We start from the raw sequence: 144,179 nt of genomic DNA on the forward strand, positions 1-144,179 counted from the left end.
CTTCACGGGAATTGCGTTTCAGTGCACCTAAATACACTGTGAGGGTGCGCTGATCAGAAAAAGACAAGTGGCGGAGACAGTTTGCGAGGTGGATGATCATGGAATCTTCTAGAAACTTCTCATGGGACACTTGCCTCTCAAAATCGCCCAAGGATGAGTAAGAGATCAATGAGATCTCCAAGTGGCATCAAGAACTATCAGAGAGAAGACACTAATCAAAAACCCAGAGCTGACTCACACCTCTACAAATATCTATATATAGATCTCTCATCCCAGAGATCTGGAGGTTGGAGGCTGGAATTTTGTTATTGCAAAGAATTGTTGTTGGTTTGAGATTGGAATCATTGGGTGCTTAATGCTTTGAGGGAAGGTGAAGATAGGAATTTCATTTGCTGGGAAGGAGATGCTGGATTGGAGCCCTCTGGGTTGTATCTCTTCCTGAACCTTGTTATTCATCAATAAAGCTATCTTGGTTTCTCCTATATACTGATGTATCTTTGATGTATGATTGCATTAGTATGTTTAGTTTATTTCTAATCTTGAACTAGTTATGAATATGAATCTATGTCTTTGTGTAGTGTTCTCTTCTTGTGATCTTGCAGGAACCTGTTGAAGCTGGGCGAGTGAGAAGGCAAGTAGCTAGGAACTCCCAAAGAGAAGAGAAACCGGATCGAGGGACAAACGGAAGACACCGGTTAGTCCATCCATCTCTCTTCATTCTTAATTCATAAAGGAAGAATACTAGAATAGCTGTCTCTGTTTGTTGCTAAGGCACTGTCACATCTTAGGTGGATAGGATCGTCCTGCATAGGCATTTTTCCCCACAACACCTTAGGAAGCAATGGTCCCCATTGCGTTGAGTTCCTCCATGAGATGAGGAAACTTTTGCTGAACCTGTTCCCTGGTGAGCCACTTGCCCTGGTGAAGGAGTTGGCCTGCTTTGACAACTCGATATAGTTGGATATTCTGTTGGCGAGTGTTCTTGATCTGTGTGTCCATGATCCGATCAGTTGCAGCTTGTTCCATGCAATTTGGATTTAATTCTGTGGATGTGAGTTGTTCTGCAATGTCGGATGTGTCTAGCAATGGTTGAAAGTATGGCTGAAGGCGGTCCACATTGAACACTGGGTGCAGGCCAAGGAATGGGGGAATGCTGAGCTCAAATGCATTCTCTCCCACAGCCTTAGCAATGGTGTAAGGACCATATCGGAGTGGTCTCAATTTCCGACAGGCTCCAGTAAGGCATTCCTTTTGCAAATGCAACCAGACTTTGTCACCCACCTGAAACTTGTGTGGCACCCGATGTTGATCATGTCGTTGCTTGTACTTGGCATTTGATTTCTCCAGAATGTCATGGACCTGCTGGCGAATATGTTGGATGCGCTCAATGAAGCTGGTGGCCTTATCTGTTTCGAACTAGACATGAGCTGAATTTACGTGAGTAGCTGCAAGTGGCATGGCCACATCAATGGGGCATAGTGGCTGGAATCCAAAACCCACCTGAAAAGGGCTATGGCCAGTGGAGCTGTGAAGAGCTTGGTTGTAGTTGTGCTGAACATAGGGGAGGCTCTTGTCCCATGTGCGTGGATGCTTTGAGTTATACATGCGCAGAATGTGCACAATCATCCTATTGACAACCTCTGTCTGGCCATCAGTTTGAGGATGGAAGGCTGTGGACTTCGTGAGTTTGGTGTCCAGCATTGACCAGAGACGGGACCAAAATGTGCTGAGGAACCGACTATCCTGATCTGAGATGATAGACTGTGGGATCCCAAAGTGCACCCACACTCGTTCAAAGAAGAGTTTAGCAGTGGCTTCTACTGTGATATTCTTCTTGCAGGTCGCCATAATGGCCATCTTCGAGAACCTGTCGACGACCACAAAAACATAGTCATTTCCATGCTTAGTGGAAGGAAGGCCTGACATATAATCCATGGAGATGGATTCCCAAGGTCGACTAGGGGTAGGCAATGGGGTATAAAGGCCGTGCTTCTTGATGGTCGGTTTGGCAATGGCACAGGCAGTACATGATCTGATGTACTTCCCAACATCCTGTCGAAGATTCGGCCAATAGAAATAATTTTGCAGTACTGCTACTATTTTCTCGACCCCAAAATTCCCAACAGCCCGACTGTAGTGTGCTTCCCAAATCATCTTGGCACGCTCGCTTGAAGGAACACAAAGGTGACCCAGGTGGCATAACAGGGCATCCTGGACGTGAAAATATGGAACATGCCAACCCTCCAAGAGTGTCTGGTATGTGTGGCCGAATTCTGGGTCGCTTTTGTAGAGAAGTGGCCAATCAGAAGTCTCATGCCCACAAGAGTTGATCACGGTGGTTAACGCCATGATCGGTGGTTGACTGAGGCAATCTGCAACATTATTGGTGCTGCCCTTCTTATACTTGATATTCAAGTGGAACTGTTGCAGGTATGTAGACAACTTCTGATGGCGATCATTCTGCAATTTCCCTTGGGTCTGTATGAACTACAGGGGTCGGTTGTCTGTGTGGATGACCGTTTCCTTCCCCAAAATGTAATGCTTCCATTTTCGGCAGGCCTGTACAGTGGAATACATCTTTTTATCATAAGTGGGGTACTTCCGGACTGTGTCTGAAAGTGTTTCACTGTGATATGCCACTGGATGTCCATGTTGAGTAAGGACTGCCCCAATAGCATAGTCAGAGGCATCTGTCTTGACCTCAAATGGTTGTTGTAAATCTGGTAACGCGAGCACTAGTGCCATGCAGAGGTGATCCTTCAACTATATGAATGCCTTTTGTTGAGATTCAGACCAAAAGAATTTTGCTTTTACTCCTCCCTTGGTGACTTGACTCAAGGGCCAAGTAATATGAGAAAACCCCAACACAAACCTACGGTAGAAGTTGGCAAGACCTAGAAAGCTACAAAGCTCTGTTAGAGTGGTTGGAGATGGCCAATCCCAAATGACTTGGATCTTGGCTGGATCCACATGCACCCCCTGTTCATCAATGATGTATCCCAGATACTGAACCTGGGTCATGCCAAAAGTGCATTTCCCCAAATTGGCACATAGCTTGTGTTGCCGCAGTGTTTGGAGAACCTGTCGGATGTGGTGGAGGTGCTCTTCCCAACTCTGGCTAAAGATCAGAATGCCATCCAAGTATACTACTACAAATGAGTTGGTGAATGGCTGCAAGATGTCATCCATTAGCCTCATGAAGGTTGCAGGAGCATTCGTCAATCCGAAAGGCATAACCAACCATTCGAAAAGGCTCTCCTTGGATTTGAAGGCAGTCTTCCACAGATCAGAGGGTTCGATTGGTACCTGTTGATATCCTGACTTCAGATCGATCTTGCTGAAATATTTCGCCCCCTTTAGTTGGTCCAGGAGGTCATCAATCCACGGGATTGGGTACCTATTACGGACAATGATCTTGTTCAACGCCCGATAGTCAATACAGAGTCTCCACATCCCATCCTTCTTCTGTACCAACACGATCGGGCTCCCACAAGGCGATGAACTCAGACGGATGTGACCTTTCTATAGGAGCTCCTGAATCTGCCTCTTGATTTCATCGTTCTCCAGAACGGAGTGCCGATAGATTGGTCCATTGGGTAGCAGCGCACCTAGGGTCAGATCTATGGAGTGCTTGACCTGACAGTGCAGAGGAACCCCTGTGGGGGAGGTGAAGATGTCCTCGTACTCCTCCACGACCTTGTCCATCTGTAGTTGTCGTGCGGAGGGGCCCTGTCTGGAGGCCGCGACCACCGTCTTCTTCTTTCCTTGAGGGCGTATCATCAGGAAAACAAATTTCTCGGTTTTGGAAATGAGCTTACTGCATTATTTTGCAGTAATCAAAGAGATGGCGGTAGGTGGTGCTACCTCTAGTATCCTATACAACTTATTTCCCAATGTAACAATAACAGCACGGGGCCTTGATTCATACACAACATGTCACTTCCACAGGTATGGCTGTCCTAATAATACATCACAAACTTCAAGGGGAGCAATGTCACACAATACCTCATCTGTGAAGGGCTTGATGTTGTATGGAAGGCGACACTGCTGGCTCACGCGAAGATCTCGTCCTTGGTGAAGCCACTCGATGGTGTACGGTTGTGGATGTGTTGTGGTTGGTAAGCCCAACCGCTTCACGACCTCTGCCGAAATGAGGTTCTTTTGGCTCCCGCTATCAACAATGAACTGTAGTGTGGAGCCCTTTACCCACATCTGGGAGTGGAAGAGACACTCCTCCTCCTCTGGATCTTCGGGTTCATTTTTTTGGATCTTGGCGGTAGCAACAGTGGCGTTGGGATCCGCATCAATGATTTGCTTCCCTTTGTCATTCCCCTTGTTAGGTTTTGACTCAGAGTCGGAACATGCATCTAATTCTGAAACCTTTAGCTCAGCCACCAGTGACTGCTTGGCCCAACACTCACTTGTGTTGTGAGTGGAGCTTTTATGGAACTCACACCATTTTCCCGTGTCCTTTTTTGGCTTCACGACGCTATTCTTTGCTTGCAGCTTCAGCGGGTTGTCTTGGGTACCTTGCCTTGGCTTTGTCCTTTGTTCTATGGTTTAGGGGCACCTTTCCCCTGCTTTGGATTCACAGATCCAAAGTCTCGCTTCTTTTTTTTAAACTTCTGCTCGACCTTGACGGCATATCAGTATGCTGTGCCGAGCGAGGAGATGTTCAGGAATTGTATTTCTTCTTGGATGTACTTGTGCAGGTAGCCACGGTATTTGAGTATCAAATGCTGCTCCGAATCCTTGATACCCAACTTTGTGCGAAGGGTATGGAAAAGATTGGTGAACTCCGGCACGTCTTGGTCCCTTCCCTGCTGCAGCGTGGTCCACTTTATGTATTCATCCTCATAGCTTCCGACAGGGTAGTACTACTCCTTGATGGCATCCTGAAATGAATTCCAGGTGGGTGCGGCTGAAAATAGTGAGCCAGTACTTTCATCCTTCTGCTCGCAGTAGGTTTCCCAATAGTCCTTGACGTGGGGGGCTGCTTTGAGAAGAGTGAAAACAATCTTTTTCCAACTCGAAAATTCATGAATAGAAAAATAACCCTATAGCAGATTTAACCATTTATCTACGGCATCTGCGTCTATCTAACCCTCGAATATGGGGTTTTCAAAATTAACTTGTACCTTAAAGGGCATGGCGTTTCCAGAGTAGTTGCTGGAAGCCGATGCGTCGCTTCTGGGTAGCCACTGAAGGATCTGGGCAAAGTTGTCCATCATCGCGTTCCGTTGTCGCTCAAGGGCTTCTTCAAGCAAGATTTTGATAGGATCTCTTGCCCCCTCGTCTTTCTTCTCATCCGCCATGGGAGGCCGTCGGGATTTGCGAGGCTGGTCTTGCAAAGGTTCGACCAGTTCAAGCCCTAACTCCTTATATCCAGACCTTGTTGGGACATGCAAAGAAAAACAGAGAAAAAGCAGACCGCTCTGATACCACTGATCCGGACTTAAACAGGAACGCAACAAATTACAGAGATAACCATAAACACAGATATGCAGCGGAAATAATACTTCATTTCATTAATGTAAAATACTGAAATATGCTTACAAACAGTAATGGAAATAAACTAGCTAGGGTGATGGTAGCTTATCTCTGAGAAGAGATGTGTTCGCTACATGCCTCTGAACTGTGTTACAATGAGGCTCGAAGGCCTATTTATTATTGAGAAACAATGGAAAACCCTTAACATTCCAAAACCTAACCCTAGAAGATGAAACGCCAAACTGTGGGCCCCGTTTGGGTAAATTGGTACACCAACTTCCCCAAGTCGTAACTTTGGCATACGATCTCCGTTTGACGCATACAATAGCTCGTTAGAAATATCTATCCCAAAAAACGTCGTTTAGGGCCTCAAAACAGCTCTGGAAGTTCAGGACCTGAAAAACTACTAAAAATAGTAAGTTGTGCTACAATTAAGGAAACTAAAAATGCTGAGAGAAACAATGGTGGGGGTCCAGGTGGACTTGGTAGGTGGCCACCAATATCCACCTGGATCACACATTCACATAAGTTATCACAAGAGGGTGAATGAATGACCTTTTAACATAAAGAAAGAACCCTACAGGTCTAAAAACCTAACCCTAGAAGATGAAATGCCAAAAAATTTACAGGCTCCAAGGTGGTTATTTGGCACATCAACTTCCCTATGGCACAAATTTTGCATACAATATCTGTTTGGGTGCATGATGGTTCATTGGAAAGAAATATCTAGGGACTACAAATTTTTACCTAAGCTAGGTAACGTTGTGGCCACACATGGCCCCCAAAATTTCCAAATAGCATCATTTAGGGCCTCAAAACAACCCTAGAAGTTTGGGTCCCAAAAATCATAGAAAAACTACCAAGAAGATAAAGAACCATTGAGAAGACAGAATATGATATCCACTTAGATCACCTATGGAAATATGTCTTCAATTGGCCTAAGAATTCAAGAAATTCCTCTAGCAAGGAGGCAATACCAATACAAAAAAATATCATTTAGTTAATTGGAAATCTGTAAAGGCTACCAAGGAATATGGAAATTTAGGGATAAAGGATCTAATGATAATGAATTTAGCAACGAGGGAAATATTTATCTGGAGGTTCATCATAAGAGTAGAAAATTGGTGGAAAAATATTTTTATGTAAAAAGACTTCGTTGGATAAAGGTGTATAAGTCTTGACAAGGCATTGAGTTCTCATAAAGGATCCACAATTTGGAAGCTTATAAAGGTGCTTGCTCCAATTACCAAGCCAATCTCATCTAGATCCCAGGGAATGGAAATTCCATATCTATATGTCAAGACATCATAATGAGGGAACCATAATTGGAAATGAACCTCACTCTTCTACCTCTAAAGAATGTATGAATGCTTAGATTTGCATACTGTATTTGGTATTTCCAAATGGTCTCTCCTAGATATGGATAGTGTGATGGTTGGGACTTTAAGGACTATTTAGTGCATCTTTAGTCATTAATTTCCTACCTCTTAGATTCTCTTTAAGGTTTCTCCAATATATTCTTCCTTCTAGGAAAAACATGGATGGGGAGTTGATGAATACAATGTCAAACATGGATATAGGCATCAAATCAACCACTCCTATCAATTCCAAAAGTCTACCATATAGAGCTCTATTTCTAATGAATACATTTTTGTGGTATGTAACGCTCCATTACACTTATTTCAATAGGGGATACGAGAGCGATGGTGGGGATTTCTCTGAATGCTTTTTTCACAGGAGTTGCTCTCCAGCCTAGGGATCTGGGCATCAATGGAGATCACCTCCACATAATAGATGATGTGCACACTGATTTCATCATTCCTTCAACTGTTCGGCTCCTCCATGAACCAAAATATGAAATCTCAGTGGTAGATCGACTCCTACATGGCTCAAGGGAGAGCTCTCCCTTCCTAAAATGATGCTTTCACCACAGATCAGGATAAGGGCTATCAGATCTGGGCTACCAGATGGTAGATCAGCCCCAACACTAGCTAGATCCAGAAATCTGTAAACGTTTTGGCTCTAATTTCTTTCGACTCACTGTCTACAAGTCGAAATGCAAAGAAGAATCGCCTTGGGAGGTTGCTGTAGCACAAGATTGTGTTTGGGATAACCGACTGGGTATTTTGCCTCTAGTTCCACCCCTCCCACACCTCACGGAGTACTATTTTGATTATGGAAAGGTAGAGATTCCGCATTTACCTCACAACAAGGAGCCGACTCACGGGAAACTCACAACTTTCCAAATATTCATTAAAATCCCAGCAGGAAAATCACTTATATTCTGGGTTCAGGCCTCTAATAATGTCTTTGATATAAAGAAAAATATTCTATAATCTCTGGGAATTCTGATGCACTATAAAATCCTGATCTACAAAGGTAGAGCTATCCAGCATGAGTTGAGAATTATAGACTACAACATTCTTCTGTCATCTACCACCATATTAAATCTGTGACTTCGGGGAGGCTCTCCAGGTCCAAGAAAACCTAAAGGAGCAGAAGGAATATCTAGATCTAGCCTTCCCAAAAGAACAAAACCAAATCAAGGATCAAGACATGAAGGTCTTTCATTGAAAGATGTTCTAAAATGGAAATCAAGAGTATCAGCAAAACCAGATCAAGCACCCAATCTACCCAACCCCTATATAGTGGAGAAAATGAATCAAATACTAGCCATGACAATAGATCTGACAAAAACAACTGCTCTATCCACCACCTATGAATCACAAGCAGTTATATGTAGATTCAACGGTTTCTGGCCAAAACCAGTGGATATTTTTCACTAGATTCTCACAAAATGGTAATTAAATTGTGAGATTCATCTCTGTTCCAAGTGTTTTTTCATGGTAAAGTTTGCATCCTCAGAGGAACACGAATATGTATTGCAAGAAGGGCCATGGTTTTGGGGGTCTGCAGGGCTTTTTCTCACCTCATGGTTCGTCGATTTCGATGCCAATACAATGGTGGTATCGAGAATGCCAGTATGGGTAAGATTGCATAATCCCCCCTACATTTTTGGCATCACAAAGTGCTTTAAGGAATTGGGAATCTCTTAGGGAGATACATTAAGACAGACACACAAAGAATGGAAGAGCGAATCTACACTTTTTCTAGAATTTATGTGGAGGTGGATCTCAGCAAAGGCTTTCGAGATCGTATCATCCTTACACATAGTAAGCAAATCTGGACACAACTTCTAGATTTTCAGAATATGACATTTAGATGTTGAACATGCCGACATAAATGACATCTACAAAACACATGTCCTGCTAACCAGAAAGAATCTCGAAGGAAGAAGAAACCAAGCAAACAACCCAAGGGTTGGTAGTTCCCATCGTCTGAGTCTGAAGAGGAAGATGAAGAAGAAGAAATGGCGTCTCCTATCACAAAAGAAACCCATATATCTCAAGACAACGTAGATAAGGAAGAAGCAAAATATGAAGCCACAGTTGATCTGAAAATGAGATCTTAGATTACTTTTAAGGTATTACAGACTCATATGCATGGATTTTCCTATATCACTTGGTGCAACAGATCGACATGATTGCGAATAATATAGACAGTGAGTAGTTAGAGAAACATAATAGACATACACACATAAAACAACAAAATAATCAAGGAGTTCACCCAAAACTCCTGGGCTACGTCTCCTGGTCCAGCCTTCAGTGGTTACCTCTCTATTATGTCTTCAAGAGCAAAGTTTTACAAAGTGAGCTCAATTTGAGTCTCAACACAACATATAAAAAACAATAGGAGTTTACTTGAATCCCTCAAGCCTCTCTGAATACACAGACTCTCCCTCTCGCTTTCTGTCTCTATCTTCTCTCTGTCTCAACACTGCCTGCCCCTATCTCTACCATTCAGTGGCTTTTAAACTAATCGGCGCTTGTCTATTCGGTTTCCCATTTGGGCTCTTTGGCTCCTGACCTCTGTTTGCTCAAAACCCTTTTGAGCGTTAAGCAATCATTTGTTAATGCCTTCAGGGAAGGTGGCCACCTGTTCTGCAACGGAAGGGACCATCAACGCTTTAAAAATCCCAAAACAGTCGTTCTCTGTTCACACAGAGAAATACACTAAAAACTCTAAAAAACTCGGAAAACTCTTTCTATCAGACTTCAAGATTTATCAACTCCGCCCTAAATTCCATCGGGTTCGGCTTTAGATCTCTATCGCAAGTCACTTGGTCACGGGTTCCATTGTATTTGCAAAATACATTAAACACTAGAAATCTCGACGATTGGCTTTATGGTGGACTTCAAATATTATAATATTGCATTCCTAAACCCTTTTAGGTCCGGTTTTATCGCATCGACACATTTTCTTTGTATTTCGTTTATTTAACGAAAATGCGAAAAATACATAGAAAACCCCTTTTTCCAGAACTCAAAATATATGTATTTTTATTTATAAACCCCATCAGGTCTGGCTATCACAAGTTGCAAGTGTATCGGCCCCGCTCCATTGTATCGCTCCGATGCGATATCGCGATGCGAAATATCGCATAGTCCCCGGGCCTTTGGTAAGTGCTCCTTTGTATTTTATCGATGCGATATCGCGAGTTAACCTGGGCCGCCGATCTGCGCGCTTGATCGACGGTCTTCGTTGACTCGTGCTAATCGCTATCACAATTATCATATGGTCGCCCCCGTTAGACTCCGCTTGCCACCACTGATTGTGATATGTCGATCAGATTTGGACCGTTGATCGACTAGATCCGATAGCTCCCGTGCAAAGTTGTTCAAGCCTCCGATAGACTCTGTTTTCTCTTTTTCTTCATGTTTTTCTCTCCCGATAGTGTTTTCTGCCATTTTTAAGGGTTCATCCTTTGTGATAGTTTTTGGTTTTTAAAGACTTAGAGGGTTTTTAGGATCCATTTTGGATCACGCCTTCCCACTGAAAAGCTTTTGGACCACCAAAAGTTGGTTTTTAAGAATCGATCAAGTGAGGATACAACTTCCTCACTTGTCCAATCTCTATCCATCTTGCACTGCTTGGTTTTGAACCTTTGAGTCTGATTCTCAAATACTCAACATCCCCTCTGCATGTAGTTCTCACCTTCCTTTCCAAAACTGTGTCTTCCTGCAACTCATGGAGATATTCAAGCAACAGATCATTAATAGAAGGCAACTGACTTTGCTCTTTGGGATCTTCAATCAATGAAGGTTCATATAATCTTAAGTTCACTATATTAACGACTGAATAGATATGCATATAAGCTAGAAAATCAAGGCGAAGAGCGTTTTCACCAATTTTCTCAAGTATCTTGAAAGGCCCATACCTTATTGGTTTCAACTTCTTACCTTCACCTTGCATTTTGTCTTTGCTAATGTACAGCTAGACTTGATCACCAACTTGGAAGCTATGCTCAATTCAATGCTTGTTATGCCTTGCCTTGTACTTGACCTTGCTTCTTTCCAGCTGTTCTTGCACTGCCTGGTGAATTTTTTGGATCTGTTCAATGAACTTGGTTGCTTTGTCCACATCAATGTGTCCATTAACTGCTATATCTTTACTAAAGACAAAATCCAAGGGAGACTTTGGTATAAAAGCAAAACAAGTCTGAAAAGGAGATCTCTGAGTAGAAGAGTGCTTGGCATGGTTGTAAGAATGTTGCACATAACACAAATGTTCATCCCAAAGCTTGGGATGCTTGCTGCAATAGCCTCTGAGCAACTGGATCACTGTCCTGTTGACTACCTCTGTTTGACCATCTGTTTGTGGATGAAATGTTGTGCTCTTCTTCAATCTAGTGTCCATTAACTCCCATAGACTTGACCAAAACTTCCCAACAAATCGGGAATCTCGATCAGATACAATAGAATTGGGTAACCCAAAATGAACCCATACATGCTAAAAGAACAACTCCGCTATTTGTTCATTTGTAACCTGCTTGTTACAAGGTATAAAAATACACATTTTGCTAAACCTATCCACAATAACATATAAATAATCATGACCTTTTCTAGACTTTGGCAATCCCCCAACAAAGTCCATGGAAACACTTTCCCAAGGACGAGAAGGAACTGGAAGTGGAGTGTACAAGCCTAATTTTCTATTACTGGGCTTGCTTGTAGCACACGTAGTACACCCTTTGATATACCTAGAAACTGTCTCATGCATTCTTGGCCGATAACAAAACCTTTGCAACTGTGCAACTGTTTTACTTACACCAAAATGACCTGATATAAGAGAAGTATGTGCTTCTCGAATTATGTTAACTCTTTTAGTTTGTGGAATGCATAACTTTCCCAAATGATAAAAGAGTTGGTATTTACCATAATAATCCAATTCTTCTACTTGTTTTCCATGACTTAAAGTTGCATATACATCTTTAAAATCTACATCTTGAGCATATTGTTCAATATATCTTTCATGTATTACTGAGTTATGCTTAAGTATAGTAGATGCATTTATGATTGGTCTTGATAGCATATCTACAACCTTATTGTGTATGCCTTTCTTATATCTGATGACAAGATGAAATTGCTGTAGGAAACCCATCCACCTATAATGTCTTGATTGTTGCAATTTAGTTTGTGAGTGCAAATATTGAAGTGGTTGATGATCTGTATGTATAATTGTTTCTTTGCCCAATAGGTAATGTTTCCACTTTTTCACACTCTGCGCTAATGCATACAATTCTTTATCATATGTGGGATAATTAACTACAACATAATTAAATGTCTCATAAGGGTAGCTTATGGGTTTACCGTGTTGCATCAACACTGCTCCCATGGCATAGTCACTGGCATCTGTTTCAATCTCAAATGGTTGTTGAAGATCTGGCAATGCTAGTACTAGTGCTGTACTAATTTTTTCTTTCAAGGTGTCGAAGGCTTTTTGCTCTTTGCCTCCCCACTGAAACACTTTGTTCAATCCTGTTAAAGCATGTAAGGGAGCTGCAATCAAGGAAAAGTTAGCAATAAACTTTCAACATATTGTGCTGCTCCTAGGAAACTCCTAACTTCTGTAGTAGATTTGGGTTTAGGCTAGTTCACAATGACTTCAACCTTAGAGGGATGTGTCTTCAATTCACCACCCCCTACAATATGACCCAAATAATTTAAAGATGTTTTGCCAAATTCACATTTTGATAATTTCACATAGAGATTTTCTCTTTTCAAAACATCTAAAGTCTGTTTTACATGCTTCAAATGTTCCCATGTTTTACTGAAAAACAAGAATTTCATCTAGATATACAATTACAAAATCATCAATAAAAGGTCTGAGTACTGTTGGGTCATTAATATACCATTATTATTGTCACTTTTGAACGCTTATTCCACCAATTTCTACCATTCTCCATCACGTCATTTATCATAATTTATCATATAATTCTATTTTACAATGATTTATGCTCTTATGTAAAAATATTATTTATTCTCCTTTATTTCTAATAAATTGATGATTATGCATGATTTTATCAATGAAAGTTTAATAAATTGGTTATAAAATTATTCACCATTTTTAGCCTCCAAGATAATTTCCATATTGAAGATTTGATCATTAAAAGTGCCAACTCAGAAATGCGCTGGAATAAGAAGTGACAGTTTTGCGGTTGAGATTCTGAGCAAATGAAGATGAATCTGGAAAATCTAGAACATGGGTTTTGTTTAGAACAGACCAAATTAACTTTATCAAAGAACGGTTTGCCAAAATTCAGCTTTTATTGAGAGAAACACAGGGTTCTTTGAGCATGATTTTCTCAAATTCGCTGTGTGGCCGTTTTCCAAATCTCAGCTACAAAGCCAAATTCGTCTTGCTCTTGTTGAAAGATGGATGGAAATATATCTTCTTGTTGATCAATTGGTTGGAAACAATCTAATTTTGTAATAGAAATTATGTTGTACTTATCTTTATTGTAACTTCTCTCTGATCTCTCTCTATTTAAATGAAAACAGAGATCAGAGATGGGGATGATTTGGGGATGGATTCGAATGATGGAATTGATGATGAATTAGAGATTCAGAATTGAGGATGGCAGAGGGAATGGATAACGGCTGAGAGATTGAGAGATTTCTTGTTGTAATCCACTCTAACTCTGCTTTGATATTTTAATATAAATCTGGTTGCCATTCCATCTTTGATCCTGAAGTAACCTAGCAGCATCCGCTGGCAGCTAAGGGCCCAACCTCTGGTGGAGTATGCTGCTGCTGTGTATTATATCTTTCCAATTTCTGCCATGTGATGGTTTTATTTAATTCTTATTTCTTGAATCGTATTGCCTTACAGTTTCATGTTTTTGCAGCGAGATGTTATAATATTTTATGAAATTGTTTTATTGCACAAGCTGAGATTGAATCGCGTGGCTGTTCTTTTCCATCATGACAGAGGTTATCATCCTTCTCAATGTATATTGTTATGCTGTTCATTTTAAATGTAAAGCTTCGTTGTTCATTCCAGACCTTGATATTCATTATAGACTGTTGGTTATTCAATTCCTTTAATTACAGTTTGCTGCCCATTTACTTTGTTGTTCATTAATTACAATAGTTTGCTTTTAAAGAGTTTTCCTAGTTTACTTTCAATGGCAGCTTTAGTTCAATTTCTATTTCCTTTTAATTGCTTTAAAGCAGGACTGTCAACTGTAGAGAACATTGGTTATTGCTTCCTCATTCCCAGATTGATTGTCTTGTTCTAGTTTGATTTCAATTGCATCAATCTCTAGAGGAATGAGTTATTGCTACTGTATCCTCAATTGATGTTTGCTGAGTGAATAGTTGGATTTCAGAGCATTTGAGTTTATGTTATTGTTAGATTTCTTTTTCAAGCATTCATTTACTTTTGCATTTTAAGCACTATACTGCAAAACATTACACTTGAGTAAATAGCCGCCTCAGACTGAGTACACTTGTTATGAAACCAGCTCACAAAAAGATAGAAAAGAGAGATCCACGACTTAGAATTCAACCTCTTCGAGGGGGCAACCTCCTTTACATTACATAAATGAACAATTCTTGGATGATACAAATGAAAATACCTCCTTTCTATATATAGGAGTCTAAGTGGTCCCAATACAATCAGAGCCTACATAACAATAATATTGTAGGGCACAACAATAACAATAGTGGGCTTCTATGTGGCACAATAGTAACAATATGGGCACTACATGGGTACATCAATATAAATAAGGGGTATAACTACAATAGTAATGGGGTAATCACTAGTATTATAGGGACCCAACATGCCCCTCTCCTTCAAAAAAGTGTTGTCCTCAACGCTTGAGTAGTTCAGGATACTTCTGCATAAAATTCTCGTCCTCCCATGTGGAATCTTCAGCGGATAAGTTCTTCCACTTGATAAGGTACTCTGAAATTGATCGATTTCGTAGCTGTCGAGTTCTTGTTTCTATAACTGCTTCCGGTTCCAATATAATTTTTCCCTCTTCGTCAAGTTCTGGCAATATTGTTTGAACTGGGAGCTTGTCGCCTATAACCTTCTTTAAGCATGAAACATGGAAAACTGGGTGCAATCGAGAAGCTGCAGGAAGCTCCAATTTGTATGCCATAGTACCAATCTTTTGCAACACCTTGTACGGACCATAATACTTTGGTGATAATTTATTATCCTTCTTAGCTTGCTTGAGGGACATTTGCTTATATGGTTGTAGCCGTAGGAATACCCAATCACCTACATCAAAACTTCTTTCACTGCGATGCTGATCTGCCTGTTGTTTCATTCTATTCTGTGCCAACACAAGGTTATCCTTTAAGAGTTGGAGGACTTGTTGTTGATGTTCGATGTGATGTTCCACTGCCTGAACCTTAGAATTTTCTCTTAAATATGATGTGATGGATGGTGGTTGATACCCATAAAGTAACATAAATGGGGTCATTTTTGTTGCTGTATGAAAGGAAGTGTTATACCACCATTCAGCCAGAGGCAACCATTTGACCCATTGTGTCTGTTTATCAGATACAAAGCAACGAAGGTATCCTTCCAAACATTTGTTTACTATCTCAGTTTGCCCATCAGATTGAGGATGATAAGATGAGCTATGAGCTAACTGAGTACCAAGACAAGAAAATAATTCTGTCCAAAAATTTCCAGTGAAAATGGGATCTCTGTCACTTACAATAATCTTTGGGTTTCCATGTAGCTTTTGAACTGTTTCCATAAATGCAGTAGAAACTGTACTGGCTTTAAATGGATGTGATAATGCACAAAAGTGTGCATACTTCGTAAGTCTATCAACTACCACCATGATGACACTCTTTCCCTCAGACTTGGGTAAACCTGTGATAAAATCCATTGAAACCTCCTCCCAACGTTGGCTTGGAATGGATAAAGGTTGTAATAGACCCGGTGTCTTAATTGTTTCAACTTTATTTTGCTGGCAAACCAAACATTCCGCCACAAACTTTTGAATATCTGATTTAAGGCCATCCCAAAAAAATTCCTTCTTAACCCTGTGGTAAGTTTTTAAAAATCCTGAGTGCCCTCCTAAGGGAGAAGTGTGCAATTCCATAAGAATCTTTTGTTTTAGCTGGGAATTCTTACATAGGTATAAGCGATCTTTGTACCATAGCGAATCATTTTTCCAGCTAAATGTATCAGAAGTACTGGAATCTTGTTGTAGCTTTTGAATAAGTGCCCACACTTCTTCGTCGTTCTTCCATTCCTCCCTTGCTTCATTTATCCAATCTGGTTGGATAATAGAAATGGCACACAACAATGCTTCCACATCCTCATCCTTTCTTGAGAGTGCATCTGCCACCACATTTTGCTTCCCTTTTTTGTAGATGATATCAAAGTCATAACCCAACATCTTTGTGACCCACTTTTGTTGCTCTTCAGAGGATAATCTTTGTTCTAAAAAGTATTTAAGGCTATCATGATCCGTTTTTACCTTGAAGTGTCTTCCCATTAGGTAGGGTCGCCATTTCTTAAGTGCATGGAGTATTGCCAACATTTCCTTCTCATAAATAGCTTTTCTTAAAAACTTTCCCTTGATTGGACGACTTTCAAAAGCAATGGGTCTTTCATCTTGCATTAGAACAGCACCAATTCCATTTCCTGAAGCATCACATTCCACAATAAAGGTTTTTGTGAAGTCCGGCATAGCTAAGACCGGTGCTTGGCACATTGCCTCTTTAAGATGTTCAAAGGCCTTTGTTGCTTCCGAATTCCATGAAAATGAATCTTTCTTCAATAATGTTGTTAGAGGTGCAGCTATTCTCCCATAATTCTTAACAAACTTACGATAATACCCTGTCAACCCAAGAAATCCTCGCAGATGCTTTATGGATGTGGGGATTTTCCATTCCTTAATGGCTTTAATTTTGCTAGGGTCTACCTTAACTCCTTCATGAGATACAATATGACCCAAATATTCCACCTCCTGGACTCCAAAGAAACATTTGGATCTTTTTGCATATAATTGTTTCTCCTCCAATAGTTGTAACACCCTGTCAACATGTTCAACATGATCCTTCCAAGACTTGCTGTAGATTAGTATATCATCAAAAAATACTAACACAAATTTTCTAAGGAATGGTTTGAAAATTGAATTCATCAAACCTTGAAATGTTGAAGGTGCATTGGTAAGGCCAAAAGGCATGACCAGAAATTCATAATGACCCTCATGAGTTCTAAATGCTGTTTTCGGAATGTCTTCGACCTTCATTCTAATTTGATGATATCCCGAACGAAGATCCAACTTGGTGAAGTAAATTGATCCATGCAATTCATCCAGTAATTCATCAATAACAGGAATGGGGAACTTATCTTTAATAGTGAGCTTGTTGAGCTCCCTATAATCTGGACACATGCGCCATGATCCATCCTTCTTGTGCACCAATACTACTGGAGCTGAGAAAGAACTTTGACTCGGTTGAATTATACCAGCCTCTAACATTTCTGCAACCATACGTTCAATTTCACTTTTTTGGACATATGGATATCTGTACGGCCTGATGTTTGGAGGAACACTTCCTGGAATCAGATGAATAGCATGATCATGATCACGCATTGGTGGGAGACCTTTGGGAGTATCAAATACCTTGGAATGATTGTCCAGGACTTTTTGGAGATCTGGAGAAATAGATGATTCCAATGTGGAAACATCTAGTGAACATAATTGTGCAATTACACCTCTTTGCTCCTTTTTTAGAAGCTTTGTCATTCCATTAGAGCTGATTATCTTTCCTGGTTTCCTTGCAATACCCCTTAATTCAACTTCCTTTCCTTCCACAGAAAATTTCATGAAAAGTTCTTGAAAATTAAAAGCTATTGTACCCAAGGATTGTAGCCATTGGACTCCTAGTACAACATCAGCACCTCCCATTGGAATGGAAAGCATTGGGCTAGTCAATACATATTCTCCCATGGATAGCTTGATATTATGGCACTTTCCAGAACAATTTATTGTTCCTCCATTTGCAATCATCACTTGACACTCTGGAGCTGGATATAGGAAGCAATTCAATTCTTTTGCTACCCTACAATGAATAAAATTGTGGGTGCTTCCTGAATCAATCAACACTATTACCTTTTTCTTCTTGATTTGTCCTTCTATCTTGATGGTTTGAGGAGTGGTAATTCCCGCCAATGCATTACAAGATATGGTTGGATTTATTTGTTCTTCATCTAGGCTTTGTTCCTGGAATATATCCTCTTCTTTTGACCTTTCTTGCTCCTTTTCTTCTTCCTCTTCACAATCTATGTAGAATAATTTCTTCTCAGCACATTTATGACCTTTTGTGTATTTGCTATCACAATTGTAACAAAGCCCTTTTGCTCTTTTTTCTTCCAATTGTTGTGGTGTCAACCTTGTAGGTTGTGGAAGACTATGGGCAACAACACTTCCTTCTTTATAGTTGTGAATGGTATGCTTCCTAGTTGCCATAATTTTGCTTTCCATTTTTCTTGCTAACCTGAATGCCTTCTCTAATGAATCAGGTTCCCAAAGGCGCACATCATGTTGGATATTATCCTTTAAAGACCCTATGAACACATCAATCCTATGATCTTCTGGAATATCTTTTACCCTTATGTTCAATTTTTGGAACTCCTCAATGTGCTCCATTATTGAACCCTTTTGTTTGAGACTTATCAATTGGCTAAAAAAAGTGTTGCTTTTTGTATCCTCATAATGTGCTATTAATTCTTCCGTAAAAATGGCCCAAGTGATAAATGGTTTACGAGAACAAAGCCATTGATACCATACAAACTGATTTGGTTCCAAATATAAAGTTGCCATACGTACCTTTTGTGTGTTTTGCACATTATTGAGATCGAAAAATTGCTCCATCTGTAATATCCATGTGGCGGGATCCTTGCCGTCAAACTTCCTCATATCGATTTTTGGAACATGGTGAGTCTTTGATCCAACATTAGAGTCTATGGAATCATGATTAACATTTCTTTTGTCCTCATCATGAGTTTCCTTTACTACCTTTTCACCATTAGTGACCCTTTCTTGTAGCAACTTCTTCAATTCTTCCATGTTTGTATTCAAATCTATCTTCAAATTTGCCATCGAATCCTCCATCTTAGCTTCCATGCCCTTTATCTTAGATTCCACGCCATTTACCTTAGATTCCACGCCACTTATCTTAGCTTCTGTTAGCTTTTGTGAGCGTGACATTTGTTGCACTTGTTCTTGTAATTTTGATATATCATGTAGCATTTCTTCCTCTTCTTCATGAGTCATGCTAGAGCTTTTAGGTTCCTTACTAGGTGTTTGCATTTTCTTTCCTTGGGGCATCAGTTACCGATAATAATGCTTTACTATGCCCTTTGAATTCCGTTAAACCAAGCTTACACAAAAATTAAAAAAAAAAACTACACACCTTTTTTCACTTTATAGAAGCCTGATATTGAATCTGATGTATCTCTGTAATTTCGGATCATCCAATTCTGAAATTGCTACCTGTAGTAGCCTTCTGCGTCCTCTTTCTAATGCCACAAGTCTGAGCCAAATTGGATTCTCCAAGGAAGAGTTATGTGAAATCTCCCACGGTGACTTGCTTTTAGACTGGTTCAGTAGAGCGAAGTTGTACGACGTGCCACGAGTCACTGTTTCGACATTTGGATCTGAAAAACACCCAAAAGAAACTACAGTCCGTCCTCTTTCTGTACCTTCTTACAAACTTCAATCCGATGCTCAGAAAGAAAGTTATGACGCTTTTCCCCAGGTCACCTGTTTTGAGTGTAATTCAGGAGTCATCAAAAAGACCAACTTCCTGAGATCATATCTCCGAAAATGTCGCGCGAAAAGCTCTGAAATTTAGACCCAAGGTTTAGCGCGATGTCTTCTCAAATGGGTTTTTTTTGCGACTTCTGAAATGTCACAGAAAAAAAGTTATAGCGAAAATTCCACGATGACCTGTTTGGAGCAGCGAAACCCTAGAATCCAAAGCTCTGATACCAAATGTTATGAAACCAGCTCACAAAAAGATAGAAAAGAGAGATCCACGACTTAGAATTCAGCCTCTTCGAGGGGGCAACCTCCTTTACATTACATAAATGAACAATTCTTGGATGATACAAATGAAAATACCTCCTTTCTATATATAGGAGTCTAAGTGGTCCCAATACAATCAGAGCCTACATAACAATAATATTGTAGGGCACAACAATAACAATAGTGGGCTTCTATGTGGCACAATAGTAACAATATGGGCACTACATGGGTACATCAATATAAATAAGGGGTATAACTACAATAGTAATGGGGTAATCACTAGTATTATAGGGACCCAACAACACTCTTGAAATAAAAAGTCGTCCCTGGGTTGATAATTAATGTGAAGGTAATTAGGAGTTAAAAAGACACATTTTTATCGCTCGACAAGTACATCATTCATAACTCTCATGAAAGTGGCAGGAGCATTAGTTAAGCCAAAAGGCATAACCAACCATTCATATAGCCCTTGCTTTGTCTTGAAAGTAGTCTTCCATGCATCTTGTTCTGCAACTCTGAAATGATGATAGCCACTACGCAAGTCTAACTTGGAAAAGCAAACTGCTTCTTTCAACTGATCTAATAGATCATCAATGTGAGGAAGAGGATAACGATTCTTGATCGTTATTTTATTCAGTGCTCTATAATCAATCCACATCCTCCATGAACCATCTTTCTTTCTTACCAATACGATTGGAGATCCACATGGTGATGTGCTTGGTCTTATGAACCCTTTATCGAGTAGCTCCTGTACCTGCTTCTTGATCTCTACATTCTCTAAAGCGAATAACCTGTACATTCCGATGTTAGGTAATGGAGCATCTTGCTGCAAATGAATATCATGTACTATTTACCTTTTGGGTGGAAGAACTTTAGGTTCTTGAAATAGGATATCATATTCTGAAACAACTTTAACTAAATTAGCTTTCTGTTTAGCATCACAGCCTTCAAATACATTGGTTTTATCAGGGGTCTTTTCCTTTACAACCATTAGTAAAAATTGCTTGCATGAATTTACAATTCTTTTCATCTGCCCTGTGTTTATGAGAGAATAGTGATTTTTGAGTTTATGAGCTCTTACAATATATTCTATTTCATCTTTAGTGAGTTGATACTTATTTTCAGCTCTGTAGAAAATGGCTTTTCTATCATACAAGTAAGGACTTCCTAAACAATACCACATATATCCAAGGGAACTATATCTAACTCAACCTCATCTACAAATGTTGACACAATAGCAAACCTAAGTTTACATTGTCTAGTCACTTGTAGCTTTGCTTTATCACATACCCAACCTAATGGATATGGCTTCTTGTGAGGTGTTGTTAGTAAGCCCAAATTCTTTACAATTGTTTCAGAAATCAAGTTTACTTGTGATCCACTATCAAATAAAGTATCAATCTTTTGGTGCTTGGAAATAACTCTAATATGAAAAAGCTCATGTCTTTTCCTCTTGTTATCTTCATTATCAATAGATTGTGCAAAATTACTTGTAGATGCTTCAGAACTTTTACCTTTTATACCTGTGGCTGTGACTATTGTTTCATCACCTGAGTCTGACACCAAGTCTTTCTGAATAGTAGCAACAATCTTCTTTTTCTTACCACTAAACTTCTTAGGTTTCAGCTCCGGATGCAAAGACCAACAGTGTTCATCATTGTGCACATCCTTCTTGCAGTGAGTGCATGAAGGTTTGTCTTTCTGTACAGGGTTTGTCTTCCTCTCCTTCCATTTTAGCTTCTTCTTTTCCTTGTTCTTGCTTGCAGAGGGTTTTGATGATCCCCCAATCTCTGGGTTCACATTATTGCCTCTAGCTTCTAGATGTGTAGCCTGAACTGATACATCATCTAGGCTAGTGGGATTAAACATGAGAATGGTGTGCTTCAAATAACTATGCATACCACCTATATACTTCAACAAAGTTTCAGTTGAGTCTAGAGATATGCCTAGTGTTAAAGCTCTTTTTCTAAATTCCTGGGTATAACTTTGTACACTTTGGCCCTTTAATTGGCGAAGAGTTTGCCAACTCATCATTTCTTGCTACATATAAGCTAGATGATAGAATTGTTTTTTGATGGCAGAAACAAATTCATTCCAGGTAGAAATAATTTTACCATGTTTCTTCAGATCAGCTTGTGTCTTGCCTTCCCACCACACTAGTGCAGTTCCTCCAAGGCGAAGGCTAGCCAGCTGAATCTTTCTCCTCTCTGAATCAATGTTCTGCACCTTGCAATATACATCAATCTGTCTAATCCAGTTATCTATCTTTTCTGCATTTAATTCTCCATCATAAATTGGCAAATCAAACTTTACATCTAATTTAATCAAAGAAGTTTTCTTCTTTTTCTTTTCAGGGCTAGTTTTATGTGAAGAAGATGATGAGGATGGTGATGATGGAGTAGATGGTGGAGAAGGTCTCTCTTCTTTTCCTTTGCCTTCTGGATGGGAAACTAGAAGAGGTTCCTCTTCTCCTTTATCTGGTTGAGGTGTTGAAGTGCTTTCACCTCGACCTTTCTTAAACTCCCGATACATCTCTTCCACCATGGTTCGCATGACCATAAAAATTTCCATGAATTGGGCTTCTGATTCCCATGGAGTTTCTTCTACCATTCTCTTCTGAGAATAGACTCTCCCAATCTCTGGATTAGCCTCAACAAGTTCTCCTTTTCCCACTTTGAGCTTTGACCTAGTTAGCATACAAAAATCCAGCACAAGCTTGTCTAACCTTAGCAAACCTAAAGCTCTAATACCACTTGATCTGAAAATGAGATCTTAGATTAATTTTAAGGTATTACAGACTCATATGCATGGATTTTCCTATATCACTTGGTGCAACGGATCGATAAGATTGCGAATAATATAGAAAATGAGCAGTTAGAGAAACATAATAGACATACACACATAACACAACAAAATAATCAAGGAGTTCACCCAAAACTCCTGGGCTACGTCTCCTGGTCCAGCCTTCAGTGGTGACCTCTCTATTATGTCGTCAAGGGTAGAGTTTTACAAAGTGAGCTCAATTTGAGTCTCAATACAACAGATACAAAACAACAAGAGTTTACTTCAATCCCTCAAGCCTCTCTGAGTACACAGACTCTCCCTCTCGCTTTCTGTCTCTGTCTTCTCTCTGTCTCAGCACTGCCTGCATCTATCTCTGCCATTCAGTGGCTTTTAAACCAATCGATTCTTGTCTATTCGGTTTCTCATTTGGGCTCTCTGGCTCCCAGCCTCTGTCCACTCAAATCCCTTCTGAATGTTAAGCAATCATTTGTTAACGCCTTCAGGGAAGGTGGCCACCTTTTCTGCAATGGAAGGGACCATCGGTGCTTTAGAAATCCCAAAATAGTCGTTCTCTGTTCACATAGAGAAATACACTAAAAACTCTAAAAAACCCGAAAAACTATTTCTATCGGACTTCAAGATTTATCAACTCCACCCTAAATTCCATCGGGTCCGGCTTTAGATTGCTATCGCAAGTCACTTGGTCACGGGTTCCATTGTATTTGCAAAATATATTAAACACTAGAAATCCTGATGATTGGCTTTATGGCATACTTCTAATATTATAATATCACATTCCTAAACCCTTTCGGGTTTGGTTTTATCGCATCGACGCATTTTCTTTGTATTTTGTTTATTTAACAAAAATGCGAAAAATACATAGAAAACTCCTTTTTTCGGAACTCAAAATATATGTATTTTTATTTATAAACTCCATCGGGTCTGGCTAGCGCAAGTCACAAGTGTATCGGCCCCGCTCCATTGTATCGCTCCGATGTGATATCGCGATGTGACATATCGCAATTGCACATCGCATAGTCCTCGCATAGTCCTCGGGCCTTTGGTAAGTGCTCCTTTGTATTTTGTCGATGCGATATCGCGAGTTAACCTGGGACGTCGATCTACATGCTTGATTGACGGTCTTCATTGACTTGCGCTAATCGCTGTCGCAGTTATCATATGGTCGCCCTTGATAGACTCTGATTTCCATCGCCGATTGCGATATTCCGATCAGATCTGGACCGTCGATCGGCTAGATCCGACAGCTCTTGTGCAAAGTTATTCAAGCCTCCGATAGACTCTGCTTTCTCTTTTTCTTCATGTTTTTCTCTCCCGATAGTGTTTTCTGCCATTTTTAAGGGTTCATCCTTTGCGATAGTTTTTTTATTTTTGAAGACTTAGATGGTTTTTAGAATCCATTTTGGATCAACAATACCCCCAATGCACATAATGAAGTTGATTAACTTTACTGAAGAAAATGAGATAGGGGCCTCCAAGCGTCATCATATCTATGATAGCTCAGATTCAAATAAGGAAAACCCAAGAAATAATGAAGGCTCCTAGCTAGCAATTTTATTGTCTACTCCATCCCAAGGAGAATGGCGAATGGTAGAAAAGAAGAAATGGTGAAAAACATAGTGCTTCTCTCCCTTTTTAAGAAAATTTTTGAATTTGTGTGCACCACACTACAAGAAAAAAGGTCATTGGTGAGGGTCATGCCTATGAAGGACCTTTAAGGTCCATCACCAATGTCGCATATGGTGTCGGTCTTTAAAAAAATGTTGTTGTAAGTGTATATAGTGATGGTCCTTTAAGGTTTGTCACCAAAGCCATTTTCAATCACACTTTTGATACGGGTCGTTAAAGGCCCATCACTAATTCTCTCTTTGGTGACACTTCAAGTGACGATCTTTTATTGACCATCACCAATGATATTTTTGGTTACTTTTGGTGACGGTCAATAAATATTCGTCATCATTGATCATTCCAATGAGTTTTTGACAATGCTTCACGCCTCTGACAGACCTTTAAGGTCCATCACCAATGTGGCATATGGTGACGGTCTTTAAAAAATCGTTGTTGTAAGTGTATATAGTGATGGTCCTTTAAGGTTTGTCACCAAAGCCATTTTCAATGATACTTTTGGTGAGGGTCATTAATGGTTCGTCACTAATTCTCTCTTTGTTGAGGGTAGTTAAAGGCCCATCACTAATTCTCTTTTTGGTGACACTTCTAGTGACGATCTTTTATTGACCCTCACCAATGCTCTTTTTGGTTACTTTTGGTGACAGTCAAAAAATGTTCGTCATCATTGATCATTCCAATGAGTTTTTGATGATGCTATATACTTGTTACTATATTTTTTGTCAAAATATAACGATTTAAGACCATTGTTGTGGTTTTTTTTTCATTATGTGTCCAAGGTCATAGTGGTTATAATAGTCAGTCAATTTGTTAAGAAGTAATTAGTGTGTATCATTTCTCTCAAGTCATAAGAATATAGTCTTCCTATGAGTCAACACATGATTCATCTCTATTAGGTTTATTATCTAGCAAATTTTCTTTAAATAAAGTTCCACTTGTGTGTGTAGGAACGATATTATTTAATACATAATCAATATCTGTCAATTCTATTAATGAGAGAGACCTAGAACTCCTCAACACTCATGGCACACCTTAACATGCTTTGGAATAGTACACTAACATTCCTTGGCACCTCGCATGTCTTGGAACATATTTGTACCTGGAACATATTTTCACCTAGAACATATTGACATGAGTAGGATGCCCAAGCACATGTTGGCATGCCATAGCATAGAATAACACTCCCATATCATGTGTTGGCATTCCCTGTAGTCCCTAGCATGCCTTGGAACTCCTTGGCATAATATTGCATTGAAAAACATTAGAACTTGGCACACATTGGCACTTGGCATGTATTGGAACATATTATTAGTGTGCCTAGCATGCCCCTTTTGAAAAAGATAAAGTCCCAACTTATTAGCCCTCTTATGTGTTCATTTCCTTGCATTTTAGCTTGGTTATTCCTTTTGTTGCATTGAAACTCCTTGATGCATATTGGCATACTCTGGCACCCTACACATCCTAGCATGTCTTAGCACCTGACATGCCTTGGCACTATTTGGCACATGTTAGCACACCCCGGAACTACCTAGTACACTCTAGCACTTCTTGACATTCCTTGATATTCCCTGGCATGCCTTACTCATGCTTAGAATACCTTGTCACTCCCTCCTTGGCATGACAGCTAGCACTGATTGACACTCCCCAACGCACCCTCATATTCATTCACTTCCATGCATTTTGACCTAGTGCTCCCGTGTGTTGTCCTAGTACTCCCCAACACTCCTCATCATGCATTGGCACTCTCTAGCACACATTAGCACTCATAAGTGAAGAATGAAACTTGTAACCAATGTTACCAGACTCGGAATAAACAATCAATTAGTGAGGCAAAAGAGCTAAGAGTTTTAATCGAATTGGGGAAAAATTGGGAAAAAATCGGGAAAAAATCAATGAATTCAATAAATAAAAATATACACATATATTGAATTAAAAAAACATTTTGCATTGATATTCAGTAAAGCCATGCCCAAACAATTAATAATATCAATATATGTCCAAAATATCATGAATGAATAAGCATCTCAAATATGTTTTGAGTCCAAAGATGATCCAAAGTACCGAGTCATGAATCCTAACTAGTGACTACATAGAACTAGAAGTAACCGCTTCTAAAAGTTTACAAACAACTGCATACTAATTAGAAAAAAAACAGTAACTAAGAGTCTAAGACTCTTCAGAGTGAGAACTAGAAGAGATCCCTCCCACTTCTTTGCTTTCTTGACTCTCAAAGTTCTTCAAGTCATGTAGGCATAAAAGAGGAGCCTCCTCTAATTGGACCTAATTTGCTGCATTTGTAGTTTGGAAATCTATCTCTTCAAGGTCTATTGGTGAATGATCCAAACCTATTATTATCATGAGACATTGAAATGTGAATTTAAGTTTTACTTTGAACTTTAAAGTTTAAACTTTAAGTTGCAAATCAGATTATGAAACCTTAAAATTCAAGCTCTGACCTAATATTTTCTTGTTGCGAAGTCGTAGATTGTAATGGAAAATTACAAGGTCATTTAAGCGCTTTTGTGTCAATCGGTTGCACTTCTTAGAATGTATTCTCTCAAACATGCTCCAGTTTCACTCACAACCTGAAGCACTGCATGCTTGGTTTAAGATTCAAATGGTGAATCTCTTCAAATCTGGTGTATCACTACAAAAGCTTTTCCACCAAATACCTAGCAAGTGGCAAGGGTGCGTGAGTAGACGTACTAAATACTAAATAGTAAAAGCTTAAAAATACAACAAAATTTAATAAAACATTTAACATATAAATTAAAATTTAAACAAATTTAATGAATTGATGAAGCCTTCAAGCCTCAAAGGGTACCTGGCAACATCTTAGACTTTTCTCGTATAACACTGGTATAGGAAAATAATTTAGTTGGTGCTCTATAATCCTATAGTAGGGAAAAGACATGACTTTAAAATTCTGGATCAGGGAAGCACCTTTCCATGCATGTCATAAGTCCTCTGCGAACCTCCCCATCCTCATTAAATTTTCTCTTATCCTAAAAATATAGTGGGTTTAAGAAGTACCTAGAAACATGTAAGGGGGAATGCAATTTCCTATCCCAATGTGCGTCAATAATGTCCCAAAGAGGCATATACTTTTCCTCCTCATCCCCATATCTTCTTTTGATGGCCTCCTTTGCGAGATCCATCGCCTCATAAATGTAACCCATAGCGGCTTTGTCACCATCAAACATCCTGAAAGTTCAAGCTTTCAAATTTATATAAATATGAAACACTGAAAATAAAAATAAGCTTGAAATGAAATTTAAAACATGAAAAAGTTAAAAGACTTGAAGTACCTGAGAACTCTAACAAGGGACTCCATCACAACAATAATCTCTGTGGCATCTTTCTAGAAATCGTCATTAAACACAATTGCAAGAACTTCAATGCCTTCAAGGGTCTTGGAATGTTTAGATTCCATCCACTCAGGTCCCAAGAACATCCTCTTCAGATTTATCTTTTGCTCAACCACAAATTACAAATATATGAAATTTGTTGCAAATATAGTCACTGCAGGTCGAACAATTTCTTTACCTTCAGTGTATTTTATCATGGTGTTTAGGACAATAGTGTGGTTGTATAGGTATTTGGTTATGGATTTTTCCTTCTCCACAACCTCATGTATCTAATGAAACTTACCAATGGCCTCAAGCATTAAATCTATGCAATGGGAAACACAATAGGTCCAAAAAATAGTGGTGCCTAATCTCAAAAAGTCTACCCGCAACCATATAACTAGCTGCATTGTCGGTGACAATTTGTACAACATGTTCTTCTCCCACTTCTTGAACAACTTCCTCCATCATTTCAAAAATAAGTTGTGCAGTCTTAACCTTGTCTGAGGCATCCACTGATTTGAGAAACATTGTACCTACTGACAAGATAAAAGGAGATTTATTAAAGTTCTATTCCTTTGATCTGTCCATCCATCACTCATGTTGGTGCACCCTGTTTCTATCCATGATGAACGAAACTCAGATAGCACAAGCATGACATCTTCAATACTTTCTAATAGCAAATTTGTCCTAATGCTCTTTGATGAATGGGATTTGAACCCTGGACCTGCAACAACAACTGCATCAATCATAGCTTGCCAATAAGGACTTATGGCACAGTGGAAAGGTATGTCAGAATAGTACCAAAAGTTAGCAATGGCCTTCCTTTCTTGACTATGGATAATTTTTTTTCAACTAGTGGTATCCAAGGTATGTTGGGAACTGGGTTTTGTGCGGGGAGAAAAAAAGGTGTTTATGTTTCCACCTCCAATGTTGAATGCAGGAGGATTCATTTGGCCTTGAGTTTGACTTGGACTTGGAGGCATGTGTGGGAAATTTGGGAGTTGCATTGAGGATTCAACAGAGGGAGATGACAATGGGGTAGTGGAAGAAAAATTGTGAACTCCAGGAGTTTGCTTTTATTTCTTTGCATTATGCTGACTCAACATATTAATGGCCAAGGTTTCTTGGTGTTTGACATTTTTGTCAACGTTTTTGCAGAGACCTATATCATGGCCTGGTATTTGTGCAAGGTGTTACTTGAATATATAAATGCCTCCACTACATTTCTCTTTGAAAAATTTACAAAGGAGCTCGGGGTCTCCAAGAATCTTGCCACAAAAAGCCCAAGCAAATTCCTTCTCCCTCGACATTATTGTTGTTTTGGAATTGTGTTTAAATTGCGGCTTTTGTTTAGATTTGGAGTAGTGCCTTCTATTTAATTTGGCTCCTATAAAAGACAATAAAAAATTAAAATTAAACATTCCATATATAACTGCGAAAAAAAGAGGGTTGGTTATAAAGGATATGAGGTTTTATTAACGATCAAAGAGGAGTATGTCCAGTAACACAAGCACATTTCGACCTAATATATCATTATGACCTTGAAACACAATTAGGTATATATGAGGAAATGATACCTAAAAGGAAATATTATAAACATATATTGCATTGTAATCTTGAATTTGCATGTTCGTTTCGCATAAAACCACTGAACCAATACATCAATAGAAAATTATGGAAGAACAAAAATACCCAAAGTTGTGAATGCATGGTTAAAGCCTTTAGAGTTGGAAAGACATCGACCAAGGAAGGAATGCTTGATGACTTGGCCAGTGGTTGGTATGAAACTATTTCTTAGTGCATTTTAAAAATCTATTTAAGCCCCATTTATAGGGTTGAAAAGTCAACCAAAGGAATACGCCGAACATTCGATTGTTGAATAGTGAAACTTGAAACCTGCCATTGAAAACGACATTGAAACTTCAATATAGTAATATACCTATTATTTAAGCCAAGTGCCAACATACCTCGATCGTTGAATAGTGAAGGCACTAAGCCTGAAGGTAACACATGTTGAAGGTGACGCGCGACTACCCAAGGTTCGATATGGAGTATGGATAGAGCACACATTAGCGACTACCCGATATGGAGTATGGACTTAGGCTCATGCTGGTGGTTCCCCTATATGGAGTGTGGAATATGTAATAGTGAGTAGTGATTGATTACTTAAGGTCTCGATGTATGAGTTGCGGGCCTGAGAAATGAGAAATAAATTTTGGAATGACCGACGTTTAGATTTTAGCAATGCGTCATACCTAAACTTGAAAAACTCGTGCTCCTTGAGTCAAGGCTGGAAATCAAATAAATCATAATCAATTGCAGGAATCTGCTTTAATCGGAAAGTCACAAGTCAAACTTGTGTTGACCACGAGTTAAACTTGGTCAACGTGAGTTTGAATTGCAAAGATTTGGATAGGATCATTTGGAAAGTGAGTAGATTCCAAATTGTGATTAATCGCGATTGATTGGTGAGTCCTGTTTCACTGCTTGTAATTGAAATCTGAACTAAAAATAGGAGATCTTACAATTGAACCTAATTATGAATTTTCTAAATTGAAATTGGCCCATTGACATCGTTTTTATTTGTGGCTGGGTGCGTCAACGGAAGAGATTCAGTTTAAATCAGGTTCATGGAGAAAATACTTCATCCGGATTTAAACAGGAACGCAACAAATCACAGAGATAACCATAAACACAGAGATGCAATGGAAATAATACTTCATTTCATTAATGTAAAATATTGAAATATGCTTACAAACAGTGATGGAAATAAACCAGCTAGGGTGATGGTAGCTTATCTCTGAGAAGAGACGTGGTGGCTACATGCCTTTGAACTGTGTTACAATGAGGCTTGATGGCCTATTTATTGTTGAGAAACAATGGAAAACCATAAACATCCAAAAACCTAACCCTAGAAGATGAAACGCCAAACTGTGGGCCCCATTTGGGTAAATTTGTACATCAACTTCCTGGGGTCATAACTTTGGCATATGATCTTTGTTTGACGTGCACAATATCTTGTTAGAAATATCTATCCGAGAACTACTAATTTGGGAAGAGAAACATCAATCCAAGGACCCATGTTGCTCCCAGGTTTCCCAAAAAATATCGTTTAGGGCCTCAAAACGACTTCGGAAGTTCAGGACCCGAAAAACTGCTAAAAATAGTAAATTGTGCTACAATTAATGAAACTGAAAAGCTGAAAGAAACAATGGTGGGGGTCCAAGTGGACTTGGTATGTGGCCACCAATATCCACCTAGATCATTCCCCCCCCCCTTAGAAAGCAATGGTTCCCATTGCGTTGAGTTCCTCCATGAGATGAGGAAACTTCTGCTGAACTTGGTCCCTGGTGAGCCACTTGCCCTGGTGAAGGAGTTGGCTTGCTTTGACAACTTGATATAGTTGGATATTCCATTGGCGAGTGTGCTTGATCTATGTTTCCATGATCTGATCAGTGGCAGCTTGTTCCATGCAATCTAGATTTAACTCTATGGGTGTGAGCTGTTTTGCAATGTCGGATTTGTCTAGTAATGGTGGAAAGTATGGTTGAAGGCGGTCCACATTGAACACTGGGTGCAGGCCAAGGAATGGGGAAATTCTAAGCTCAATTGCATTGTCTCCCATAGCCTTGGTAATGGTGTAAGGACCATATCGGAATGGTCTGAGTTTCCGATATGCTCCGATAAGGCGTTCCTTTTGCAAATGCAACTAGACTTTGTCGCCCACCTGAAACTTGTGTGGCACCCGATGTTGATCATGTCGCTGCTTGTAATTGGCATTTTATTTCTCCTGAATGTCAAGGACTTGCTGGTGAATATGTTGGATGTGTTCAATGAAGCTGGTTGCCTTATCTGTTTCAGAATGGACATGAGCCGAATTTGCGTGAGTCGCTGCAAATGGCATGGCCACATCAATGGGACATAGTGGCTAGAATCCCAAGTCCACCTGAAAAGGGCTGTGGCCAGTCGAGCTGTGAAGAGCTTGGTTGTAGCTATGTTGAACATAAGGGAGGCTCTCATCCCATTTGCGTGGATTCTTTGAGTTGTACATGCGCAGAATGTGTATGATCATCCTGTTGACAACCTCTGTTTGGCCATCAATTTGAGGATGGAAGGCTGTGGACTTAGTGATTTTGGTGTCCAGCATCGACCAGAGACTGGACCAAAATGTACTGAGGAATCTTCTATCCCGATCTGAGATGATAGACTGTGGGATCCCAAAGTGTACCCACACTCGTTCAAAGAAGAGTTTAGCAGTGGCTTCTGTCGTGATATTCTTCTTGCAGGCTTCCATAATTTCCATCTTCGAGAACCTGTCGAAGACCACAAAAACACAGTCGTTTCCATTCTTAGTGGAAGGAAGGCCTGAAATGTAATCCATGGAGATGGATTCCCAAGGTCGACTAGGGGTAGGCAGTGGGGTATAGAGGCCTTGCTTCTTGATGGTTGGTTTGGCAATGGTGTAGGCAGTGCATGATCTGATGTACTTCCCGACATCCTATCGAAGATTCAGCCAATAGAAATACTTTTGCAGTACTGCCACCGTTTTCTCGACCTCGAAATGCCCAACATCCTGACTGTAGTGTGCTTCCTAAATCATCTTGGCGTGCTCGCTTGAAGGAACACAAAGGTGACCTAGGTGGCATAACAGGGCATCCTGGAGGTGAAAATCTGGAACATGCTGACCCTCCAAGAGTGTCTGGTATGTGTGGTCGAATTCTGGGCTGCTTTTGTAGAGACGTAATCAAAAGTCTCGTGCCCACAAAAGTTGAGCACGGTTGTTAATGCCATGATCAGTGGTCAACTGAGGAAATATGAAACATTATTGGTGCTGCCCTTCTTATACTTGATATTCAAATGGAACTGTTGCAGGTATGTGGACCACTTCTGATGGTGATCATTCTGCAATTTCCCTTGGGTCTGTATGAACTACAGGGGTCGGTGGTCCGTGTGGATGACCGTTTCCTTCCCCAACATGTAATGCTTCCATTGTTGGCAGGCCTGCATAATGGAATACATCTCTTTGTCATAAGTGGGATACTTTCAGACTGTGTCTGAAAGTGTCTCACTGTGATATGCCACTGGATGCCTGTGTTGAGTAAGGATTGCCCCACTAGCATAGTTAGAGGCATCTATGTCGACTTCAAATGGTTGTTGCAAGTTTGGTAATGCGAGCACTAGTGCCGTGCAGAGGAAATATTTCAACTCTATGAATGCCTTCTGTTGAGATTCAGACCAAAAGAATTTTACTTTCGCTCCTCCCTTGGTGACTTGACTCAAGGGCCAAGTGATATGAGAAAATCCCAACACGAACCTGCGGTAGGAGTTGGAAAGACCTAGAAATCTGCGGAGCTCTGTCATAGTGGTTGGAGATGGCCAATCCCAAATGACTTGGATCTTGGCTGGATCCACATGCACGCCCTGTTCATCAATAATATATCCCAAATACTGAACCTGGGTCATTCCAAAAGTGCATTTCTCCAAATTGGCACATAACTTGTGTTGCCGCAGTGTTTGGAGAACCTGTCGGATGTGGTGGAGGTGTTCTTCCCAACTCTAGCTGAAGATCAGGATGTCATCCAAGTATACCACCACAAATGAGTTGGTGAATGGTAGCAAGATTTCATCCATTAGTCTCATTAAGGTTTCATGAGCATTCGCCAATCTGAAAGGCATAACCAACCATTCGAAAAGGCCCTCTTTGGCATTAAAGGTAGTCTTCCACACATCGGAGGGTTCAATTGGTACCTGGTGATATCCTGACTTCAAATCGATCTTGATGAAATATTTTCCCCCCTTTAGTTGGTCCAGGAGGTCATCAATTCGTGGGATCAGGTACCTATTATGGATAGTGATTTTGTTCAGTGCTCGATAGTCAATACAGATCGGGCACTGAACAAAATCTCAGTGCTCGATAGTCAATACACGATCAGGCTCCCATAGGGCAATGAACTCGGACGGATGTGACCTTTTTGCAGCAGCTCCTGAATCTACCTCTTGATTTCATTGTTCTCTAGAACGGAGCGCCGCTATATTGGTCCATTGGGCAGCGACACACCTGGGGTTAGATCGATGGAGTTCTTGACCTAACAGTGTAGAGGAACCCCTGCGGGGGAGGTGAAGATGTCCTCGTACTCCTCCAAGACCTTGTCCATCTGTAGTTGTCATGTGGAGGGGCCCTGTCTAGAGGTCGTGGCCACTGTCTTCTTCTTTCCTTGAGGGCATATCATCAGGAAAACAAATTTCTTGGTTTTGGAAATTAGCTTACTGCATTGTTTTGAAGTAACCAAAGAGATGGTAGTAGGCGGTGCTACCTCCCGTATCCTGTACAACTTATTTCCCAAAGTAACAATAACAACACGGGGCCTTGATTCATACACAACATGTTGCTTCCACAAGTATGGTTGTCCTAATAATACATCACAAACTTCAAGGGGAGCAATGTCACACAATACCTCATCCGTGAAGGGCTTGATGTTGTATGGAAGGAGACATTGTTGGCTCACGCGAAGATCTCGTCCTTGGTGAAACCACCTGATGGTGTACGGTTGTGGATGTGTTGTGGTCGGTAAGCCCAGTCGCTTCACGACCTTTTCTGAAATGACGTTCTTTTGGCTCCCGCTGTCGACAATGAACTGTAGTGGGGAGCCCTTTACCCACATCTAGGAGTGGAAGAAATGCTCCTCCTCCTCTGGATCTTTAGGTTTCTCATTTTGTATCTTCGTGGTGGAAATGGTGGCGTTGGGCTCCAAATCGATAATCTGCTTCCCTTTGTGATTCCCCTTGTTAGGTTCTCACTCAGAGTCGGAACATGCATATGATTTTGAAACCTTTAGCTCGACCACTAGTGATTGCTTGGTCCGACACTCACTTGTGTTGTGGGTGGAGCTCTTATGGAACTCACACCACTTTCCCGTGTCCTTTTTCGGCTTCACGGTGCTGTTCTTTGTTTGTAGCTTTAGCGGGTTGTCTTGGGTCACCCCGTCTTAGCTTTGTCCTTTGTTCTGTGGTTTGGGGGCACCTTTCCCTTGCTTCGAATTTGTAGATCCAAAGTCTCACTTCTTCTGTTTAAACTTTTGCTCGACCTTGACAGCATATCGGTATGCCGTGCTGAGCGAGGGGATGTTTAGGAATTCTATTCTTCCTGGATGTACTTGTGTAGGCAGTCGCGGTATTTGAGTACTAAATGCTGCTCTGAATCCTTGATACCCAACTTTGTGCGAAGGGTATGGAAAGCATTGGTAAACTCTGGCACGTCTTGGTCCCTCCCCTACCACAGCATGGTCCACTTTATGTATTGATCCTCATAGCTTCTGACAGGGTAGTACTGCTCCTTGATGGCATCCTAGAATGAATCCCAAGTGGGTGCAGTTGAAAATAGTGAGCCTGTACTTTCATCTTTCTATTCGCAGTAGGTTTCCCACCAATCCTTGACGTGGGGGGCTGCTTTGAGAAGAGTGAAAATAATCTTTTCACGATTGGAAAAATCATGAACAGAAAAATAACCCTCTAGTAGATTTAACCATTTATTGACGACATCTGCATCTATTTGATCCTCGAATATGGGGATTTCAAAATTAACTCTTACCTAAAACGGTGTGGCGTTTCCAGAGTAGTTGTTGGAAGTCGATGCATCGCCCCTGGGTAGCTGCTGAAGGATCTGGGCAAAGTTTTCCATCATCGCATTCCTTTGTTGCTCGAGGGCTTCTTTGAGCAAGATTTTGATAGGATCTCCTACCCCCTCGTCTTTCTTTTCATCTGCCATGGGAGGCCGTCGGGATTTGCGAGGCTGGTCTTGCAAATGTTCAACTAGTTCAAGCCCTAACTCCTTATATCCCGACCTCGTTGGGGACATGCAAAGAAAAACAGAGAAAAGGAAGACCGCTTTGATACCGCTGATCCAGATTTAAATAGGAACACAAAAAATCACAAAGATAACCATAAACATAGAGATGTAGTGGAAATAATACTTCATTTCATTAATGTAAAATACTGAAATATGCTTACAAACAACAATGGAAATAAACCAGCTAGGGCGATGGTAGCTTATCTCTGAGAAGAGATGTGGCCGCTACATGCCTCTGAACTGTGTTACAATGAGGCTCGAAGGCCTATTTATTGTTGAGAAACAACGGAAAAACCCAAACATCCAAAAACCTAACCCTAGAAGATGAAATGCCAAACTGTGGGCCCAGTTTTGGTAAATTGGTACATCAACTTCCCGGGGGTGTAACTTTGGCATATGATCTCCATTTGATGTGCACAATATCTCATTAGAAAGATCTATCCGAGAACTACTACTTTGGGAAGAGTAACATCGGTCCATGAACCCATGTTGCTCCCAGTTTTCCCCAAAAACATCGTTTAGGGCCTTAAAACAGCTCTGGAAGTTTAGGACCCGAAAAACTGCTAAAAATAGTAAACTGTGGTACAATTAAGGAAACTGAAAAGCTGAAAGAAACAATGGTGGGGGTCTAAGTGGACTTGGCAGGTGGCCACCAATATCCACCTAGATCAATATTTTATGGAAGATGTTTGTTTTATGTCGAGGAAGACATGGTAATATTTTTTATTAAATTTGAATAACAATAGTATATACTCTGTATCTCCCATATCTCATTATTTTTATCTCCTATAACTCATACAGAAAGTGGGTTAATAGTGGACATGTAGCATCAAGCTCCAATCCTTTTAATCCAAAGTTCTACATGCAAACCTTTGTGTCCCTTGTGTCGCAAAGCCTTTGCTGTAGAGTGTGGAGTTAACACCTACCTCTGCATGACAAAAGCTACACATACCTTTTGACTTGGTTTTTTCACCTTTTGTCCATTATTTTTGTGGAGTCTGGGACAAAAATCTCCATATAATTTTTTTCCATACCTCTATGTGAGTGTAACTTTGCAAATTTTCTTTGCTTCAATCAATATCAAAAGCATTTGTGAGCTTCTTTCAAGGCATGAATACATGCTTCAATCATGGAAATTAGCAAAGTTTCTAAAGCAAAAAATAACCATGGAGTTAACCTTTGCCATTTCAAATATGTTAGGATTCTATTGAGAGTTTTTTAGAGATAATTATTAACTGGCCCTCTACTTTTCCCTTTTCTTAATATAAACTACATCTCTTATTACATTTCTAACCAAGACATTTACATCAAATACTGGATCAAAGGGCCAAGGACTTTTCATAAATGCTTCCTTATCCAGTAGAAGAATAAATGGTCAACATGTCAGCTTGGCTCCAATTTCTTGGGAATTAATAATTGTTCTGAAAAATGACTACTCTTGTTTGAATCTAGAACTATGTTTAAGCTTTGAAAATGGATTTTCCTCCAAATTTATCTTGGAAAGGTCCTTATTAAAGGCTTCTCTATATCTCCTCCACTAGAATGAATGGCTTGTATGTTGAAAAGTATAGCAGAGCTCCCTTCTGAAAATCCTGATCATCCCATTGTCACCAAGAGCTCCTCCTTTTCCCCAAATTGGACCCAAAACAACATTGAGTACTTAATTATGATCCAACTTGAGAAATTTGATTGACACTGCAACTCAAGAGCTATTCAATTTAGAGTGTGCTAATAGGATTCATCATTCTTTCATTGAATAAGTATATTGTTTTTGAATTTTTCATTTGTGCTTGTAGTATGTGGCACTGACCTTGCTTCACGTGAAAGGGCTTTTATTCTTGGACTATGACAATGCTAGTAAGATTTAGGCCTTTTGTAGTATTTGTACCCCATGATGATTTTTGCAAGATGTATGTCCTGTGTGGAAAGCAATAAGCATTTTGTTATTACATCCTAAACTAAAGCATTTTTTCTTTTATTAGGTGCCATGTAACGTCCTCTACAAATTGAGGACGAATGGGACGTAATATCCTATCCATCCCCATAGGCTATAGTCCTCCATAAAGGGGAAAAAACCCCAAAATACCCATTGTTGGGCAATTTTTGGGGAAACTAGGCTTAAAAAACCCAAATTTGGGGTTTAGAGTAAGGTTTACTCAATCACTTAAGAATATGAAACCCCTCTGGAAAATCTATAAATAAAGAAGCATTGAATTCATTTTGGATCACCAAGTGTGGATTAATTCATTTGTTCTTGAGCATTAGGTCTGATAGTTTTTGACCCCTTCTATCTCTTGTCAATTTCGGTGGTGAAAGATTCCACCCTATTTGGCATTCCCTTATCATCTCTCTATTTGGGCACAAGGGTCTTTGGTTGGTCAGCAAATTCTATTGGATATTAGTCTCTTGTCTTTTTCCGGGCACAAGATTTCTGTTAAAGGTGAATGAATTTGGAGGATAGTGCGAGATAGCTTAGTTCTGTTTGGCATACAGCTCTCTTGAAGGAAGCAACAAAGTTTCTGAGTCCTTAATATCTTGTTTTGGGCAAAGCACTTACCTTAGGTAGTGGATTCGTTTTTGGCACTTGGAGTAGCAAAACTCTTTGATTTATTTAGTTTTTGCATGCACAATTAAAAGGAGCACTTCCCTAGTTATTAATTCTCAGCCTTAGCTAAGGAAGCATGTTTTCATGTCTCATATCATATTCAGTAGAGGAAAATTTTAATTGTCTTGTCTATCCATGCAAGGAAGTTGCATTGGGATTAGGAGTTGAGAAAGTTGAGACATTGTTGTACATGTTTCCAGATTCATTGTACCTTCTAGACTAAAGGAAAAGTGAATAGTAGTGTTTGAAATTTTTAGTTATTTCCTGTTTCAAAGAGTAATAAATAGTGATGTGATTTGAGTTTCAAATTTGTGTACTTTCTGTTACTTTCTTCAGTGGCATGTGCTTCCCTGTTCAGAACAAGGGGTTTTTCTACAATATCTAGCCTCCAAAGCTTCTTCAATGCAAACTAAATATCAAATCATGCCCTCATACTCCAAAGCATCTAAGGCATCACCTTAGAGAAGCTCCAAATAAGACCAATGTGCTTTGACAGGACAACTCCAACCCCATGTCACCATATAATTGTTGACATCACTGCTACAAAAATTACTCTGAAGTGTTGCATCCTACACCAATTCCTAATATGGATGCCCAAAGGGGTTCTAGAATGAGGCTCAACCTTCATTACCACATTTAAGACTTTTAAAAAGGACTGGTCCCTTTAAACCATACCAATTTTTACACTTTCACAATTTGGCCCCGTTCCTATCAATTTTATATTTTGCATTGAAAAGTCAGTCCTATTTTACCAGTTTATTAACTTTGAGAACAATTATAGGTTAGCTCCAACAAAACGTCAACAAATTTGTGGGTTAGGTTGGCATTTCTCCAAATACTATCACATGTATATATAATCACACATTTTCCTTTTTAAATCTTGATTGGTTGAAAAAAAAGGTTTGATGCCTGTGTAATTTTGTCCCTCCACATAAGCACTCATAGATAACAATATTCTTAATTCTTCATCTGTGTGCATAGTAAGGTCCTTTTTGGTTGCTATTTTTGATGGAACAACCTCTGACAGTACACCTTTTACCATATAGATGTTGTTATTGGATAGAAATCTCCAGAGGAGTATTACACCAAACATTTAAATGGTTATTTTATATCACAATAATAAGCATTAACATATGAAGATGTGGCAGACCCTAAACTCTATGCATTCAATCCATTACTTTTTCTTTCATATCAGATTTTTTTCTGCATAGTAGATGTGTTGTGGCACTTGAGTGTGTTCGCATAAAAAATTCTAAGGCTAAACCTAGATTCTCATGTGTCATGGAAATTCAACATATGCCTTGTTCACCTAAGAACTACTTGTAACTCATATTAGAGTACTCATGTATAATCTCAACTCATCCCACTTAACAAGTTACCAAGACAAGGATCATCACATCCAACCTTGGTCTAAAACAATTAAGCAACACAATTTAAATCTTGACATGCCATAGCACCTGACATGTCTTAGAATTCCTTGGCACTATGTGGCATGTGTTAACATCCCCTACATTCCTTGGCATGCTTTGACACTCCCTAGCACACCATGGCACTTCTTGACATGCCTTGGTAGTTTAGCATACCTTGGAATTGCATAGCATATAACCTTGTCACTCCCTCCTTAACACACCTAGAACTCATTAAAACTCCCTCTCACACACCCTTATTCGTTCATTTCCATGCATTTTGACCTAGTGCTTACTTACGTTTCCCTGACACCCCTCAACACTCCCTAGCTCACCCTAGCACCTGACACATCTTGGCCTACTGCCTCAACACTCTAGCATTCCTTGGCACTACATAATATACCTTGTCACTCTCTCCTTAGCACACCTAGAGATTGCTGACACTCTTGGTCACAAACTCTTATTCATTCATTTCCATGCATTTTTACATAGTTCTCCCTTGTGTTCCTGTAGCACTCCTTATCACTCCTTGACACGTCTTGTTACACCCTAGCACCTATGATATCTTGGCATGTTGCCCTAGCCTATAGCATGCCTTAACATTGCCTAGCATACCTTGTCAATTTGTCCTTAACACACCCGGAACTCATTGAAAGTTCTAATCACAAACTCTTATTTGTTCATTTCCATTCATTTTGACATAGTTCTCCCTTGTGTTTCCCTGGCACTCCCAGCTAACACTTCCTTGTACACGTTGGCACATCTTGGTTGCATGTCACCCTAGAACTCTAGCATTCCTTAACATTGCCAAGCATGCCTTGTGACTCCTCCTTAACACACTTGTAACTCACTAACACTCCATGCCACACACTCTTATTCCTTCATTTCCATGCATTATGACCTAGTGCTCCCTTGTGTTTTCCTAGCACTCCCTAACACTCCTTGGCACACATTGGCACACCATGGGACTTGTCACATCTTAGTATGTTTTCATAGCACTCTATCGTCTATTGGCACTACTTATCATACATTGTCACTTCCTCCTTAGCACACCTATAACTTGTTAACACTCCCTATCACACACACACATTCATTCATTTACATGTAATTGAAACGAGTCCTCCCTTGTGTTTCCTTGGCAATCCCTAGCATGTGTTGGCGCCACATCCTAGAACCTAGCACACATTGGCATGCCATAGCACTTGGCATGTCTTGACATGCATAACATTCCTTGGAACTTTCTAACATGTGTTATCACTTCTTGAAATTCCCTGCACACCTTGGCACTCCCTAGTTTTCATGCCCTCATAGATAACCTTACTTTTTTTGTGACTTGGGAACCCAACCAAGTCATTGAAAAAATAGTGTTGTGCCTAGACCAAAATCTCCCTTTGCCTCAAACTGATTTTTCCATCCTCTTATCACAATCGTAGGATTTCCTCCTACAAGTCCTAATATGAAATTCTCCTAACACACTTCTTCCATGGGACACCTAGAATTCACTGACACTCCCTGGCATAATCTCTTATTCATTCATTTCCATGCACTTTGACCTAGTTCTCCCTTGTGATTCCTTGACACTCCCAAACACTCCTTGACATGCATTAGAACTATCTGGCATAGGTCAGCTTGCCTTTTCATTCCTTGGCACGCCATGGCACTCCTTAATTATCATGCCCTCATAACTATCCTTATTTTCTTTTAGACTTAGGAACCCAACCAAGTCCTGCCTCGACTACAACAACTTTACCAAGTTACATTTACTACAACTAGACTATGCCTTGTTCCCCTAATGGACTATAAATCATCTTAGGCTTCTCATGTCCAATCTTAACTCATCCCACTTAACAAGTTAGCAAGTCAAGGCTCACATCCAACTGTGCCCATAAAACAACTAAGCAACATAGTTTACATCTTCACATGCCATAACATTTGGCACGTATAACAATCCATTGGCACTACATGGCACACATTATCATCCCCTGCATTCCTTGGCATGATTTTCCACTCCCTAATAGACCCTACCACTCCTTAACATGCCTTGACACTCTAGCATGCCTTGGCACTGGATAGCATATACCCTTGTCACTCCCTCCTTAACACAATTGGAACTTTCTAACACTCCCTATCACACACTCTTATCCATTCATTTCCATGCAATTTGAACTAGTTCTCCCTTGTGTTCTTGTGGCACTCCCAGACACACATTGGTACACCCTAGGACTTGGCACATCTTGGGATGTCGCCCTGTCACTCTAGAATTCCTTGGAACTACCTAGCATACCTTGTCACTCCCTCCTTAGCACACCTAAAATTCACTGACAATCCCTGTCACACAATCTTATTCATTCATTTCCATGCATTTGAAACTAGTGCTCCCTTGTTTTTCCCTGACACTCCATAACTCTCCCTAGCATGCATTGGCACACCTTAGCACCTAACACATCTTGTCATGTTTCCCTAGCCTCTAGAATGCCTTAGCACTACCTAGCATACCTTGTCACTCCCTCCTTAGCACACCCTGAAATCACTGACACTTCCTGTCAAAAACTCCTAATTGTTCATTTGCATGCATTATTTTCACCTAGTGCTCCCTTGTGTTTCCCTAACACTCCCTAACACTTCCTAGAACTATTTGGCACATCTTGGCACCTAGCACATATTGGCTGCATGTCACTCTAGCACGCTAGAATGACTTAGCGTTGCTTAGCATACCATGTCACTCCCCTCTTACCACACCTGGAACTCATTGACACTCCATGTCACACACTCTTATTCATTCATTTCCATGCATTTTGACCTAGTGCTCCCTTATGTTTCCCTAGCACTCGTTAACACTCAACACACATTGGCACACCTAATTGCAATGAGTTTCACTAACAGTCAATCCAAAAACCCTTCCAGAGTCTAGCTAGTTACTTGTTCTTCACTAAGATATTAGTGTTAAGTTTATTGTATAATGTTCAGTGTGAAAATATTACTAGGTGTTTTTATCACATTACTTGGAAGGTGGCTAAGCCACAAGCATGACGGTAAGGTTCCTGAATCTTGGATTGTAAAACCAACCAAAAAATATATGACTGTAAGATCTTTTGGAAATTGTAGTTCTCTAAAGAGATTCATGGTAGTGATTTTCCCATTGGGGTAGACCCGAGAACTTGATTGTTAATTAGATGCAGAGAAGTGTTAGTTTGATGCCATAAATGTCAAATGTACAGTTCAACAACATGATGGAGGCTTACCTCTGACATCAAAATTTAGTTTGTTATCTTCGTGGTGAAAACCCCACAATGTTCAAGTGTGACATTTCCCTTTCCTGCAATTTGGCCTCCCATTTTCTCCCTATCTATCATTTTCCCTCTTCCTAGGTCTGTTCTAGAATTGACAAGGTGTGAGGGAGGAGAAAAATCCATTCATGTGTGCTAATGGGTTGCAAAATATCTCCCCGCCCTCATTGACTACATCAAGGCCTATAAATATTATGCCTGTGAGTGTCTGTGAGTCTCTTCTTAGGTCTTGGGTCGAATTATTTTTACTCTTTCAACTATATGAGTCGAGGTATATGCTCTTTAACCCCCTCATTAATAGAGTTTCTTATACTTGTATCATGCCCCTAGTATAAAGACATATCTATAGGTTATTATGGTATTTGTTGAACTTTCGTTATTACCCTCACCTTGCAGTCATTGAGGTTCCATCTAACTCCCCCTAGTTAATACAAGGTTCATTGAGTTAGAAGAATGTGCCATCAATAATTATAAGTGGTTACCTTAAGGAAGGACCATTGGTTAAAGCCTCATCAATGGAGATTGGGTCGATGGTTAGGGTTTTGATTCAATTAGACACTATTCACTATTATATTTGTGGGAATAGAGTAATTATGATCTTCCCATGTACAAAAGGATAACTGAGAAGTTTTTCCCATAATCATGCAAGTGGAAATTCAACATGTACATCAAGGTAACCAAAAAATATTTATCATATTTATACAATGCAAGGTGATAGGAAAATATTTACATTATATACGTGAATGTACTAAGATCGGGACCATTAGCATCATATCTACATATTTACTACAAGACGAGGGTCATTACAACCCCTTAAGAATAGCCATAAGGCCTTCCTATTTTGCAACTCCTTGACCACAAGGTTTTAATTGAAAAACACATAGTTCCTTTAAAGATTTGTAGGTTGAGGTAGCCACTTCAAGCCCTTGAACTTATAGATAATCAAATATTTGAAATTTGTTACAATAATAAGTGCATTATGCACACTCCTTATCTTAGATTTGGGTAGAGAGGGAGAATACTTGATTGATGCCAACCTTGTAAATGAAAAACTTTGCCTACTCATTGGTTGGACTCTCCACCACTAGTTGACACCACTAACACACACCAAAATTCCAAGATACTCGTAATATGTTCCCTACACCCAAGGTCTTAGACTACACCTCCATAAAATGTACCTTCAACTTTAGATGTCCCAAAATAATAATATCCTAAACCTAGCCTATTTGTTAGATTTTTGTAACTTTCACCTTAACTAACATTTGTTTTTAACTATTTAATCCACTTACATATACTCTCTCTTGTTTGCATGCACCTAGTATACAAGAACACTTATGTTTTTAATACAACCAAGTTAAGAGGGCATGTTTCTTTCTTACACTTAAAAGTTTTCAATACAACCAAGTTAAGAGCACGTGCTTCCTTTTCAAATTCCAAAAGTATAACATGTCTATCTCTTCTAACTTTGTAACCGGAGAACCCACAGTAAAAAAACATTTTTCTGTTAATGTTTCAAATCCCAACAGGGATCCATCATCAGGACTCTTATTGAATGTTGATAGTAGAAGAGCTCAATTTCGAGATATAACTGCAGCTCTTCTTGCTATCTTTTACTCGAAAAATTTAGAGTGAAGATAGTAAGAAGAGCTACAGTTATATCTCACAATTGAGCTCTTCTACTATCAACATTCAATAAGAGTCCTGATGATGGATCCCTGTTGGGATTTGAAACATTGACAGAAAAATGGTTTTTACTGTGGGTTCTCTGGTTACAAAGTTAGAATATATTAACTACAGAAGTCTTAAATCCAAAATCATTTCCCTATGCGAAGGGGATACATGGAGTGAAATTGTTTTACTTGAAAAATTTAGAGTGAAGATAGCAAGAAGAGCTGTAGTTATATCTCGTTTCAAATCCCAACAGGGATCCATCATCAGGACTCTTATTGAATGTTGATAGTAGAACAGCTCAATTGCGAGATATAAATGCAGCTCTTCTTGCTATCTTTTACTCGAAAAATTTAGAGTGAAGATAGCAAGAAGAGCTGCAGTTATATCTCGCAATTGAGCTCTTCTACTATCAACATTCAATAAGAGTCCCGATGATGGATCCCTGTTGGGATTTGAAAAGTTGACAGAAAAATGGTTCTTATTGTGGGTTCTCTGGTTACAAAAGTTAGAAGATATTAACCACAGAAGTCTTAAATCCAAAATCATTTCCCTATGCGAAGGGGATACATGGAGTGAAATTGTTTTACTTGAAAAATTTAGAGTGAAGATAGCAAGAAGAGCTGCAATTATATCTCGCAATTGAGCTCTTCTACTATCAACATTCAATAAGAGTCCTGATGATGGATCCCTGTTGGGATTTGAAACGTTCACAGAAAAATGGTTTTTACTATGGGTTCTCGAGTTACAAAGTTAGAAGATATTAACCACAGAAGTCTTAAATCCAAAATCATTTCCCTATGCGGAGGGGATACATGGAGTGAAATTGTTTTACTCGAAAAATTTAGAGTGAAGATAGAAAGAAGAGCTGTAGTTATATCTCGCAATTGAGCTCTTCTGCTATCAACATTCAATAAGAGTCTTGATGATGGATCCCTATTGGGATTTGAAACATTGACAGAAAAATGTTTTTTACTGTGGGTTCTTCGGTTACAAAGTTAGAAGATATTAACCACAAAAGTCTTAAATCCAAAATCATTTCCCTATGTGGAGGGGATACATGGAGCGAAATTGTTTTACTCGAAAAATTTAGAGTGAAGATAGCAAGAAGAGTTGCAGTATCTCGCAATTGAGCTCTTCTACTATCAACATTCAATAAGAGTCCTGATGATGGATCTCTGTTGGGATTTGAAACGTTGACAGAAAAATGGTTTTTACTGTGGGTTCTCCAGTTACAAAGTTAGAAAGATATTAACCACAGAAGTCTTAAATCCAAAATCATTTCCCTATGTGGAGGGGATACATGGAGTGAAATTGTTTTACTCGAAAAATTTAGAGTGAAGATAGCAAGAAGAGCTGTAGTATCTCGCAATTGAGCTCTTCTACTATCAACATTCAATAAGAGTCCTGATGATGGATCCCTATTGGGATTTGAAACACTGACAGGAAAATGGTTTTTACTGTGGGTTCTCCAATTACAAAGTTAGAAGATATTAATCGCAGAAGTATTAAATCCAAAATCATTTCCCTATGCGGAGGGGATACATGGAGTGAAATTTTTTTACTCGAAAAATTTAGAGTGAAGATAGCAAGAAGAGCTACAGTTATATCTTGTAATTGAGCTCTTCTACTATCAACATTCAATAAGAGTCCTGATGATGGATCCCTGTTGGGATTTGAAACGTTGACAGAAAAATGGTTTTTACTGTGGGTTCTCTGGTTACAAAGTTAGAAGATATTAACCACAGAAGTCTTAAATCCAAAATCATTTCCCTATGCGGAGGGGATACATGGAGTGAAATTGTTTTACTCGAAAAATTTAGGGTGAAGATAGCAAGAAGAGCTGCAGACAATTGAGCTCTTCTACTATCAACATTCAATAAGAGTCCTGATGATGGATCCTTGTTGGGATTTGAAACGTTGATAGAAAAATGGTTTTTACTGTGGGTTCTCCGGTTACGAAGTTAGAAGATATTAACCACAGAAGTCTTAAATCCAATGTCTATCTCTATAAACTAACAACAAATCATTGCATAAAAAATGTAAGCTTAAAATTAAATTAAAATTAGATTATATTATTATGGTAAATACACCAAATATGGAAAAAATGTTTTCAAACACCACCATAAAAAAAGTGTTAGTTTATCAAATACAACTACAAAATTATTATGCCAGCCTAGATCCATCTTAACCCAGATTATCAAGCGCCGAGAGGGATCCAATCTCTCGATGTGAAAAACTCTTTTTTGGTGCTTGATAGATCCAGGTTAAGATGGATCTAAGCTGGTTATATAATATTATATAATATCTATATTTGTATCTATGTGTCTCTTTCTTATTCCCTCTCTCTATCTCACACCCCAAACATACACACTCTATCTCCATATCTATCTCTCTCTCCCTCCCTCTTCCTCTCTCTCTTCCCTCTATCTCTCCTCTCTCCATCGCTCCCTTGTCACTCCCTCTCTCTCTCTACCTTTGTCCCTCTACACCTTTCTTCTTCCTTCCCTCTCTCCCCCTCCAACTTCATCTCTCTCTCCTCTCTCTTAGTCGTCTCTCTCCCTTTCTCTCTCACCTCCCTCTGTCCACCCCCATCACTCTCTCGTCCTCCCCCCCCTCCATCTTTGTGCCTCCCTCTCTGTCTCTTTCCCTTGTTTCCCTATATTTATCCCCACCTTTTCTCTCTCTTCCCTCCTCTCTTCTCTCCCTCTCTCTATCCATCTATCCCTTGTCACTCTCTCTCTCTCTCCACCTCTATCTCCCTATGCCTTAGTTCTTTCCTCCCCCTCTCTCCCCCTCCAACTCCATATCTCTCTCCCCCCTTTCTTCTTCTCTCTCTTCCCCCATCTCTTCTTCTCTATCTCCCCTCTCTCTCTTCCGACCTCCTTCTCTTTGTCTCCCCCCATCACTCTCTCACTCTCTCTTTCTTTCTCTATCTCTCTATCCACCCTCCATCTTTGTCACTATCTCCCTCCCCTCTCTTCCCTTCACTTTGCTTGCTATCATCACTTGGATCCTTAGTTAAGATATATATCTGTTGGTTCTTACTAATATTTGTATTATATAAATTTCACATCTTTAAATACAAAAGTATTCTCATTTTTAATTTTATTAAAACCTTAATTTAATTTATATGAGAATAATTTTAGTAGTCTTGAGGATAGAGGGTTTATATATATCTGAAAACTAATTGCAACCCTTTTCCTATTAGCTTCAAATAAAAAATGTTATAAAATTAAATTAAATTAAAATATTTTTATTGTGAAATAAGTTATGGTTTTTGGGCATGTCGTATTGATAAGCCATGGTATTGGCCCATGGTATTGTAACAAAGCCTATTTACAAGTTAATAATATCCATGGTAAAGTGGGGGTGAATATCGAATGGAAAAGAATCTTGTCATATTGTTATAAAATATTTAGATTGTGAAATAAGATATGATTTTTTGGCATGTGGTATTGATAAGCCATGGTATTAGCCCATGCTATTGTAACAAAGCCTATTCACAAGTTCATAATATCAATGACAAAGCGGGGGTGAATATCCATTCTCAAGAATCTTGTCATATTCTTATAAAATATTTTTATTTTGAAACAAGTTATGCTTTTTGGGCATGTGATATTAATAAGCCATGGTATTGGCCCATGGTATTGTAACAAAGTCTATTTCCAAGTTAATAATATCATGGTAAAGTGAGAATGAATATCCATGGTTAAGAATATTTTCATATTGTTATAAAATATTTTGATTGTGAAATAAGTTATATTTTTAGAGCATGTGGTATTGATAAGCCATAGTATTGACCCATGGTATTATAACAAAACCATTTTTTTACAAGTTAATAATATCCACTATAAAGTGGGGGGTGAATATCCATAGTTAAGAATCTTGTCATATTGTTATAAAATATTTTGGTTTTGAAATAAGTTATGGTTTTTGAGCTTGAGGTATTGATAAGCCATGGTATTGGCTCATGGTATTGTAAGAAAACCTATTCACAAGTTAATAACAAAATCAAATATAACAAATTGAATTTTATTATTTTTATTATTAATTGAGCCAACATTTAGATTTTTGCACTCATCCTCATACTTTTGAATTTTATTATTATTATTATTATTATTATTTAACTAAGCCCACACCTACACATCTAATCTATACTCTATAAATATTGTATTTATTGTTTTTTAAGGAGTGAAATTTTAACATTTTTAAAAAAATTCAGCCTTAATTTTGATGTAACAAAGCCCTCCCAATTCCAATCTTCATTTACGTTCTAAAACAAGTAGTATATTTTCACTTTTCATAGGGTGGAGGGAAAACGAGTAGATATTTTCACTTTTCACAGGGTGGGAGGGAAAACGAGATTGAAGAGAGTTGTGAATTAAATTTTCACTTTTCATAAGGCAGAGGGAAAACGAGTAGCATATTTTCACTTTTCACAGGCGGGAGGGAAAACGAGGGAGGGAAAACGAGATTGAAGAGAGTTGTGAATTAAATTTTCACTTTTCATAAGGCAGAGGGAAAACGAGTAGCATATTTTCACTTTTCACGGGCAGGAGGGAAAACGAGATTGAAGAGAGTTGTGAATTAAGGTTTTACCAGTAGCAGACTGATATCGAACCCCACCATTGGATCTTCAATCCATTAATGGCACCCATGTATGTTTCATTTCTAACCTGGCTGCATTTCCACCCCACTTTTAGTCTTCTTCCACATAGGGAGGAGTACACACACCTCAGATCTCTAACCCCACCATTGGATCTTCAATCCATTAATGGCCCCCAGGTATGTTTCATTTCTAACCTCGCTGCATTTCCACCCCACTTTTAGTCTTCTTCCACATAGGGAGGAGTACACACAGGGAGGAGTACACACGCCTCAGATCTATGGTTCAAAATTCATTATGTTTTTCATCCTTGCTTTTAAGTTTACGAGTAGCATATTTTCACTTTTCACAGGGCGAGGAAAATGAGATTGAAGGGAGTTGTGAATTAAGGTTTTACCAGTAGCAGACTGATATTGAACCCCACCATTGGATCTTCAATCCATTAATGGTGACTAGGTATGTTTCATTTATAACCTCGCTACATTTCCACCCCACTTTTAGTCTTCTTCCACACAGGGAGGAGTACACACACCTCAGATCTCTGGTTCAAAATTCACTATTTTTTTCATCCTTGCTTTTAAGTTTATGCTTTAATCTTTGTGCCTCACTTTTTTACTATTTGCAGGGATGGCATTAGCATTTGATGACTTTGGGAAGCCATTTATTATAATAAAGAAGTAGGGGCAGAAGACCCAAATGAGAGGTGTTCAAAATTTCTAACATTGTGGTCACCAGCGCTGTTATGAGAATATTGTGCACCTCACTGGATTCCAATGGAATAAAAATGAAGCTCTAGCACCCTTGTGATGATGTCATCATCAACAAGCTCCTATTCTTTTTATTCATTCTCTATTTCTGGATCAGTGAAAGCGCCCTTAAATTATGAAAAATAGTAGAATTTATTTTAAAACTTGTATGATTCATAACTAAAAATTACTTAATTTTTTTGTAAAGACTGAAATAAACCATTAAATTATGAAAATTAGTAGAATTTACTTTAAAACTTATATGATTCATAACTAAAATTTACTTAAATTTTTTGTAAACACTGAAATAAGCCAATACTCTGCTATCTACTCACTCTTTCTCACAAACTCTGAGGCCCACCGAGCTAGATGCTCTAATGTGCATAAAGGGAATTTCAGCCCCTAGATTTGTATGTGCCATATTCCATCATGTTGGTTCCATTTATAGGTGTATGTCATTGTGGGTAGTTCTCCTATTTTGTAGGATCTAGATTTTTAGGGCCTGCATGTCATAGGTACATGGTATTGGTCCATGCATGTAATATACCCAATAACTTTTGTGCACTTTGAGGATGTGGTACTTTAGTTTACCACCAAAATTTACACAAAAACTGAACCCAAATTCACACATAATTTATGAGTTCACACAAATTTACGAAGTAATTGAACTGAATAATTCACACAAAAAGTGAACACAAATTCACACAAATTTACGAAGTAATTGATACTAACTATTTACTATTGACATGCATGAAACTATAGATTTATGCAACCTAAATACACACAAGCAGGGCAACCTAAATACACACAAGCATGACAACCTAAAATTAATTCAGCAATGAAATAAACCATAAAAAATTAGTAATAATTCAATACACTTCATATATACATTTAGGAATACTTATCTATATGGAATTGTTCAACTATTAGTTACAGAAGAGGGAAACAAGATCACAACCATATAACTGAATATCAATCACAATTCATATTTTACTCGATCACTCGCTTCATCATTGACACTAGCACTATTTCACTTGATCACAAGATCCATTGTTAGTAAGATCTTTGTTTGACAATAGACCACACATAAGGGTATGCAGGTGTATTGTATTACTGTCCATAAGCATACCTAAAATATAATCTCTTCATGAGTATAATTGATGGCCTTTACTATATTGGAGCAACTGCAATTTTCCTTCTTTTATGGTTTGTCTCTATAGAGTTGATTTTACTGGGTGTACACTGTATGCATCTCAAAATTTCTCTTTAGGAAATCCTATTTTTATTCTTTCTAAGAAAAAATATTTGGGGAATCCCAATGGATGTTTCCCCACATTCATGGATGGCATCCTTGGTAAACCCATTGGCATTGACTAGTGCACCTCCCAATGGATGTTCTCCACATTCATGGATGACATCCCTAGTAAAACCATTGGCATTGACTAGTGCACCTCACCTAAGGGATTTCAAACAAGGCACCTACAACACAGAGCTAGACAAATACCGAATAACATTAATGACATTCGGTTACGATAACCCCTTGGGCTCAATAAATCATAATCAACTACACTATTTTCCATATTAACATATTGATCCTATTTAACATTTTGTTAGAGTAACCATAACAATCCAAGTCTGTTCCTATTTTTATTTTGGTTTTTAATTCCTTTTTTGGTGTGGTGACAACTTTATATGACTGTATAGATGTTTATTTTTGTTAGAGTATATGTTGAAAAGTAGATGCTCTCTTACATTCTACCTTATGTATTGATGGAGTTCAGTTTCATTAGTTTTGACCAAAGAACTGTGTCAGGCATGTATACAAGGATTCTTGTATCACTATTTATAAACTGAACATTGTCCTTAAACAAGAAAAGTAGATCCTTAATGCTACATGTTTGCATCTCAGGGAACTTCCAATCCTAATAAATGAGGTGAAATTTAAGTGTTTCTAGAATCCAAATCTTAGGTTTTGTGAATTCACTCATATATGGTCCTGGAAAAGTGAAGTGAAATTTAATTATTTCCAAATCTTAAGTTCTGTGAATTCACTCATATTTGGTGTTGGAATCTTTTTAGCAAACGGGAAGAATTTCTTTTAGTTGCATTCAAATTTTCCAAAAACAATACTAAATTTATCCTTGACTAAAATTCTCTCGGAAATGGCTTTGGGAGTGAAAATTTTGTAAATATTTTTAGGGAAACAACCCAAAATACTTTTTCCAAATTAGAGTTTTATAACACTAGGTACTAAAACAATCTTCTATTTTCTGCTGCAAATGTCTGATAGAGTCTGCCCAGAAACTGATCAAAAAATTAGGTAGATGCGCTGGACGGACTAAATAACTTTGAATGAATAATCAATTAGCATAAATGATATATGAGGTTCCATAAATATATAACTTATAAGCATGAATTGAAGAAGAAATCTCAACGAGATTGACATATTCTTAATTGAGTTGAATGAGGCCAAGAATAACTTTGACTAGAGGGTGTTGAAAATGGCAGAATTTTGTTTTGGTTGGATAGATTTAGAACTAAAAATCAGCAATTTTCTTGCTTGCATAACTTGGGAAGATTTTTGTATCTCAAGTCTCAGCCTTATTGAATAGTATGATTTATGCCTTGCAATGTTGAGATATGATGTGATACCACTTGCTAGTAACCTAAACACTTTGGATGAAAATTTAGTTGTGAATTTTACTTGCAAAAGAGAAAATATAGATTAATTGTCCCTTGTGTAGAATTTCCTTGAAATTTTGCTACTGATTGAATGAATAAATCTGAAACTAATTGTTGCACCAAGATAAAAAATATCTCTACCAATTTGTATTGGAATAGAACAAAAATAAAACACTTTCACACTATAGCAATTTTTTTTCTAGGGAACCCAACTGGGAAAACCCTTTGCTAGCTGCAGAAATTTAAAATACTATCCATATTAGACTTTGAGACACCTTCTTCAAGACCAGTTTCATCGATTCTTATTGATTTCCATATTCATTTTCATAAGCATTAGGGTTTTTACCCATCAAATCAGAGTAGCTAGAAAGTATCTCTTTGATTTCAGAAAGCAGATCAGGATCAACTTCATCCAAGAATCCCCTAGAATGCTCATCAATGGCAAGAAGAAATGTCTTTTTTTATTTTATTTCATCACATGTATCCATCATAATCATTGATTTGTCTTCATTTCTTTCACAATCATTTTCGATGCTAGATGAAAAAGGTAATTTAGTATGATATAATCCTTAGGTAACCAACCTCAGACATATTGTCGGTTAATTTATGTTGTTTGAAGTTTATTAAGTTTGAGTTTTATCATGAAACTACTAGAAGCATACTAGCATGGGTGAGTTGATTATCTTGATAACAATGTTATGGTTTGATCTAGTCCTTGAAAGGAACTTATAGTTGATGGTAAAAATTTCACATTCCTTTCATTTTTTTAATCTTCACATATAACAAATATCTTTATGTTATAGCCTCTAGCTAGATATATACAGTAACTGCCACTCAGAAGTTGGATGCCATCATTTTGGACCATGAGCTTACTCAACTTACCTTTGTTTGAGTTGAAAATGTCATTAGATCTCATTATATCGTCTATTATAGAGCATGAATCCAATTTACCTTTGTTTCAGTTTAAAATATAATTAGATCTTGCTATATCATCTTTTGTAGAGAATGAATCCAATTTCTCATAGTCCATTTGCTTGAGGTATAACAAAGCTACTTTAATTCATTAAACTTACTTTTCATATTCTCTTTGCTGATTGTGATTCTGCAAGCCACATCTACATTGGAAAAGGGGCATATTTAATGAAGTGTGGAAGGAGAGGGAAGCTTCAGTTATGTCCTTTCAAACTTAGTAAGGTATGTAATTTAAAAAAAATTCTCCATAGAATGTTGTGCTTTAACTTTTTCTTTTGATAATGGATTATTTATGTGATATCCCCTCTCTTACACACAACCAGAGTCCAGACATACATGGTTTTTTGGGATATGTGGACAATGGACAGATATACACTAGCCATTTATCTAGAAATTTACACTGTAGAAGATCAAGCATTTACAATTGAATATTTCCTTGCCACTAAATTAGAGTTGAAGAGTCAGACTCCTATTTGTCAGGCATATACCTCACTTTTAAATCAATTTATTGCTGACTCTGTATAGACCTTCCATGGGAGGGCAAAGAGTGATCACTACCATTGCTTAATCTTTTTGCAGACCAAGTAAAGATTCCAAATGTGTATAAATTAGTGGCTCCTTGGAGAATCCCAAGAGTGGCACTATTGTAGCAACAAGAAATTCATTTATTTTGATTTCTTCATTAGTGCATTGATAGTATATTGTTTATTCCATATAATACCTCAACAGTGTATGATCAAATTACAGTTAAGCCTGTCATAATATTTTGACTTACCCTCTTTTAGAGGGAAACTAGAGTGTGTGTCAAGCTTGCACGTCACAATTGTATCATGCAAAGTTTACATGGGACAAGTTTTGTGGATCTAAGTAGCAAGATACCTGTTGGAATTCTAGAGGCAACAATACTACAAAGTGGGAAAGAGGTTTCACAGTTAACCTAGATTTCACATTATCGTTGGAGTCGGTTTGTTAGCAAGATGCTGGATACCCCAACTTCCTTTTTATGACTGAGTGCAAGATTGAATCCTTTGACATATTCCTCGCTCAATTGTCATTAAGTGATGGGTTTTCTCAGAAGTTTTCACACCTATAAACTTTACTAGAGTTGTTCTTGAGTGTTTGGAGGTGGTTAGCTTTTCAAAGCACACACATACAAGAAGAGGAGAAATAATATGCCTGGATAATCTGAAGTTATCTACCTATAAATAGGGTGTTCCCATTCATAAACTTGACAACTCACTCTACTTCTTTCTAGTGAACAACTTTGGGACTTGCCATGAATCGTGAGACAATTCCAACCCCATAACTATAAATTTCTTATTTAAATCTATACCCAATATATTAGAATCTGCACAAGGAGAACTCCATTCTTGTTTCAAAATAACCTGCAATCCACTTGTACCATGCTATTTAATATTTTTTGTATTTATTCGCATCCTTGGTATGTGACATAAAGATGCAATAGGCTACCTTGCATTTTCTATACTAACACTCCTAAAAAGTAATAAAGTATGCCCAAATTTATCATTTTAAATGATCTATATAGCTCACCTTTTGGTTTTTAAATTATCAAAGTTTTTACCTATATTTATGAGATCTTGTACAACCGATACCAAAGTGACAATATATGTTATAATTTTATTCGTGTTTCTCTGAAGGTGTTTCTCCTTCAGTAGAGCAGCAATACACTGCAGTTTCCATTTAGGGGAGAAGTGTACCCAGTAGCAACCTTGGCCTGTGTGCAGATGGGTTTAATGCACATTAGTCTCTATCTGTTGTTTTTAAGGTGTTTCTACTTCAACAACACTTCATCTCAGTAGATCCTTTTGGTTTGCACCTTTAGTAGATGCATGCTGCCTTGGATACATGTTGTAGATTATAGTTTTCCTATGAGGTTGTAGTAGCAATGAAAGAAGTGCATCGATTTTAGGCATCTTGTGGTTGTTGTATGAAAAGAAGTTTGTTTAGTGTTTCAAAAACTTAGATACAACCATATTTAGTATGCTTTTATAGTTTGAGTTAGATGCTCACTTTTCTTAATTTAGGTGTTTTTCTTAGTTCTGTTTTATGCACAGATTTATCCTTAAGAAAAGTGCACAGTAGAGAAGGGTTCTATATTTTGAGCAGGGGACACACTTCTAGGTAGGAGGTACTCTATTCTAGGAAGATTTTGCCATGCAGGTTAGGTGCTTTATCCGAGAATCCCAAGAGGTGCTATTGTAGCAATAAGAAATTCATTTATTTTGAGTTCTTCATTGGTGCATTAATAGTATATTGTTTATTCCATGAAATACCTCTATAGTGTATGATCAAATTACAGTTAATATTGTCATAATATTTTGACTTACCCTCTTTTAAAGGGAAACTAGAGCGTGTGTCAATCTTGCACATCAAAATCGTATCATGCAGAGTTTACCTAGCACGAGTTTTGTGGATCTAAGTAGTCAAATACCTGTTGGAATTCAAGAGGGAACAATACTACAAAGTGGGAAAGAGGTTTCACACTTAACCTGCCTTTCACATTATGGTTGGAGTCAGTTTTTTGGCAAGATGCTGGATACCCCAACTTCCTTTTTATGATTGATTGCAAGATTGAATCCTTCGATATATTCCTCACTCAATTGTCACTAAGCGATGGGTTTTCTTAGAAGTGCTTTAGATCTATAAATTTTACTAGAGTTGTTATTGGGTATTTGGATGTGGTTATATTTTTAAATAACACATATGCAAGAAGACAAGAAATAATATGCCCAACTAATTTCAAGTTATCTTCCCACGAATAGGGTGTTCCCTTCCATAAACCTGACGACTCGCTCTGCTTCTTTCTAGTGAAAAAATTTGGGACTTTTCATGAATTGTTAAACAATTTCAACCCCATAACTATCCATTTCTTATTTAAATTTATACCCACTAGATTAGAACCTGCACAAGGAGAATTCCATTCCCATTTCAAAAGAACCTGCAATCGACTTATACCATTCTATTTAATATTTTATGTATTTTTTCACATCCTTGGCCTGTGACATAAAGGCGCAACATGCTACCTTGCATTTTCTATACTAACACTCCTAAACAATAATAAAGTATGCCCAAATTTGTCATTTCAAATGATCTGTGCATCTCACCTTTTGGTTTTTCAATTATCAAAGTTGTTACCTATATTGATGATATCATCGACAACTGAGGCCAATGACAATATCTGTTAGAGTTTTATTTGTGTTGCACTAAAGGTGTTTTTCCTTCAGCAACACTACAATACATTGCAGTTTCCATTCAGTGGAGAGGTGTACCCAATAGCAGCCTTGGTCTATGTGCAAATGGGTTGAATTCACAGTAGACTTTATCTATTGTTTTGAAGGTGTTTCTACTTCAATAGTACTTCATCTCAACAGATCCTTTCAGTATACACCTTCAGCAGATGCACCCAGCCTTGGGGTACATGTTATAGATTCTAGTTTTGTTGTGAGGATATAGCAAAGATGAAAGAATCACATCGATTTTAGGAATCTTATTATTGTTGTATGAAATCAGGCTTGTCTAGTGTTTCCCAAACTTATATAGAGCCATATTTATTATACTCTTATAGTTTGACATAGATGCTCACTTTTCTTAATTTAGGTGTTTTACTTAGTATTATTTTATGCACAGATTTATCTTTAAGAAGAGTGCACATTAGAGAAGGGTTCTATATTTTGAGCAGGGGACACTCTTCTAGGTAGGAGGTACTCTATTCTAGGGAGCTTTTGTCATGCATGTTAGGTGCTTTATCCTAGACAGAGTTCCAAGTCCTTGCCTCCTTGACAAAGTCCCTACCAGACAAGACACTGGTGGATAGAGTTCCAAGTCCCTAAATTTTCCAAAAACCCACCTAAGCCTAGCTATCTAGCCTAAAATCCTTTACATTCCAATCATCTCTTGGTTTTGATCTCATAGAGAGACACCTCTCTATTTTGGTAGGGCTAGCTGCCAAACTAAAAGCTTGTTCCATGGTTACCTCCGTCGATCTCCTCATTAGCCTGGGACATTATGGAGGATAATAGAGGGCATGACAACTAGGGAGTGCCAAGGCGTTCTAGTGAATGTAAGGTTCCCAAGTCATGGAAAAATGCAATGCTAGTTGTGAGGTCATGACTTCCAAGTTGTGTTAGGGAATGCTAGGGCATGCTAAGATGTTCCAGATAGTACGAAGACATGTCAAACAAGCTAAGATGTGCCAAGTGCTAAGGCATGCCAAGATGTACAAGGGTTCCAAGTCCCTGCCTCCTCTTCTTCCATATGCTATCCACTTATGACATTTCCTTTGGAATATTTGGTGCATTTGATAGTTATAGGTCATTTATAAGTTGTAAATGTCTTTAGAGTTTCACTTCTAATTGAGTATTCAACTGAACATATTGATTCTCTTATACATAACTATTTTTCCCTCCACCCAATTTTCATAACTTCAATAACCATTAGGTAGGGACCTACAACTTCGATGTTGCTTTGCTTGTTTAGCAAAATATTGCCAAGACTTTAATTTATTGAAAGTTGTATAATTTACAATTTATGAAGTTTCAAGGTCTAATTTTTAAAAATATAATTATTTAAAGGGTGCTAGCTCAATGGAAGAGTACCTACTTTACAAGTAGGAGGTTGGTGGTTCAATTCCATCATGCCCTGACATCCATATGGAATGGTGATGATCAATTTTTGGTGATGGAGGCTCCTTTTACCATCACCAATGAGCTTTGGTGACATTATTTGACCCTCACCAAAAATATGAAATGGTGACGGTCAATGAACGCCACCATATATACGCATCAATAATGATGACCCTCAAAGGTCCATAACCATAAATCGTTGTGGTTGACATGAAATGGTGATGATCGTTGTCCGTCATTATAGACATTATTCGTGACGGACTTTGAATGTCACCACAACACCTATACTTCTAGCAATGCAGCTTTTGGTGACGGTCAATGAACGTCACCATATATATGCACCAATAGTGACGGTTGTTAAAGCTCCATCAAAATAAATCATTATTGTCATATGAAATGGTGACTGTAACTATATGTCATTATAATCAATATTCGTGAAAGACCTTGAATGTCACCATAACACCTATACTTTTGGCGACGCCACCTTTGGTGACGTTTAGTTTTTGGTGACCGAGGGTATGGTTCGTCACCATTACTCATAAGCAATGGTGATGGTCGTTATCCGTCATTATAAATCATTATTGGTGACGAACTTTGAATGTCACTCTGACACCTATACTTTTGGTGATGCCACCTTTGGTGATGTTTAATTTTTGGTGACGGAGGCTATGGTCCATCACCATTGCTCATATGAAATGGTGACGGCCACTATCCATCATTATAAATAATTATTGGTGACGGACTTTGTATGTCACTACAACAACTATAGTTTTAGTGACACCACCTTTGGCGATGTTCAGTTTTTGGTGACGAATGCTCTTTTGATCATCACCAATGAGCTTATGGTGACATTTTTCGCCCCTCACCAATGTCCTTTTTTCTTGTAGTGCCATTTTAGATTGGATTGATTGAATGCTTTGTAAGCATCTACAACATGTGATTTTTTAAATTCATTTATAAAATTGCGATTTTTTCCTGGGGAAAAAAAGAGCTCTATTTATAATTCTAATGGATTGCCTAAAGTTAATTTCTTTTGTTGGCTTGTGCAAGGGAAAATTTTAATGACTGAAAAATTAGCCAAGCATGGAATTTATGATCCTTATTGATGCACAATATGTGTAACAAGACCCCAAACTATTCACCATTTGTTTTTAAAATTTGGCTTTACCAAGTAAGTGTGAAAATAATCTTTCCAATAATCACAATGACTAAATGAGAATGCCTTCATCTTGGAATGAGATGTTCACCAACTATAATCACAAATATTTGGCAAGCATGAGAAACAAGAGTATTTTTAGAATATTTTTGGTTGCCATGCCTATACCTTAGCTAGAATACCCGGCTTGCTCATAATGGAGTTATTTTCAAGCATGATTAGGTCAACTCAAGGCACACAACAATCAAGGCAATGATTTATGTTATTTCACCACTTTTTCGCAAATAATAATGGCTCTTAGGAAGCTTAGCTTCTAGAGCTAGATGAGGAGATTTGATTCTAGCAATTTCACATTCCCATCGAAAAGTTTCAAGTCCCAAAAGATAAAGAAATCTCATATCAAGCTCACGACTTTAACCATGTGAGCATGACTTTTAGCTTTAAAAATCAGCTCCACAATAATGTATATATATCTATATATATCTATATATATATATATATATATATATATATATATATATATCTATATATATATATATATCTATATATATACATGTATATATATCTATATATATACATGTATATATATCTATATATATACATGTATATATATATATATATATATATATATATATATATATACACACACACACACACACACACACACACACACACACACATATATATATATGTATGTATGTATACATATGTATATATAATGGTGCCTCAAAAGGGAACATACGGGTGGTAGGTGAGAGTGGTATCCTTCAGGATTCCAAAGGATAAAGGGAAATTTGATATGCATAAAGCCTTGAGATAGCAGTAATAACCAACTAGTGGCCTATGCCCTCCTAAAAGGTTTGAAATAAAATTTAGCATGGCAATTTTTTTCCATTATTGCGACTAGAGATTCATCAGTTATTACATAGACAATGCACAAATTTTCAATGTTTAGAAACTACAAGCTTACCTCAAACCAAGGAAAATTTTAAGGATGGAAATTTATCTCAAAGTTTAGAAACCTTAGTGAATCTTAGTACTCCTTAATATGCAAAATATAAAATATTTGTTGATATATTTGTAAAAATATTCAAATTTATAATATTTTTTGTATAGTATCTACAAAATTTTGGCCATCTTTAAGATAAAATTATTTTATACTATAAAAATTTGGCGAAGCATTTTTAGAAAAAAAGGGAATTGGTGAATCCATTTTTTGGAAAAAGCATGGAAAATTAGCCCACCTATGAATATTAGCCCTTAAAATTTTCCCTGTCTCAAACCTACTCAGAAGAGAGAAAGAGGTGGCTCACGTTTATAATATCAAGTTACTATGGGTTTTGAGATAACAAAACATGGAATCCAATCAATTTACCTATGAGGCCATAAAAGAAAAGAAGTGGGGTGTTAAGGTTTAATGGTTCAAGACATTATCAATTCATACCTAAAATGATGATCCACCCATCATCCTTAACACTAAACTTATGAAGCCAAATGCCCAAAATGAGGTAGTCCCTTTCCTAATGCTCTTTTAACGTGAAGAAATCCTTTGTTTATTCACATATTCCTAATCTATAGAAATTGTGTGTAATTGAATGCTAGATATTTCTATAGGTGAGATGATGACTATTATATGGGGAGTTTTCAGAGGAAGCATGTGGATCTCTTCAATGACTTCTTATGCTCACTCTCCTCCCTCTCTGAGGCTAGGCACTAGCAGGAGGTAAAAAATTCACCTCTATATTTTTCCTCTATCTTTTGGTTTATAATATGTGGTTTTGGTTGGATTTGTTAAATATACTCTTGGGTCATTATGGTTTCAAGTTACTATATATTTTTGGTAGTTCTCTCTTCTATCATATTAGAATCTTGTTGGAAGTAGTTTTCTCTTTATTTCTCAACAAACACTCTAGCTTAAGCTCTCTCTAGGTTAGGAGTCTTGAATTTGCAAGGACAGATTTTGGTTTAATTTAGTCCAACTTCTCAGTGTGCTTACCCTTATCTCTTTAATGTTTTCTCACTTTTGTAGAGAAAACGATGGGATTCTAGGAGGTTAAGAGAGTTCTACAAGGAAGGAATTAATCAAGCATAATAGGGATGTTGTTGGCATAATCACTATGAAAATTCAACATCAAATAACCTCCCAGAATCCATCTATTATGGGGATCTTAGCTCATTTCAATTAGAGGATAACACGATTGGAAGGGGAATGTGGTTTTTTAAGTAACACACAATTGAGTTGAAATGGGAATAGAGGTGCCTCGAACCACATAGATTCAAAAACATCAAAGCATATGGGAATCAAGGAAGGCAACCCTATTAAAAAACTTTTTGAAGAAATGGAAATATGTGACCTATAACTAAAACATTGCATAAGGAATGGAAGACACTGTGAGTGGTAACATCTTCAAGTTAAGTTATGTATTTCAACATTTTAATAATATTATGTTAATTTTAATAGGATATGCACTATTTATAAATGCTATGAATCTTTAATTGAGGAAGGAACATCCACAAATATTATTGTTGTTGTCGATGTTTCAGAGCCACCAACTGGGTCCATTTTCAAGACATGAGTATGGGTAAAGCGCAGGTGAAGAATAAATAATTGAACCTAAAAATAATAACAAGCACAATATCAAAACCTTAGGGCCGACAAGGGATGGAAGAATAAAAATAAGGATATGGGTAAAGTAATAATGGTAAAAAGGACAAGAGAGATGAATTAATAAGGTGCGTGTTATTAACATTTTTTTGTGGGCTGGAAATTTTGGACAAGGTGTTGTTAATATTATTTTCTGTAGAACCCTAAATAAAAATGTATTTCTATTGTTTAACTCCACTACAACTATTTTTGATTAATAAAAAGGTTCCCTGGTTTTGGTTAAAAAAAACCATACACTAGAAAAATTGGCGAACTTGCAATAAAGTTATTTTTCAACAAGAGCTAGCTAATCCAATAGCAACTGTTTCAAAATTCGGATTCCTTCATGTGGAATACATTAACTGAAAGGCACATAAATGCTCACGAGTTTCATAAGCTAGATGGTGAGAAGGGAGCATAGATTTTATTATTTTTAATGGATACAATTCAAATCTATCACTCACAAGCCATCTCATCTCTCATCATGGAAATTAAGGCTAAGTGAGAAAGGCTTCAAAGGTTGAAAACTCCAAAGGAAAACTCGCATTCTCTTATTTTATAGAGCATTGAAAGGAAATTTGAAGTTGGTAGGTGTAGGGGGTATTTTATTGACCCTAAAGGACAATAAGGAATGATTTATGTGTGGGGTTTAGGGACATCCATCAAGAATTAGGCCAAGGTGTGTGCCTTTTGGTCCAATTTTAGTAAATAAAGATAGAGTTAGGACTTTGATGTCTTCATTGACTTGAGTATAATCATAATCCTAATGGATTATAAGAAGAATCCTTTTGATAGAAAACTAGCATCATTCATAGCAAAGATTCAAAAGGAGATCCCAATTTCCAAGATATTCATTCTTCTAGGTCCTAAGGAGCTCAATTAATAATCCATTGTTATTGAAAATGCAATAATAAAGTTAAATTCTTAGGTCCTTCAAAAAATGTGGGTTTATTTATTCAATCCATTCCATAAGTTCATTTGCATTTTATTAACCATGGATGCACAAAATCACTTTCATAATCAACACATGTCATGGAACTCCCATCATCATGTTATATTAAGTGAGTGAATGAGATGTGAAGGGACTTGTAGACCAACCCTACACATGGTAGTCTCAATTCCTAGTTCACATTTTGAATCTTTCAACACACCTTATCAAGAATCAAGTGGGATAATGGTGCATTTTATGGTTCGTTTGAGTGAGATTATCTAATGGTGGACTGCTTTGTGCTTGTGTGTCTTCCTATTAAGGAATTCTCTCTATCTTTGGCATGTGATTTAGAGTTTTTGTCTAGTGTAAAGGGCTCCAAGCATCTTGTGGTGCTCTATTATTGCCATATTCTATATTTTTGTTGTCTTTATGGTTTTTAGATTGTAGGTGTATGTGACCTTGGGTTGATGGTGTTATTTGATGTTTGCGTGTTGGAATACTATCCCCAAACCACCCTACTCTAACCCTGTTTGGTAATATATTATTCATACCAATGAATTAAAAGGTATATAAAGGTTATATAATCAGACTCATAGTTTTGCATCCTTCTGACTAAGTATTAATCTCTGAAAATGGATACAAAGAAGAAGACGAATTTTGTAGAGTGAGTTGTAGACATGAGAAATCTATCAATAGAAATGGAACCTCAGTTTTCTTAGTAACCACAAAAGTTCATGAAAATTAACATTAGTGCATCTCTTATAATTCTTTGGCGTTGAATTCCTTGGTTCAATAGAAGAAACAAATCTGAGTGCCGAAAGTAGAAAATTCCATACCGAGAAACATGGTTTGAAATCTTAGTAAAGGTTCACACTCAGTGGCCTATAATTAAAAAATTTCAGTCAAATCAACTTAGGAAAACTTCAAGGAGGAATACACCATGCATAAAATGATGGAGGACATGGATTTCGGTAGTTAGAATTCCCGCCCTACTAATATTGGACAAGATGAAGCCATTAACAAACATGTTTTCCACTAGTTTCTTTGTTTTGTAAATCGATAGTCATATTTGATGCCTTTTTTAGAATATGTACTAATATGAATTTTCTTGAGGTTACATCTAGGGAGTATCTGGAGATTATTTTGGCATATTTCATGTGCTTGCTTTGCTAATCTTATTTTGTGGTCGCATTATTTTTGTACTTATTTATTATTTAGCTTAACTATAACCTTTATAATATAATATTACTAGTTTATGTTAATGTAAAAAGGAAGAATAATCATCTACAAGAAAAAAATGAACTTTTAGGAAACTCCATAAAGTATAAATAGGTTAAGTGGAAATTATTTTGGATCTTTCATTAAAAATCTATTAATCTGGCTAGGATAAATTGGTGTAATAGAAGGCATTGGAATATCTAGTGTTTTATTCTAATGTTTTGACAAGATAAGTGGAGGCATCATAGTGGATAATACACGCCCAAAACCCATGAAATATGGAAATGGGTTGTCCATGGAAAACATTGAAGGAGTACCCATTAACAAAATATGTGCCTTCTTTATATGGATCATACAACGTATTGAAAAAAATGTTTTTGACGAAGAAATTAAATTATAGGTGTTTCTTGAGAACTATTGCGATAGAAATGTAAATTCTTGATGTGTTTCTAGAGAATGGTGATGTACTTCCCATATAAATCATTAATTGCTTACACCCCATAAATAACATTAAAACCATGGGGTCTCCACTCAATGTATCTATGACATAGCATGTGCATTTGTGGGATATTAAAGGATACCTCTAATTTCATGAGATATTGATAAATACATTCCAAAAGATTTTTGTCAAAACCCTCTTCAAATACACCTTTCAAAAACCGTATTTTTACTACATATCCCTTATTTGTACCAAATATCCCTTTTTATACCCAAGTAGCCCACATCCCACCCCCCCATCAAGTAAATAACTGTGATATGATATTGGTCAACAATGTGAAACCCCCCATGATTAAAACTAATCCATGAATTGAAGCATAATATTAATGGAAAATCAAATTAAAAACATTGACCAAAACATTAAATATGTAAGTAAAATCTATGCAATCAAAATCCCAATATAAATTCTTACTCAACAAAAGCCTCAACCCCAATGTACAATAAAGTAAAATGATAGAACCCATGAGGTGTAGACCAGTTGGTTTGTGTGAGGTTTAGTCCCCAACAAGTCATTGGTCCAAATTACATGGCGAGGGGATAAAAAATTGTCCCATAGGGCGTCTAGGCTCAACTAAGCCTTGCATAATCATAGTGACAACATTTCAAATGTGGGTGAATCTTCTTGCATCCAACATTGAGGTTTTCTTTGGCAAAAGCTCAAGCTAGTTGAATAAAAGGAAAAACTTAGCCTAGTTAAAAAAAGAGGAGGAAAAAGTAAGGCAATAAATATATGATTAACTAATATGTCATCTTGGAGACTAGGTAATTAGAGAAATGAAAAACATCATTTATGAAATAATTGCAAGAAAATAGAACTTACAAATCCATTATATGAGCATGGTGGGATGTCATCATGGTCAAAGATAGAACATGGGTTTGTCAATGATTTATCCTATTGTATTATTATTATTAACACCATCATGTTAAATCCAACCTTTTATTTCACATTAATGATACATAATATACAAAAACCGCATAGATTAGGGTGGCCTACCACTAGGGAAACTAAGGCTTCAGGATAGTCCAAAATAACTTTCCATTTTAGGGGATCATGCTTTACTAAGAGTCCAAAAAAATAGATATAACAATATAAATTCCATTAATATTAATATAAATTCATAATGTCCAAGACTCAAAAATTGACTATGGCTATTAAGGCTACCTATTATAACAAGGCCTGACTAGTTACCCTGAAGCATAGTACTATAAATCATATGAAATATAAATAAGGGAAGATATAAAATTCATGAGTGGATGGGGTCATTCTTCAAAGGGGGCCCTAGAGTTACCTGTTCGTTACAAGAATGTGGTTTCCTAGAGCCCAGAGTGCCGACCAAACTAGATGAAGGCAAGTGTGGATCCTTTGGAACTAAAATGGGTTTTCCTGGGAGCCCCATGAGACATCTCAATCCTCTATTTATTTAACCCCTCTTGGTACACCTTTAATTAAAATGGTTAGCCTGAATACCCCCTTAACAAAGGCCTCAATTTTTCCTTCAAAAATGAGTTGTTGCTTAAGCTCTACAATTTCAATCCTTTATGGACCAATGGACTTTGATACCATCATTTTCATGGTCCAATACATCCTGCTAGTCTAAAATATTGTGTTTCTCTAATTCGGGAATTTCCTGGGTCATAGATCCAACCTTATGTCTCTGATAGAAGCCACTCTACACCTAGTTGTTGCACCACCATGTTGACCTCGTTTATTACTGCCTTACCCTTTATGTGGATAGTATACATAATCTTTCTTTGAGCATGCTCCATGCCCTATTCCATGCGTGTCACATACCATTACCCATACTCATGGATTTGAGTTAATCCTCTCAAACTTGAGATTTCCCTTTTCCCTTTGTTGTTTTTGTGGTGATTTGATACAATTTCTCTCAGGCTCTCTTCAATGGAAGTATGCAAGTACCAATCTTCCCTCATCAGTTTTCCAAAATTTCCTAAGCATAATACCCTAGAATCATTGAACCCAATTTGGATAGGCCAAAGATAGAATAACCCTTTAAATCATGAATTCAATAAAGCATTCCACAAGTTGAAAGAGAAAATCATATCTTGAATTTGGGGAGGTGGCCACCCCACATTAATCCCATTTACTTAAATTTTCGAATATGATAACCCATTCATGGAGTTTTTCCTCTCATAAAATCAAATCCATGTTGAAATCCAATGGGAGGTCATTTCCTCATGCACTTGCCTAAGATTCCAGTTAGTTTTTTTTCCTCCCTTGCTTGGGCCATTAATGGTCATCAATCCTAGTCTCATATATGGAGGTGGAATCATACTGCAAGTACCACGAAGATGGAGAGTAGGGGAGTTCATACTAGGTAAGCCCCTCAGGCTTATGAAGACCCTCATCCATGTTAACATCCATGACCTCTCCTACCTTCATCTACCTCATGTTTATCCCATGATCTAACACCCTGTCTAGGAAATTTTATTATGTTATTATTGTTATACATATATACATGTAGTTATATTGTCATATTTTTCTTTTGTAAGTCAATTTTTTTTCATTTATGAAGCAAACTTACATCCATAACTTGAAAAAATGCTACCGGACTCACTCCTACCAAATTTGTTGGCTAGTAGAAAATTTCCGAAAATGATAGCTCCAGGCCATGGCTAGGTAGTTTTCCAAAAAATGATGGTGATACAATACTAGAAAACTAACAAGATTAAAGCACAACATATTTCCATTAAGATGGAGAACTAGGAGGGGGAGGTGGTTGATACTCACAATGCACATGTTTTTCCATATGACCCAAGTGACCATCCATGTGATCCATGCTTTCCTAGAGACACTATTGGTTACATTAGATATGGGCCAGATTGTCTTACATGTGCCATTTTTTCCGTCAAAGATAATTCATGAAGGCAATGAGGTCATTTCTATGATCATGTATTGCTTTTGAAATTTTTTCCATAGACATTTGATGTTTCTTGTGCATGGTAAGCATTTCTTTAAATAACTCAGAATTTGAACCTTAATGGACTATTCGTCCTATAGACCCCTCCAAGCAATGTTGTTCTTCACGGTAATTAAGATAATTAGTTTCCTATGTATGGTTAGTTTCCTGGAGAAGTGTTGACTCAAGAGGAGGGAAACTGGATTGACCCCTATCCCCGCCACGTTAGCGAACTTGGCCACATTGGCACGACATTACATAGCTAGCTAGAACCCCAAGGCAACTACAACTGTAAAGAGAACCTGAGACTTTCCATTGAACCAAGAAACTTGTAACCAAGACAGAGCGAAAACCAAAGCCTTTGGGGGATTTCCTTTTCAGAATTGATCCATCCCACCCAAGAATATCAAATAAGGAGTACAAATTAATGTTTTTCAAACCATGGATTACAAACCCAACAACATCAGAGTCCAAGAATAGAACAAAACAATGCCAACCTTGACTCTTATTAACTAGCCACAAATAGAAAAGAAACACAGTAAATGAATTATTAGATAGACTTTGTAGTCTTCCTCCCATAGAGGCACATAAAACATAAGAAAGGAACAAAAATTTCCCACTTCCAAAATCCCCATAACAACTTACAACAAACATGATACTTAGCTCTTCTTTGGTTTATCAAAAGACACTAAGGGAAATGGCCTAGGTAGGTCAGGAAAGATACCTAGAATCAAACCAAAAAGTTTTGGCAAAAGACCCCAGAATGAACTCAGTATTTTTACCTTCCTACAGAAGACATATAGTTCCTTAGTCCAAAAAAAATAGACCACGAAGGTAGCCACCAAAAAGACTTCAGTTGAAGATAAAAGTTGTAGAACATCCAAATAATACAAGTGATCCTAGAAAAGCATAGAAGACAATACATGACCATGAGGAGAGGAGTACCAATGTAGTCCCACCACTAGTGGAGGAAGCACATCTTCATCACTTTGCAGCTCCCCAAAACACATAAACTTTCCATGTCCCAAGTTCAAAATTAAGCTCGCATGCCCTTGTATCCCTTATGAGTGCATGCAACAAGGGTTGTAGAATGGGAATGTACCCTTTTTGTCGAACCTTAAGAATTTTATAGGGCCTCCATAAGGCTTACCCCCTCACTTTTCCAAGAACCAGACCACCATCAAAAACCAACACCCACAACAACGAACCTCCGACCACCTTCTTGAACTTGTCATGCTTGGTATAAATTGATCACATGCGTTTCACATGGGGGAAGTGTTGAAAAGTGTAACTAGGTTCAATATTCATAATGACATGTGTAATTGTGATTTTAAGTAATTGATGAAAAGAAGAAAAATAAAATTATTATTGTAATTCTTGTCTCATGGGTTTCATGAGAAAGGAATTTTATTTTTAGTGATGGCTCGCATTGTAAGCCTTTTGGATTTTTCATCTAGTCATAAAAGTCAATTTGAGTCTATGTCATGTATGAATGACCCTTCTTGGGCATGTTACATTTTGTACGAGACATTAGATAAGTATAAATATCCCTCCAAGACAAGCACAAGTATCTCCCTTCAAGTCAACTTCAAAAGGAATAATCATATCTCTCCAAATGACATGTTGACCTAGCTGGATGACAAGTCAAATTATTATCATGGAAAAAAACATAAATAGACCAATCGGCCTCATTTTAGAGCAGATATTTTTGGTTGAGTTCTGAAGTTAATAAGTGGTTCGAAGGTCAACAAAAGGAAGCCTCCTACCCAACGTGAAGAAAGAAAGAATAATGAAGTTTTCTTGGGTATCATTTGGATCTATTTTGGGTCTATTTTAGGACACATGTGCGAAGAAGGAAGAGGACACTTGCTGTAGAAAGAACCTAGAAGAATAACAATCCTCATTGGGTAGCCAAGTTGGAAGAAGGTCAAGGTAAGAAGTGAGTCGAGTCAAGCTAGAAGAAGACCCTATCGAAAGTGAATAAAGTGAAGGCATAAGATAAGGTCTTGTGCATAAGCTAGGGTTTCTGAAATAGGATTGTAGACCTAATTCAAGGAGGCTAAAAGTTTGAAGCAAAAGGAGGTCAAAGTGGAAGAAGAGTTTAGAAAAGGGAAGGAGAAGAAAGTTGACTATCTCTGTCTAAGGATCTCATCAAGGGAACTTGTGTCTTGGCCTTGGAGTGGAAAATAGGTCAATAGTCTTGGTATTGATATTCATCATTTTGAATCTCTATAAGAAGAAGAATTTGTTCGGGTTTTCCTCCCAAGTGGGAGAGGTTTTGGCCCTGAATGATAGCCTATATTCTGTGTCTCTTGTCTCTTTATGGTTTGTACATTGGTCTCTGTTTGATGAAGAAGAACACTAATAACCTAAGTAAAAGAAGATCATAATATAAAGAAGTAAAAATCACTCACAAGTAGTTACTAATATAAGAGAATCACTTAATTTCTATGCCCTAGATTTATCAGCATGGTTTCATAGCTAAGGTGACTAAGTTAAGGAAGGACATCTTATTAAGGGACACTCAAGGATCAAATCTCAAGGAAGGAATCAAAACAAAGATTATCTTGAAGTTATGATCTACAAAAAAAACATCATCAGGAAGTCTTCATCAACAAGACTTCATCAACAAGACTTCACCATCAAAGGGGATCTCCCTCTCTGTGAGATCAAGGATCATTATTGAAGAAAACTATCTTCATGAAAGAGAAGTTTTCTATTCTCTATATCATCAACAACATCAAGGAGAAATAACATCCTATCAAGTAAGTACATTTATGTCCACATATGAATATGTCAAAATGTCTTTTTGCAAGGAAAGCAACAATTTGCTTGGGGCTTCAAACTATCTTGCATGGAAGAAAAGGACAGATCTGAATCTGATTGAAAATGAGGTTATGGAACATGTCAAAGGATATATCACTAGACCAAGAAAGGAAGATGCTCAAGGTCTTGCCAAGTATATGAAAGGGGAAGTTAGGGCTCAAATAATTCTCATAGAATCCATCAAGGATCCCCTCATCCCATATTTATCTAAACTTGAAACTTCAAAAGGAATCTATGACAAACTAGTATAGTTATATTTCATAAGCACTATTGGAGAATTCATCTCATGAAGACAGGAACTCTACAATATTAAGATTTCAATGGAATATTGAATAGCCTCATACTTTATGAGGATATCTAAAATCCGGGATCAACTACAAGATCTGGAAGAATTCTTGTCTGATAGAGAAATGACTACAGTGGTATTAAATGCACTATCAGAACATTGGGGTAAATTTACTATGGAAATAAAGAAGCTACTCCATTCCAAGATCTATGGTCACTATGAAAGATTGAAGAATCTAGACTAAAGGCAAAATCTGATGTGGGAGTAGGTTAGCAAAATCAAGCATATATTGCAATGAAAAAAAGAAAGGGAAGACTTGGAAAGTTTTGTCCTCAGAAAAAGAATAAGAACATGGCTAAAATACAATGATATGGGTGTCAATAATATTGGCACTATATGAGAGATTGTCCTACACTCAAGAAGAACAATAACAAAAGAGGAAGATAAGAAGCCCACGTCATCGAGGAAGTGGAGGAAGCTCAAAAGAAGAAATCCAAGGAGGAAGTAATAGATATCCACTATTAATATATTCTTCCTCACATAAGTTCTTTTCAAGTTCGTAAGTCTTCTATTGTAAGATATGGATATCATGATTCACTAAGTAAAATAATGGGAATCGTCAAGGCATCATAGAAGCATTGAAAGTAAGAGCTCAGTACATCCTCATAGAGAAGCATGAAAGATGGCTAGAATCTATGGAAGTCAAGGATACAGATCTTGGGAAGCTCATTGAAAACATAAGTGGCAAGGTCATCTAGTAAAAGTTTCATCATACACTTTTCAAAAGGAAACATCTGATGATGGGGATACTTTAGATCCTCAAGATTCTCTGATGGAATATTCATTGAAAGGTTCACCGATCATGAGGGAAGAAATGTTTCAGCAAGAATTCCAAACATGTGGAATTCATGGGATGATGATATGATTATATCAAAGGATAACCATATCAAGGGTTTGAAGCTCTTTCAATCAAGGAAGTTGCTACAGGAAGTCTGGATTACCCAAATGAAAATGTGATATGTATGCTTATAGTTTGTATTGAAGAGCCATGTCATATGGTTGTAGGTAACATGGATCAATGCTTTATATTGAGAGCATAATCAAAGGAAGGATCTCCTCCTTCGAAAGGAATGTAGAAATGCATGGGTCACATATTCACTAAAATCAACATAATATGTCCTCATATGTAATATGAAGTGGTTGACTATAATTTAGGAATTCTGATTGGAAATTCTTAGGAATGAAATGTGTGAAGAAAGAAAGGAAGATATCATGGAATAGGAAACCATGGTAAAGGAAATCAACATCCGAAAGACTAAGAATATTTGACTAGGATATCTCCATGGAAGATATGAAGACTCTAATGGAGTCTGAAAAAGAAAGAGACCCTTGACAATATATATCTTTGGGAGATGTGTCGATATGTATGCAAGATGCTAATGCAAAATAGAAGATGTCATAATGAAAGACCATCACAAAGGTAACATTGATTTTAATGTTCATTCCTTTATTTTTGAACAAATATATGGATGGGTTTATGCAGGTCTGCCAAGGGAATGTCTATGGATGTCTTCCACCACCATGCACATCTAGTAGGATGAAAGATCCTTAAGGAAACATGGCATGAAGAAAGCATCATGGCATGAAGGAAGGCCAAATATGAAATGAAGGATCACTTTCCGATGATGACATGGATGATTCATGGATTAAAGTGAGGGATGGTCAACGCCTTATGAAGAAATCCCAAACATGAAGACCCCCCAAATAATGAAAAGAAGTTCATGACATTGTGAGGAAGAGTTTTTCAAGTAGTTGGTTGTCCCGTCATCTCCAGCTAAGGAGTTGCTTCAGGTACCTAATTAAGAGGGAACTTGGAAACAAGTTTCTTATTTGGAAGAAACTTGGAAACAAAATTCCTAAGCTAAGAGGGAGCTTATGTAAATTCCTTCCTTAGTAATGAGTGCATTCCTTTATATGAATAATTATTTCCTCCCTAATTAAGAGGGAGAGATAGACACATCATTATTTTCTTCACTTGGGAAGACATAACGGAGGATTGGGTAAAAATAAGGCGTCTGATGATCTTTGAGGATGAGTTAGGGCATACAATATAAGAGTAGTCATAGGGGACTGATATTCTTTGAGGACTGGGAATCCAAGATAAGAATAGTCCTAGTGGAACACACCCTAAGAACCCGGGTGGGGTATGTTCCGAGAGAGACAATGATGAGGGTTTCTATACAACATTGGTCTCGCCAGCATTGAACTCAAATCTCATGGAGAGATAGAGTTGTTAGTCAAGGCCTTGCTATGTTACAATGCTGGTTGATATGATTCTAAATAGATGGGTTACCAATCTGACTCTTCTTATGAGAAATTCTTCAGATTGAGAATGAGCAAGTACCATTATGAATACCTCCATAATTAAGAGGGAGGGTTGAAAAGTGTAACTAGGTTCAAAATTCATAATGACATGTGTAATTGTGATTTTAATATATTGATGAAAAGAAGAAAAATAAAGTTATTATTGTAATGCTTGTCTCATGGGTTTCATGAGCAAGGAATTTTATATTTAGTGATGGCTCCCATTGCGAGCCTTTAGGATTTTTAATCTAGTCATAAAAGTCAATTTGTGTCTATGTAATGTATGAAGGACCCTTCTTGGGCATGTTACATTTTGTATGTCATTAAATAAGTATAAATAGACCTATAAGACAAGCAGAAGTATTTCCCTTCAAGCCGGCTTCAAAAGGAATAATAATATCTCTCTAAATGACATGTTGGCCTAACTGGATGACAAGTCAGCTTATTATCATGGTAAACAACTATAAATAGGACACTCGGCCTCATTTTAGAGCAAATATTTTTGGTTGAGTTTTGAAGTTAATAAGTGGCACGAAGGTTAGCGAAAGGAAGCCTCTTAGCTAGCGTGAATAAAGAAATAAGAGTGAAGTTTTATTAGGTATCATTTGGATATATTTTGTGTCCATTTTAGGACACACATACGAAGAAGGAAGAGGAAACTTACTGTAGAAAGAACCGAGAAGAATAATAGTCCTCATTGGGCTGCTGAGTTAGAAGAAGGTCAAGACAAGAAGGCAGCTGAGTCAAGCTAGAAGAAGACCCTATCCAAAGCAAATAAAGTGAAGGCATAAGGTAAGGTCTTGTGCATAAGCTAGGGTTTCTGAAATAGGATTGCAGACCTAATTCAAGGAGGCCAAAGGTTTGAAGCAAAAGGAGGTCAAAGTGGAAGAGGACCCGAGAAAAGGGAAGGAGCAGAAAGTTGACTATCGTTGTCTAAGGATCTCATCAAGGGAACTTGTGTCTTGGTCCTTGAGTGGAAAATAGGTCAAGAGTCTTGGTATTGGTATTCGTAAATTGGAATCTCTATAAGAAGAAGAATTTGTTTGGGTTTTCCTCTCAAGTGGAAGAGGTTTTTCCCCTGGATGATAGCCTATATTTTGTGTCTCTTGTCTCTTTATGGTTTATGCATTTGTAGTGTTTGATGAAGAAGAACACTAATAACCTAAGTAACTGAGAAGATCCTAATCTAAACAAGTAAAAATAACTCGCAACCAGTTACTAATAGAAGAGAAATAACTTAATTGCTATGCCATAGATTTATCAAAAGGAAGATTGCTATGTTTCCCCTCACATTAATTTCCTTAGGATCCATTGATGTGACCAACAATCCCTTAATCCCATTATGTGTTTGATTATCCACCATCATCAAGTTTACTTATATTATCGTTGATTTAAAGTCAAACTTGGTATTAATTGGTTTAATATTGAAGATTTATTTTATTTTTTTAATACAAAAAATCATATATTAAATTAATATTTTATAAATAATCGCTTGAAGTTATTATAATAATATATTTTTTGAAAATGTAATATTAATATTTAAAAAAGTTAAATTTATGTGAAAACCGTATGTATTATTCCTCCTCATCACTTAAACTAAATTCAATTAACAATTATAGGCACATCAAAAATAATTTTCCGACGTGTTTCAAACCATCTAATGTGGTTCTCATATTCAAGATATGGATCACATACACATAAATTCGGAAATTATTGGCACAGACTGATTAATAGAAGGAACAACCTTTTTCTTTGCAATATGGTGATACAATTTCGGGCAAGATTGTGATTTCTTGTGTAAAATGCATAAATGTTTTTGAAAAAGATTTGGGGAACTCAAACTCTACATATAAAACAACCTAAATTTATGATTCTTAAAAATATCTACTAGATTTTAGACAAAATTAACTAGAAAAGAAATTCTAAAAAAAATCCATTTCAACTATTAGTTAGACTGCAATATAATTATATAGACATGTATACATATACATACATTAACTTTTATAAATTGCTTTTCCATTTATTAACCCTTCCAGATATTCTATGAGCATAAAGGTATGCTAGAACACAATGTTGAACTAAAGGAAAGTTCTTTATTATTTTAATACTAATGTGAATTATTTAAAATGAAATTTTTTTTTTTGAAAATGAGAATACCTATTTTGCAATTGGTGGGAAAATTGATTTGACAAAGTTTATTGTTATTCAAATATTATTTAATTACAAAAATATTAAGGAAAAGAAATGGAGAAGAGACAAATAGTTAATTGGCATGCTAAGAGAGTTGTGAGTGAATTCATTGTCATTGATTGAGTGTTTTGAATATTAAAAAATTATGTATATGCATAGACATGATGGGAAAAAACTTCTTTATGTTTGAATTTCTTTTCATTATCACATTGAATTAAAGAAGCTTTGTGGGGCCAACTTAATTACAATCATTATGTTATGAAATTATGAGATTTAAGTTTAAAATCTCTTTGATTAGTTTGTATCTATATAATAGGGGTACATGAGCACCTATAGGTTATAGTGATAGTCGTTGGAATCAACCTCATATCATGCAAGTATGAAAGCAACCCAATTGTTGGTTCCTCTAGTTACAAAAAGGAATGAAAATAGCAAAAAACCAAACAGAAATTACACCGAGAGGCATTCTACAACCTAGTATGGGAGAGATGTTCATATTAGATTGTTAGATTTAAAAAAAAAAAAAAAAAAAAAAAAATTAATGTCAACTCAATTAAAATTAAAAGAGATATCTCCCATATGTGGGTGTTTATTATAGCCCAGCCACTTTCCAGCGTCAAAGTAAATTTCCTGCACCTGGAATTCCCTTCCATTGTAGCAATCGTCTATGCTCCCACTCCTAAACTTTTGTCCTCTCCCACGTCCTCACATGCTCCGTCCACCATTTTCTTGACCTTCATCATGCTTACATTAATTCTCATCATGCCCATGATATGGAGTCTCCCTCCTTTTTCTTTGGTTGTTTCGCCTCATGCTCTACCCTACATCTCTGTCTATCTGGCTCCTGCGACTTCTGTGACTCCTGCAAACCTCATTGACCTCCAATTCATTCCCATGATCCAAGAATGAGGTGATGTGTAGCATGGTGGTTATGGTCAGGGACAAGGACGTCCTCCCACTGTCCCAACAATGGAAGCTAAATTGACTTTCTTTGACAGTAACATCCCATCCCATATTAGTCGCAAGGTGACTAAATTGGAAGCGAGGAGGTGTGCTATGGGGGGAATGCTTTGATGATCCTTTGGGCACTTCGTAATCTCCTTGCCTGCCACCTCCTCACTCAAGAAGGGGACCGCTCTAATGCAACCAAAAGGATTGATGACATCAACACACACTCCATCCATCTCTACTCCTCCATACACCATCTATCCTATGACCTTGGAGTTGTCTTCCCTATGGATATCCTCTCATCATCCTCTCCTAGCCCCTCTGCTTCAGTTTTTGTCCCTCCTGGCTCCTCCTCACCCTTTACCATCTTCGTCACTAGGCATAATTCTCTTGTTCATGATTTGCAAGATACCTCCCTCCATCTCATGGATGTGCTTCTCCTTGGAGACAAAATCTCTCCCCCTTTCCTTAATACATTTGGCTGCTACGTCATCAAAGCAACACTTGAAGCTAGCCGGTATGTTTTCAACGGGATGGATTTTAGCTGAGGGATCGCCGGTCTAGAACGCTCTGCAACCAAACCCTAGAAGCAGCGCTCGATGAACACCTTCGGGGGGGGGATCGACCCCCCCAGCCTTCGGCCCTTTCGTTTTTGGCAGCCTACCTCCTGAGCCCGCCTTTACCTCATCCGCCTCCCGATCCAGGGACAGAGGCAAAGAACCGGCGGCAACCTATGCCTCAACAGCCAATGGACCTGCGGCTGAGAAAAGCCTCCCAAACCAAAGCGGAGCAACAAGATCATCCCCCTGCAAACCGATAGCGAAGGAAACCCCCTCATTAATCATCGAAGACCCATGGATTGAAGAATACAGAGATCACATGAGCAAACATGCCCTAATCTGTCGCTTCATGGGAGTGAGACTCAATGAAAAAGCTCTCTGCTGGTGGATAAACCAGAAATGGAAGCCCAAAGGGAACTATGAACTACAGTTAGGAGCAAGGAATTTCTTCACGGTCATCTTCACCCACAGGGAAGACAGAGATCGCACCTTCGAAGGAGGCCCATACTTCTACAACTCGGCAGGACTCTACATAACGTACTGGAAGCCAAACTTTGTTCCAGAGCAAGAAGACTTCACAAAAGTTCCAGTCTGGCTCAGGCTATACTCCTTGCCGGTGGACTATTGGAATGAGCGAATCCTGGAAGCCATCGGGAACAAGCTGGGTGTCTTCATCAAAACTTCAGATCTCACATCTCAAGGTAAATACACTGCCTATGCTAGAATATGTGTTTATATGGATGTCTCAGGACCTCTCCCAGGTTATATTGCTCTGATCCACAAAGGTATTCAGTGGAAGCAGTCCATCGACTATGAGAATATCCCTTTTAGATGTAGGAAATGCCGACAGCATGGACATCTTAGTCATGGATGCCCTCTAAATCAACCCCCTTCTCAACCCCAATCGGATAAAGCAGACAACCCATCCCCTGATTTTATCCCTGTCGCCAGGAAGAGCAGAAAGCAGAAAGGGAAAAATCCTATGAAAAACCCCACCAATCCATTCCCCACTCATCAAAACAGCTTTGAAGTTCTAATCAACCATGATCCTTTCGAAAACCCGCTGAAATCCCAAGCCCCCCCAGCTCAAGATCCACCCGGGCAGCCGCAACCATCCAACCCTTCATCCACCTCCACCCCTAGCCCGGACCATTCCCATTCCGAGGAGAAGCTTCAATTCACGCAACCCAACTTAGACCATAGCGATACAAGTCTCGCTCCTCTGCATACCCCTCCTGGCACATAAACTTAGCCAAATCGGAGGCCTTCAACTGCTCCCACCAATCCTCTGGAAGAAATTCTGCGTGACCTGGATCTCCAGGAGGTTAACGAGTAATGGTCCAAACAGGGTGTGAACGCCATCCCCCACGAACACCTGGAGAAAATTGAGATGGCATACTTGCAGTTAGAATATCTGAATCAGAATGTAGCTAAAAAGCAATGGGGAGAAAGTAGCCAAACAGGCATCCAAGCAAACCTAGACCTAGACCAATACAAGCCGAAAGGTCTAGGAAGAAAACGGGGAAGAAAATCGACAAAGCAACAATTACAAGAACTCGGCAGGCGCCTAATAAATGAAGGAAAGATGAGGGGTCTGGTCCTAGCTACATCGAAGGTTTCTCAATGAAGATAACAACATGGAACATCAGAGGGCTGAATGGCCCCTCCAAAAGACGAATCCTTAAAAACTGTCTTTTCACGCAATCTCCAGACCTGGTCTTACTACAAGAATCCAAATGCTCAGCCAATGGCATAGAAACGCTCAAGAAACTATTTGCAAAAGGCTTTCAATGCACAAGCACAGAAGCCATTGGGCAGGCAGGAGGGCTCCTAATATTCTGGAACAAAAACAAGTTCTTTCTGCAGAATGCACTATCCACAAAGCATTTGCTATCAGTGATCTTCAACATGCCAGAGTCACAACAAATGATATGCATCACCAATGTGTATGGACCTCAGCGAATTCAGGAGAAGTTCAAGATGCTGGAAGACTTGAATGAAATCAGAAATCACCATGGGGCCAACCACTGGATCCTAGGTGGAGATTTCAACATGATCACCAACCTAGCGGAGAAAAAAGGGGGTCTAAGAAGATTAGATAAAGATGCGGAAGCTTTCAGCACTTTCATAGCAGCATCTAAACTCATTGATGTTCCCACAGTCAATGGTCTACACACATGGAACAATAAGCAGGGGGGAAATAGACAGGTTGCATCAAGGCTCGATAGGTTCCTCATATCGGAATCCATCATGCTCCAGAATCTAGACATGGAAGCCAACATTCTGCCCATTGGTGGTTCAGATCACTGGCCAGTACAGCTGCACTTCACCAATATGATCAAGCCCCAAAACCGCCCTTTTAGGTTCGAAAGATTCTGGATAGACCACCCAACCTTCATGCAAAATATACAAAGTTGGTGGACCCAAACCTCTGTTAAGAGTGACAACATCATGTACATATTTCAGCAAAAGCTCAAGAGCATTAAAACAAAGCTCAAATGCTGGAACAAGAACACTTTTGGTAACATTTTTCAAGCCAAAAAAGAGCTCGAGGAAAAAATGGCAGGCCTCCAGCAATCAATGATCAAGGACGGGCCTAACGAGGACAGACTAGCTCAGGAATCAAACCTCCAAAAGCAATGGGAAGAAAGGTTAAGACAAGAAGAGCTGCTATGGAAACAAAAATCGCGGGTGCAGTGGCTAAAGCATGGGGAGCGAAACACAAGCTTCTTCCATAAATCAACCATCCAGCACAGAGCCAACAATCGCATTCTATCTCTCAAAAAGGATGATGGTGCTAAAGTCTCAACCAGAGAGCAAATAGGATCAAAACTAAATCTATACTTTCAATCATTGCTCTCTGAGCCCAATCAAGATAGAACCCAAGCTATCAACAAAATCACTAGTGCTATTCCCCCCTTAGTAACAGAGGAGCAAAACTCCCTCCTCTTAAGAGAATTCACTGAGCAGGAGATCGAAGATGTCGTATTCACCATGGCCTCTGACAAAGCCCCTGGACCAGACGGCTTTACAATAGAATTCTTCAAAGCCTGCTGGCACATTATCAAAGCTGACCTTATTAACCTGATAAAGAACTTCCACAGAACCAAGAGAGTGCTGCCAGCTATCAATGCTACCTTCCTCACCCTCATCCCCAAATCTGATCATGCTGATTCTCCTGACAAATTCAGACCTATAGCACTTTGCAACGTCATCTATAAAATCCTCTCAAAATTGATGGCCATCAGACTTAAACCCATCCTTCCCTCAATCATTTCTCATGAGCAGTCTAGATATGTTGAAGGAAGACAGATAACTGATAGCATCATTCTCAACCAGGAGGTGCTGCATTCTATAAAATCTCGAAAAATCCCGGCCATGCTCATTCAACTTGACCTCTCCAAGGCCTTTGACAAAATCAGCTGGACATATATCAGAGAAATCCTCAAGGCTTTCGGCTTTAGTCAGATTTGGATAAAATGGGTAATGGAAATGGTCTCAGGAGCATTCTTCTCAATAATGTTGAACGGAGGCCCCTTACAACCATTCAGGCCATCCAGAGGCATACGACAAGGGGATCCTTTGTCACCCTTTCTCTTTGTCATCATGGCAGAGGGCCTAGGAAGATCCCTATCCCAAGCGGTCCAAACAAATCAGCTCAAAGGCATCAAAGCAGTGCAGTAGGGACCTACAGTAACGCATCAACAATTTGTCGATGATACAATGGTGATGGGAGACCCCACAGTGAAGGAAGCTCGAACCTTCAACAAGGTGCTAAATACTTTCACGGAAGCCTCAGGTATGGAGATCAATCTAGCTAAATCCAAATTATTTTTCTTCAACACTTCTCTTCCTGTGCAGAGAAATCTCAGCAATATTCTCAAGATTCAGAGGAACTCCCTTCCAACCAAATACCTCGGCATACCACTCTCAGAATATGCCCCCAAAGCTGCAAATTGGGAAGATCTCCTCAACAAAATGAAATCCAGATTAAGCAGCTGGACTCATCAAGCCCTAAACATGGCCAACAAACTGGTACTGGTAAAATCAGTGCTTCAAACAATGTCGGCCTATATGCTCTCAGCCCTCGTAGCGCCCAAATCAGTCTACAAATCCATTTGGAACATCCAACGGTCCTTCCTCTGGAACGGAGATTCAAAGAAGCGCAAATGGGCCCTCCTCAAATGGATAGACATATGCAAACCAAAGCTGGCAGGAGGTCTGGGCCTAAGAGATCCTGAAATCCTTAGCAAGACTATTGCAGCAAAAATATGGTGGAGATGGGTGGAGAATCCTAATTCCCTTTGGGGAACATTGTGGAAAGCAAAGTACACAAATCAAATACAGGACAAAGATCTCATCAGACTCACAGGCAACACTCAAGGCTCTCCCCTCTGGAACAAAGTATGGGAAAATCGACACATAGTTTAGCAGCATTGCTTCTGGGAAGTGCACCAAGGCAACACCACCCTATTTTGGGAGGATGCTTGTCAGCAACTCCCTCCTCTGGACCAACCAGATTGGATTACACTAAAAAATGAAATGCAAGGGCCAGGGCTAATAAAGGTAGCAGATTACTGGCAACTACAAACAGTGACCACAACTTGGAAAAAATGGCTAGCCAAAGATCAATGGCAAACCCAAAACCACAATGGAAACATAGATCAACTCCTACAATAGCTAGAACAACGCAGAATCCTCACCTCAACCAGAGAAGACATCCTGCGATGGGGAATCAATTCAAAAGGAACTTTCAATCTAAAGGAAGCATATAGAATTAGCGCTGCTTCACCAGACTGGCAACCAGACCCCAGATGGCACGCCCTATGGACTAGAGGCAATTGGCCCAAAATAACTCTGTTTTCCTGGTTCATCATGCACAACAGAGCACTCACATGGAACAATCTACAGCGACGAGGCTTCATCGGACCCTCCAGATGCGCCCTTTGTGAGAATGAAAATGGAACGCTCAACCACATTCTCAATACATGCCCCATAGCCTGCACGTTGTGGGATGATATGGCTTTTGTCTTCAGGCAAACCGACAGAAATAGAGACTCGATCGGTCTTACCTTGAGCAATTGGCGAATAACCATGTCCAACAATAATCTGATCAACAGAGCATGGAACCTAATTCCGGGAGCTGTGGTCTGGATCCTCTGGAAAGAGCGCAATGCTCGAATATTTAAAAACTCTGCGATGACAGTGGACAGGCTAATGGAAAAATCAAGGCAGTTAATAATAGAAACAATCCACGCCATGGACATAATGCAGCAAGAGGGGAACCTGTCTCCAAAGGACCACAGGATTGTCCAACTCCTCAAACTCCAAGCCCGGACTAATCACACATGCAGGAACCAAACCACGCAAGCGATGAAGCGGGATAAATGGGGAACACCACCATTTCCAGCATTCAAACTAAACTTTGATGGCACGTCAAAACAAAACCTGGGAAAAGTCGGGTACGGCGGAGAAATCAGGGACCATCTGGGGAACATCCAGCTCATCTACCATGGAAATCTGGGAAATAACACCGATAACGCTGCAGAACTGATAGCTCTCATCAAAGGCATCACCCTGGCTGACCACTACAAATTCCTACCCCTAATAGTGGAAGGAGACTCGGAGATAATCATCAAGATGATGAGGAAACTTCAAAATGGCACGCAGGTGGACAAGATCACACCCAGCTGGAGGCTCTCGGCAATTCTGAAGGATTTGCAAGTCCATCTCACTAACATTCAGGGCATCACCTTTCAAGCAGTCAGAAGAACTGCAAACAAGTTGGCCGACACCATAGCCAATGCGGGCGTTTAGTCCAATGGTGAAGACTATCATATCCTCTGGCAAGACCTGAAGGAGGGGGAACTCAGAGAGAAATGCCATACCATAAACAAGGCAGACCAGCAAGCTTAGCAAAAGACAGGTCACGTTGATTCTTCCAAATATCCATTCACTGACAACTATATAAGCTGTAAGAGATCCACACAAACAAAAAAGAAAGAGAGGAGAGAATGAAAGCAGAGACTAGACCGCTTAGCTATTCAAAGGCAGACACAGGGAGGTCCCATCGACTCCCACTCTGCATCATGTATCTATTTGTATTTTATTAATATAAAGACTCGCTGAACCTTACAAAAAAACAAAAAAAAACACTTGAAGCTAGCCCCTCTGACCCTAGAAACAAAGAGGTTTTTGGTCCATCCAAAGGCGAGTGTGTGCAATAATAGAATGTCCATGCTCCCTCTAGCTTACATGGCACAGATCAACTTAAATAGGTCCGCTCTGTCAATGGTTTTGATGTTAGCATGTTTTGTCACTAACTTTGTTGACATATTTTGTCAGTATGTCACTATTAGAGAAATGACACAGGCTCACTATCAATGGCCCTGCTCAAACCACTTGTTTAGGTCACATTTAATCATCATAAAGGCTTTGGTCTACTTTTTCATGGACAACGCATCTGGTTTCCCCTTTCCAGGGTAGATGCTCTACCCTTTGCTTCCTTCTATGGCACCTTCAAGCTATGACTCACTATGCTTATATGCTTGTACTCTATGTATGCCATTTTTGTTAATATAATGTAAATCACTTGCCAACAAAAAAATATATTAAAAGAGATATAACACATTAGATTTAAAGAGATTAAAATAAATTCAATTAATATACTTTAGTTAAAAATAAGAATATTTGTATATAGAGAGATATGAAATGTATATAAATATAAATAGTAGCTATAAATTAAGAACCATTTTAACATTTAATTAAAATGATCATTCACATTTGTAACCATTATATTTCAAAACTTCATATTTAAATTTAATCAATAAGCTTATAAAAATCAATATTGCAATAAACTCTATTTGTAAGCTATAAACATGTCTAAAAAAATTGTCGAACACACACACACAAACACATATATATTCTCTCTCAATTTCATTTTAAAGAATATTTCTAAAGCTCTATAAACTAGGGTTTGAGAAAAACATTTTCTCCTTTCTAAATACACTCATGAGAAGAGAAAGGGGAGGGGGCGCTTCCCCTTATTATCATGACAACACCACAGGTGCTGCAAGCGCTAGCCTAATGAACAATGGCAATAATGGAACTTAGCCAAGTGGAAGACTAACTGAGAGCAGTCGAACCAAAGGCACCACAACAAAACCAACATGAAAAGCATCTTGGCAGGGACAAAAATCCAACCAAGTCCTTTCTTAGGAAATAAAGGATCCCAAATTTGAGATCAAGTCTAACAAAATTGGCTAGTGCATGTTAGGTCCCTATAAGAATAGTGTATTCCACTTATTGTTATTATTAGTGTAGCCCCCTATTGTTATTGTTGTGGCTATGTATCCCCCATGTTGTTATTGTTGTGCCCCATATAAGCCCACTATTGTTATTGTTGTGCCCTTACATTATTATTGTTATGCAGGCTCTGATTATATGTGACCCCTTAGACTCCTATATATATCAAGGAGGTTTTATCATTTGTATCATACAATAATAGTTCATTTATGTAATGTAAACGAGGTTCCCCCCTCGAAGAGGATAATTTTTAGGTCATTGATCTATATTTTCTTCTATTTTGTGAGCTGGTTGCATAACATTTGTTATCAAAGCTTTGGATTCTAGGGTTTCACTTCTTCAAATATGTCATCTTGGCATTTTTGCTATAATTTTTTTCTACAAGGATTCAGAAGCTAAAATTACAACCATGTGGAGCTGAAATTTTGGTGAACTTCGTGTTTGGATTTAAGATCTTGGTTCACTATATCTTCGGAGATATGGTCCGAGGAAGTTAGGGTTTTTGTAGGCTCCAGAATTCAATCTCAAATAGGTGACCTACGGAAAATTGTCATAACTTTCTCTTCAAGCATTGGATTTGAAGTTCATAAAAAGTGGTTGAACTTGAACAGACTGTAGTTTTTCATTATCATTTTCAGTGTTGAAGGCCAAAAAAATGACACGTGGAACTCCGTACAAGTTCGCTTGACTGAACGAGTCAATAATGAGTTCATCGTGGGAGGTTGAGCATAACTCTTTCTTGAAGAATCCAATCTCAATCTGACTTAGGAAGCTAGAAAAAAGACTAAGAGGGATACCACAGGACAAAATTTCAGACATTGGAGATCCAAATTACAGAGATACAACAGTTTCAATATCAAGCTCCTAAAAAATAAGAAAAATGTGTGCAATTTTTTTAAATTTTGCATCACTTTTGTTTGAAAAATCAGTTTAAAGTGATTCAAAGGGCATATAGAAGCATAGATATCATTATTTGACTCCAAAATTCTCAAAACAAAAAATTGACATACCTAGTAAGCAACCAAAAAGTTCTTCTATGATGCATGAAGAAGAGGAATAGATGTAACATGATATATCAAAATTACGAGACCATGTGCAACAAATATCACTCTCACAAAGAGTAACAAAAAATGAGTTGGAAGCGATGATGAATGTTAATATGGATGGTTTAAAATGGAACATGGATGCTTTATAATAAGAAATGGAAGGTTTTAAGGATGGTTTAAAAGCATAAATGGAAGGTTTGAAGGAAGGTTTGACAAATTTACTACAGGCAAGAAAAGTTGAAAGAAAAATTATGGCAACAAGGAAGTATAACACTCACAACTATAAAGATGGAAGTGTTGCTACTCCTATTCTTCCACAACCCAAAAGGTTGATACCACAAAAATTGGAGGAAAAAAGAGCAAAAGGGCTTTGTTACAGTTGTGATAGAAAATACACTAAAGATCATAAGTGTGTTGAGAAGAAATCATTCTACATAGATTGTGAAGAGGAGGAAGAAAAGGAACAAGAAACATCAAAAGAGGAGGAAATACGCCAGGAAGTAACCCTAGAGAAAGAAGAAATAAATCTGACCATATCATGTAATGCATTGGAAGGAATTACGACTCCTCAAACTCTCAAGATAGAATGATATATCAAGAAGAAAAATGAAAGAGTTTTGATTGATTCAGGTAGTACCCATAATTGTATTCATTATAAGATAGCCAAGGAATTGAATTTCTTCCTATATCTAGCACCTGAGTGTTAAGTGATGGTTGTAAATGGAGGAACTATAAATTGCTCTTATACTAAATATTATGCAACCAAGTCACAAAATAGAAGAAAAGTTAGATCAACGACTTAAAAATTATCCTCTTCGAGGGGGAAACCTCCTTTACATTACATAAATGAACAATTATTGGATGGTACAAATGATAAGACCTCCTTGGTATATAAATGAGTCTAAGTGGTCACAAGAACAATTATTGGATGGTACAAATGATAACACCTCCTTGGTATATAAATGAGTCTAAGCAGTCACAATATAATGAGAGCCTACATAACAATAATCATGTTAGGGCACAACAATAACAATAGTGGGCTTTTATGGGGCGCAACAATAACAACATGGGGGACACATGGGAACAAAAATAACAATAGGGGGCTACACTAACAATAACAATAAGGGGAATACACTAGTATTATAGGTATCTAACATGTACTAGCCAATTTTGGTGGATTTGATCTTAAATGTGGGATCCTTTGTTGCTTGAGGAAGGAATTGGTTAGATTTGCATTCCAAGAATTGTTCATTTATGTAATGTAAAAGAGGTTTCCCCCTCGAAGAGGCTAATTTTTAAGTCATTGATATATATTTTCTTCTATTTTGTGAGCTAGTTTCATAACATTTGGTATCAGAGCAATTTATAGTTCCTCCATTTGCAACCATCACTTGACACTCTGGTGCTGGATATAAGAAGCAATTCAATTCCTTTGCTATCTTAAAATGAATAAAATTATAGGTACTACCTGAATCAATCATAACTATTACCTTTTTCTTCTTGATATATCCTTATATCTTGAGAGTTTGAGGAGTGGTAATTCCTGCAAATGCATTACAAGATATTGTTAGATTCATTTATTCTTTCTCTAGGGATGGTTCCTGGTGTATATCCTCCTATTTTAATGTTTATTGTTACTTTTATTCCTCCTCTTCACAATCTATGTAGAATAATTTCTTCTCAGCGCATTTATGACCTTTAGTGTATTTGCTATGACAACTGTAACAAAGCCCTTTTGCTCTCTTTTCATCTAATTGTTGTGGTGTCAACCTTGTAGGTTGTGGAAGACTAGGAGCAACAACACTTCCATCTTTATAGTTGTGAGTGGTAGAAGTCCATATTGACATAATATCAAGCTAACAGTGGCGGAATATGTATTGAATAGTCTAATGCTTTACATTCCAATGGGCATTGTTGATGTTGTACTAGGAGTCCAATGGTTACAATATTTGGGGATGATAATTTTTAATTTTCAATCACTTTTCTTGAAATGTTTTTAGGAAGGAAAGGAACTTGAATTAATGGGTATCGTAGGGAAACTAGGAAAGATAATAAAATATAATGGAAATACAAAGCCTATGAAAAAATAACAATGAGGCATAATTACATAGTTATGCTCACTACAGGTTCAAACGTTAAAATAATCTATTTCTCCAGACCTCCAAAAAGTCTAGGACAATCATTCCAAGGTATTTGAGACTCCTAAAGGCCTCCCATATATTCATGATTAGGATCATGCTATTCATTTGATTCCAGGAAGTGTTCCTCCAAACATAATACCTTACAGATATCCCTATGCCCAAAAGAGTGAAATTGAACTTATGGTTGCAAAAATGTTAGAGGTTGGTATAATTAAACCTAGTCAAAGTTCTTTCTCTACTCCAGTAGTATTGGTGCACAATAAGGATGGATCATGGCATATGTGTCCAGATTATAGGGAGCTGAACAAGCTCACTATTAAATATAAATTTCCCATTTCTGTCACTGATGAATTGTTGGATGAACTACATGGAGAAATTTACTTCACCAAGTTGGATCTTCGTTTAGGATATCATCAAATTAGAATGAAGACTGAAGACATTCTGAAAACAACATTAAGAACTCAGGAGGGTCATTATGAATTTTTGGTCATGCCTTTTGGCCTTACTAATGCACCTTCCACATTTCAAGGTTTGATGAATTCCATTTTCAAACCCTTCCTTAGAAAATTGGTGTTAGTATTTTTTGATGAAATACTAATCTACAAAAATTCTTGGAAGTATCATGTTCAACATGTTAAGAGGTTTCTCAAACTATTGGAGGAGAAACAATTATATGAAAAAACTTCCAAATGTTTCTTTGGAGTGCAGGATGTGGAATATTTGGGTCATACTGTATCTCATGAGGGTGTTAGGGTAGACCCTAACAAAATTAAATCCATTAAGGAATGGAAAATCCCCGCAACCATGAAGCATCTTTGAGGATTTTTTAGGTTGACAGAGTATTATCGCAAGTTTGTTAAGAATTATGGGAGAATAACAACACCTATAATCACATTATTGAGGAAAGATGCATTTTCTTAGAATCCAGAAGCAAATAAGGCCTTTGAACATCTTAAAGAGGCAATGTGCCAAGCATCGGTCTTAGCTATGCCAAACTTCACAAAATCCTTATTATTGAAGGTGATGCCTTAGAAAATGGAATTGGTGTTGTTTTAATGCAAGAAGGAAGATCCATTGCTTTTGAAAGTCGTCCAATCAATGGAAAGTATTTACACAAACCTATTTATGAGAAGGAAATGTTGGGAATACTACATGCACTAAATAAATGGCTACCTTACCTAATGGGAAGACACTTCAAGGTAAAAACATATCATGATAGTCTTAAATAATTTTTGGAACAAAGATTATCTTTAAAAGAGAAAAAAAATTGGGTCACAAAGATGTTGGTTTATGACATTGAAATTATCTACAAAAAAGGGAAGCAAAATGTTGTTGCAGATGCGCTCTCAAGAAAGGATGGGGATGTGGAAGAATTTCTTTGTGCCATTTCTATTATCCAACCTGATTGGATAACTGAAGAAAGGGATGAATGTAAGAATGAGGAAGAGGTGTGGGCACTCATTCAAAAGTTGGAGAAATATCCCAGTACATCTGATACATTTAGCTGGAAAAATGATTCATTATGGTACAAAGATCACTTATATATTTGTAAGAATTCCCAACTAAAGAAATAGATTCTTTTGGAATTGCACACCTCCTCTTTAGGAGGGAACTCGGGATTTTTAAAAACTTACCATAGGGTCAAGAAGGAATTTTTTTGGGATGGCCTTAAATTTGATATTCAGAAGTTTGCGGCAGAATGTTTGGTTTGACAACAAAATAAAATTGAGACAATTAAGACCCTGAGTTTTTACAACCTTTATCCATTCCAAGTCAGCGTTGGGAGGAGGTCTCATGGTGGTAGATGATAGACTTACCAAGTATGCACATTTTTCTGCATTATCTCATCCTTTTACAGCTAGTACAATTGCTACTACATTTATGGAAACAATTCAAAAGCTACATGGAAACCCAAAGATTATTGTAAGTGACAGAGATCCCATTTTCACTAGAAATTTTTGGACGAGATTATTTTCTTGTCTTGGTACTGAATTAGCTCATAGCTCATCTTATCTTCCTCAATCTAACGAGAAATCTAAGATAGTGAACAAATGTTTGGAAGGATATCTTCATTGCTTTGTTTCTTATACACAAACATAATGGGTCAACTGGTAACCTCGAGGTGAATGGTGGTATAACACTTCCTTCCATACTGCAGGAAAAATGAACCCATTTATGGAATTTTATGGATATCATCCACGATCCATCAAATCATATTTAAGAGAAAATTCTAAGGTTCAAGTGATGGAAGATCACATTGAGCATCAACAACAAGTTTTCCAACTCTTAAAGGATAACCTTATGTTATCGAGAAATCTAGTGTCCACTCGGAGCTGCTAGTCCCACTAAGACTGGTAGCTATCTTAGAAACAAACAAACTAAAAACCACTTTCGTTTTCCTTTATGAGAAGTAGATAAGAGGGGAATGAAGGCCACCAACCTTAGTCTTGCGCTTGGTTCCTTGCTCGGTTCCTCTCCCTTCTGACAGATCCTTGCCGCTTCTCCTTCGTCTACCCAGCTTCAAAGAGCACCTGTGGAATCAAAGCAGCATAATACTATCGAAGAACAGAGATCTACAATCATAAACAATATAGGACCAGATATATATTGACCATACAAATACATATATCATCAAACATACAAGAATGTGGAGGAAAACTTGAATAGCTTTATTAATATCAAGAATAGCAAAGAGGATTACAACCAATTGTTCTGACCCAGCGTCATCCTCCAGCATGAAAGCCCTTCTTTCACCTCATGAAAAGCTTAGATCACCCAACACTATGATATTCCAACAAGAAACCAACAACACTTCCTTACAAGATACAAAATTCCATCCCTCGAATATCTGGAATGAGGGATCCATATATAGATGATTTAGGGGGGTGAGTCAGCTTCTGGGATTTTGATTAGTGTCCTCTCTCTGATAGTTCTTGATTCCACTTGGAGATTGATGATCTCTTACTCATCCTTGGGCAAATTCAGAGAGGCAAGTGTCATAGGAGAAGTTTCTGGAAGATTCCATGATCATCCACCTCGCAAACTGTCTCTGCCATTTGTCCACTCTTGCTCATCGCACCCTACAAAAGGGCTTTTCAGTATGCATCGCACCCTTTACACTGGGCAGGTGGGATGCATCACACCCTTAGCACTGAGCAACCTGTATGGTCCAGTTTTGACCAGTTCTGAGTAGTTTCCTGTGGAGAACTTCTAGGAGATGATGTAATCAGCTGACCTTGTTCCTTTAGGGTATGAAACAACACTTTTAGAGACTTAGGAGCCCTTGGTTTATGGAAATGTATGATTGGGGTTACAATGCCCAAAAATGTCTATAACAGTTGCCCCCTAAAGCATGAGGTCGTTAATCTTTTGATGTCGGGTGAAATGCTTTATCATGAGGACCTGAGTTTTTTCGAGTTGGAAGGCGACCTGTAATAAGATACAATAAAATACATTATCTTCATAATATTTTTCATGATCTAGCTGAGGCGGGCATTCCCATGCTCAGCTTTATAAATTCATTTTTATGTACATAAGATAGACAACCGTGTATGCGAGAGACTGATGATTCTGATAGAGTTATCATCCTTTGATTCGGATGATCATCTATGCAGCAACAATGTACATTTGATTTCTTTATTTTCCTGAATATATCGTAGCCTGGATGGATGAAACTAGATCCGAGGTCTTCAAACTCATCCAATCTTCACTCGGAGTACAAGTCGATCCATGTGAAAGATGTTCTGGAGTCGAACATGGAAAGACATCTCCTGATTACCAGCCAATGATGTAAGTTGTTAACAGGCGCGAGAGGAATCACCGATAATGATGATGACCCTCAAGGTACTACAGTACAATTCACGTGGTGTGAAAAGGGACTTGGCGTCGAACACCACACAAAATATTTCGGTCAAAGGCCAATGATGTAAACCTGTCGTCGGAAGTGAGAAACTTGCCATTGAGGCATGCAAGCTTCAAAGTACTGAAAGGGTAGTTCCTAAGTCGACTTCTTGGATAATGAGCTGATGTTGACAAGAAGCGACCCGTCGTAGGAGGGCCTTAATGAATCCCACATCTATGACATGGAATGGAGTAAATGATTTTGGAGGTGAAAACGATCTGATGATACAGGGTTCAGGGTGGCGGTCATGAAAGAATGGAGCGTGAATGTATTGCAGCGGATGAGACACAGGTGAATTCTCTAAGCAACTTCTCTTGAACATACCGACGACACTGACATGGATTGGTATCATTAACCCCAAATATGGATGGTGCGGTGGACCAATAGTGATATGGCCGGTGAACGGAACAACCCAACCCGACTCGGATGAGGAGCGAAAGTGTCATGTTCAAGAGCGACTTGCTACCAATAAAGTTTTTTCAAGTTTTCTTCCCAATTTTTCCCTAGTCATTGCTAACCAGTACCTCTTTATTTTTTTCAAGCTTGAGGAGGATAACATATGCTTGTTCTATAATTTTCCCTTCGGGCAAACCCTTAGCTATGCTTTAACAAGCCTAGCGACAGTGAAACTCATTCTTGTCTGTATGGACAAGTTTGTCGCTATTCGATTTTAACGAGTTTAATGACAAAGATAACTCGGTCCTTTTCAATTTTAGAGAGTCTGAAAGGGACGTAAAGGAAACTCCAATAATCCTTTTTCATCATATAATCCCTTAAGTCCGAAAAATTACAAAATAATACGAAAGGGATGAATCTTCAGTAATTTTAACGAGCCGAACAAAACAAGCGCTCGATCTTTTTGTGTAATAATCCATCAGGTCCAAAAAGATTAAAATCTAGAGGAGGGATAGCACTTCCGGTCGCTTTAACGAGCTGGAGAGGCCAATTGCTCGGCAATCTTTTCATATTTTATGAGTTAGGTGAAAAGAGCTTAAAGGAGACTCGTTTTTGAGGAACGAGTGATAATTTCGGGTAGCAGCTGATTCCAGGTAAGGTTTGGAATTTTCCAATCATGGTAGTGTCACAAGGATGGCTAACAGGATCACTCTTCTCAGCTGTTCCTCAAAAGGGGTAAACAATCAAATGGAGGTGAATGATTGGCTAAAACGGAGTGGAGGTGATGATGAGAACATGACCAGGGCTCAAAAGCTGATGATAATGCCTTCACAATGGTTATTTACCAGAAATTGGTTCATTTTTTAATGAGCTTAAACTCTGGGGGAAAGTTTGCTCATTGCTTATGTTTAATTTTTAACAAGCTTGAATCCACATAAAAACTGCTCGTGCCAGTCGTATAATAATGATATCTCATCTAAGATGCCATTTTTTATGGAGCTTGCACCTTTCAAAGCTTTACCCCAGATCCTTTCTTTATGCAAGTTAGGAACGACCAATCCTACGAGTTTAAAGGGTTGAGAAACTACAAACTATGAAAATAAATGGTCACTCTTCGCTTGCATGCAAAAAGGTTTGCATGCCCCTAGGTATAGCGAAAAGTTTCTAGGTTACCATATGAAAGCTCCCCATCCGCGCTGTAGAAAAAATGCTTCCTTAGCGATGTCTACCGAAATAGACAAAGGTGAGTGGCGCGGTCGCCTCCACTCACATAACTTTGACGAGGGAATCTTATTCCAGTCTAATCCCATTTTCCTAAATGGACAGGTGTGTTAGACTAGTCATATATCCTCCGCGGAAACCTACCCTATACCGAAGTTTTTCCTGCCGAAATAGACCAGGGTGCATGCCCCCTGGGTTTTAGTCATGTCCTCCCGAATCACTCGCGCTCTTCAGGTGGACGGATTGGATATTGATGAGACATTCCTTGCGTGAAAAGACCATTTAGGGATGGTATTTGACTATTTGCTATGTGTGAGCCAGGGAACGAAAGCTGGTCTAGGAGCTTGACCACTTGTCCTTCATGCGGAAAACACATTACTGTAAAGAGTGAGGAGACAATGGCTCCCATGCAATAAATATAGTCATGCCCAAGGAGTAGATTATAATCCAGAGGTCCTTGGACTACCATTACGTTCATGTGAATGGTTTTCCTTCTCAATGTTATCGGCACATTGGGGAGGATCCCTAAGGGTCGACTGGTTCCTTTGTCAAAGCCTGTCAGATTTCTCATCTCAGGCAGAAGTGATGGCGAACCAAGCGCTTTCCAAGCAGTTGAGGAAAGGATACTCACAGAAGCCCCTTCATCTATGATGGTACCAGCCGTGACCATTTTGTATACTTGTGCAATGATTCAGAATGGTACACTAGCCAGTAAACGGGGTCTACCTAGTAGGTTCCAATCGAAGGAAACAACTAGGTTGCTTGGAGGTGGGACCGAATAGACAGCCGGATACGACTCTGACGAACTTCCTTCCTGCGGTAAAGGAACGGGTAGATTGCCCCCATGTTCATCGGAGTCTGTGTTTATGAAAATAATTTGAACGGTGTCGTTCTCGTTCTCTCCAGTGACTGTATCATTTGAAGATGGACTTTCTGAAGGCAAGACCGGGTCAACTGCCGCCTCGACCTTTTGACTTTCGTCTGGTGTGGATTCAGATGGTTTATCTTCAATGATAGATGCTTCGACTGACCACGATGGCGTGTCAGTTGGATTTTCAACTAGCGATGGACTCGGCAAGAGTTTCTTGTATCCAGGAGGAAGCCGTAGCGGTGAAGCCGGATGGTCATCCAAAACTCTTTTAGCTTCGTCTAGGAAGGGACAACGGTGGACGGCGTGATCGCCTTCACACATTTTACAACGAAATTTACATTTGCTTTTTTTTCCAAATGCTTCGCTTTCACTAGTTGACGATGTACTTTCAACATGATCATCAGAGGTTGACGACACCGTATTGTGCAAACAAGGAGACCAGTCCCTTAAGATCCGAGGGATATAAGGACAATCTTGATGATAGTGGTCTCCTTTGCAAATGGCACATGGAGATTTAGGCTTGGATAGTGCGGTGTGTGGATTTTCACTAGACGATGCCTGGTTACCCTTTTTCACCTTCGAATCCTTCTTCTTCTTCTCTTTCTTCTCCTTCCCCTTCTTCTCCTTCTTAGTTACTTGATCTTTGGCTTTACCAGCTTCATCAAGCGAAGAAGAAGGAGGAGAGGGGGAATCAGATGAAGTAGAAAGTTGGGGGGTAGCTGTGGTATGATATAGTTGTTGACTTGATTGCTCAGGAATCACAGTGTTCTGAACGACAGAGGTTGAGAAGAGCCATACGGGCAAGCCGATTGTCAATCCTGGAAGTGACAATGTGGCCATATGGGGCGCACCAACATCTCCCCAAGAGGAGAAAGGACTAGGATTTCCTCCAAGGGGAAATCCTTTATTGGTGGGCTCCATTTTTCTCAACCTAAGACCAACGTGGGAAAGGTGGTGTTATTCCGATTAAAATAAATTTTAGATGCTTTGACACAACTTGTTTTTTCAATTTTTAAGAGTCGAGAAAAGACAAAAGATGACTCTAGTCGCCTTCGATTTTTAATGAGCCTGAAGTGACAAGTGCTCAGATGGACCTTTTCCTTTAAGAAGTCTGAAAAGGAATGAAAGAGACTACTCTGGAAATCTAGACAGAGGGATTACCAAACCAATCACAAAAATACAGAATACTTTTTACAGTACGGCAGTCAATCTTCCCGAATGCTGTGTTCAGTGCATTGTGATTGATAGGGTGGCAGACACAGCTTCCTATGGATAAAGGATATAGCCTATTGTGGTCTCCCAATATATACTCGATGGTATGTGGGAGCACATGTCCGTACTAGCACTTGTCATCTCAAAGAGGAGGAATCACCCAACCAACGGTGAAAGCAACAGTTACCAGGATTTACGACGCCGGAATACGTCTCTAGCCTAGACTTCTAGATGTTGTGCGTTAGGTTCCAAAGTGTTTTTAGGTTCATTAAATTTATTTTACAATTGATCTTTCTTAAGAAATTTTCCTTTCAGGTTCACCGCGTGATTTAGATATACAATTCCTAAAATGCAATCTAAGATGATAAACAGTCGTTTAATCTTCTTTTTGCAATGAAAATCCTAGCTACTAAAGAAAGAGAGATGATATTATTTCAACATAGAGCAGAGAGCACACACGAGATGCACTATCCTAAATCAAACCAACAAGAATTATAAATGCAAATGCACATGCATGTATTTGTCTTCAACTTTCTTAATGTGTGAATGACAAGAAGAATGCTAAGTACAAATCTGAATTATCTTTTCAAAGCGACAATACTAACAAATTTCTCTTAAAAAACGAAAGGAAGATAATGACGACACTTTGCTATTTTGAATTGAAAAATGCTTTCAACACTTGAAAAGCTACTAATTCAAATCAAATACAAGACTAACTATATAATCGACCATCAAGAACAATAGAATTCTTTTCTTTGACTGAAAACGACACTTCCAAATCAAGAAACGACAGTTCAGTTGTGCTACTACTTTGTAAAAGAGAACTGAAAATGGCGCAAAATACATAAAAACATTCACAGTTATTTCCACAATGGAGGCAGAATGATGGAAAGGAAGGGAGTTTCCACAGAGGCATACTGATCACAGAAAGTAAAACTCCTGAATAGAGCTGAAGAGAGTGAACACAGAAACCAAAAACTGAGAGCAGAAGAGGTATTATCTGATCAGCGCACCTGTAACACAGGGAAAGTGAGATGTAGCGCAACTACTACACATGAGAGGTGCGATGCATCCATATTCCCAAGAGGAGAAGGTGCGATGGTCCTGGGATGAGACTTCAACTGGGTTCCGGGTCACAGTTTGCAGCTCAGTTCAGGGATTTAGGCCGAGCAAGTGATGTACAGTAAATAGAAATCACAGGGGTTGATCTAATGAGGTTACTAGAGCCACCACTAGGGAAATTAGTAGGTTTTCAAATTGATCATTTAGTTTATAAACAAAACCCGGAGATAGACTGAAGTAGCATTGATCTACTTTGCACTTGCATAGAAAATGTAGTTTGAAGGCTAGCTGGCTTGACTTTAGGCTCCGTCTGTAAGTTTATAAAACAAACAAATATAGACAAACAAACAATCTATTCGCTCCGCAGTGGATTCGCCATTTTTTTATCGGGAAATCTAGTGTCCACTCGGAGATTCTAGTCCCACTAAGACTGGTAGCTATCTTAGAAACAAACAAACTAAAAACCACTTTCGTTTTCCTTTATGAGAAGTAGATAAGAGGGGAATGAAGGACACCAACCTCAGTCTTGCACTTGGTTCCTTGCTCGGTTCCTCTCCCTTCTGACATATCCTTGCTGCTTCTCCTTTGTCTACCCAACGTCAAAGAGCACCTGTGGAATCAAAGCAGCATAATACTATTGAAGAAAAGAGATCTACAATCATAAACAATATAGGACTAGATATATATTGACCACACAAATGCATATATCATCAAACATACAAGAATGTTGAGGAAAACTTGAAGAGCTTTATTAATATCAAGAATAGCAAAGAGGATTACAACCAATTGTTCTGACCCAGCATCATCCTCCAGCATGAAAGCCCTTCTTTCACCTCATGAAAAGCTTAGATCACCCAACGCTATGATATTCCAACAAGAAACCAATAGCACTTCCTTACAAGATACAAAATTCCAGCCCCTGGATCTCTGGGACAAGGGATCCATATATAGATGATTGCAGGGGGGTGGGATCCATATATAGATGATTGCAGGGGGGTGAGTCAGCTTCTGGGATTTTGATTAGTTTCCTCTCTCTGATAGTTCTTGATTCCACTTGGAGATTGATGATCTCTTACTCATCCCTGGGTGAATTTAGAGAGGCAAGTGTCATAGGAGAAGTTTCTGGAAGATTCCGTGATCATCCACCTTGCAAACCGTCTCTACCATTTGTCCACTCTCGCTCATCGCACCCTACAGAAGGGATTTTCAGTATGCATCACACCCTTTACACTGGGCAGGTGGGATGCATCGCACCCTTAGAACTGAGCAACCTATATGGTCCAGTTTTGACCAGTTCCGAGTAGTTTCCTGTGGAGAACTTCTGGGAGATGATGTAATCAACTGAAACAACACTTTTAGGGACTTAGGATCCCTTGGTTTATGGACATGTATGATTAGGGTTGGAGTGCCCAAAAATGTCTATAACACCTCACTCTAGCGTAGAATCGAATGAAACAACAGAAAAATAAACATCACAGTGAAAGAAGTTTTGATGTAGGAGAATTGGTATTTTTATGGCTACAACCATATAAATGAATATCCCTCAAGCAAGGTAAAAGGGATAATAAATTATCACCCAAGTACTATGGTCCTTGCAAGGTGTTGCTAAATATTGGTACTATGGCACACAAATTGGAGCTGCCTGCATCTTCTCGAGTACACCTAGTTTTCCATGTTTCATGCTTAAAGAAGGTTATCAATGACAATCTCCGAGTTCAAACAGTGTTCTTAGAACTTTACTAAGAAGGAAAAATCATATTTGATCTTGAAGCAGTAATGGAAACAAGAACCCAATAAATACGTAATCAATTATTTCAGAGTATCTCATTAACTGGAAGAACTTACCTACTGAACATTCCACATGGGAGGATGATAATTTTATACGGAAGCATCCAAAACTACTCAAGTGTTGAGGAAAACACTTTTTTGAAGGAGAGGGGCATATTAGGTCCCTATCATACTAGTGTATTCCCCTTATTGCTATTGTTAGTGTAGCCCCCATATTTTTATTGTTGTGCCCCATAGAAGCCCACTATTGTTATTGTTGTGCCCTTACATTATTATTGTTATGTAGGCTCTCATTGTATTGTGACCCTTTAGACTCCTATATATGCCAAGGAGGTTTTATAATTTGTATCATCCAAGAATTGTTCATTTATGTAATGTAAAGGAGGTTCCCCCCTTGAAGAGGCTAATTTTTATGTCGTTGATCTATCTTTTCTTCTATTTTGTGAGCTAGTTTCATAACAATATATCTAATACATGAAAAATCATGCCCTTATTGGAGAGTTCTTGGGGTTTTAACCAACAAAAAACCCTCATCACTTAGATAAAAAACAAATGGAATACAAAGGAATAAATCAACCCAAAAATGAGGTTTTTTAAAGTCATTTTTTCTAATATATAGGATTGCAAATGCATCTTTGATGATGGACCATATTTACTCAACTCCATAGAACCTTACCGTCACTTTTGGATAGAAAGAATCAACCCAAACAAAGAAACCTTCATGGCTATCCTAGTCTGGATCTATTTATTCTCTCTCCCTCATGAATTTTAGGAGGAGGAAACCCTTGAAGGTATAGTAAATACATTGGATCATTATATCAGAGCTTTAGAAGTAACTAGAAGTTGCAATTATACCTCAAATGCCCAAATCTACATGTAATAGGATATCTTTGATCCTCTCCCAAATTTCATTGATTTATATCAAGACGCGATATGGAAACAACCATTGGACTATGAGAACATTCCTTTCAGGTGTTGGAGATGTCACGAGTATGGACACCTCTTAAGAGATTGTCCCATACCTCAAACGACTCGACCTCAAAACCATATCTCGCATGCAGATAGAGAGAGTTTCATCTAACCATTAGCCAAAGTGAAACATCCAATATCCCAAAAATTATAGGATCTAGAACAAAGGGTTTCAACCAAAATAGGCTCGAAGCCATGGGAAATAATGTTGCATGAGATGAAGGTTAAATACCATAAAAATAAATGGATGACCCATTAAACACACACACTAAGTGGCCTAAAGAAGATATGACTAAGGAACCATAATTATCCATAGCCCAAAACTAGCCAGCATTGAATCATGCACTAGAAAATGAGATCATAATGTTGGAAGTATATCAACCAAAGGGAACAAGAGGTGTCAAAGAAATGGATCTAGAATCACTGGATCTGTAGGTAATTGTAGTTGAATGGAAAGGGAAGGATCTTTCATCCATTCCACAACACCAAATTCAAATACTGCAAAGAGAAATTCTCAAGGAAAAAACTAAGCCAACTTCCATGAGTCTAGGTACTTCCCCTTCCTCAAGTCTTGGAATTAATTTGAAAAATCCAAAGAAAGTCCCAAGCTAGTGTAGGAAAATTTCACCAAAATATTGTTGGTCAAATTTGTATCAAACTGGTTTAGATCCCAAATAAGTTGCATTGCAACATTACCAACATACATGTGAGACAATTGAATATCATAACAATTCATAAAAATTGTTGTTATTGTCTCCCTCCAAAGCTGTGAATCCTTTAACACATTGGCCTTGTTAACTGAGAAAAGTTTCCCACATCATTTTATGGAAATGCCAAAGGCAACTTGAGCAATGTGATCAATCTTAGAAATGGAATAGACCACTGTATGAAATCCAATACGATCACCCTTTTCATTTTTTAATTTCTTTTGGTTCTCTAAGGTAAATACCACCAATAAGTTCTATAACAGCCATACTATCAACACCTTCAACAAAATCTTGCTTCAAAGTGGAAGAATCTAGTAATTGCTGAAAATGGCAACAAGAAAATCCCGATTTAATTTTTCCTTTGATTAAATTAGGAGAAAAATTGTAATTCCAAATCACAAGACAACTTGTACAAGTTAACTAAGTCAATTTGACTTAGTTGGTTCAATTAATTCAAGTTGAGGGTCTAACTTGAGTCATGTAGAGTGTCTCCTACTTTATAGGAGCATTGGTTGAGTTTATTTTGGGTTGTAATTAATTAATTTAGTTTAATTGAGTTAAATTTAGTTAAACTAGTTCCAATTGATGGAGGAACTAGTAGGAGGTGAGATAATGGAGTGCTGCTTCATGTGTTCAACCAATTAATTGATGATTCACTCATAAATAACTCATGAGTATCATATCTGAGAGTTACCCAATTGAGATTAGAGTTCAAGGGTAGTGTACTATCAGTTCTATAATCATCTGAATTGTACAGGTGGTGCATGCATCCTATGAGGATTGCGCAATTACAATTGAGGAATTTCCTTAATTAATAGGGGGCTAATTGCCAAGGAAACATCACAAAGAAATAGGGACTTGGGAAAGCCAAATTTTGGTTAAGTGTTGGCCTGACCTTGTCTAGAAAGTAGTGATACATATAGAGATAGTGCAAAGGTTGCTCAGGCTTGAGAAAAGCATTGTAATCTTCTCATATTTTCTGACTAATGCAATATACAGATAGCAAGGGTTTTCAGTTGTGGCTTTCCCCAGGAAATCATTGTGTAATGTGTCAATTGAATTCTTTATCTTGTATGCTTCGTGATTTCGCGATCGTTTAATTGTTTCCACTAATGAGTAGAGTATATTCAAGTCTAGTGTTTTAGTAAATTACAATTAGAAGTTTGAATCTACAAGGAATTTCTACATGGTATCGGAGCAGGAATCACTATCAGAGTAGGATTCACATTAGATAGGTAATTTCGAATTGCAAATTAATGGATCTCTAGTTCTGGGCATATCGAGGAGACCTTATGTGCAAAATTCTTAATGGAGCTAGAAGGATGCTAGTGGGAAAATCAGTGTGCCAATGTTTAGTGACACAAAGAGGAGTTGTGATCATTGACATTGGAAGATTGAGGAGGAGATATATTTTACACTGGGAGATTGAGACTTAGAGGGAGTCTAGTTTTAGAGGGAGCAACCTTATGGAAGCTAATACTTTAGGATATGGGGAGGTCAGACTCATTATTGCAACAGTGCAAAAGCAACAACAGTGCAGTAGCAACAACAATATGAGTAGATCAGAGTTTGCTTTGCATGCAGTTATACCTTCTGGTGTGAGATGGGATGATGTGAAGCAATGGTCCCAAGTGTTTCAGAAATTTGGGTAGGGTCCATTGAGGTGTTTTTGTCTCATGGATCATTACCTTGCTACGGGGGCCCACAATATTTAGTAGCAGGGGGATCAATGTCAACCAGACATTGAGGAGTGTAGAGCAATGTTGAAAACAAAGCAGGAGGCTCAGTAGCAGATTCAACAACAACACAGTTTTCCCAATAGACAGTTGCAAATTGATTCAATGATTATTTTTGTTTATTTATTTTTGGATGCTTTTTAGTTGCAATAGCAACAAAAATAGTAAGAAGTGTTGCATGCAATACATTCCAAAGGTGCTAGATCAGGGTAGATGTGAATCCCTTTCTTGTTGAGAGGGAGTGTTGAAAATGGCAACAAGAAAATCCTGATTTAATTTTTCCTTTGATTAAATTAGGAGAAAAATTGTAATTCCACCTCACAAGACAGCTTGTATGAGTAAACTAAGTTAATTTGACTTGGTTGGTTTAGTTAATTCAAGTTGAGGGTCTAACTTGAGTCATGTAGAGTGTCTCCTACTTTATAGGAGCCCTGGTTGAGTTTATTTTGAGTTGTAATTAATTAATTCAGTTTAACCGAGTTAAAGTCAATTAAACTAGCTCAATTGATGGAGGAACTAGCAGGAGGTTAGACAATGGGGTGTTGCTTCATGTGTTCAACCAATTAATTGATGATTCACTCATAAATAACTCATGCATTTCATATATGAGAGTTAGTTGAGATTAGAGTTCAAGGGTAGTGTACTATCAATTGTATAATCATCTGAATTGTACGGGTTGTGGATGTAGTGAGAGGAAGGCCTATGAGGATTACAAAATTCCAATTGAGGAATTTCCTTAATTAATAGGGGGCTAATTCCCAAGGAACAAACACAAGGAAATATGGAATTTGGAAGCCAAAATTTGGTTAAGTATTGGCTTGAGCTTGTCTAGGAAGCAGTGAGATAGATAGAGATAGTCTAGATGTTGCTCAGGCTTGAGCAAACCATTTTAATCTTTTCATATTTTTTGAATAATGCAATATACAGATAGCAGGGGTTTTTAGCCATGGATTTCCCCAGGAAATAATTATGTAATGTGTTGATTGAATTCTTTCTCTTGTATGCTTCGTGATTTCATGATCGTTTAATTGTTTCTGCTAATGAGTAGAGTGGATTCAAGTCTATTGTATTAGTAAATTACAATTAGTAGTTTGAATCTACAAGGAATTTCTACATGGTATCAGAGCAAGAACCACTATCAGAGAAAGATTAGAAATTTCAAATTGCAGATTGATGGAGCTCTAGTTCAGGGTAGATCTAGAAGATCCTATGTGCAAATTTCTTAATGGAGCTAGAAGGATGCTAGTGGGTAGATTAGTGAGCCAATGTTTAGTGACACAAGGAGGAGCCATGATCATTGAAATTGGAAGATTGAGGAGAAATTATATTTCCCACAGGGAGATCGAGACTCAGAGGGAGTCTAGTTTCAGAGGGAGCAGCCCTATGGAAGCTAGTACTTCAGGATATGGGGAGATTAGTCACATTATTACAGTAGTTACAACACCAATGCAAAAGTAGCAACAAAGCACCAACACCAACAATATGAGTAGATTAGAGTTCTCTTTGCATGCAGTTATACCTCCTGGTGTGAGGTGGGGCAATCTGAAGCAATAGTCCCAAGAGTTGCAAAAATTTGCGCAGGGTCCATTGAGGTGTTTTTGTCTCATGGATCATTACCTTGCTACATGGGTCCACAATATTCAGTAACAGGAGGACCAATGTCAGTAAGATAATGAGGAGTGCAGAGTAGTGTTGACAACAAAGCAGGAGGCTCAGTAGCAGAGTCACCAACAACACTATTCCTAGTAGACAATTGCATATTGATTTAGTAATTATTCATTTTTATTTTTTGGATGATTTTTAGTTGCAAATGTTGCAGTATCAACAACAACAGTAAGAAGTGTTGCATGAAATACATTACAAAGGTGTAATGTGTTGATTGAATTCTTTCTCTTGTGTGCTTCTTGATTTCACGATCGTTTAATTGTTTCCGTTGATGAGTAGAGTAGATTCAAGTCTATTGTTTTAGTAAATTACAATTAGAAGTTTGAATCTACAACTAATTTATACACTAATTAAGGTAAACCAATAACAAGCCACAAATTTCCAAACATACAAAATCCAACATGAAGCCCAAGAAATCAATTTTATGGCCTCAAATGACACTCATTATTGTCCCATTTATAGCCTCCAATAACTACAATAAGCATTGCATTTGATTTCTTGCAAGAAACCAAAGTTTCATCTCGTAAAGGAACTCTTATTAAATCTATTGTAGCTCCACCCACAAGCTTTTCATTGAACTTAGATTTTACATCTTTTGAATAAAAACAAAACTTCTAGCTCGAACCTCTATCTAAGATCATATGTTCTTATTGTCTAATGTGACGTTCACTGGATCAATTACTTGCGTATAGGGAAAATGGTTTGACTATACCTTTGACCAATGATTCAAGCTGCCTCATAATGACCTGGGCATGAATGGAGCAACACACCAACATCTCAGGCCTTTGATCCTCAAAAAACATGTGCTTGATCTGTGTTGTAGCATATGGAAGTATGATAAACATTAAACACTTGATCCATAACTAAACTCGAGTAGAAGGAATTAAATTGTGTGAGAAATAATCCTTCATCTGACACAGAAACTCAATACCAATACCTTTTCCATCAATCCTTCAACTTGCTTATCAACATCTTTGACTTCAATTCCAAATATGCTAATGACCTCCCCCTTTGGAATTGGTGGAAACACTGAATTTTCGCTCCCCATTTTGTTTTTAGAGTTACTTCTCCTTAGGGAAGACACGCCATATTACCTCTCCCTTTGAAATCAATGGAAAGGGGTTAGTTTCTAAGGTAAATCTAACTTTCCTCCACTTGCATACTTGTTCTTCCATCCACATAGTTTTTTCTCTGGCATTCTTGACTTCAACTCTGGCTTCTACTATTAATTCCATAGAAAATGGTTTGTATGCTCATATTTGTACACTCTAGATAGCTTATTTTGTATGCCCAAGTCAATACACATCTCAGTAATCTCTGATATCACTGGAATTGGTTTCTCTACCTTCCACTCTTGATAACTAGACTGTAATTGCTCTGACATACTTATTGATCCTATTAATGCAATGTAACTACTGTGGTCTATTTTCTAGGGAGTGTTCCACTTTCATCTTGTGCATTTTAACGCATAATATTGGTTCATAGTCCAACTCAGTTCCACATTTGTTGTTATGACTTGATAGAATTCCTGCGTATATTCTAATAGTAATGTTGTTGTGACTTTCAACTACTCTGATTCAGATTCCCTAACATGTGTAACTTCTCTGAAATCTGTTGTGTATTCTCTCTTGGCTTTGGACTATGTAATGTATGCATATTGAAACTATGTATGATCTATATAAGACTATGTATGTTTTTTTCTATGTATTCCAGGTAAAGTATCAATGTCTTATTTGACTATCTAATGCATAATATGTAATGTTGTCAATCTTTCTAACACATTTTGTAAAAAATTTCTGTTCACTAATGTATTTATTGTCAATCATGTGCACTGACTCATAACGCTCTATACAATCTAGCCAATCCTCAACATATAACACACCTAGAAATAATATAATTAATCTTGTCAATCATGATATTACTGCATAACATTCCCACAACCAAGTCTAACCACATGTGTCATAATGTTTCGACAACCATTGCTAGATTATGTAAAGGTGTCGCCAACCCTTCAAATGTAGAAGTTATCCATACTATCCTACATGTGTCAATACCATGTCCTAGTAACACATAATGCTTATATTTTGGTCACAAGTTCCTAAAAGTTGAAATATACTTGCAATTTTTCATTTTGTTACTTTGGTTGGAGGCACCATCTCCGTCTTTGATGTTTATTCATGCTTATGTTCATTTGTTTGATTTATAAGCTATTGTTGTCTTTGTGCTTTTGTTATTCTCTAGATTTAAACATAAGAATGTCAAAGTCAGAAAATAAAGACTTGTAGTCTTAATTGTGCCCGAGATATCAGAAAAAGCTCAATCTTCTTCCAAGGCATAGCTATAAGCTTCAAAACAAAGGCATGCATTCTTTTATGTGAGATATGGAAATTTTGGTGCTTTATCCCCTTCTGAAGTGTCATGTTTGTCTTTGTATGCAATGTTAATCTGAATCCTTCTAGCACACAAAACTATTATAACAAATAGTGCCATGACTATATTCTTGACTTTCTCAATGTTCCAACAAGCACTAGTAGCTGAAGCTAACAATTGGGTAGTGGAGAGCCAGGAAGTTCAAATAAAGATGCAAACAAAACTTGAGAAAAATTATTTCCACTTTCAAAATTTACAAATGATGGGATCTTAGTCTACTGAGAAATATTCCTTGAGGGGTATGTGAAATTGTTATTGGATCAGGGAGGACATTTGACTATCATCACTACACATTCTATTTCATTCTCTTCCTTCGCACTTCATTAACAATATCATCATCTTTCACTTGAAATCTATTAGTGACCCCTTCCTTCTCCCATGAAAGCCCTCCTTTTCTGAGAACTGGTTCTTATTTTCATTACAATGCTTAATATTCTTCTTTTAGTAAGCAATTAAACATTTTCCAGGCTTTTGCATTAATATCAGGTTCTACAATTATATCTACACCTAAAGTCTGCTATAAAAAATTAGTGGGCGTGTCGGGAAGTATTGATAGGTTTTTCAATTCTTATTTCCTTGTAGAATTAATCCCAAATAGATTAATATTTTTTCTTCTCTTATCCAACTATTTTTGGTCACAATAAATTCAACTCATTTTGCATAGGTCCCTCCAAATCTTGTTGCATTGTAGAATTAATACCTAAGTAGACAATGATAGACAAAAACCTAACTATGGTTTTAATGAAGCTTGATGGATGGATATTTTAATCTTGTTGAATAAAAATGCTCACTAATTCATATCCTATTCTTGCAGGAGTCCAAGGATGGATGCCACTAGTCAAATAAATAAAATTCCCCCCCCCCCTCATTTAAGCAATTACTTGTGTCAATAATAACTTAATTGTTATTCATTATCATTTAATTTTCAGATTGTCTACTGTATACCTTCGTCATCATGTTATAGATGAATATTTAAATCATTCCTCATAAAATGTTATAGTTGATCCATATAAAATGTCAAGTTATTTAAAAGACAAACATGGTGATTGGGTGACGTTCCTTAGAATTAAGAAGGGATCCATAGAACATATGTTATTGTGTCACTAACTAATTTGAAACTAAATTCATACTTTTGGACAATTCAGTATGTACCATTTGACGTGGTCCTTCATTGGTAATATGATATTAGATCTCTTTTTTATTGGATGATATCCATTGGATCCATATGAGATCATATGAGGAATGTGGTATAACCTACTCTTGCTAGCATAGATTGGATTATCTTCACAAGTGATTGCACAAACTTATTAAAGGTGAGGTGTACCTATGTCCTATCTTTGCAACAATGTGGTGTCAAACTCAAAAATGGATCCAAGCATTTTTTAATTGGAGTTGTTGAAATAGATGTTCCCATAATCACTCCTCTGTGATGGAAAGAAAACTCATAACTTCTTCTCTCCTGTAAAATTACACTAAACTTAATCATATATAGGTGTCTCCAAAGCACATATGTGACATTTTCCAACTTGATCTTTAGTTGGTTGAATGATTTATTATTGTCTTATTCCTAAACAATGCAAATTTTTAGATATGAACATTGTCTTTAAATTCATGCTCAAAGAGGTTCCTTTTAACTATGGAAGGTATCTTTTGAGAGCTTATCAACATTCGAATTTAATTCTCTTCATTTCCTTGAGTTTATGCATTTCTTCTTATCCTGTAGACTTGTCATTAGATTTTAGGCACTAAGACACACCGTGATTTTATTACAGCTTCATCTTAAGTGAAACAACATGCTAGTTAAGAAGTTGCTATAAGCTCCCCATAAGACCATGTTGACTTCAATTTTTCATTGAAGTCACTTACTACTCTTTCCAAGCCTTGGTAAGATGTTTGCTAATAGGAGAATATTATTTTCTTTTCCATATTTTGGTGGGATGCTTTCTGATATGTGCATCTCCTTCTGGTTGCTTGTTTACTCTACTTTGAATGACCTCCTCCATTTGTCAAGTTTACTTTAAAGAACTAGACAAATTGCAATATTTGGAGATATGGCCAAGATTGTCACATATATAACATCTTATGTGACCAAGAAAATGGGCAAAGACTTGTGTCTTATTGTGTTGTTATCCATCTATGAACTTTCCTTTATGTACAATGTGCCCCCATTCCTTTTCATAATATTTGAAATCAATAGCCTTATGGACAAAAGTATTTCATGAATGACAACAACAATAAAAAGAAATTGTATACCTAATGATAGATGATCTTCATGAGAGGAGGGAACTTCCTTGATTTCTTAGATAACTTCCTTTTTAACTGCATTTTCTATTGATAAACCTTGATTTGACTACTCCTACAATCAACTACAACATGCCTAAATTTATGGAAATTGAAGCACTTGAAACCTTCCAACAGAGGAGTAAAGGAGTTGTTATTCCTCCTTTGGAATCTTGAAGATTCCTAAATTAATCTCTAGGAGTAGATGACATTCTTGCAAGAAACACTTTCTTTCTTGCTTCCTCCTGCGGTTATTGCTTATGTTGTGCTTGTTCTTTCTTGCTTCCTTGCTAAACATGTTTCCATCTTCTACTATAGGCCTTTATGATACTGCTACATTATCCCCTATAGTTTCCTTTGAGCTAGTTCTACTATTTTCTAACTTATTCCTTGCTGAAACTACTTCAACTTCTAATCTTTCACATTGTTCCTTTCTTTCCTTCAATTGGTTTCTCATTACCTCTTCAACTCTCCTTGCCTCTTCTAATTGGATTTTCAAGTTAATAATTTCTTCTTTAAAATCATGCTCTCTTTCTTCAAGTATTTGAAGAAGATTCTTCTCATATATGTTTTCAATTTAGATCCTTTCTATTTCAACCCAGGTTGAGTCAAGCTTAGCTTGGTCTTGATCTGTCTTCTCCTTTTGACAATAACTCTTTTCACACTATGGGAATAGATTTCATTCATTTGAATAATTTCATTGCGAGAGGTTTTTTTTTTTCTTCTTCTCTTTTTCTCAGCTATTTCTATTGGTATCTCCTTCATGTACAACCTACAACTAGTCCCATATATATTTTTCATATTTGAGATCTATTACCTTCTCAAGATCCATATCGTGAAGTTTTTTGTAAATTGTACATTTAACGTAAGAATTCCACTGTTGAACTTGTTTTGAAGGGGGATTTTCACCATAACTATTAGATCCACGCTTCATATCTATGAGAAATTAATTAATATTTTACATTCTCTCTCCATTCTTGAAAGTTTGCAACACTAATAAAAGACACACTTTGATGATCCATGATTCAGCCAGGTTTACAATCCAATGGTCAAGCTGCACCTAAAGGAACAAGGCTCTAATACCAATTATAGGATAATTGGTTATACTAATGGGGGTGAGGGGGCAGGGGGGGGGGGCACCCGGGGGGGGGGGGGGGGTGGGGTGGTGTGGATGGGGTGGTTGAATCAATATGACGCTAATTGGATCATTATTTAACCACTTTTTACTTCTCATTAAACAATTAACTTATCCATTAATTAACTATATGAGTAGCATATCAAAAAAAAATTACATGAAAATGAAAATGAAAACCACATAAGTAGCACAATCATAATGTATGAACACCAAGGTTTTTAGGTGGAAATCCTTCCAAGATAGAAGCCACTGAATACTTTGTCTTCTTATTCTTACTAATCTTCTTTTACAATGTACTAGAACCTACCAGTATGTAAGCACAAACTTGTGAAATATGCAAGAACCCACTCGCTCTAGGCCAAGACCTGATGGAAGGAACCACTTCCACAACTATTTGAAAACCATGGGGGCTTCACTCAATGACTCAATAACATAGCATGTGTGTTCGTGGCATTCTAAACAATACCCTTAATTTGACAACATATTGGAAAATACCTCTAAAAATCACTTTATTTAAACCCTTACCAATACGAACCTGATACACCTTCCCAATTTAAAAAGCCCCTACTTTCACTAGATATTGTAAGTATCCACTTTTTTCATTAACAATTTTTATACCCCTTTATATTTATATCTCTTTATTTTCATTAACAATGGTAAGCAAATTATGCACCTAGAAAGAATAACCTAATACTAGGTAGCTGAAAAATTGAAAGTTTCAATTAAAAAGAGTAGATATAAGTTGGTTGATTTACAAATACATACTATGAAAAATTTGAATGGAAAATACATATATTTGAACTCTCAATTGCATCTATCTTCTATTGAATAATGAAAAAGACACACCACAACAATTCAAAACAAAACCTCGATAACCAACACAATGACACACCTTTCATCTCGCTTATAGAATTGGAAGAGGAGAGAGTGCAATGAATATGGACACATACACAGTCCTATCTGGTTGGAAATTTTCAAATCATATCCCTAATATGATCACCTATTGCACCATATTTGCATGGTAAGAGTTCCAATTAAGTGTGTCTCAATGAAAAGATGAATTGGAGCATGTGAGCATGCATCCCTTCCTTGAGATATGTGTCCTCTACCTACGATGGGAATTTCTCATGCATAAGTATTCTAATTAACTAAGGATATGGACCCTCATAGTAAGAATAGATAATGCATGCTAAAAATAACAAAATAAAATCTCTAATAATAGAAAAATTCTTATCCAAAACTAAAATTACTAAATTTGAAATAACATCTAAACTGGAATTACCTGAACCAATGACATGTGTGCCCTTAGCATACATGCATCCTCTTCCAAATAATAGTATATTTATCTATCTCTTGTGGCATGCATGTGCCCTCTACCAAGAAATAGATGGTATCATTGTTTCTTTCACTTTCATTCAACCTGATCATCACTAATGTAAGGAAATGGTGAAGGTGCAATATCTGTTGTCTTCTTTATTGCCCCATCATTAGGAGGATCACTAGTTGAGCAACAGGTAAAAAATCTTAACGCACACATTAGACATAGATCATAGAGGTAATAGTAATGTGATGCATTTCTGTTTTGGAGCAAGGTTGCTTGGGAGTGGGAGTGGAAGCGGGAAGAAAGAGTAGAAGTGGGAAGTGGGAGTGGAAGTAGGAGTGCGGAGTGACATTTAAAAAAAATCCCAGGTTGGGAGCGATTTTGGAAGTGAATATATATATATATATATAGATATATACGGTATTGTTTCGGAAATTCGGAAAAATGGCTCTGACGTCGTTCGTTAACCAAAACCGCGAGGGATTAGGATAAGCCGCAGTCCGCAGCTGCAGGACCACAGGCTCGAGGGTTTTCGGAAGTTAGGGCTCCGGTGCTGCTGCCAGATCGACACCATCGACGGGGAACTGCAGTCGCTGTCCCGCATGGAGGGTCAACGAGAAATAGACCTCGTGGATTATTCCGAGGATCTGTTGGAAGGTCAGTCAATTTTCACTAACCCTAACCTAGTTTCTCCGGGTTTCGCTCCACCGACCACTGAGGCATCTCGCGCATTGGACTTTTTGCGGGTGGTTTCCTTGCCCGACCCTACTCCATCTTCCATCGGTCTGGAGGCACCGCCTCTCTCGCCCGGTACTACTTTTCTCCTTGCCTCCTTACCACCTGATACATTGACTCTTGATGAGATCCCATCTCCGCTGCCCGACACTCATATTGCTCTGGAAGATCCGAGGGTTCAATCTAACCAGAGGGCTGTCTCGACAAATCCCCCCCCAATCAATGGGGCAAAACCCTCTGGGTGCTTCGGTACGCCGGTTATTAACATAAATCCCACAAAACCCTCACCGGCTGGGGATACAAACCTGTTCACGGATCACCCGTCGGCACCACGCTCCAAGAAGCAGAAATCGAAGTGTGTTAGGGCAACCAGGAAAGACATCACTGTCACCTTCGGCAACTCTCCGGATTTTGAGGAAACAATGGCTTTAGCACGCACAGTGTTGGTTGGTCATGTGCGAGGGCGTACCTTCACGGCGGAAAGGCTGCTACGCTGGGTAAAAGAGATCTGGGGAGCCCTGCTCCCACAACTGCCGGAGGTACAGGTTCTCCCACGAGGGTGGTTCTCCCTCCATTTCGCAAGCGAAGGGCACACGAATGCGGTACTTGAAAGATATTGGCACATTGAGACTGCACCTGTGCTGTTAAAGAGATGGACCCCATTATTCGATCCTGAGAGAGAACAAATTGCTGCAGGGCCACTGTGGGTGCGACTTCCGGGGCTTCCCTTACAATACTGGAGTGAAGAAGCCTTCATCAGAATCGGAAATGCTCTGGGGACTTATTTGGATCACGATCGATCCTATATTGACACACGAAAGAGAACAGTGGCCCGTATTCTGGTACATCTCGATACCAGGGAGGGATTGGAGGAAGAAATCACTCTGCAATGGGGGAAGCATAGGCGCAATCAGATTTTGGATTATGAAGGAGTCCCATTCCGGTGCAACCGGTGCCATCAAGTGGGGCATCTATACAAGGATTGCCCAATGATCAAGCGCCCGGACAGTTCTCCAAAGATCTCTCCCATTGCCTCCAGAGGGACCGCGCCATATATTCCACCTCCGTCGCAAGGATTCTCGGTACCTCAAGGTGCTCAGGAAAGCCCAGCGAAGATCAACAAGGATTCGTCCTCTCCTCCTATGACGCGGGCTCGGGCAGCTGCTGCAGCTGCACAATCCTCGGGTACAAATCTTACTTTTCCTTCTATCTCATCTGCTCATTCATCAGAATTTTTAAATTCTTTTACATGCTCTATGGCGCATTGCACTATTCCACCTCCCCCAATGATACCCTCCACTATTCCACCTTCTCTCTCACTCGCTCAATCGCCACCTTCATCACCTCCCCCTGAGTCTCCTGTAAGACATATCCCCCCACACCCTTACTCCCTCCGACCCCAGACCTCTCACCCGGTATCCTCTGATCCCCAGAGTGGGCTGGGCATTGTTCCTTTAGGCTCGGGACCCTCCTCCACCAGGGGAAGGAAATCTGATCTAAACAAGGCTATCAGACGTGCTGGAGCTGAAGTGGCTTCCGGTCGTCAATCCACTATTGTTGGGGTCCTTAGAGCAACAAACCCCCCGAAGAGGGGTCCCCCATGAAGTGCCTTTCTTTTAATTGCAGGGGTTTGGCTAGTTCCCCCAAAAAACTAGCTCTCAAACGACTTTTTGAGGTCGAACACCCGGATGTCATTCTCCTTCAAGAAACGCTAGGTACTGTTGAGTCCATATCTCACATCCTGAGCGCTATATCGACTAGGTGGCATTTCATAGCTTTGGATGCCATGGGCAGATCAGGAGGAATGGCAATGGGTTTCAATCCTAAAACCATCAGATTGGACTCTTCCTGGGGAGGTCATGGTTTTATGGGAGCTGACATTTTTTCAATGGACCTGGGTCTGCCTCTGCGCATCATCAATATTTATGGGCCATGTCAGCAGAGGGAAAGCTTTTGGAGAAATCTACTCAGCAGGAGTCTGATGTCTCTGGAGCGCATAATCCTGGGGGGTGATCTAAACTTCTCAATAGGGTTTCGGGAGTCTTGGGGCTCTTCGGCACAAGTAGATCCCATATCAGATTTTATGAGAAGCATTCTAGAGCAATATGATCTAATCGACATTCCTATGCAGAACCCTCTCCCAACGTGGAGGAACAGAAGGATTGGGACAACAGCTCTGGCTCGTAGGTTAGATCGATTCCTGATGAAAGGCCCCCTGGTTCACCAGCTACACCATTACAAGCAGTGGGTTGGATCTGGAGGCTTTTCGGATCACTCTCCAATTTTAATGGAGATCATGGGCCCCCATCCAAAGCCAAAAGCTCCTTTCAAGTTTAACCACCTTTGGCTCCAGGATCCAAGCTTCTCCAAAATTGTCTCGGAATATTGGCAAGCCCATCCCATTAATAGAGAAACTTCGAAGGCAAGGGGCTTTGTCAAAAATCTAACAGAACTCAAACACATAGTGATTGAATGGGCTAAGACAAAAAAGGCAAGGGAGGATGAACAGCTCAGCTCGGTGGAAGTAGAACTTAAAGCCCTTTTGGATGAGAGAAACTTGGGATTCATCTCAGGGGAGAACAAGACTCGTCTAGTTGACTTGGAGAAGCAAAAGCAAAATATCCTCAAGCACAGGGAGGAATCGCTCCGGCTGAGGAGCAGGGCTTTGTGGCTAAAAGCTGTGGATGAGAACTCAAGATTCTTCCATAACTTCGCAAAAGGGAGGAGAGTGGCAAATACCATCTGGAACCTCCCCCTCCTGGATGGAGGACTGGCGGATACCTTCAATAAGCTCTCCCATCTTGGCACGACCCATTTCAAGGGAATATTCAAGAATCCTGCTGGAACAAACCTAGCTGAAATCATTAATGTGGCCTCTCATTTTCCTAGGTTTGTAAACAATGAAGATATTGATGCTCTCACTGATCTGGTCACCATGGAAGAATTAGAAAATACCATCAAGTGGTTTCAAAAGGAAAAGAGTCCAGGCCCAGATGGATGGTCTATTGAGTTCTATATTGCATTCTTTGACATCATTGGTGAAGATATCCTGAAGGTGGTTGAGGAGAGTAGAACTTCGGGTCAGCTCTACCATGCCATAAATTCCACCTTCATTGCACTCATCCCCAAATCGGACTCTCCTACATCCTTTGCCGACTTTCGACCTATCTCACTGTGTAATGTCCTCTATAAAATAATCTCCAAAATCATTGCAAACCGGATTAGGCCCATTCTGTCTAAGCATATTGCCCCCCAGCAATTTGCTTTCTTGGAGAACAGACAGATTCATGAAGCCATAGGATCTGCACAGGAAGCTATTCACTCCATATGGACCAAGCATCTCAAATGCATCCTCCTCAAAATCGACCTCTCCAAGGCTTTTGATCGAGTTAGCTGGCTCTATATTAAGATGATTCTTATTCATCTGGGCTTCCCTCATCTGCTCATCAACTGGATCATGGCATGCATCACATCCCCCACCTACAGCATTCTGATTAATGGAGCAGCCTCACACTTCTTCCACTCTGAGAGAGGGCTGCGACAAGGCTGCCCACTATCTCCCCTGCTTTTCCTCCTGGTAATGGAAGCTCTCAGCCGCCTCATTATTTCAGCTAAAAGGGATGGAACTATCAGAGGCCTTAAAATATCAGAGGAGTGTTTTCTTACACATCTGCTGTTCGTAGATGATGTCCTTATCCTACTAGATGGCAGCATACAAGATACATCCACTTTCAACAGGATCCTTAAGCTTTTTGCTCATGCCACTGGGATGGAGGTCAACAGGGAAAAGTCCACCATCACATTGGTTGGCACCACAGTTAATGAATCCTTCTCAGCCAGTCAAGCATTCCCTTACACCACTCAGCCCATGGACAGGGGGTTAAAATATCTTGGTTATTGGCTAAAACCCACCAACCAAAAGATTGCGGATTGGGTATGGCTGGTCACTAAAGTGGAAAAGCGGATATCCTGCTGGTGCTATAGATATCTCTCCAGAGCAGGCAGACTAACACTGATCAAATCAGTATTGGAAGAAACACCGGTCTTTTGGATGGCACTTGCATGGATCCCCCGGAATATCCTTTCAAAGCTCCAGAAACTCTGCAATAGATATCTATGGGCAGGCAATGAAGAAAAGCGCACATTTGCATGGATTGGCTGGAGCAAGATTGCCCTACCCAAGAAATGGGGTGGCTGGGGCTTGAAGGATCTTCCCTCATTTGCCAGTGCTCTGGCAGCCAAAATGGGCTGGGCTCTGCTGACCTCTCATAACCTATGGACAAATATCACCTACCATAAATATATTTGGCCTCTCAACATTATCGAATGGGCCAGGCTCCCCACATGGAACAAAATTGGCATCTCTTCAATCTGGAAAGCTCTCCTTCACTCTCTTCCGCTCATCAGGAACAACATTGTATGGCGAATAAGGAATGGATGCAGAGCTCGAATAGGATTAGACCCCTGGAGTGGTTGCGGGGGGAGACATCTGCTTCCACAAGCGCTGGTAGAATTCCTCACAACTCAAGGCATTAGGGTGATTGCACAGATAGCAGATCAAGAGCAATCTGATATCTTCCACCAGGCTTGGAAGACAGCCACCCAACTTAACCTCCCGCAAAGATGGCACACAACCTGGCGAGAATACTGTGCAGCACTGACAGAATCCCACACCAGAATAGTGGAGGGTCCAGATGAACTTATCTGGAAACAGGCAGAAAGTGGGATATATACCCCAAAGGAGGGTTATATACAGATAATCAAGCAGAGAAAACCGGAGGTATTAGACAGATGGTGGCAGAATATTTGGAAGCTATCAGCCTCGCCTCGATCGAAACTCTTCACATGGTGTGTTCTCCGGAATAAAATACCCACAGGGGAATACCTCATGCGCCGTGCCATATATGGTCCGACGAGATGTGTACTGTGTAAAGATGATAGTGAATCTACAGAACACCTATTCTTGCGATGCATCTCCATACAACAAGTATGGAAAAACATAAAACCATTTACTCACTTCTCAGGGGATTGGAGTGGCACTGATCTTATAAATGCCTGGATAGAATGGGGCAATCAGAACAAGGGGTCGAAAGCAGTGAAATTACCCATTATAGTCAATTGGTCCATTTGGAAGACAAGGAACCAATTGATTTTCGAAGAGAGGGCGATCCACTGGCCCCTTATAGAAGCTGGCATTATCACAACATTTAACGAGCTACCTGATCCGCCTCCCCCAAAACAGCGCAGAACAAACCCTCCTCCCATCATCGATCAGGGTACCCCATGGGCCTTTTTTGACGGAGCTGCCAATGTACAAAGCTGTGGGGGAGGCATCATCCTGCATATATCTGAAAACCATTTCTACAACATCAAAGCGGGTCTGGGTGCTGGAACTAACAATTTCGCTGAGCTCATAACCTTGCGTCATCTGCTGCACTTTGCATTAAGCCATCATTGCACTAGCATCAACATTTTTGGAGATTCACAGATTATCATAAATTGGTTCAATAGAATTTCTACATGTCACTCGCACACACTCAGTGTCATTCTTGATGAAGTCTTTCAGCTCAAAGAGGCATTTAACCATATCAATGTTTCTCACATCTACAGGGAACATAACCAGGATGCTGACAAATTTTCCAAGGAGGCCGCGCTGATGGAGCAAGGACTCTGGGAGATAACCGAGTTTTTGGATCAGCAGGAACAAAATTTTTATCATCGCCCATACATAGACCCGTCATACCCTACAGCGGGTCTACATGCGACTTAATTATAACTAGCAGTATGACAACAGTTTTATATATGACAATTTATATGTATAAATCTTTTTTGTAACAGACTGAAGGATGCCAAAAAAAGGCATCATAATCTATACAGCCTACATAGCAATCTGAGCAGAAATCAAATCAGCATAGACATGCAATTTTGAGTAAAATGTACAGAGAAACAGTGATCATGGCATATGCGTTAAGCATCTACATATGTAATCTTTCATATTAATGAAATGTTACGGATTTTTCCAGTGGAAAAAAAAAAAAATATATATATATATATATATATATATATATATATATATATATATATATATATATATATATATATATATATATATATATATATATATATATATATATATATATATATATATATATATATGTCAACAAAAGTATGTAGAATGATGAATTTCTAATAAAAAAATGTAAAAACATAGATTAAACCATATAACGTAATTCATCTACTAGTTATACTCTTCATCAACCACAAGTCCACAAATTACAAGTTCTCATTTATATAGCATGTAAGGGTACACGAAACCAAAATAACGTCGAGTGTAATCCATCTCTGAACCAACCAATAGGCTCTAGATGGCCTGGATACATAAAAAAATAGGCTCTGGATGGCCTCTAGCATAAAAAAAAAAAATCATCCTACAACAAATACCTACATATCATCAAAATCATTACCTATCTTGGGATCTTTTTCATTAATATCACCCTCTAAGCATTAACAAAAGATAGAAAAAACATAGCTTGTAAAGTCAAGATTTTATTTGAGTGACAGGTATATTTTTAGTAGGGTCATGATAGAGGAGTTTGACAATCAATGTCACTAGCACCAAGGTACATAGAGGGCTTGGTTGTTTTGATTAAATATGAGTTCCATACCCTAGTACATCACAAAATCCAATGGAAAAACTAATAAGTCTATTGGATTTTGAGTGAGATCTAAAATTCTATTTTCTCCATATGAAATCTAATGAGGTTGGAACCACTCTCAAACATCCTGAGTCATTTCATGTAATGTTAAAAATTTAAGTAAAAGTAAAACTTTTACTTTAAGAATTTAAAATTACCATGAATTGCATGTCAATCCTAGGGCCATAGGTTTGAATATTAGGCTACTATGGACCTACTAATACCATAATTTTTTCTTTATCCCTCCCACTCTAGATACTCCCACAATACTCACGAACCTCGATTTATCTAACCCACTTATTTTTTGCCTCTACATGGCCAATGTATTGTACAAACAATACCTTGTAATACACACATTGCTATACAACATATAAAAACCCTTTAGAACCCTATTATATGCTCAAAATACTATTTCATTTTTTCCTCATTTTTTATTCCCCAATATGAACACATGTGATATGGTATTGCTTTGTCAATGAATCTCCCGTGGCTAAACCATGAGGTTCAACAATGGCTAAAAATGGATTTTCCAGGTTGAAATCAACTGGGATGCTTCCTACTGCAAATTTGACATCAATGCAGTAATTTTCTAAACAAATAGTGGCTTTAGTAACTTCATACCGGAAGTTGTAAGTTTTATTCTTGTGTTCCTAGCCCTATGACTTCTCTTTTTTCCTTTGTCCAATATTTTGCAGGAATTTATTTTTTATTATGCTATAAACAAGTTTCCGGATTCATATTGCATTCACTATTTTTACAATCGACATTCAAACCAACAATTATCGTTCATCTTGAGGATGAAAAAATATATGAAATTATGATCCACCAAGGTTATCAATAAATAGATAAAGGAGGTAAGATTAACAGTTGACAATAACCCTAAAATTATAAATTTTATTATAAATTAGAAATTAGGAATGTTTTGGAGATTAAAGTTAACAACATATAAGTTCTTATTATTTAAATGATTATTTAAAATATAATATTGAGATAATAGGAATGTAATATATATATATATATATATATGATTTGTTGATCAATTGATTATAATGTGTCAATAGTTAATGTTATTAATTATATGATTTAACTTAATGGGGTTATATATTAATAAGCTCATGTGACATATTATGAAAAATGTATAAAGTGATTGATGATGGGACAAATTCAAGATTCTTCATGGATGGGGAGGGGAGGTTTGGAAGAGATTGATTTGGATGTCAAAGTGGGAATCTAGTTCTCACTTATGATCCATCCGTCATCTCGATTAAGGTTATTAGGGTGCTTGCTGATTTCTATGGCTTCTTTGAATTTCCTATGGAAGTAGTGATCAATTTTAACTAAGATACAAGTATTTTCAATACAAATTTGATGTTTGGTTTTATCGAAATGATCCGCCAATGCTGAGGTCTTGGAACGATTATGTTTAATGTGAGAAAAATGTTCCTGGATTCTAGTGTTAATGGATCTGTCGGTTTCACCTACATATGGTTTACCACAAGAACATGAAATTAAATAGACACCTTTAAGGCACTTAGGGTCAATGGGATCTTTTATAGAATTGAGGGAGCTTCGAATTGTGTTTAGAGGCTTGAAGGTGGTTAAAATATTATTCCTTTTTAGGATGCGGGAGATTTTATCAGTGGTCCCCAAAATGTATGGGAGGTTAACTTTTCCAACAATATTATCAAAATTTTTATTATTCCTGTCTTTTGTTTGCATTGTTTATAGCTTTAATGGCTTGATGTCTGTTGTACCCATTTTTTAAAAATACTTTTATAAGATGTTCTTTTTCCATTTCTAAGTGTTCCTTGTCTGAGATTCTTAGAGCTCTAGTGACCAAAGTATTAAGGACTCCTAGTTTTTGGGTGGGATGATGATGAGAGGAGGCATGAAGATATTGTTCAGTGTGAGTTTTCTTTCGATAAACTTGGTGTGATATGGAGCCATCAGGATTTCTGGTGATGAGGATGTCTAGAAAAGGGAGGCTATTATTGACCTCCACTTCCATGGTGAATTTGATGGATGAGGACAAACTGTTTAGGTGTTGCTTAAAGGTTTCTAAGGTTTCTCTTCCATGAGGCCATATGATAAAAGTGTCGTCAACAAAACTTTTCCATAATTTAGGTTTTAAGGGTAAAGTATTTAGGGCTTTGGCTTCAAAGTCCTCCATGAATAAATTGCCAATAATTGGGGATAAAGGAGACCCCATAGCTACACTAGAAGCTTACTCATAAACTTCACCCCTGAAACTAAAGAAGGTGGAATTTAGGCAAGTTCCAATTAACTTTGATGTGTCAGGATCAGTTAATTTTCAGATAACCTCCATGGCATCATCAATGGGGATGTTGGTATAAAGTGAAGTTACATCGAAACTTACCAAAATGTCATTTTGATCTAGCTTGATATTCTTAATTTCTTCAATGAATTGAGTAGATTCTTTGACAAAGGAATCAATATTTCCAACTAGAGGTTTTAGTTTCTTGGAAATATGCTTAGCAAGATGATATGTGGGTCCACCAATAATGTTTACTATAGGTCTGAGGGGGATCCCTTATTTGTGAATTTTTGGAGCACCATAAATCTTGGGGTTACAAGGATTGCTAACTAATATCTTGTATCTTACTTGATTTGATTAAGTTGCAAACATTTTTAGTGATTATCTTTAAAGGGTTCTTATTGAGTTTTTGTAGCAACAACTATTGTTTAGATGATCCAACATTTTTCATTGTATTCAATTTTGTTCATGATGAATGTGGCCCCTCCTTTGTCTGCTTTTAACATGATAATGTTGGGGTTAGAGTTTAAAGATTTAAGAGAAAGATATTCATGTTTGCTAATATTACTTTTGGGGGGTTTAGATTTCCTAAGAGAAATTGAACAATCATGTCTAATTTGTTCTTTAATGTTGTCACGAAGGTCCTTGATGCCATATTCAATGTTGCAAAGGATGTCTTCAATAGGAATATTCCGAGGGGTGATAGAAAAATTTAGACTTTTTTCAAAAGGTTGAGGATGTGTTCATTTAATTGGAGGTTAAAGAGTTTGATCACAAGATTTTTCGAAAAGTTGGTGTTATTAGGAAGTATTTCAAAAGGAGGGGCATTAGACGAAGAAGGATAATTATTTAACGAATTAATCTTATTAAAATCCAACGATCCAAGCTGAGTATGTGATGGAGTGTCATTTTAAATATGGGGAGAGTGTACTTCGGTGTTTGTGACAAAATTATTGTGATGATTATGATGGATATGTTGCTGGTTTATTTGCGATGGTGTAGGGTTAATAGGGAGATGAGGGGAGAGCGCACTAGTGGATATGGACCATGTGGTATCCAATGATTCATGCTGAGTATAAGGGATAAGACACTGGTTTATCTGCGATGCCATGCCAGAGAGTCAGCTGTGAGATGAGAAGAGGACATACCGGGGGATATGGATTGTGCGAGTTAAATAATTTTGATGATTGTTACCCAGATTACAACGAGAAAGCTCAGGACGTCCCATGATAACATTCTCATCGAATATGATCTGATTACAAGCGCAATGATGTCTAGGGTATCGAAACTATTGATCTGGAATGACATATTACGATCGAATAGAGATGTGCTAACCAGATTACAACGACAAAAGTCAAGATTTCCCATGATAACGTTATCATCAAATCCAATCTCAGAGTTCGATTCCAATTTATTTATAGGTGCAGTGATATCTAGGGTATTGAAAATATTGATCTGGTTATTGAATGACATATTTCGGTTGATTAGAGATTGTAATGAAACTATCTGCGAGGGATTAATTTTAGAGTGAGAGCTTGGTTCGGAGTTCAATATATTCAAGGGCGATTTATGAGAGATCAGTATGCTGCTATATTTTCTGTTCAGAAGTTTAGAAAATTTTTGTGATTGTTTTTTACAAGTTAAATTCTCGAGTGTAAGAGCTTTCAAGTATAAGTGGCATCGATTTTTGACCATAATTGAGGATTGATAAGGTTCGCTAAAGATGTGTGAAGATTAAGTGTTTTATGACAAAATGACCTAATTTTGTTTTTATTTCACAGCTAGCTTTGATGAATACATGATTGTTATAATGGCTTCTGAGTGAATGATTGGTTTTGGCAAGAAATAGGAATGATCGAAGAGTTTCTACAACACTTTAATAACGGAATGTCAGTGTTTCTTTTCATTATAAGCAATCTGTGTCGTTGAAATGTTCTAACTTTCTTCATTATGTCCATTTCGTATTGGATGAGTATTTCAGATTTTAAATTTCTACGACCATTTTCATTATGTTGTAAACAAGTTTGCGGATTCATATCACAACACTGATCCACCAAGGTTATCAATAAATAGATAAAGGCTGTAAGGATAACAACCAGCAATAAACCTAAAATTATAAATTTTATTATTAATTATTAGTTAGGAATGTTTTGGAGATTAAAGTTAAGAACATATAAGTTCTTATGATTTAAATGATTATTTAAAAGATAATATTGAGATAATAGGAATGTAAGATAGATATATGTGTGTATGTGTGAGAGAGAGAGAAAGAGAGAGAGTTACAAAATTCATATAAGATTATATGATTTTAATAAATAGTCAAAAGATAAAAAGATATTAATATGATATTGGGAATTTTATATATATATATATATATATATATATATATATATATATATTTTAAAAATATTTATTTGTTGATCAATTGATTATAATATGTCACTAGTTAATGTTATTAATTATATGATTTGATTTAATGAGGTTATATATTAATAAACTTGTGACATATTAAGAAAAATATATAAAGTGATTGATGATGGGACAAACTTGAGATTGTTCATGGGTGGGGAGGGGAGGTTTGGAAGAGATTGATTTGGATGTCAAAGTGGGAATCCAATTCTCATTTATGATCCATCCATCATCTCAATTAAGGTTATTAGGGTGCTTACTGATTTCTATGGCTTCTTTGAATTTCCTATGAAAGTAGTGATCAATTTTATCTAAGATACGAGTATTTTCAATACAAATTCGATGTTTGGTTTTATCGGAATGATCTGCCAATGTCGAGGTCTTGGAACGATTATGTTTAATGTCAACAAAATGTTATTGGACTCTAGTTTTAATGGATTTGACGGTTTCACCTACATATGGTTTACCATAAGAACAAAGAATTAAATAGACACCTTTATGGCACTTAGGGTCAATGGGATCTTTTACAGAAATGAGGGAGCTTTGAATTGTGTTTAGAGGCTTGGAGGTGGTTAAAATATTATTCCTTTTAAGGATGCAAGATGTTTTATCAGTGGTCCCCAAAATGTATGGGAGGTTAGCTTTTCCAACAATTTGATCAATTTTTTTTATTATTCCTGTCTTTTGTTTGCATTTTTTACAACTTTAGTGGCTTGATGTCTATTGTACCCATTTAAAAAAAATAGTTTTATAAGATTTTCTTTTTCCATTTCTAAGTGTTCCTTGTCTGATATTCTTAGAGCTTTGGTAAACAAAGTATTAAGGACTCCCAATTTTTGGGTGGGATGATGATGAAAGGCATGAAGATTTTGTTCGGTGTGAGTTTTCTTTCGATATACTTGGTATGATATGGAGCCATAGAGATTTCTAGTGATGCGGATGTCTAGAAAAGGGAGGCTATTGTTGACCTCCACTTCCATGGTGAATTTGATGGATGAGGACAAACTGTTTAGGTGTTGCTTAAAGGTTTCTAAGGTTTCTCTTCCATGAGGCCATATGATAAAAGTGGGTCAACAAAAGGTTTCCTTAATTTAGGTTTTAAGGGTGAAGTATTTAGGGCTTTGTACTTCAAAGTCCTCCATGAATAAATTGGCAATAATTGGGGATAAAGGAGACCCCATAGCTACACCAAAAGTTTGTTCATAAACTTCACCCATGAAATTAAAGAAGGTGGAACTTAGGCAAGTTTCAATTGACTTTCATGTGTCAGGATCAGTGAATTTTTGGATAACCTCCATGGCATCATCAATGGGGATGTTGGTATAAAGTGAAGTTACATCGAAACTTACCAAAATGTCATTTTGAACCAGCTTGATATTCTTAATTTATTCAATGAATTGGGCAGAGTATTTATAAATATATATTTATATATTCCCCTGTGTCATGGGAGCTTCACTCAATGAACCTCAACATATCACATGCATTCGTGGCATACTAAACAATGCCCTTAATTTGATTACATATTGGAAAATATCTCTAAAAATCACCTTATTTAACCCCCTACCAATACAAACCCAATTCACCTTCGTAATTTAAAAAGCCCCTAATTTCACTAGATATTCTAGGTATCTCTTTTTTCGTTAACATTTTTTATACCCCTTTATATTTATATCCCTTTATTTTCATTAACAATGTAAGCAAATTATGCACCTTGAAAGAATAACCTAAATACTAGGTAGTTGGAAACTTGAAAACTTAAAAAAAAGAGGCAACTATAAGTTGGTTGATTTATAAATACATATTGTGGAAAATTTGAATGGAAAATACATATATATTAACTCTCAATTGCATCCATCTTCTATTGAATACTGAAAAAGATACACCAGAACAGTTAAAAAAAAAACCTCGATAACCAACACAATGACACACTTTTCATCTCACTTATAAAATAGGAAGAGGAGAGAAAGTACAAGAATATCAACACATGCAAAATCCTATTTGGTAATAGGAAGAGGAGAGAAAGTACAAGAATATCGACACATGCAAAATCCTATTTGGTTGGACTTTGTCAAATCATAACCCTAACCTAATCACCTAGTGCACCATAGTTGCATAGTAATAGTGCCAAGTAAGTGTGTCTCCATCAAAAGATGAATTGAAGCATGCATCCCTTCCTTGAGATGTATGTCCTCTACCAAAGATGAGAATTTCTCATGCATAAGTATTCTAATTGACTAAGGATCTACACCCTCCTAGTAACAATCGATCATACATGCTAAAAATAACAAAAGAAAAGCTTTAATAATAGAAAATCTCTATCCAAAACTGAAATTGCTTTTGAAACAACATCTAAACTAGAATTAACTGAAGGTGTGACATGTGTGCCTTTAGCATGCATGAAACCTCTTCCAAACAATAGTCCATTTCACTATCTCTTGTGGCATGCATGTGCCTTCTACCAAGCAATAGTCGGAATCACTATCTCCTTCACTTTCATTACCTGTTCATCACTAATGTAAGGAAAGGGTGAAGGCATCATATATGTTGCCTTCTCTACTACCCTATCATTGGGAGGACCATTCACTAAGAAACATGTAAAAAATATTAACACACACATTAGACATATATCATAGAGGTATTAGTAATGTGATGCATGTCTATTCTGGAGCAAGGATGCTTGGGAGCAAGAGCAGAAGCAGGAAGCGAGAATAGAAGCGGGAAGTGAGAGTGGAAGTAGGAGTGAGGAGTGATATTTTCAAAATCTCCTAGGCTGGGAGCGATTTTGGGAGTGAATTTTATATAATATATATTTTTATATATTTTGATGCATATATGTCAACAAATGCATGTAGAATGATGAATTTTTGATGATAAAAAAAATAAAAACATGGATTCAAACATATAACATCATTCATCTAGTAGTTATAATCTCCATCAACCACATGTCCACAAATTACAAGTTTTCATTTATATAGCATGTAAGGGTGCACATAACGAAAATAACATCAAGTGCAATCCATCTCCGAACCAAAAATACATCAACAAATAGGATCGGATGGCCTCTAGCATCCAAAAATATCATACTACAACAAATACCTACATATCATCAAAATCATTGCCTATCTTGGTATCTTTATCATTAATACCACCCTATAAGCATTATCATAAGATAGAAAAATGTAGCATGTCAATTCAAGCTTTTGTTTGAATGAAGGGTACATTTTTAGTAGGGTCAAGATAGAGGAGTTTGACAAACAATGTCACTAACATCAAGGTACATAGAGCGCTTGGCTCTCTTGATTAAATATGAGTTCCATACCCTAGTACATGAAAAAATTCAATGGAAACATTGCAATCCCCTTATCATGAAATATTGAAAAACTAATAATTATGCTGGATTTTGAGTGAGATCTAAAATTCTACTTTCTACATATGAAATATAATGAGGTCGAAACCACTCTCAAACATCCTGAGTCATTTCATGGTAATGTTAAAAATTTAAGTAAAATGATGAAAATGAAAGATTAAGGAGAATGCCACTTTTACTTTAAGAATTTAACATTCCATGAATTGCATGTAAATAGTAGGCCCATAGGTTTGAATATTAACCAGAGGATCCATAGCACGCTGTGTACATAAGGCACAATCGTTCCTGGTCTTCGGCTCTAGCTAAGCATGTAGAGAAATCCAAACACCATGTCTGTATTGAGGATTCCAGAGTCATTGCTAGGGTTGATCATTTCCACCATAGGAAGCTTAGGGAGGTGATCAAAATTGAAAGGCATGCTAGAAATCTCAATAGAGGTGATGGTTGGAAATTGAGTAAGAGTTGGATTCCAACCCTCTCCTTATGATCCTCTTGTCTTTGTCCTCCTTGTATTTTTTTTCCCTTCTCCCTCCCACCCCCTTTTCTTTATATATTTTATCTTATTATTATTTAACATAATTATAATAATTCTCAAGCTCCTAAGTACTTTATTTTAAAGTAAATTCCCTCCTCTCCTTTTCTTTATATATTGATAGCATATATTATCCCTTATCTTTATTCATTTTCTAACCCTATTTTAACATAATTAATATATACTATTGAACTCTTAATTGCTTCATTAGCATATAATATTTTGAATCTAACTCTTAACTCCTCTTTACCTTATTCTTTATAGTATATAATATTTTAGATCTAAACCTCATTAGTATTTAATATTTTTATAATCTCCTAACAACTGTTGTTAGTGATATTTATAGGTTATTCTTAACCATCTTATTAATTTTTGGAGTATTCTTAACAATACTAATTTATAACTAAATTTATAATAATAAATAATTCCTATCCCTTTTAGAATATTTTGAATCCTACTCTTAACCACTCTTAACCTTATAACCTGATTATTAATTAAAATTATATAACAACTATTTTTATTTTATTATTATATAATCTCCCATCCTCTTTTTATTAAGAACTTATTCTAACTTTCTTAACAACTTATTACTATTATTTATCATAACAACTAATTTATAACTATATTTAGAATAACTAAAATATTAAATAATTTATAACTAAAATTAGAATATCAAATAATTCCATTCTAACTTTTTAGAATTTCTATTTACCTATTAACTAATCTCCAATGGCTAGTTTTTCAATGACTGGCCCTGGGCTATGATGCATCCCTGCTATTTATTCTTAAAGATTGTATGATTTTTTCACCTTGTCCTGAGGATGAACCACATTAGTTGGTTCGAAACGTCGACCAAATCCTAATGATGTGATTAATCCGAAAGACATTTATCTATAAATAATAGTATTAAGAACCAACATTGATGCATCTTAACTCTAGATTTATAAAACACCGAGAGGAATCAAATCTCTCGAGGCGCAAAACTTTCCTCAAGTTTGCATCCGAAGAGATTTGATCGCTCTTGACGCATGGTAGATTCAAACTTAAGATAAATATTTGTTAGTCCATAATACAACCACAATTAAAATGAAGATGACTTCACAACGACAAAATGGGAGAATGTACATTTTGTGTTTATAGTAAATATGATGTTTATAATAATAAATCATAGTTAAATCATTATAAATCCACAACTAAAAATAATAATTTGAGTGGGCATAATAGTTAAGAATGTGTGCTTTCTCATAAAAAAATCATAATTTCAACTCATGCACTAAATCATGTCCTTAAAATTAAATTACTATTAAATAACGACATTTTAAATTAAATCTCATGTTTTAAACAAATAGTGGCTTTAGGAACTTCATACTAGTAGTTGTATTCTTGTGTTCTTAGCCCTATGACTTCATTTTTTTCCTTTGTCCAATATTTTGTAGGAAGTGATTTTTGTTCAATATATTTAGATATGCCCATGTGTGTAACAAAGTCTTTAAGGTAAAGACTTCTCATTGAACCTTGAATGTAAGCATAACATGACATTGATGATGTTGTATTGCTATAATTTTCATGATATTTATGCATAAATACTCATCTGATCTGACGTCATATATTTCTACGTTTGAAATTGTTTTGTAAGAGGGTTTTTGTTCTAAAATTTCATGTTCTTTCATTTTACCTCTTTCTAGTCTAGAGACCTGAGTTTGAAAACTGTGCCAAAGAGATTTTCAAGATCTCCTAAAAAGAAGACCAATAAGAGAGTCTCGCAGTCCATGGAACTATTATGGATTCTATGTGAATAAGCTTTCTAAACAAATCAAAGGAGTTCCCAGACTAATAATAAATTACGGGCCGTTAAATAATGTTATGGATGATGACACTTATCCTATCCCTCACAAAGGAAATCTAATATCCAGAATTGCGGGAGCCAAGATATTTTCAAAAATTGACATGAAGTCAAGTTTCTGGCAGGTTTCAATCAAAGAAGAAGATCGATTTAAAACAACCTTCAGTGTCCCCTCTGGACATTATGAGTGGAATGTCATGTCATTTGGACTAAAGCATGCTCCTTACAAATTTCAAAAGGTGATGGATCAAGTGTTCAAGCCATATTTTGATTGGCTTATTGTATATGTTGATGATATTTTGATATTTTCTAGATCAATTGATGAATAATTCACGCATGTACATAAATTTAAACAAGTTGTCAAAAGAAATGGTTTAGTTCTCAACAAAAAGAAGATGGAAATCTTCCAGAACAAGGTTAAATTCCTTGGAAACATCTTTGAAAATGGCCATATTTCTCTTCAACAACATGCAGTGGAATTTGCAAACAAATTTCCAGATGAAATAAAGGACAAAACCAACTGCATTTGGGATTTGGACATGCATTTTTCAGCATGGCAGATGGTGCTTCACCCATTCTTGGGTTGTGCTTCTCATGAGTTCCAATATGTACATGAGACTGTGAGTTAACCAATAAATGAAAGGCATGACATTTAACTACAAACTTGGAAAATTTTAAAACTTAAGCAAGCTCAAAAAATGCAGTATGGACACAATTTGTACAGGTAGATGATAAATCTGATATGAATGCTTCAGAAAAATTGGGTTGTGAATTTTTGTATTCCTGTATTTCTCTATCTATTCTTCTTCTGGGAATGGTAGATCGTCTTGGAAAGGATAATATAGTAGAGGAGGAATCTTATTTTATTTGAGCATAAGTTATATTCTAAATTCTGGGAGTTTTGGTTATGTCAACTACCCAATTCTCAGGGAAACTCAACTCCTTCCATTTTATCATTTGGTGTTCTATTTTATGATTATGGGCATCTGTAATAACTACAACAATTGACTTAGAATCCTGGCTTGGGGAATGTAAAATTGCAAGATAAGGTGTATTTTTGTGTCGAAAGAAACCCCTTGTATATATTGAAATATTTATCCTTTTTCTCTTCATATCAAACCTAGAGGTTTTGATTTGCAACTGTAAAATATCTTTGATGTGAAATACACAGAAAAGTTTGGATAACAGTCAAATCAAATTGGGGCATTTGAGAGGGGTGCAACAATCCCACCAAGCAAAGAGTCATTGTATTTATTATGTGTCAAATATTTGACTGTCTCCAAGAAAAAAGTATTCAACTCTCTATGGGTTAAGGCAGAGATCCCTACTCTTATACACCCAAGATGAACATAAGATGTGTTATGCTTTTGGGCTCCTATTGACAGGCTGGAATGTACGACCAACAACTAGGGGGTCTCCCCGGTGTGAAGTCCCAATTAGACCTCACATCATTTGGGATAGGAGCCCCATCCAAAATGTGGGTCTTGCTGCCACCATGAATTTTTCCTCTCTTGGATATCAAATGAGAAGGTGTCAGAGTGGGGACAATAATTAAATTCCCAGACAATGAAACAAAATCAGCCCAATATTGACAAACTACAGGAAGAGGTACATGCAAGTCTCAACATCAATAAGAAGGAGTATGCCACGAGAGGGATCAGTGAGATGAAACCCAATGAGATATACATGAATATGAACATGCCACAAGTTATTTGCAAATTAGTTCACAATATATCACTGACATGGTGAGATATAAGTAAACATATATTCGAAAGAAAACATGCATACAACAACTATGAACTAGTCCATAACATATTACATGTATGAATGCCCAAATACAAATGTAGTGAAAATATAAGACAATCAATACAGCCACTATGAACAAGCATGGGAATCAGTGCTAGAAATGAAGAACATCTTATTATTGTTGCTATACATGCAAGTACATATATTGCAATTTACCAAAGCCCAAAAGTGGAACATGGGCTACTCGTAAAATTGCCTAATGTAAAACCATAGCCTCACTACAACTCACTCTACTAGCTGCCAAGAGCTGAGTGCCTCTAGCTCTCAAGCACAAATCAACTATTTAATCCTAGCCTCAAATCAAGTTCTAAAGTCCCCTCCTAATGAGGCATGAGGGCACATTTATAGAGACGAGGTGATTGTTCACCTACTGTGACCCTTGACCTCCCCTCATGACTGTTGATCTTCCTCACTGTTCTCTCATGCCTAATGATTGTTACATGCTCAAACTAGCCTTATAATAGATGCCGAAGTTATCGAGAGTGATATTTACATTACGATGAAGGAGAAGAGGAGGATGTAGAGGGTTCTTGGAAACCATTGAACTCTTGTTGCCCATATGTTGCATTGATGTGGATGCTAGGTCCTGCGACAGGCTTATTTCCTTTCCATTATGACTCACTTGCATTCATCCATCTTTTGGAGATGTTCCTTTGAGTTTATTGAAATGTTCTTGAAGATTATAAGGGACCATCTTGCTTGCTAAAGGAAACCATAGTTATGAAATCTTCATGACAAACCCTAATTATTGTTGGGAAAAGTATCCAATACGGAATGACCCTATCCCACTCTAAGGGTGATAGTACCTCAGCAACAACTGAATGCAAAGCTATTCAAGATTACTTCTTTATGAGATGAGAGAGAGAAGAGAAAAGGGATCCACTAACCGTTATCTTCCGCTAATGGTTGATCCAATCTTCCCTCTTTGCTGCTTGCTCCTAGCTCCTTGCTCTTTCACCGGCCCAACTACACAAAGATCCTGTAAAAGCACAAGAAAAGGAAACTACAAGAAGCATACATCCATAACTGATTCAAGGATTAGAATAAATCAAATATACAAGCATCAATTCACCATAGAGACACATGCATATAGAAGAACCTCAAATACTTTATTAATAGAAGAAGTAAAGTTCTGAGAGTGTTACAACCATAATAGGCCCAATCCAGCAACACCTCCCAGCAGAAAGAAATCTCCTCTTCACCTCCTTCAAAGCAATCACCCAATAGTTCTATACTCAAACCAACAGCACTTCCTTACTTGCACAAAATTCCAGCCTCCATAGACCTCATGAGAGAGCTCTATATATAGAAGTTTTGGAGAAAAGATGAGTCAGCTTGAGACTGACATGAAGCTGACTAGTGTCCTCTCCCACTTCAGTTATTCTTCAGTTCTTGAGTCCACTTGGAGTTTCTTGCTTCCACTTGGAGATCTAGATCCTCTTACTCATCACAAGGCGAATTCCCTGATCCAAGTGTCATTTTGGAAGCTTCCTGGGCATTTGACACCTTGCAGAATGACTGTGCCACTTGGCCAATCTCGCCCAGCGCAGGTAGCCTTCATTGCTTTTGACATTCAGCGCAGGTACAGAGTGGAGCAGTTGACATTCAGCGCAGATGCTCAGTGGAGCAGCTGACATGATCCAGAAACAGCTTGTTTTTGAGTGTTTTCAGGTGGAGAACTGATTTTCAGTGCTGTGGTTTGTTGACCTTGTTCCTCTAGGGGTAGGAACAACATGTTTAGGGACTTTGGATCCCTTAGATTATTGACATTTCATGCTTCATGCTGTTAGGCACAAAAATGTCTATAACAGTTGCCCCCTAAAGTATGAGGTCGTTTATCGGGTGAAATGCTTTATCAGGAGGATCCGAAGTTCATTCAATCGCTGAGAGGTGCCCTGTAATAAAATACAATACAATACATTATTTTTCATTCTGCTTTCATGATCTAGCTGAGGCGGGCATTCCCATGCTCAGCTTTATAAATTCATTTTGGTACATAGAACAGACGATCGTCTGATGGTAGACTGATAATTCTCTGCTGAAATTATCATCCTTTGAGTAGGATGATCATCTGCTGCAATGATGTACATATCAAATGTCTTTGTATTTCCTAAATATATATCGCAGCCCGGATGTATGAAACTAGATCCGGGGTCTTCAAACTCGTTCGATCTTCACTCTAAGTACAAGTCGATCCATGTGAGAATTGCGCTGAAGTCGAACATGGAAAGACATCGCTTGATTACCGGTCAATAATGTAAACCGTTAACAAGCGCGAGAGGAATCACCAATAATGACAATGACCCTCAAGGTACTGCAGTACAATTCACGTGGTGTGAATAAAGGACTTGGCGTCGAACACCACGCAAAATCTTCTGGTCGAAGGTCATTGATGTATACCTGTTGCCGGAAGTGAGAAACTTGCCATTGAGGCATGCAAGCTTCAAAGTACTGGGGGGGTGTTCCTAGATCAACTTCTTGGATAATGAGCTGAAGTCGACAAGAAGCGATCCGTCAAAGGAGGGCCTTAATGAATCCCACATCAGTGACACGGAACGGAGTTAATGATTTTAGTGGAGGTGAAAACAATCTGTGAAATATGATTCAGGGTGGCGATCATGGGTGGATGAAGGATAATGTATGGCAGTGGATGGGACACGGTTGACTCTTTCTGAACAACATCTCTTGAACATATAACGACACTGATGTGATGGATCGGTAGCATTACCCCAAATGTGGATGGTTTGGCAAGGACCATGGTGATGAGACCGGTGAATGAAACAACCCAACCCGATGTGATACGGAGGACAAAGTGTCATGTTCAAGAGCGACTTGCTACCATTAAAGCTTTGAGGTTCTCCCAATTTTTCCCCAGTCATTTCTGACCAGTACCTCTTTATTTTTGTCAAGCTTGAGGAGGATAACATATGCTTGTTCTATAACCTGCCCTTCGGGCAAGCCCATCGCTATGTTTTAATGAGCTTAGCGATAGGGAAACTCGTTCTCGTCTAAAGACAAGTTTGTCGCTATTTAATCATTTTAACGAGTCTAACGACAAGGAAAACTCGGTCCTTTTCATTTTTAGAGAGTCTGAAAAGGTACAGAAAGTTAACTCCAAAATTCCTTTTTCGTCATCTAATCCCTTAAGTCCGAAAAAGTATAAAACAATACAGAAGGGATGAGTTTTCGATTACTTTAACGAGCCGAATAAAACAAGCGCTCGACCTTTTTGTGCAATAATCCCTCAGGTCCAAAAAGATTAAAATCTAGAGGAGGGATAGCTCTTCCGGTCATTTTAACGAGCTGGAAGGCCAAAACTCGGCAAACTTTTCATATTTTACGAGTCAGGAGAAAAGAGCTCAAAGAAGACTCGTCTTTTGAGGAACGAGTGATAAACAGGGATAGCAGCTGATTCCAGGTACAGGTTGGAATTTTCCAATCACGGCAGTGTCAAAAGGATGGCTAAGTGAAATCACTCTTCGCAGCTGTTCCTCAAAATGGGTAAACAATCATATGGAGGTGAACGATTGGCCAAATGGAATGGAGGTGGCAGGCGCAAAACACGACCAAGGCTTTTTATGGCTAATAAATTTACGATCACAATGGTTATTTACCGAGATGGGTTCATTTTTTAATGAGCTTGAATGCGCCAAAACACTGCTCAAAAGCTTATGTTTATTTTTTAACGAGCATGAACTATGACGCTAAAACTGCTCGGATCTCGCTTTTTTATTTTTTAATGAGCATAAATTCCGCGGTAAAACTGCTCGAACTTATGGTCAAATTTTGATTTTTTACCATTACTAGCTTTTCTCTTTTCAAATATAGTACTGCTTTTTCAATTGCTGCAACAAACTTTGTTAGAAATGAATAATATTTGCATGAAAATGAGATTATAACCCTAATATTTCACTTTAAACTGTGTAAAAAGCCATTAAAAGGTGTTTTTACCTCTCATTTACCATTTCATTTGCATTTGGTTTGTTGGAGCTCTGGAGGTGCCTCTTCCCCCTTGATTTTCACCAGCTGATTCCAGGAGATTCTGCGGACGATTTTCGGTGCCGTCTGGACCAGGTAGGAGCTAAACCCTAGCTCTTTCTTTTCATGGTTTTCTTTTCCTGTTTTTTGCCTGTTTTCCGGTCTTTCTGAGCCCCTGGGGTTTTGCCAGGGCGCCCTAGGATCAGCGCAGGTTTCCCTTTCGAAACCTGCACTAAAGGTCAAGCTGCCTTAAGGCAGCCTGACCCTCAGCGCAAGTGGGAGACTTCCTGCCTGCGCTGGGCTCAAAAAGACTGAGCTTTAAGGTTATTTTTGATGATTTTTTCGCCAGTTTTTCATCAAATCAGGAATTCACTCTTTCTCTTGTTTGCTTTGCAGGGAACCTTGAACAAAATGTCCCTTACACGGTGAGAACGAGAACATGAAGAGGAGGACATGATTGCCCTCCATGACCCGGTCACGGTGAACGCGCTGCGGAATTGTGGCCTGCTGAAGTTCTTCCGTATCTCTAGCATGAGAGCACAGATTTCTTTACTGCAGTATATGCTTGATGCTTGGGATCCTGTTAACCAAGTGTTCCAGATTAGGGGGAAGACCATCCCCTTGACTATAGAGGACATGTACTTCTTGACTGGGTTGTCAAGACGAGGTGCCCCCATTTCCTTATCAGGTACGGCCCGAGGGACTGATTCCACCAGAGATTATGTCCGCCAGTATTGCAGGGAAGGTTCTCAGCCAAGCAGAGACGGCAAGATTGTTATCCGTGAGATTACTGATCGGGCTCTCAGGTCCATTCTGTTCACTATTGGTAGGATGGCCGGCAGCGCAGCTCTACATGTTGCCAACAGGTCTTATATGCAGCACGCTTTGGAGTGTCTCCAACCGAAAGTATTCAACTGGTGTGATGCAGTACTTGTTCAGATGAAAAGTCAATTGACCAAGGTAAAGGACGGGAAGCTGAAGAACTTTGGATTTGGTTCTATTCTGACTGCCTTCGCCTTGGAGAAAATCCCACTGATGCAGCCTCAGTACATCATACTTGACTTGCCTTCTCCGACCGAGCCACGCATGCAGAGGTGGGTTGACCACATGTCTAGGCATGTAGGTCAACCTCAGATTACCTTTACTGAGGCCTTCTTTAGGTGGTTCGAGCGCCAGGAGATGGCGTTTTCTGAGTATCCATATGTGGGTATGGATTTCCGAGGTGATCCGGATTTGGTGCTACCGGATGGCGAGCAGTGGGGAGCCATTGGTAAACCCCTTGACCATATTACTGTTTATTGTTCTTACTCATAATGTTGCTGTGCTTTATTCTATCAAGACTTTTAATTGTACTCTTGGGTGCATGCAGATATTGGTCCTGTTCGTCCAGCAGTTCGTCCGAGATCGCCAGCTGCTGCCTCGGCAGGGGAGCCTGCTAGGAGAGTTGTTATTCGCGATCTTGACGACACTGAGACCCTTACAGCTGTGCAGGAGCAGGTTGAGAGCCTTACTCGTGGCCTTCTGGATGTACAGATTGACGAGTTACCTTTACAGATGCAGCGGCATACTATTGGTGTGCCTAGACGATGGACTCATCTCTTGCGCATGATTGCACAGGCCGTGACGTACTATCATGAGCACCACTAGGCTAGGGTGCCCCCTAGCATCTTTTTGAGTTTTTAGGTCATATGACCAATTTTGTCTTGGTTATAGAACATTATGTATGAACTTATATAAACAGCTTATGTATTTTGATTTTCGGGTTTTATTCTGGTTGATTTACGTGATCCATATGTACAATTTTTGATGATGTGTCCTTTTTATAAATGTTGCAAATGTCTATCTAACACATAGTTTGCTAATGAGTCATTTAATGTGTTTAAGTTTCTTGAAATATGTTGATATTGAATTGAATCAAATCATCTTTCCAAGATCTTAACCCTTAGGAACATGCGATAAATAGCTGGATTGCGAACAGAATATATACCATTGAGTTGTAGTATTACGAGCTGTGAGTCTAGCCTGACAATTAGTCGGCGTATGCCACGTGTGATGGCATCAGAGAGTAGTTCTATCAACGCGTTATACTCAGCGATGTTATTCGTTGATTGCCCAATACATACACCTCTGAAACCAGAACAAACACTTTAGCGAAAACAAAATACAACAAAAGCATACAGGTTACTATTTAAGCATAGTAACGCTTGAGGTACAACTCGTTGCAGGGCTGCGCCAGTGGAATTCCATCGTAATCCATTAACTCGTAGGCTCCTTTTGCTAACACCCTTTTAACAATATAGGGGCCCATCCATAAGGACTCGAATTTACCTGCTCCCAATTTATCGGATTCTTGGTCATAAAGCAAGACCAAATCACCTTCTGAGAAGACACGGGGTTTGACATTTTTGTCAAACTGAGCCTTGACTCGTTTCTTATGAGCTTCGTTAGCCAAAGCGGCGTCACGACGGGTTTCATCCAACTGGATTAATTCCAAGAAACGAGCCTCTTCTTCTGAAGTTCCGGGGAGGAGGTCGATTGCGAGTTTAAGTGACGAAATTTCGCACTGGATTGGTAAGACTGCTTCCAGGCCATACACCAGTTGAAAAGGTGTGAACCCGGTTGCGTTCTTTACCGAGGTCTGGTAAGCCCACAAAGCTGAGTACAGGATTAGGTGCCATATTCTTTTATGAACCCCGATCATCCTTTGCAACATACGCTTCAGGACCTTGTTGATTGCCTCAACTTGTCCGTTGGCTTGCGGATAATATGGGGTAGAGCTGTCGTGAGATAGCCCTAGCTTGGCAGCTAATTCGACCATCATGTGATTGCAAAAATGCGACCCATGATCTGTGACTATAGCCTGTGGTATGCCGAACCTGGCGACTACATGATTGAAAAAGAAATGGGCAACTGTTTCACCAGTGTTATCCAATGTAGGCATCGCCTCGGCCCATTTGGTAAAATAGTCAACAGCGACTATAATATACCCATGCCCCCCGGTCAAGGTGGGGTTACATTGCATGAAATCGATGCCCCACTTGGCGAAGGGCCCAACAGCAGCTATTGGTTGTAAAGGTGCGGGTGGTCGTCTGGTTTTGCTATCAAAGATTTGACAAGCATGGCAACTTCTGACTGCGGTTATGCAATCTTTGAACATGGTTGGCCAGAAGTATCCTGCTCGTAAGATTCTTTGTGTTGTTGCATATCCAGACTGATGCCCTCCACACGCGCCTGAATGACAATCATTCAGGGATTTTTCGGCCTCCTCATGGGTAAGGCACCTCCTCAGAACTGTATCGACACCACGACGGTAAAGTGTATCACCGACGATCATGTAGTCTTTTGCTTGGTATCGTATACGTTTTTGTTCGGAGCGAGAGGTGTTAGGCCTGAACTTTTGGGTTTGGAGATAAACTATGATATCTCCATACCACTCATCGCTTACAGATATCAGAAACAAACTTTCGTCCACGATTGACTCTTCCGATGTTTCATCGTTGGACAACGATGGGAGATCGCATAACAATTCTGCGAAAACTAGAGCTTTCTTTGATTTGGATTTTACAAATTCCAGATCAAACTCTTGAAGGATCGCTATCCATTTTGAATATTTGCCCCCCAGCAACTGTCGTGACAGTATATAAGTCATGGGGTTGCAATCTGACAGGATGGTAGTTTTCCGAAAGAGGACATAATGTCGAAACCTTTGAATCGCTTGAACAGCTGCAAGCGCTAGTTTTTCAACATAAGAATATTTACTTTCTGTATCGTTTAAGTTTTTACTTAAATCATAGATAGGATGTTCTATTCCATCGACTTCTTGAACTAAAACCATCGCAATGGTCGTATCCGCTGCAGCTAGATACAGGTTAAAATCTCTTTGATAGTCCGGGGCGTACATTAATGATGCTTTTACTAGAAAATCTTTCAGAGCATCAAAAGAAGCTTGCGCCACCTGGTCCCAGACAAAAGGTACATCCTTTTTCAATAGACGAGTATAACCCTTAGCAAGTTCTACGTAATTTGGAATGAACCTCCTCAGAAAGTTTGCTTTCCCTTGGAGTTTCTGAATCTGAAGAAAATTTGAAGGTGGAGGCAAATTAATGATTGCCTGAACCTTGCAGGGGTCGAGACGAATCCCATCTTTAGAGACTACAAAGCCAAGTAAACGACCAGAACCGACGCAAAACACACATTTGTGCGGATTGAGTCTTATCTTGTAGTGTCGGCAACGTAGAAATATCGCTCTTAAATGCTGCGGATGATCAGTCCGCTTTCGCGAATGAGCCGGAAGATCGTCGAGATACGGTTGAACAATGTTCTTGATGTCATGGAAGGCATAATTCATCGCCCTCTGAAACGTCGCCCATGTGTTCTTTAAACCAAAGGGTAATTTTCGATAAGCGAATGTGCCCCACGGACAAATAAATGCAGTCTTTGACTGGTCCTGTGGGTGGATATTTATTTGATTATACCTGGAAAATCCATCCATAAATGAAAAGATTTCACATCCGGCGCATTCATCAATTATCTGGTCGATGAAGGGTGTAGGGTAGTTGTCCTTCGGACAAGCTTGGTTTACATCCCTATAATCAACACACACTCTAATCGTCCCTTGTTTTTTCATAACAGGGACAATCTTCGATACCCAATCGGTTAGAGGAACCGGGTAGATGAATCCAGCATGGAGGAGTTTTTCAACTTCCGCCTTAATGGCAGCGGCTTTCTTCGGGTGCACCTGCCGAAGCCGTTGCCTTACTGGTTTGACATCAGGATACATTTTAATTTCATGTTCAACGATACTCGAGTCAATGCCTGGCATTTCATCATATGACCACGCAAAGACATCTCTAAATTTGCGAAAAAGAGCGTTATATATTTCCAGTTCTGAAGGGGAACAACCTTTGCCGACATAAATATTTTCTACAACATCTGTTTTGGTCGAGATATTTATGGCTATAGTCTCTTCAATGTTTGATAGGTTTCGCTCGGAATCCACCGTATTTACAGTATTCGTTAGGAATTCAAATACTGAAGGGTGATAAAGGTCACTTTGAGTATCTTCTTCATATTCCGGAAGAAGGGAACGATGGTGGTGATCATTCCATGGTGCCCCCTCAATCATCATTGATTGTAAGATTCCTTCGTCAGTCCCATGTACTTTCGACCAAGGATCTAATGGGGTTCCATATTCTCTAGATCTATCTACCCAAACGCTTGACGAGCGTTGATTTGGGCTCGCCTCCCATGCTTGAAACATTGATTGCTACAATATTTCTAAAGGGCTTGGGGGCAAAACCATTGAATGATCCATGTTGACCTTCGTGGAAGATATCATGTTGCAGGTTGCTACAAACGGTACATTTCCTATATAAATAGGAGGTGGTAGCGCGAAAGTTCCCATCAACGTGGGGTCTTTCAATAATCCTACTCCGATATCTTGAATTGAATGGTTGCTCTCATGGATCATGGGAATGCTTCCTGTAACTTGTGAACCATTAGGGAGGAAATTCTGTTGGTCGACGATCGTAATCCCTCCTTCAAACGGGAATGCGATCTTCCTAAAATAAGTCGACACGACAGCTGCCATGGCATAAATCCATGGTCTACCCAGTAGGATGTTATAGTCAAGATTTCCATCAATGACTTCTACATCAATTTCTACTGTCTTTCCTCCTAGTTCGACTTTCAAGTTATTAAGGATACCGTAAGGGGTATAAGTCCTTCCGTCGAAGGCTTTTAATGTCGTCGAAGATCGCGACAAGGTTGGAGATCCTAAAGTTTTCCAGCAACTCATTGACATAATACATGTCGAGGCTCCCTCATCAATTATCGTTCTGTGAATAGTTTTGTTGAGTGCTTTCACTTGAATAAGGAAAGCTAGCTGAGCTGGTAACTGAGGATCATATCCCTTGTGATCAAAGGATACTAGATTGGAATCCTTAGGATCAATCCCACCAATTGCCGATAACAATGCCTGCCTTTGGGTTGGACAATTTTGTAGCACTTCAAGAGTCGACATAGCGGATGGCGATATGGCCAAATCTTCCACTATATTATAATGCTGCGCCGCTCTGGCGCGAGGATTAAATGTCGACTTGTGTACTACACCCTTTGGCGGTTTTATTGTTAATTCAGGGATGGTGGGCGTTACAACTTCTGTCGAAGTTGTTGTCGAACTACTTGGTTGATCTTTACCTTTTTTGTTCGACACCTGAGGATTCCCGTAATCTTTGTTCCTTGTCGAAATCAAAGCATCATTCTGCTGTTTCGAAACCGACAACATTAGGACTTGCGACGGGGAAGCATTTCCACTATCAACCAGATTTTGACCTGGGTTGGGAAATGGATCAGTTAACACAGCTGAGGTTTGGGAACTTTTAAAGAACCTCTTTAACTCAGCTTTGAATGGGCAATTCTTTGTGGTATGATCCTTATCATCACATATTAGACATGGATAATTTTGTTTCCCTTTGCCAGGAGGGTTTGAAGAATCTTTTCTAGGGGATGACTCACCCTGTTTCTTCTTCTTCCCTTTGTTTTGTTTCTTCTTGCTTCCTGGTTGATTGGTTTCTTTGCCCTTATCTTCCGATACGGCATTTACTTCCGAAGCAAGAATTTCTTCTTTTGCATTTTGATCCGAATTCTTACGGGCTTTCTTTGACGAAGCCTTTATCGATTTCGCGTTTGCCGTGCCAATCACGCCGTCACCGGCATGAGAGTCAATGTTTGATTTAGGAGGAGGAGGAATTGAAAACTCTGGTCTAGGGGCGTCAGGTATTTTGTCATAGAGTGTGCCGGACTGAGTATAAACTAAGTCCAAATATTGTGCACGAGCAATAACTTGCTCCTCTGTTACGACTCCCCCCTTGGCCACATCTTCCATAATAGCCGGAAGTAACAACTTTATAAACCATTCAGCTAATAGCTGATCGGGAACATATGTTTTCACCATCCTACGACGACGACGCCACTCATGTATATGATCAGATATATGGGTAGCAGTTGTCTGTTTGAAGTTGGTTAATATTTCTGTTCCCGTTTCATACCTTATCGGTAATTGAAAGTGGGTTAAGAAAGTCGTGGCTAGGGAACTAAAATTGTCGAAAGAGGCTCTTGGCAATTCAATATACCATTTAGCCGCTGGACCTATCAATGTCCTCTGAAAAAGGCGAAGTCTTATCGAATCGTCGTTAAGGGTGTTCGACGAACACCACAGATGAAAAGTCATCACGTGATTCGACGGGTCTTCACCTGGATTTCCATTGAATTTAGGAATGTCAGATGGAAGTTTATGAGGAATCGCTGGCCACCAAGGGGCATAAGCAATCGGATCGTTGGTTAAACGGTGTAAATCGGGTAACTCTAAAGTTGCCACGAATGGTAACTGTTGATTCAGGTTAGGCGAAGCGTAACCAGGGTACGATGGAATCGCTTGAGCAGTGGGTCTTTGCATACCAGCATAATGTAATTGATGTTGGTATGATTGATACGGTTGGTGGACTTGACCACTGTAAAGTGGTTGGTTTTGACCGTTTTGGATATACGGTTGTCCACTATTCGCAAAGATCTGCTGCTCAGAACCTTGGTACACTTGCTGGAACTGCAGTTGTTGGTATTGTACAAGCCATGGTTGTGACGCCATGTTCTGTTGCGCCATGCTAACCATTGGACCAAGGTGTGGGGTAATTGTACCCGTTTGTACTTGTGTCGTCCCACCAGTTGGCGATTGTGGTTGTGACCCATGGTCAAGCGACTGTTGCATTACAACCTGAGAAATCTGAGGTTGACATGTAACAGGTATCGCTTGAACTTGCGACATGGTTACAATAGCCAGGGTGGTTGGGATGTTCGTCACAGGTACACACTGTTGCATAGAATATACAATCCTTGGTTGTTGAGGTAGCATAGGTACCCAACTACTTGATGCAATTCCAGTATAACCTGAATACTGTTGAGAACTGCCATATGGATATCCTCCCGGAGGAGGTAATGAAAGGGCATACTGCCCCCCATATGGTAGCAATCCGGAACTCAGAGGGATTGTTAATCCTTGAGGACTAGATGGCCCAAATTGACCTCCATGAGGATCAAATGTATATCTAACACATAGTTTGCTAATGAGTCAGTTAATGTGTTTAAGTTTCTTGAAATATGTTGATATTGAATTGAATCAAATCGTCTTTCCAAGATCTTAACCCTTAGGAACATGCGATAAATAGCTGGATTGCGAACAGAATATATACCATTGAGTTGTAGTATTACGAGCTGTGAGTCTAGCCTGACAATTAGTCGGCGTATGCCACGTGTGATGGCATCAGAGAGTAGTTCTATCAACGCGTTATACTCAGCGATGTTATTCGTTGATTTCCCAATACATACACCTCTGAAACTTACTAACTCGCCGCTTGGATAAAAAATGGCCCAGGCTGCGGAGGACAGGTTCCGCGAACTACGACTCGCTCCGTCGGCATATCCAACACATGTCTCCATAAGGTTTGACATCTGCAACGAACGAAAAAGGCGGATCACTCGACCAGAACAAACACTTTAGCGAAAACAAAATACAACAAAAGCATACAGGTTACTATTTAAGCATAGTAACGCTTGAGGTACAACCCGTTGCGGGGCTGCGCCAGTGGAATTCCATCGTAATCCATTAACTCGTAGGCTCCTTTTGCTAACACCCTTTTAACAATATAGGGGCCCATCCATAAGGACTCGAATTTACCTTCTCCCAATTTATCGGATTCTTGGTCATAAAGCAAGACCAAATCACCTTCTGAGAAGACACGGGGTTTGACATTTTTGTCAAACTGAGCCTTGACTCGTTTCTTATGAGCTTCGTTAGCCAAAGCGGCGTCACGACGGGTTTCATCCAACTGGATTAATTCCAAGAAACGAGCCTCTTCTTCTGAAGTTCCGGGGAGGAGGTCGATTGCGAGTTTAAGTGACGAAATTTCGCACTGGATTGGTAAGACTGCTTCCAGGCCATACACCAGTTGAAAAGGTGTGAACCCGGTTGCGTTCTTTACCGAGGTCTGGTAAGCCCACAAAGCTGAGTACAGGATTAGGTGCCATCTTCTTTTATGAACCCCGATCATCCTTTGCAACATACGCTTCAGGACCTTGTTGATTGCCTCAACTTGTCCGTTGGCTTGCGGATAATATGGGGTAGAGCTGTCGTGAGATAGCCCTAGCTTGGCAGCTAATTCGACCATCATGTGATTGCGAAAATGCGACCCATGATCTGTGACTATAGCCTGTGGTATGGCGAACCAGGCGACTACATGATTGAAAAAGAAAAGGGCAGCTGTTTCACCAGTGTTATCCAATGTAGGCATCGCCTCGGCCCATTTGGTAAAATAGTCAACAGCGACTATAATATACCCATGCCCCCGGTCGAGGTGGGGTTACATTGCATGAAATCGATGCCCCACTTGGCGAAGGGCCCAACAGCAACTATTGGCTGTAAAGGTGCGGGTGGTCGTCTGGTTTTGCTATCAAAGATTTGACAAGCATGGCAACTTTTGACTGCGGTTATGCAATCTTTGAACATGGTTGGCCAGAAGTATCCTGCTCGTAAGATTCTTTGTGCTGTTGCATATCCAGACTGATGCCCTCCACACGCGCCTGAATGACAATCATTCAGGGCTTTTTCGGCCTCCTCATGGGTAAGGCACCTCCTCAGAACTGTATCGACACCACGACGGTAAAGTGTATCACCGACGATCATGTAGTCTTTTGCTTGGTATCGTATACGTTTTTGTTCGGAGCGAGAGGTGTTAGGCCTGAACTTTTGGGTTTGGAGATAAACTATGATATCTCCATAGCACTCATCGCTTACAGATATTAGAAACAAACTTTCGTCCACGATTGACTCTTCCGATGTTTCATCGTTGGACAACGATGGGAGATCGCATAACAATTCTGCGAAAACTAGAGCTTTCTTTGATTTGGATTTTACAAATTCCAGATCAAACTCTTGAAGGATCGCTATCCATTTTGAATATTTGCCCCCCAGCAACTGTCGTGACAGTATATAAGTCATGGGGTTGCAATCTGACAGGATGGTAGTTTTCCGAAAGAGGACATAATGTCGAAACCTTTGAATCGCTTGAACAGCTGCAAGCGCTAGTTTTTCAACATAAGAATATTTACTTTCTGTATCGTTTAAGTTTTTACTTAAATCATAGATAGGATGTTCTATTCCATCGACTTCTTGAACTAAAACCATCGCAATGGTCGTATCCGCTGCAGCTAGATACAGGTTAAAATCTCTTTGATAGTCCGGGGCGTACATTAATGATGCTTTTACTAGAAAATCTTTCAGAGCATCAAAAGAAGCTTGCGCCGCCTGGTCCCAGACAAAAGGTACATCCTTTTTCAATAGACGAGTATAACCCTTTGCAAGTTCTGCGTAATTTGGAATGAACCTCCTCAGAAAGTTTGCTTTCCCTTGGAGTTTCTGAATCTGAAGAAAATTTGAAGGTGGAGGCAAATTAATGATTTCCTGAACCTTGCAGGGGTCGAGACGAATCCCATCTTTAGAGACTACAAAGCCAAGTAAACGACCAGAACCGACGCAAAACACACATTTGTGCGGATTGAGTCTTATCTTGTAGTGTCGGCAACGTAGAAATATCGCTCTTAAATGCTGCGGATGATCAGTCCG

At 38.3% G+C, this 144,179-nt stretch overlaps 1 protein-coding gene across 1 annotated transcript; it reads left to right on the forward strand.

Annotated features, from left to right (window-relative positions):
- Window positions 1-81,772: 81,772 nt before the first annotated feature.
- LOC149142053 (uncharacterized) lies at window positions 81,773-82,495 on the forward strand. Its single transcript, XM_089451387.1, has one exon. It carries the CDS (start codon window positions 81,773-81,775, stop codon window positions 82,493-82,495), a length of 723 nt encoding a protein of 240 aa, XP_089307513.1.
- Window positions 82,496-144,179: the final 61,684 nt, after the last annotated feature.

The sequence above is a fragment of the Pinus tabuliformis genome, chromosome X (genome assembly GCF_031772625.1).
Source record: "Pinus tabuliformis cultivar Carrire ecotype Pingquan chromosome X, CPIR1, whole genome shotgun sequence".
Taxonomy (NCBI): domain Eukaryota; kingdom Viridiplantae; phylum Streptophyta; class Pinopsida; order Pinales; family Pinaceae; genus Pinus; species Pinus tabuliformis.

Excerpts from the sequence above, each read along its gene's own strand:
- LOC149142053 (XM_089451387.1), top strand. The coding sequence starts at position 81,773 with ATGTCCAACAATAATCTGATCAACAGAGCATGGAACCTAATTCCGGGA.